At 34.2% G+C, this 144,179-nt stretch overlaps 1 protein-coding gene across 1 annotated transcript; it reads right to left on the reverse strand.

Annotated features, from left to right (window-relative positions):
• Positions 1–13,607: 13,607 nt before the first annotated feature.
• LOC129221634 (protein Smaug homolog 1-like) lies at positions 13,608–75,219 on the reverse strand. Its single transcript, XM_054856159.1, has 12 exons — positions 75,012–75,219; positions 35,865–36,437; positions 34,575–34,853; positions 33,208–33,317; positions 33,037–33,123; positions 32,717–32,960; positions 31,184–31,269; positions 30,984–31,090; positions 27,114–27,330; positions 25,416–25,509; positions 21,936–22,031; positions 13,608–15,603 (listed from the first exon to the last, which is right to left on the reverse strand). Exons 1-12 carry the CDS (start codon positions 75,217–75,219, stop codon positions 15,581–15,583), a joined length of 2,124 nt encoding a protein of 707 aa, XP_054712134.1. The 3' UTR covers positions 13,608–15,580.
• Positions 75,220–144,179: the final 68,960 nt, after the last annotated feature.

The raw sequence follows: 144,179 nt of genomic DNA on the forward strand, positions 1-144,179 counted from the left end.
TACCATAAAAAAAACAGTAAGCAAAGTAACCATTTTCCCTGCCCCTAAGTTTTTTTTTTTTTGGGGGGGGGGGGGCTACGTCATTGTCTAATATTCTTTTAAATAATTTTCCCCTGCATTCTTACAGCATTCCCGGACTCTCCAACCATTCCATGTTTTCAAGCACTTAGATGCGAAGGTGCTTGGGAATCCTACAATTGAGGAAAATATTAATTGTTAAAGTTGGGGAAAAAGAAAGAGGGGAAAGAGGAATTAAAGAGGGTGAATACTGTATCAGAGTTTAACTCTAAAATTAATTAAAACTTCAAATACGTTTTGGAAACTCGTTTAATGATTCATTGATTTTTTTTTTCAATGGGAGGGGTTTAACCCCTAAAACCCTCTCCTTGGACACGGCTCTGCCTCCCCCATTTGCGCTAACAGAACGATCTACTCTTTATAATTTGTTTTCTTTCTTTTCAGAATGTTTATTTTCAATTTGGCGCGATTTCAAAAACTAGATATTTTGTGTTGTTACAGACGAAAGATTTTGAAGAACCTTCTGAATTCACACGTTCAGATTGGTAAAACTGTTAAAAACCCTTTAACTGTAAAAACTGACGAATTTTCGTAAAAATTACAAAAATCTGCAGGCAAGAGTGAATTACATACAGGGAAGGATTTGCCTATAAGATAAACAAGCTATAGCTTAGGGTCACTACTTTGAAGTGGGCCGGTAACTCGCAAAAAATGCATCATTCGCTCCTTAAAAAATGGAAAGTGCTTGAAAAGACTAATTTCATTTTCAAGAGCTTGAAAGCTTTGAATATTTGGAAACGTGTGGCTACAAAACCTTAAATTTTAAAATTTCTAACAAATGGTAGGGGGAGGAATGCCAAAATATGTCAAATTCAGCTCCTTGCTACATCCTGCATCAAAAAAGTAAAAATCATGGTTCTTATGTTTGTAACATATTGCTTGAAATAAATTTTTCTGACTCACATGTTTCATATCTTGCTATTTATTTAATCCCGAATGCAGTATTTTGGAAATTCTTTTCTATTGATTGCTTTTATCTTGCTTCTACTGCATATTGTTAATCTGTTTAGCCCAGAAAAAAAATGATACACCACCTCCATTCCTTCTCGTTTTCTGCACTGCTTATAATTTAAAAAAAGGTTATTGTAATGAGAATTCTATAGTTTATTTTTTCTTTTAGGCTTAAAATAGCTGTTTTTTTTACGAAGTTTGAACAAGACCGTACAACTGTATAACCTAGTACTCAATTTCAGAGACTGGAAAGTGCAAATGAGTTGCCTTAAATTATTAAATGTTCTAAAATCCTTGAAAAGAATTGGCGCAATATAACCTACTAGGGCTCTTGTGCCAAAACACCCAATCTAACCAACCAAACCTTAGACAAGTCTTTGAAACTCCTAAGCAAAGTGTGCTTCAATTTTATTTCTTATCAAGTGTATAAATTATGAATTGTTCAAATAAGTAGTATGTTACTCTCATGTTACTTATTTTCTAAATCTGTACACCATTTCTATTAAAGTATTAACTTATATCACAAAGCACATTTAAATCATAAAACTTTTTTTAAAAAAATTTGTCTATATTTTCCTGAGATTTTCGTCTATCCAATTAACTCTTATAAGGCTTCAAAATGCAGAATTTTAAATCCATTTTACAAAATATCCTCCGGGGGACAACCCCCCGGACCCCCTAAAATTGGAGATATTCTATATCCAACTTAAAAGAGAGCCCGGCGTCACTCTTGATACCAGTCACCCCTCTTAAGGTCAATTCAAAAAGGACAGCATGAAAACACACATTAATGAAAACGACACACACAAAAAAAGGTAAAGCATGGCCTTATTCATCACAGGAAAAGAAACCAAAACATGGGGGGGGGGGGGGGGCAATTAAAAATTTTTCTCAAAAAAGATCCTGCCCCCCCCCCCAGGAACTTAGTCCTAAATCCGCCAATGCTTAGCCCTTTGTCCGATAATCGGAGGGAAATTACGCTCTTCGCTTTACAAATCGGATTAGTTAGTTAAACCCACGCATACGCAAAATTTTTTGTCTTAATTTCCCGCGCGGAGCGTTTTCTCAACTTCATTCAAACGCGCCAGGCAAGTATAGGGTCATACCAGAGTTTTTTTTAATCTGAAGAACATAAAGAGCGTTTTTTTTTTTTTTTTTTTTTTTTTTTTTTTTTTGTGAGTGAGACCTAACAGAAAAGTTTTATTTAGACTGTGAACGTGTGAATTTCGTCCTTATTTAGGTAAGCATGTTTTAAAAATATTTTTCTCCGAGATTAGGTAATGTCATCAGGTAAAAAGTTCCCTGGTGTGTCTTACTCAAAGGAATAGTTAAGGGTTTTTTTTCTGTAAAAGCCAATTTTTATCCTAAAATTAATTAAATCTGGAATACCTAAACGTTTCTGTTCACTGTACTTGGATGTTCAGATGCAATAAATTTTTAAGATACTATATAATTTTAGGACTTTTTTCTGTTTTCGATATTTTCTGACAAAGCACAATTTTATTAAAAAATATAGTATTTACTTAATTTTACTTAAAACCATGTGTTTTACTGTGGTATTTACAATAGTGTCCGAAATCAAACCAACACTACCTGAAATATGTAAAAATGTACCACTTAAAGTAATTACTGTAATATACGGTACAGACACATAGTTTGAGAAACTTCAGTTTTAATACCAGGTAGGCCCCCAGTTCGAGTAGCGCCCCAGGCCCCCATCTGTCTCGGTACGCAACTGTGTGTTGCCCGATTGATGTTTGATTATTTTATTCTGTGGATGAATACAATTTAATTAATACAAATTAAAAACAAATAAGGTATGAAAATGAGGTTTATTACCGTAAACATTTCCCGATACATTTTAGCTGAATTTGTAAACGAAGTTATCTTTCAAAATTTACCTAAAGTGACATTTTACTCAACTTATCATCAATTATTTTACGACTTAGCAACCAGCGAATATTATAACGTATTTATAAATACTAGAAACGAGGTTGGATCTAATTCTGTCTTGGAACCAAAATGTCGGATAAGTCAGCCTGTCTTTTTCAAGGGGCTCTAGAGCAAACCTAAGGCGTCGTTCACAAATGATGTCACGCTTGAAAGGGGTAGGGAGAGAGGGTTCGGGGTTCATGAACTTCGGACAGTTAGTCTCAAGGGGGAAGGAGGGGATCATAAGAAATATGACTTCACGTATTTTGGTCCAAATAAAAGCGTTCGTTATAGCAATATGTTCATCGAACATTGCGTGAGATGTGACGAGGGGAGAGGCTAAGGTGAAGTGTAACGTCCTTTATGGACAATCCGTGTTTACGTTAGACTACTGTGTACTGAAGTGTTATAACTAACTTCGTTTCTGCCCCCCCCGAAACGAAGTTGGTTATATCCCCCCCCCGCCTTGAAAATACTCGCCCTGGGGGTAGTCGTCATCTCTTAAGCCGGCCCAACCGATGAACCTATAATTTTAAAACAGTATTCAAACCAAAGACACTTTTTATAACGCATCGCAAAATATTACATATTTCTAAACATTAATATTCATGCAATACTTAGAGAAATAGCCTTGATTTTAATAGTCAATTGCTTTAAATATTTCAGATTGATTTTTTATTGTTTTCTCATTTACTTTTATTTCTCACATGTAAATCCTTTCTGGAACAATTGCCCAGTCCCCGCCTTTGGTTCAACCAAGTTTTTTTGGGGGGGGGGGGGGGGAGGGGAGGGGCAACTTTTGTTCGAATAATGTTTTCATCATTTTTCAAAAATAACTGCTACTGTGGATCTACGGACTGTATATCCGCTCTATATGATCTGAAATTTTGTACAATCCATACAGATGCATCAAAAAGACCCAACCCGTAAGAGCTACTGAGTCACCCCCCCCCCCTCAAGAAAAGGGAGAGGGAAATGGAGAGAGATATTCAGTCTTCAAAACGAACGCAACCCTTAAGCATTTCAATGCCACAGTCTGTGTGGCAATGAAGTTTTCCTGTCCCCCTCCCCCTTTTTTTTCATCAGCGCACTTGCAATTTCGAACATAGAACGTTAGTGTTTAAAAGGATATCGTTCAAAATTCAGAAAGCCTATCCTTAATAGAAATGTTTCATTCGGAAAACAAAATACCTTACTTTTTTTTTGTAAATACAATATTTTTGTTCTGAAATTTTCAGTTTAAAAAGTATAGATTCCCCGTAGACGACAATTACGCGAAGCTAGAAACGAAAGAAAAGAACACAAAGACATTTTTACAAATTTAAATGCCCGCCAAATTTAGGGTTGTCTCAATTGAAAGCGGTAGCGATCACCCCCGCGCTAAACTTAGCTTTGCTTTCGGGAAGGCGTTCCGAAGTCTCTTCTCCCCATGAACGCACAATACTAGCCACCTAAATAGCTTCGTCTCCAAGTCCCTATAGCAAATTAAATATTAATTTACTGAATATTGATTGCTTCCTCGTTGATCAACTACTGGCTCCTCGTGTAAGCGCCGTGCTACCACCAATGGCGGTTTATTTCAGAGGGGAGGCACATTTTACGATTAAATTCATGAATAAATTATTTCTTCTTGTAATGATACCATTCAATAATAGTATTTCCTTTACAAATGTTCTAACTCACCCTTTTCTTTGAACCGGGGGGGGGGGGGGATGAGCCTGTAAATTTTGCCGGAGGCATTACAAGCACCAACGAGTAAGCATATGGCTATAATGCTTATGTTTGCACTATATGGCTATAGTGCATATGCCATATTATAGTGCATGGCACTATACTATGGCTCTCCGTCATGGGCGCAAAAAGGAGAGAGAAGCAGTCTTGTCCAAAAAATAAAAGAAAAAATAATACTGCTAACTTTGTTCTGTAGTATTTATTGTGCAATTATAAAATACGAGTATTTGGAGATTTTGATGTTACAACTGACCGGTATTACACAGAGCAAAGCATTAAAATAGCAGAAGAATACTTAGTTTAGGTATTAAGAAGAGGGTAATTCTGTAAATAGTATTTAGATAAACTTAGATAATAGCTGGATCAGGCTAAGAACATTGACATTGAGAAGTTCCTGCTAACTAGCATAAATGCTAAGGATCATATATTGAGATCTTATTTTAACTAACCTTCAACGACATTTTATCGTCATTTGGGCTGTTGGCTTAGACCCATATGACAGTGGTACAACCAAAGGGAGGGGAGAGGTACAAGGCCCGCCCCTGCTTAGAAGGCCGAGTATATTAATTTTTCTAAACATTCCATGTTGTTACAGAGAACGCGCCTTGGGGAAAACGAAATAACTTTAATAGGAAAAAATATAGAATGTTGGGGGGGAAAATCTTATGTCTTCAAAATGCAACACTTCGGAAGCCCCCTTCCAATAGCCAACACTATTCGAGAGCGTCTCGAATCACGTTTCCAGGGCTTCAATTTCTCAAAATTACAGGGGACCTCGTCTTCTAACAAAATCGAAAAACGTTTAAGACTGCTTTTTTTAGGAAGTACAGTTTTGAAAAACTGCTGAGCCCCAAACTTAATCAAATGTGGTCTACAGTCACGTTTTTAATACTTCAGTTTTGGAAAAATTCCAAACAAGTCCCTCAAACCTTCTTTCTCTGATACCATTCAATTCGTCATTTTTTTTTAAACGAAAATTGTATGAGGCGCTTAGCATGCAGTCCCCTTAATATATAGGGAGCTGATGCTCCCGAGTAAAATCTGAAAATGAAAAAAAAAAAAAAAAAAAAAAACTACAATTCCACTAAATAAATGGGAGAGCTTTAAACCCCTCTTCCCAGTGTCACTAAATGTTGCTTAGAAACTATGTCTTTTAGGACTTCTATTTCGAAATGTTTTTTTGGAAAGTACGTTTTGGATCTTTAATTTTGAAAAATTGAGAGAGGAATGATAGATTTCTCTAGTTAAAAAAAAAAAAGATTGGAAATAGCTTCTAAGTCCCCCTCCCTTTCCCTATCGTCATTAAAGATCGCCTATAATAACGTTTTTAAAACTTCAGTCTCTAAAAATTTCCTCAGAAGTCCTCATGAAAAATTCCTCCCCGTAACATCACCAGAGAAACTCTAAACCTGCGTTCTTAGGACTACAATTTAAAAAATTCTCCGGGGGAGAGCCCCGGACCCCCCTATCAGATAGGGAAATTTCAAGTGTGCCATCTTAAAATACTTTTAGCTCTTTTTGCAAGTGTAATGGCAAAGGTTTACAAACAACTTGAACAAAAATTTTAAATATATGCTTTTCAGATTATATTAGATATTAGACTTTCACTTACCGTACTTTTTAAATTTAAACTTAAACATGTTTCAACTTCAACGCATTTACTATCTGCACTTTTTTTACTATTCATAAAGGAATATGTGTTATACAATAAATAAATATTTTTTGCAATAGTTAAAACGCATCGCAATCCACCTTAAAAGCCCTAACTGCAACATACTGACCAAGTTTGGGAGCAAATAGGTTACGTATTAATCAGGGCCGGATCAAGGGTTTCGGGGCCCATAGGCATTAGAAGCGTTGGGGCCCCGCCCACATGTATTTTGTATATAATCTTAATATATAAAAATGGAGTTTGGTAAATTTGTTCCCTAAGATCTCAGAAACTACCCGGCAGATTTGGCTGAAACTTTCACCGTTTGTTCAGTTTGGTACTGGGAAGGTTTATAGATCAGTTCGAAAAAAATCCGATTGATAGTTCCCTTTTTATTCCAATTTTTGTCTCAATTTTCGCATAAATGCCCCTGGGGGTGGAAAAAAACGTGCACATATTAACATTACGTGTCCATCGAAAGCGCTAATTTTTCTGCTGAAGATGGCATCTGTTAGAAAGTTCTAAGTTGTATGAAAAACGAATTATGAGCTTTTTAGTTCCATGTTCGAAGGCTGTCATCAAACAAATTCATTATTTAGTGTATCATCTCAACTCTCAGTTGATAGCTAGAATTGTTGCATTGCTGAATATTTTTGCGTTTCGTCTGACTGTTCGAGGCTTCTCTCAAATCAAATCTTAAAGTAATGTTTTTTCACAAGATTGGCTACTAATAAATGGATTTGGTTGATCATTTTCCATTTAAACGGAATTTTAATGTAATTAACGGTTTTTTTTAAATTATTATTTATGCTGATTGGACACTTACTCATTATCCAATCAAACAGCAGAAATATCGCCGAAATTTTTGCAGAAAGATTTCAGTAGCTGATGCATTTGGCAGTTTTTTCAAGTGTCACTGTTTTTGAAGTCAAAGACTACATAATAATTTTCTCAGCTTTCACCATGTAAACAAAATATCGCCAATGAAAGAATCTTTAAAAAATTCTTTTTTACTGTGTAAAAAAATAATCCATAAACATCACAAAACACTTCCATTAATTTTTATTTTTGCACAACTGCAAACAATTGTTAAATTTTACTACTTATTTTGGAAACATTTCGGACGAAACTGTTTAGCGGCATTTTATGGTGACCAAAAGTATCTCAGCATCTGGCGACAATATCTCTGTAATGTAACGAAAATTAGCAGCATATCGTTTTACAAAGTAAGGGAAAGAGGGAAAGCATTATCGAAGGTATCCCAAAACGATTCCCGAAAATTTGGTAAAATCGCACCAAGAGCCCACAATGATTGGAATGCGGGCAGCTACATTTTTTAAACACTTCGTACTTCAATATCCATACAGAGAAGGTTTTAGACTTCATGTTAAAAAAAAGTATCAAAAGATAAATCGTTTTAAGCATGTGAAGATTAATTTCATGTTTTGGAAATTCTTCAAATTTGTATATGCTTAAATGTCGTGCTTTCGTTTCTAGATCAATTCTATTTTTTTCTTTATACATATTGCTATTTTAGTTTTATGAGTAAGGAAGATGCTCGATTTTTAATCATGTCAAAAAGGTGTGTTTTGAATTCTTTCACTTAAAACAAAAAACAAATGCAAGTAACGGTTGTTTCTTATTATTATTACTAACCCCAGGCAACGCCGGGTATTTTTACTAGTACACTCTATAACAAAACAATCGACGCATCAAGAAGCAATCATCCGATTGCTTTGAAATTTTGTATGCATGATTGTTTTGACCAGATGTGTTAATGCTTAAAATTTGGTGTCCTGTGAATGAATAGTTTGATCTCCAGCGCATCGAAACTGCGCATCCAGTAGATGTATATAAAGAACAGTTCTTCAACAGTTGTTAAAACTTTCGGTTTGATTGCGATTCAGATTACCTTTCAACAAATTAAAAATGCCTCGCCGTATACTTCGTGCTCATTACGAGCAACTGTCAGAGTTCGAACGAAGTCATATCATTGGATTGAAAGAGGCTGGTTGGCCAAATCGGAGAGTCGCTCGTCATTTGAGTGGAAGCGATGCGGCGATTCGAAGATGCTGGCGGGGATGGGTGGAAAATGGAAACGACAGAGTGATTGTCCGATCAGCTGTCACTGCGCGTGCGCTTTCTTCATCTCTATGAACCATCAGACTTTCAACCCAAACACTAGTGTCCATTATGAACATTTACAGACGGTTGGGATAACGAAATCTACGCTCGCGCCGACCATTACGCCACCTGCCACTGACGCCTACACACTGCCGAGCCAGATTACAGTGGTGAATGGCTCGATCAGGTTGGAACGGTGCCGACTGGGAATGTATAGTCTTTAGCGACGAATCCCGCTTCCAACTGTGTCATGAATGACGACCATCGAAGACGTGTTTGTAGACACCCAGGGCAGAGGAGGGATCCTGGTTTCACTTTTACACGCCACACTGGCCCTCAACAAGGCATTATGGTCTGGGGTTTTTGATAACTGGACCCCTTTGGTCGTAATTAGAGGTACACTTACTGCACAGTGGTACGTCGACGACATCCTAAGACCTGTTTTGTTGCCGTTCCTTTTGCAATACCCTCGGCTGGTTTTCAGCAGGACAATGCCAGATAACATACGGCACGTGTTGCTATAAACTGTCTGCAAGCTTGTCAAACTCTTCCGTGGCCTGCCAGATCGCCAGATCTCTCTCCCATCGAGCATGCCTGGGATATGATGGGATGGCGATAGCATCTGGCAAGGAATGTTGATAACCTCGTCCGACAATTGGAGCGAATTTAACTGGAAATACCACAGAACAACCTCCAGGAGCTTTATCGGTGTTTCCACGTCGTGCTTCAGCTTGTATCTAGGCTATAGGCGGGTCAATACCTTATTGAACTTGTCACTGTAATTTTGATATAAATTATTCAATTATTCTAAGAATTTAATCATTTACTATTCTGTGCATTGTCTTCCTATCCACCAATTTTTGTCTAAATGAAATCACTAATCACTCCTTCTTGGTGCGGTTTTTTTTTTTTTTTTGTTATAGAGTGTATCACCAAATGATCGTCAGTCTGAGACGCTATATTAGTTTTGTATTGAAATAAGTAATTCATAGCCACAAAAAAAAAAAAAAAAAGAGTAAATAGGCTTTTTAGAACACCCGATCAAAAACAAAAAGGGAAGTGCACAATTGGAACGTACGCACAACCCACATGCGAAATTTTAACCTTCTACAGCTTACCATTTTTTAGTTATGACTTATGAGAGATACATACGTACATCCAGCCGCAAGAAACAACGCAATAATTAACTTGTTTGGTACCTGAATGCAGTATTAAAAACTTTTTCATGGGTGACTAAAAAAGAAATTCATACTGAAGTTTAAGTAAACAATTTTATATGAAAATAATAACTCCCTTTACTTTGCATTAAAAAGTAAAACAACAAAGATCTTTTTTTTTTTCGAAAACATCGGCCAATTCCATCGGCTTTTCGATGTTTTTAAGGCCGATGTTTCCTACAAGTTAGCATCGGCCGCCGATGCCGATGGCTAAATTGTTGAACCATCGGCGCCGATGCATCGGTCGAGTCCTAATTTTTACATATTAAGGTAATGTCAAGGCCGTATCCAGAGGGGGGGGGGGGAGCCCCCCCCCGAAATGTTTTGTACCGTAAAACAGAAGATTTTTTTTTTCTTTTTTTTTAATTCCTAATGTCAGAAAAGGAAAATAACAAATTTTTTTTGAGCAATCACGATTGCTTATTGTCCTCATTTGACTGTTTTTGGCGTTACGCTGATTTTTCCCACCACCACCCTCCGCACCATCACCGTGGACCGGCTGGCTCCTCATGATGCTGCTCCTATAGCGAAAGCCGTCTCCAGGTTGCATCCATGTCCTACACACACGCGCATACATACACAACTACACACACACACGCGCACACACACACAAACACATACAAACACTTACACACACGCATACATACAGACACCCACACATACACAACTACCCACACATTCATGCATGCACACAGACACAAACACATATGCCTACACACACATACACATACCTCCCCCAGACACACACATACACATAACCCGTACACACAAACACGCCTACATACACACACTCGTGATTGCGAAAAACATAATTTGAATTCAAGATGTCAAAATTCAAATTAATTTTCTTTTTAATTCTTAATTTTGCTACTATTCAAAATTTATAATATTTTGAAGAAATACAGAAAAAGCAGTTCTAGTTCTCATTAGCTGCAAGGCACACTTAAAATTTAGATCTTTAATTAGGACTTCCTGCTCTCTTTTCCAATTCAATTCAGGGCAGCCCAGGTTCAAGGCAGGCCCTTTGTCAGTTCGGTAGACTTTTAAGCCTACCAAACTGACTTCTGTGCACTTCCTCCTCCAGAGGCGTGCACAGAAGTTTTGGAGCTGTCACAAATGCTTTTTTTTGGGCCCCCTCCATATTGTTTACCCATATTTTCAACCCTAGGTTTAAAAATATTGGGCCCCATTTAAGCTCGGGCCCGGGCCAACAGGTGCCCCTTCTCCCCTCTGTGAACGACCCTGCCCTCCTCCCCCTAAAACTCTTATAAAACTTACACTGTACTGATTTCGAGCCGGGGACTACCCAAAGGCTGGGCCCCTAGTTTCCGATTAGGCGAGTATCGTTACCAAGATGTGCCAAATTCAGCTCCTCGATAGATTCTGAGTAAAAAATGCAAAAATCACGATTCTCGCGTTTTTGTAGCATAATTTTCAAGATCATTTTTGTGACTGATATATTTCTTGTCTTGCATTTATTTAATGCCGAATTCAGTATCATGGAAGTTCTTTTGTTATTGCTTGTTTTTTTTTCTTACTTCTACTGCATACTGTTAATACCTTAAGTATGAGAAAAAAAAAAACACTCTACTCTTTCATTTTCTGCACTTGTGATTGAAAAAAAGTTTGTTTCGAGAAATATTTCGTTGCATTTATTTTTAACTTAAAACGGGTGTGTCCTACAAATTTATAATCATTTTGCAAGGCTGTGCAGTGTGCAATCAACTTCTGAAAAGTGTAAATAAAGAGCTTCAAATAATTTTAACTGTTCGAGAATCTTTGAAAATTATTTAAGTTTTTGAAATTCCTTGAAAAGTTCTTCAATTTTGTATCTTATCAAGAAAATAAAGTATGAATTGTCCAAATGGCTAGAATATTACTCTTCCGTTCTTATTTTCTGAATATCTACACCATTTCTTTTAAACTGTTTTGTACAATTTTCATACTGTAGGGCATTTAATGAAAAAAATGGGGGTAGGTGAAGTGATCAAAAACAAACTTCACTAAAAGCCGATACGAGCAGATGTCGGGGTGCTTCTCTTTTCTCCTCTCTGTCCATTAAGTTCCATGATTTGTCGAGCAAGCAATTTTTATTTTCTTTGATCTTGATTTGCAAAAGAAGGTATAACTTTTAAAAGACTTCGTTTGCCTATTTTTTTTTTCATATTTTTGTAGTCTCAATTACCTAATATAATGCCTCAAAATACAGATTTTTTTTTCAAAAATTTCTCGGGGGGGGGGGGGGGAAACCCCTGGACCCCCTGAAATTATAGATGTTCTACATCCGACTTAAGGGACATTCTCCTGTTATCCTTACCACTACAAGGTGAATAAGAAAAATAATAAGAAATTAAAATAACAGTCCAAACAGTGGAATCATCAAAAATCGAGACAAAAAGTCTTCTATGTTAACATTTTTATGCGTTTGGTGTGTCTATATATACTACATGTGTGTGTTAGGGCAATGGGCTAATCCGGGCCCCTCCCGAAAAAAATTTCTGGATACGACCTTGAATAACGCTGAATGTCCTCTGTCAGGATCTCTGTGACGCGCATAGCGCCTAGACCGTTCGGCCGATTTATGAAATTTGGCAAAGTTTGTACCATGGGAGTGTGCACCTCGAAGCGATTTTTCGAAAATTCGATGCGGTTCTTTTTCCAATCCAATTTTAAGAACAAAAAATAAGATGGACGAGTAAATTACGAAATTATCTCAACGTGGAACCGTAACCTTTTGTACAAGCCAATTGGCGAGAAAATTCACCATACATTTGTAAATATACAGGCGAACCAAAAGACCTTTTAATTTTCTATTACGGGCAAAGCCGTGCGGGTACCACTATAAATAAATAAAACAGGACGGTCAAGCAATAGTTTCACTTTAAAAAAAAAAAAAGCCTTACATCGACTTGCATAACGCTATTGAATTTGTTTTCAGCCAAGTGTGTTTGAAATTAGCCAAAGTGGCCAATATCAGCCAAGCCTGGCAACCCTAAGCAGGTTTACAGTTTTAAAGCGAGACAAATTTTTATTGTTATGGTTGCAAATCGTCTGCCTGATGCGTCAATTCACAGTTTACATCAAGGCTTAACTTAGACTATATTAAAAAACTTTTTGTAAAAAAAAAAAATCGCGTTTTTACAGAAAAAACACTGATGTAGATGAACTTAGAATGCAAAACTACAATTAAATCCAAAATTTTATCCAAATCGTTAGAGCCGTTTTCGAAATACGTATAAATACTCACAAAAATTGCTCGTTTAAAGATAGTACCTGGACGACCGAGACTCGCTCGGCTTTAAAAGAATTATTTTTTTGTCAACTCTCGTGTTTTTTTAAGGTTTAATACTTTTCTAAATATACTTGAAAAGCTTCACGTTAACAAAATATTAAGCACTCGACCTTCTTATAACACTTAAGTATCAAACAAAGAAGATTTTGAATGTAATTAAATCAACATTTTGTTTTAAACTATCTGTTACATTTGTTTCCGCTATACAATTTTCTTGTCGGTAATTAAAATATTTTGACCTTGGAGCCAGTTTTGCTATGGTGAAATCGGTTTTTAACCGAATACTTCCTTTCATACTATGATGCGTTTTACGATTTTATCCCAATCGAGATTTTCTTTTTGAATAAGTACTTTTAGTGTAGTGTAGTTGGTCACTTTACGCCAGAAAATGCTACATAGAGCATGATATCCATCAAAACTGATGATCCACAAACCAACAAATGAGCCGCTCAGAAGCCAATGCGGTTAAGTCCAAAACACAAAAATTGAGAAAATTAATGTTTCTTGATACATTAGTTTTTAAAATTCTTGGTTTATTAATTTAATTAGAAAAGTGTATAAAATCTTTTTTCGAAATGTAAAACCTGTGTAGAAACGTAAGAAAAGGAGACAAACAACTTCCATTTTTAACCAGGAATATGTACTTTTATTTACATTTTACAAAGACTCCTGGATGTCAAGATAATTTGCTTAAAATGAAATTACGTGGCACAAAGCACAATATACTGTAAAAGACTCATCAAGAGTTAACTGAAATATATCTCACATAAAATAAAATTACTCAATATTTAACATTTTTTTTTTAAATAAATAATTCAAAACAACTTCATACAAGTGAACACTCATTTAAAAACTAAAATCAGAAAATGGAACTTAAGTATTTTAACTTATAAGTAGTATATTGAACAAAATGGTGTACAAGTGCAGGAGTTTAGATCAAAAAACTATTCTGTTTTCATATACATTTGCATTAAAAACTTCGGCAAAATATTAATATTCTAATCAAGCGTGTTTTAGAATTTTATTAATAACCAAAAAGTGAAACTTAATGTAAGATAGAGAGAGCTAATCTATATTTTTAACAAAACAACATTCAATTATAACTTGAGCAAAAAGAGAAAAATTGTGCTTTAATTTAGGACATTTGATAAAGTGAAATTGACATTTTACATTAAATGATGAGTCAATTACAATTTTTCTTAGATTTTTATAAAAAATAAAGAAATATAGGAAACACTATATACAAACAATTTGCAAACAGGACTTTAAACATTTTGAGCTTTCAAAACATGAGATATATGGCTGCTACTGCAAACCAGTATTTCAAAACAAAAGATCTTTTCTGCAATAGTAACATTTACCTTTAAGGCAACATACAATTTCAACTTAACTTTCTAAATTTAAATTTGCCAAACAGACATTAATTTTGGAAACCATGTAACTTAACAAGGAAATTTATAAGCTTAATTTCTCAATATAGATAAAAAAACCATCTGATAATGTTCATATAAAAAGAATTTGTGCAAATTTAACTTTACAGTGGCACATGAAATAAAGAAACTGCATTTTATAATCTAATATCCGTGAACACTTCACTTGGGATCACACAATATAATTTGCTAAACAATTAAGGTAGCACTTTTGAAACGGAAGGGGAGAAATACTTGGCAAGTCTATTAATGGTAATAATGAATAGGGGAAATAGATTAACCAAGTTAGTATTCAAATACTTGCTTATAATGGGCTACTAGCCCTACAGGTTGAATGTCAAACCGAAATTGAAATCTAAACACATGTTGAGCAGTCCATAAAGGTTAAACAGGAAACATATTGCTAAGTTGTATAGCAACCATTACCAGTCAACTTCACAACACTGAACCAGCAGTGAATTCTGGGACAATAAGGCATTTTTCCAAATTGAATTAAAATTTTGACTTAATTAACACTTATAACAGTCAAAATTATTAAAACATAGTTAATAACAGCTGAATAGCAGTACAAAGCTAAAAAAACACTCTGAACTGAACTTTTTATCACAGCCTGGCAATTGGCCATTATTCAAATTATTTTTCAGTCAAATCTCTTAGAATTTGTTTTAAGATTTAAGCGGAAATGCTTGAGATTCTTTACTTTTGCAATATGATCACAAAACATTACATCAATGAAGTATATTTAATTTATTCAAAAAATCAAGTTATTCTCGAATTAAGTTTGAATAATGGCCAACAATGGTTTCATCAGGCAGAGCTTGACTGAGTTAAGAAAATATGTATTATGCACAGCAATATTTTAAGGCACCAGCCACATTTAAGTTTTGGTCCACATTTTACAAGTAATTCAGCTGGTCTAATTTATGACCAGTAATATATTCAATGAAGGGGAAGACTTAAAAAAAAATATACAATCCAGTTGAACTGTCGTCTTTGCATCAATAAAAATTCCAGCAGAGAAACCTCTGAGAAAACTTTACATTATTAAGGATTGCAAAACAATCATGTCACAAACATAAAAATGGAGATACATTTACAGTGCCAGATGCAAAACATTTGCAGCTGAGGAGAACTTCAGAAGCCTTGGCACACAAACTTAGATTTCCAGAAAAACTTAAAATAAAGGCACAGCTCCATCTGAAAGAGAAACACTTTTAAAGAATATTCAGCCAAAACTAACACTGCACATAATATAACACTTATAAAGCAAACTTTTTAGCATCAATAACTTTACTAGCATGCCATTAGTTCTGGAAAGAGCTCAAGAACCAAAGTTATTAAACTCATACAATTCGGAGTTCAGTGGAGGATGAGATTTTTGGAATGACAAAGGAGGACAAAACCAACGAGGACACTGACATCCATGACACACAACCAAAAACCTTCCCATTGAAAATTTTGAGCCATTCCTTGACAATAGCAAATGATCTTTGTGATTTGTTGGTGAAAGAAGATCTTGTCATAAGAGACGCGAGTTACAATGACAGCATTAATGCTCTGCAAAGAACTACCTTGAAAAATTCTTAATGACTGCCCAAAAGACTATCAAACTTTTTTTATAAACACTAAATTAATTAATGTGTTATTTATGCATGTTGCGCATATATAGATATAAATAAAGACACATTACACTTATTTTATAATTAGTCATCACTAGAATGAAGTATTTTTCTCTCTATAGAACTCAATCTCTATTTTTACACTACTATTAAGTCTTATTTTACGCGGCACCTCTGTGGAACGTAACCCCCGCCTAAAAAGAAGGTCTACTGTAGATTAAAATTTGACAGTAAACTAAAAATTTCTGTTATGACAATAAAAATCTTACAGCAATATTCAGAGCTTGTACAAGCTTTTAAATTCTAAAATCTTAAAGGAGATATAAGGGAACAGTTGAATAGTATCAGAATTTCAGACAGAAGCTGTGTGTGAGGGAGGGGGAGGAACCTTTCCCTAATAATTAAAAATTAAGCTTAAAAGAAGCCAGTATCAATAAAATGTTTTTTCTTTAAAATGGATAATGAATTTAATTTGAAAAATAATTTTGATCACGTCCATGATCTATTTTAGAGGTCAATGCTCATAAAAAGGCAATTTTTAAAACTATAAGAAAACTACAAAAATATGAAAGCTAGTATTGAAGAAGCTGAATAAAATTACAAATCATTTAATTTACGAAATAAAACTAGTGTGTACAATTTAAGAGCTAGGCTCAGCAAGTGGGAAAATATATATAGGAGTTTGATAGCAAAACATATAGAAGTTTAAAAGGAAAGATATAGGAGTTTGGTAGAAATATATATAAGAATTTCGAAAAAGTATAGCAGCTGTTTAGAGCACTGTAAAAAAAACAAAACAGAGCGATAATATCAATACAATTCTATAATTCATGACGTCACAGCAATGTGAAGGATCACAGATGTGAGAGCAAATGAATTCTTGTACCCACGGTCGCTGATAAGAATCATGTCTGTTTAAGACAATTTTGATTCAATTAAGCAAAATTGTGTGTGTATGTTTTTCTTTTTCAAACATTTAATTCTATATACAATATCAGAGAATTTCATTAAATTTTTTGATCAAACGAGATATTATTAGAAATATACTGCTCACTCAAAATATCCATTCGCTGATTATTTAAAGAACTTTCACAAAACAGTATGAAAAAGCAATTAAGAAATACAGATTTTAACTTAAATATGCAACTCATTAAAAAAAGAAAACAAGTTAAAAGTTGCAAGTAAAACCATCTACATAATTGTATATTTCATAAAAGTAACCAAACAGAAGTTTAGTACATATGCCAACATTAAAGATGCAAGAGTGCACAGTGCAGAGTAGAAAGAAAAAAGGATAAAATGTTTTTGCATTTTTGAGTAGCATTTAAAGTTCAATGGGGAAAAAATATAGGAGTTACTGCAAAAATATAGGAAAAATGACAAATTGTGAATATAGGAAATATAGGAGGACTATGAGCCCTGCTTTATATATACACCCACAAGATTACTTAAAAATTTGGTATTTCAAAGGTTAGTAGTTGTTACAGAGCAGCAACTTAATATGAAATTTAAATAGTTCACACTATATTTAAGTGTTAACAACACCCTAGTCTGCTCAATATGGAAAAAAGAAAGCTCTTCATCAAAATATTACAACTTTAAAAATGAAGTAAATTCAGTGACAAGCAACAACTACTTGCATATTGATAACTACCGTGCTTCGAAAAATGCATCTCTTATTGATTGCTAAAACTAGGTAATATTTAATTTGGACATTCGTTTTTCAATGTCATAAATGTACCCATAGTCCTCGGTTTGGTATCTATTGCTTCAATGCTAACACTAACAATGAAAAGTCCCGTTGACTCCATATATCTATCGTCTCCTTGGTTTTGTTGGACATATGAGAAAACCGTTACAAAAAGTGTGCAACACTGTCTCTCCATCGTTTCACTAGTTACAGAAAAAAATTTACTTACTAAATGACGGCAAAGAAAAAAAGACTGCGCTAATGCATCTCGTTTGTGGGAGAGAAGAGAGAGATAAATGGTCAGTCTCACACGCTTGATTCAATTAAGTGGCATGTTTAATTCAAATATTCTATTTTTTAATGTTAAAACTGGATTTCGTTTTGTTTTCAAGGAATCGATTCATTAAAGTGGCTGCTTCAATACCTCGGCACATATTGTAACGGCATTATCCATAACTTACAGTTAATGTGTGTATATATATATGTATACACATGTATAAATCGTGAATTTGACCTAATCTGCCAAATGAAACTGGGTGTTAGAAGAGTCCAAGTGGAGCATAGAACCATCCATTATCTTCTCCAGCTTGTAACCGTAACTAAGTAGATAGAAAAAAAATGAGTCAAAAAACTTATTTCTGAGATGAAGACTTGATATCTGAAATTCTTGGAAAATCTACATGCAAAATAAGTACATATTTGCAGGGGTCAGAGTGGCGATTTGAAAAATTTTAGTACACAATTTTGGTAAAATTTTAGGATCTTTTAGGACAACAAATGTTAAGTTTTTATAACTTAAATGTAATTTATAAACTTGATTTTTGTAGTGGGTATCAAGCGTTACAAATTCAACCTTGAAAACTACAATAGAATAGACAAAATGTAGTTATACAAGTGCAAATGGATCTTACAACGAACTTGCAGTTCTATTATAAACTATCTAAATTTCCACCTTCATACTGAACAGATATAGATTTTAAGAAGTAATATTCAACTAAATACTGCTCAATCAGTCTATCACATACAGGTCCAAGAGTTCACCTTGTTTCAACATGTCGTAAAAAGACATGATCAGCCAAAGCTTCATCAAGCAACTCAACTCGCAAGGAATTAAAATCTTCCCTCATTGTTGGTGATAATGTAAACCATTGATGAACATCTAATGCAAACTTATCTATGTGGAGCAAATTTTTTTCAACTTTCTTGAGCATAACATTATGCACAGTATGTAAAAAATAAGTTCCTATATTAATCAGATTAGGGAGCAACATCTCAGCTAACATGGTTTCAATATTTTTAACTTTTTTCCAAATGAGGGGGGGGGGGAGAATCAACAATTTCAGATCCTTTTCCCCTCCCCTAACATTTTCTGCGAACTCTACTGCTTAATATTTTATTTTTATGTCTTCTTGCAGAATATATATAAAACTAATAGCTTTATATTGAGCATATATCACGGTTAAATGCTTCCCCCCCCCCAATCTTCAGAAAAAAGGCCGCAACGGCATAGGTTTTTCTTTTTCAGAGAAAATTTCTTAGGATCTAGCAAGTTCATTTTATCCTAAAATAGAGGCATATGGTAATGAAAAGTTTCATTTTTAGGTTGAATTTTCTTATTCTGTGCAAGTATAGAATAATGAAAATTTTAGGACAAAATTTTTATTTTTACGAATTTTAGAACAATTCCTATCCTTGATATTTGAAAAAAGTAGACAAAATCCTGAAAAATGACTTTTTTCATCGAGATAGTTACATTTTCCAGCGAGCTACAAGCTTTGAAACACTTAAAGTACTCAAAGTTTAACTGGTACCAAAATCTGTACACTGCGTTTTCAAAAACAATCGTTTGAGCTACAACTGGTCATTTGAACTACATGTAAGATTATATGTGACAAAATTAAAAGCTTTCAAAATGTTGACAGCAATATACTTAAAGTTAACAAGTTATACTATTAAAATTACAAAGTAAACTCATAAAAAAAAAACAAGTTAAAAGTTGCAAGTAAAACCACCTACATATTTTCAGTAAGTTACCACCTAAGGCAGAAATACATGAACTACACTGCCAGCTCAGTCAATTCCAGCATACGAGTGACTGAGCGAGCTGGAGGTGGAAAACTTTTTAAGGAAGCCAAGAGTGCCAAACAAACTGGTAGCTAATACAGAATTAGCACAGACCAGACAAGTGACCGAAGCAATGGTTGGATTCAAGTCGAAGATTGAAGGCAAGGCAGGTATATTCTGTAAGTTATCACCCATTAGCCAGGGCTAAGGCAGAAATACATGAAACCGAACCATTGCTTCGGTCACTCGTCTGGTCTGTGCTAATTCTGTATTAGCTACCAGTTTGTTTGGCACTTTTGGCTTCCTTAAGAGGTTTCCTACTTCTAGTTCAGTCACTCCTATGCCGGGCTGATGAGTGCTAATAAGCATGAAACTGCAGTCCTCGGCTGGAATTGACTGAGCTGGCAGTGTAGTTCATGCACCTATATATTGTATATTTCATAAAAATTAAACAGAAGTTTAGTACATATGACAACATTGAAGATGCTAGAGTGCACAGTGCACAGGAGAAAGAAGAAAAAAATTAGATAAAAAGGTTTCTGCATTTTTGAGTAGCATTTAAAATCCAACAAAAAATATAGGAGTTAGTGAAAAAATATAGGAAATATATGACAAATTGTGAAAATATAGGAGATATAAGAGGACTATGAGCTCCGACATATATACCCACGAGATTACTTAAAAATTTGGTATTTCAAAGGTTAGTAGTTATTATAGAGCAGCAACTTAATATGAAATTTAAATAGTTAACACTATATTTAAGTGTAAACAGCATCCTTGTCTGCTCAATACGGAAAATCGTAGTTTCTACAAGCAAAAGTCCTGAGTTGTGTTTTTTCATCCATAAGCCCCTTATTTTACGTTGAAAAAGGGGTTTATTGTAGCCTCAAAACATGTGAATGTTGTAATATCTGCAATTTTAAGTTTTCTTATTTTTACTAATTTAGATTTTCAAAAGTTGGCAACTGTTGTTACCGACATTTGCACTGTAACGCTCAATTAAAAAAACCTTATATACTTTTGAAAATATATTGTTAAAATAGCATAAAATAAAGCTTAGTAATAAAAGTGACACCCGAATCGGTGACAAAGACATAATGCGATAAATAGTCAATTTTATAAGAGTAACTAAAAGGTTCAGGTTCATGACTGCAATTCTAAACATTACATTGCATTTACTGATATCCAAAAATAGCACTCTCCATGCACAACTGGCGCAGATTATCCAGATCAATCTGTAAAAGAGTAGCGTAAGTAGTAGTACTAATGTTCAGAAAGAGTTACATCATAGACTAACAAAAGGTAGTCTCAATAGTTAGGACAATATACAGAATTGTTCGTATGGTATCGATTGCAAGTAACTATTTTATGAAAATAACAGCTCTTTTCAACTATACAATGCAAAATTAAAAAAAATCCTTTAATTTGCTGTTAATCATTTAAAAGCGCACATCGTTAAATTTTTTTCTAGCTGGGGTAAAAATGAACATTTGATTGCAGGGGAAGGATTTTCTAAATGGACAGGGCCAGATGCAATAAAATCGCAAATTAGAAGGAAAGGAAATTCTCCAATCTTTCCATAGACAAAGAATAAGCTTCAATACAAGAGTTTGCATTTTATACTCCCTAAAATTTTACCTTGTTATCCGATGTTAAAATTTGTTTTTGTAAAGGCTTTTAAAATTTGGCCAGTATATATAAATATATTTTTAATTAGGCTAATCTAACAGTTTACAGTATGAAATCCATAGCATGAGCCTTGCATGGAAAATAATGATTTTGAAAAGAAAAACAAGGAAGGCTCAAAAGCAATAATGATGTCTTTGAGACATTATGCATTTTTTCTTTAATATGCTGCATACAACAGCATATTAAAATAAAACAGAAAAGGTTTTGTAGTTCCAATCGTTTTCTTTTAAAAAATATACAAAGTTTGGTAAAAATTTCAAATGATTAGCAAAAGCCGAAAGTATATTTAATTTTTTTTTAATTTCTTCAAATAGAAAATTGGTTTATTTTTTTAATTTAAAAATTACTTTCTTTACAAATGTACAACAATTTTAAAATAAAAACTCATTCCAAAAATAAGCAGCTAAAATATATATTTTTTCTTAAAAAAAATCTACATATATGAAATCATTTGATTAAAAAGTTACCAAAGCTTCCTAGAGCATGTTCTGTAACACTGAGACATAAGGACTCCAGCCTATTGTTTATCTCAGGATCGGTCGAATCTATCCCTGCATAGGAAGCTGTCAGAGATATAAAAAAGTAAATCAGTTCATACAGATTAAAATTTGAAAATAAGTATTTCAAATTCATACCATATTTATAATGAGCATAATCCCTGTTAATTACTTAAGAAATTTTAAAGTTTAGTAAGTGAAGTCATCAAAAACCGAAAATTAAAGATGCAAATTAAATAGTCAAACGAGCACACAAAAGCATTTATGCTAAGTAACTCAATTTTAATCAACTCAAATTCATTAAACTCAAATTCCGAAGTTTTTGACCAGTTTAGAGATAATTAAAGATTAACTGTGCACATAAAATACACAAGACAAAACTATTGACAGAAGTCATTCAAGAAACTAGAAGTAAAGTCAGTTACGTAAAATTCTGCCTAAAGCTAACCAGTGAAAAACTGTTACACTACAATTTAGAATTAGTTTTTAGAGAAAGATTCTTATTTGAAAAAAAAAAAGGATTTCTTTCAGTTAAATATTGGAAAAAGGCAATTCAATAGAATGATAGTCCTTCATGACGAAGTTATCATTTTCTATTCTATTTATATAACTGAAAGATTTTATAACATCCAATCACAATGATACACATTCATCAAATGAGTTATTGTTCTCTCAATTCAAAATCAGTTCTCAATTTCAGATAAAACCATTAGGATTTTATTAGCTTTCAGCTTTTGAAATATTCTTGAAAACAGAACTGTAGATAACTACAAACAGTTTTTAAATTAGAACTTATGCAAAACACAAATATTTGTCACTCCAAAATGTTCTGCACATTATTGATGCAAAATGGGAATTACTGGTAAATAAAAATGCAAAGTCTCATTTGGGTGCCATCATCAAACGTGCTGGCTGTTATGCGGTCTGTTAGTTGGGGTACTTCTCCTCTAAGAATCTGGGATCTATCTTTGCTATGCATAAGTATCTAGAGGGGGCATGAAAGAGTAGCTGCTCTCTCCTCCATGTTCCAAAAGGAAATTTTTAAAAATATTTTCCAATTTTAAATATCTGATTACATTGTGTTGACAATGTTGGTTCACCTTTCCTCATCTTGGTTTACAGTCGACGCTGCTTAATGTATTTTTCTCAAAGTGATCACAATTTGATAACAATAACCGAAAAGAATCCAGGAGATACAAAATAATGTATTTTTCAATTAAAAAGCATTTATTTTTGCAACCGCAAATTAAAATTACAATGACTCAACTAAACGCAGTTTTAAAATATAAACTACTAAATTAGCAGAGTGGAAATATCTGAAACATAAAAGGAAAAACTAAAATATTTAATTTCGAAACACATAGTAATAGGTGAAATAAAATATGACCGTTGACTCGCGCATCCTCTTCCGTGATTTGTAAACCACAGTTTCAAAGCAGATTCAATTACCAGAATGATTTCGCTTGTTGTTTAAATTTTCATTTAGCTTTGCTTTGTTTTCAATCTCGTCTCGATTCTTTAAGAACTTACGAAGTAATGGCTGAGAAACTTTTTTAGTCATGCTGAAGCATTTCTTTAACTCAGCATGGGTAAACTATCAAAGCATTTTAAAATGTTAATTATCTCCCTGACAATTAGATCATGGCGCTCTTCCTCCACGGAAAAAATGTTTGGCCATTTAGAGTGAAGTTTTTAAGGTAACTGGACAGGGAGAAAATGTTTTCTGCTTTACTAAAAGAAGGAACTTTATTTTTTTTGGAAGCTACATTAATTCCCTCACTCAAAGTGTGAGGAGTTCACCACCAGCAATCATAGAGCTCCTACATCTAAGCCTGCAACATGTCCAGCGATTGAAGTTTTTCATCTGCAAACAAAAGGCATTATAAAGGGAGTTTGGTCACTGAGAACGAACTTCCTGTTTTTTTCTAGAGAGTTTGCATTGCTATTGAAAACCACAAAATGCCACACAGAAAGTTAGTCTCGTGAGGGTTTGTCATTGTATTTCTGTTAATTGATGAACAAAAGAGGGGAGAAATGTGACAGTTTATGAAAAAGTGATAACAATAAACAAAGACACTGATTACAATATCTGACTTTTTTAACACTTGTTAGTATACAAGTGTTCCTGGACTTGGTAATTCTGATAACATTAAGCAAATGATAACATTAACCGTGATCACATTAAGCGGAGCCTACTGTATTTTTTAGAGATTTTCATCACATATTGAACTGGAGAATGAGGTAAATTAACCAAAGTAATTGAAGTTATATTCAGAGCTGATTTACAGCTCACATAAAAAACGAATAATTTTTGAATGCTGTTGTGGAAGAATACTACGGAGAAAGCTAGCAAAAATCAAAGGTAAACAATTTTTTTATGTGTCATTATAATGCAAAAGATAAAATAACAGATTAGACCAGAACATAATCACTCATGACCTTGCAACAAAACATCTTACATAGGGAACTAAAAATACTCAACTGGCTACTGTTTAAAAAAATCAACTGGCCGCAGATAATTATAACTTCGTTGACTTTTTTAACAAGTCATTTCTATTTTGTTGCAATCAATTTATGATGGAAAAACGATTCACACTTTTCATTTCATCGCAGCTTAGCATAAGTTCTCACTTAGCATTTCATACTCCAACGGATAGGAAATTTCTTCGTTTCAATCTCCTACACCACCACTTCAAGAGGCAGCAAGCAAATTCACGGGCATGTACAAAAGGTTCAAACGCAACGTGGGGGGGGGGGGGGGGGGGAGAAATGCAAATTAATAAAATAAGATAGGTCGCATATGCCAATAATTTCTATCATAGCTTTCACAAGGATGTGCCAACAACTGAAACTCCCTTCTAGCATATTCTTTGGAGCATGAAAATGATTAATTTGAAGCACTAAAATTGTGACTTTGGAGCAGAATGCATCAGTAAAAATAATTTTTGTATCAACTTGCAACAACCGTCTCACACAAACTAGTACGCATGAGACATGATGAAATAAAAAAGGAAATTAAGGGCACAAAAAACCCTAACACCAAACAATTATGGGAGTTAGACTTTTTCCTGCAACTCTGCATCCCTGCTTACTACTTACCTGGCCAGCTATTGTGTCTTTCTGTTTTTGTGAAAAAAGAAATTGCTCTTGGTAAAGTGACTACTAAACTAAAAGTGTCTACCAGACACTGACAACTAAAAATGTAATTATCAACAGATGATAATTTCAAAACCTAATTTATCCAAAAATATTTTAGTGTTTGACTAATTTTGTGGCATGTTCTTTGTCTCTTTCTATTTGAAAAAGATCATCCAGTGTTTTATTTAGTTTTGAATAGAGATGAGAAAAAATACTAAACTTCACATTCTAGGGCAGTTTGGGTTTTTATTATAAATTTTCAAAGAGTATTAACTCTTTTGGGAGCCACTGTTTATTATCCAAAATACTCACCATCAATGTTTTTTCCAAACATAGACACAGGTAGTGGATTCGGCCTCACTGGTGCAGAATTAGTCCTTTGTATCTGAACATGGGGTTTTGTATGCTATAAAAATTACACAGTAAGTGTACATGGCAAAAGAAAGAAAAAACTTCATATGAATCACCAAAAAAATCAGTACAGACAAAAGTGTACTTGGAAAACAAAAATTTATTCTGCATTAAACTGGGAAATTCAGAATAATTCTGGAAATTTCTAATATCTTATAACTGATATAATTGGTTACAATTAACATTTTAAAACTATTTGAAGACATTTAAAAAAGGTATAATATTTGAATTTGAAAATTATTTTACATTACAGTTGAACCTGCTTATCTCAAAAACCTGTATATCTCGAAATTTTTTAATTTCCCTGAATTTTCAGCCAAAATTTAATGTATTTTCTATGTTTATCTCGAAAAAAAAAAAGTCCCGAATACCTCTATATCTCGAATTCCAGCAATGCTGACATTTTCGAATTCGAAGTCCTGCAATCTTCAAAACAGCAAACAGCTTTCCTTAAACACAGAAACAGTAGCACTATTCTGAAGGGCAGGGGGAAAAAAAGGAGAAATGCACCTAGGTATTTTTTTCAGGAAGACTAGCGAAAGGACAGACATTTCGAGCACTTTCTCGGAAGCAGAGTAGAGGGCAGAGAATGGGACAATGAGGAGGTCTGGGCTCGACAGATTTGACATGTGGGGTGACTTTTTCAAGTTAATCGTTTAAAGTCATTCAAATTAAAACCCGTTTCATTATCTGTTATCTGGTTTAGGTACTGATCCGTGAGTGATCTCTTGCTTGAAATTGTGATTGCGTAGAAAACCGAGATGATAGGCGTGAAAAGAAAGCTAAAGATTTTTTCAAATGATGAAAAAGTGAAATTTCTAGAATTTTTGGATGGCAATCCATTAATCAAGAAAAATGAAATTTCCGCCAAGTTAAGTATGTACAATAGGGCAAGAGCCATTGCCAACCTCAAGAGATGATATTTGAATCTAAAAAAAATCAAGCACCGAAAAACAATAAAAGACTACATATTTTGCTTGCAAAAGGTATGCTTAAAATTTTATTACTGTCAAAATGATTCCTTAAACTTGCAATAAAGTGCTTAATATAAAATAGTAGAATAAATACCTAACAAAACTATTACTGAAGAATTTTAATATTTCGCATGTTTAGTCTTTGGTATAAAATTCAAAAATTTTCATCATCAGATTCCAAATTTCTATAAGTTTCTCATATAAGTTCTCTCAAGAGCCTCCGTATCTCGAAACCTCTTTATCTCGAAATTTTTTCCATCCCGTGAAATTTGAGATAGACAGGTTCGACTGTAATACGGGCAAAATATTTTTTAATAATACAAAATTTAAAGACGCTTATGTATAAAATTATTCATATTTAATGCAAAACAGCAGTCTATATATCTTCAAAAATAAGACTATTGATACTTTAAAATTTGATTTCATTACTACGTTAAATTATCAAAATTAACACAACTGAAAATTTTAAAGTCAACATTTGTAAAAACCGAATTTAAAATGTTGACTATATAAAAATCAACATTTGCCAATGAACAGCATAAGTTTTCAAAAATAATAAGTGTTAAAGGTTTTAGAACTTATCTAGAGAAAGAGGGAAAAAATACTATAAAGAAGGAATTCTCACATCTTGTAGACTAGGGCGCTTGATAACAGTAGACAAAGCATTGCGTTGATTATTCTGTGTGGTGTAACTCCCACAAATATTCTGCCGTGCAAGAGGCATGCGTTGAGGAGGCTGTTGATATTGGACGGGAATGCGGCGTCTAATAGATACAGAACCTCCAACAATAGAGTCATGTTCAACATTTTGAGAAGTTCCATTGTGATAGCCATTCCATTTACTGCAATGAAATAAACATAAGTTACATTATCACTATTTTGCAGGAGAGAAAAAACGTTCGTCTAGTGCATATAAGAGTGAGAATCTCAACAATTTCAGCACTGGTAAATGATTATAAAGGAGTTTTTTTATGCTGTTCTGGCTCAATGTGGAAAAGACTATATACAATGCAGTAAAAAGAGCTGAAAATCACCATTTTTGGACCTATGCCATGAGGTAATACATAGTAATCCTAAGGCTTCTAAACTGAAAGTGGAGCCAGTGGCGTACTTATAGGGTCTAGCTCTCCTGCCGGACTTTAATGGGGTCTTAGGTTTCAGTTCCTGTTTATTCGCCTGTAGTTAAGCAGTTAATGCATTGGTCCAATGCAATTCTTACATCCGGATAATCACTACTTAAAAAGCAGACTAAATGAGAGATATTTAATTCCTTTTTTTTTTAATATCAGCAAATACAAAAGTAAATTGAAATCTAAAACTAAATTAATGGTTTCATCAGCAGTGGAAACTGTCCTATGGTTAACTTGCAATTTGCACTATTATTGTTTCTATATTGCACTATATATATATATATAAATATAATGGTAAGTAACAAAAAATTGAAAAAAAAAAAAATTAAAAAAAGGGGGGAGGAATTAAAAATAAATAAACAAGGTCAAAGAAAAAGAATGGCTGCTTTGAGATTGAGATTTTCAATGCTGATGAGCTCATAGTATGAAGTACCAAAATTATGAAGCAACAGCAAATTTATAGTTAGGCAAATGCACTATAAAATCCGAATAATGCATACTTTGAAGAGGCAGCCAAATTTAGAAAAGAAAAAATGGGGAGAGAATGTAATGAATATACAAATGCCTGGTGTGAAAATAATCATTTACCACCTTTCAAAGGCAAATTCAGGAAAAATATCAAAAATTAAACAGAAGGCATTGTGTATATTCATTACAAATGAAAAACAAAAAAGTGAGTGAGGGTTTCATCTGCTTAAAATGATAAGTATAGTAAAGCTTCCAATGGACACACACCACCTCACATCCACGAAAAAGCACTTATTTGTGAAGTCCGAAGCAAAAGTCAAATCCACATCCATCTGATCTATTAGTGCAATTGTCAATGAAAAAAAGCGAAAAAATGATCCATGAAGAAAAAAATCAGGTAAACAAATTAAAACTCAGGTAGGGTCATCCTTAAAACCATAATAACACATCCACTGGCTACCTTCATGTGCACGTACGTTGAGTAACTTGTATCGTTCCTTAAACAGTTACCAATACAGTTAACCATTCTCAAAAAAGCAATCTTGAAAATGAAAATTCTTTAAAATATTTTCCGAAAAACCTAAGGGAAGTCGTGCTGAAGAAGAGTTTTGAAAACTAGAAGCTCTTTATTAAAAGCAGATTCAGTGTTGAAAATTCTGGAAATTCTTACTGCTTGTGAAACAATGATATCTTTAAAAACTTTTTTACTGAGGCATGAGTCCCCTATGGGTTCTAATTTCAGCTCCACCCTAGCTAATTTGTTTTTGTTGCACGATAAAAGGAAATTTTGTGTTGAAATTATGGACCGCTTCCTCTTTGTTGCAGATATGTGGATGATTTGCTTTGCATCAACTGCTCTGATTTTGTTAAAACTTTGCCACTCCATCTATACCAACACTCTGAACCTGAAACCTACAAATACCTCGTCTTCAGCCAACTTTCTTGATATTAGCATTGTTTTAAATTCTGCCTGCTTTACCTACATTTATGACAAAAGGAGAGATTTTGCTTCCTAGTTAACAGTCTTCAAAAATGGGACTCATGCCTCAGTAAAAAAGTTTAAAGGTATCATTGTTTCACAAGCACTAAGAATTTCCAGAATTTGTAACACTGAATCTGCTTTTAATAAAGAGCTTTAGTTCTCAAAACTCTTCTTCAGCACAACAATTTTCCCTTAGGTTTTTCGGAGAAAACATTTTAAAGAATTTATTTTCAAGATTGCTTTTTTGAGATTGGTTCACTGTAACCCTTTTAATTGTTTAACAAATGATACAAGTTACTCAAAGCATGTGCACGTGAAGGTAGCCAGTGGATGTATTATTATGGTTTTAAGGATGATCCTCCCTAAATTTTGATTTGTTTACCTGTTTTTCTTTCTTCATGGATCATTTTTTCGTTGACAATTGGACTGAAATAGATCAGATGGATATGGATTTGACTTTTGCTTCGGACTTTACAAGTAATTGCTTTTTCTTGGATGTGATATGGTGTGTGTCCATTGGAAGCTTTGCTACACTTATCCTTTTGGATGTAGCAAAGCGGACAAACCCCCCTCCCCCCACTCGCTTTTTTGTTTTTCATTTGTAATGAATATACACAATGCCTTCTGTTTAATTTTTTTGATATATTTTTCGTGAATTTGTCTTTGCCAGGTGGAAAATGATTATTTCCAGGGCAGGCATTTGTATATTCATTACATTCTCTCCCCATTTTTTTAGGTTTTCTAAATTTGGCTGCCGTTTCAAAGTATGCATTATTTGAATTTCATAGTGCGTTTGCCTTAACTATCCATTTGGTGTTGCTTGCTAGTGGCTTATTACTGTTAGTACATTCCACCACTTTATGAGCGTTCATAGCCAAGCGGTCGTGGTGCGCGGGTCTTCGCTGACGTCCACCTCCGGGAATCATTGGGCATGCATTCTAATTCCATTTACACTGAAATTAAATTTATAATCTTGCAACTCCATTTTCGCTCACTTTTTGTAATCTGATTCTTACAAAATTTGGAATGCAACCTCAGACCCGATTACAATGCAATCTTCTATAATCAAATTTATTAATGATAAGTTATTAGTTTATTCTAATTAACACACTTTTATTAGTTTAAACTGTATGTTTGTGGGTATGCTTGTGGGTCCAACTTTCCTTTGGACAAATAGCCAGTGGCTTATTAGAATTACTTACAATGTACAAATCAGAGCTGCAGAGTGTAACAATGTTTGCACATGAATTTAACAGAAAGCATTCAAAATGTCAGATGCAAATAATGCAATAGAATATTAAGATACATTTAATTATAAAAATCGAACACATGCACAAAGATTTCATTTAAGAGTTACAAGTGTTAGCAATATTTAGTTATCTAAATCTTATTTGAAATAAAACAAAAGTTTAAAAAACTTTAAAAAAAATTTTTTTTGTAGCAAAATGAATTAAAAAGTAAAAAATAATCTTTGGATGGCAAGTATATAAAGTAATTGACTAAACACTTAATTTTACTGCAATAAAAAAAGCGTGGGGGCTGCCTATTTACATTTTTGCATGGATAACAAGTGGAAGAAATTTAAGACAACTGATAAGCCCCCACGCTTTTTTTCTATTACTGTAAAGTTAAGTGTTTGGTCAATTACCTTATATACTTACTTGCCATCCAAAGATTATTTTTAACTTTAAATGCATTTTTCAAATTTTTGTTACTTACCATTATTCTACTTAACTTTTACAATTGCTGCTTTGCACATTTTTAAGTTAAAGTTGTGTTTTTTGTTCTCTTTGCTAAAATTATTTATTTGTTTATGTATATATATATATATATATATATAAAGTATAGAAAGAGAAACCGACCATATGCATACAGTACGTTGTATAAAATTAAAAAATATAGCATTTATAGTTACTTCCTCTGACGATTATCAAGAGAGCGCCGGGGTGGTAATGGATGACAAGCTTTTTGAATCTGTTGCTTCCAAGAGAACAAGCGTCTTTTTTGCACTGGAGAAAATGCCTAAATAACAAAATAGAAATAAAAAATAGTTTACTTATTTATGTAGTTAAAGGGAAAAATTCCCAGCTAAAAATTATAGAACAATATACTCACCTCATGGCTAAGGCACTTGTCAGTAAGCATTACAAAAAAATTCAAGTTCTCATCTTGGTTTGGTGATATCAGCAAATTGGAACAAACTAAAATACAGCGTCAAATTAATAAACTAAATAAAAATTTGCATCAAAATATCTAATTCAAAACAACATCAAACTTATAAGAGTTAACTAAGAAATAGTCAAATTGCGCTACAGCCTGATTTGACTCGCACAAAATGGCTATAATGCAAGTTTTTCACAAGTACGGAATTTTAAAGCTAACGCGAAATCCTCATCTGCAACACAAACATTTTAAGAATGAACTTGCATAGCATTAGTATCGCTCATTGCTCCTTTTCTAAAGCGAGTTGCCCGATGTGCATACACGGTCGGGAGCAGACCGATAAAGATCTGATCCTGCAGCATAAATTATCATTTTTAAGTTACAAATATCATTACTCTATCAACAGCACAGTGCTATTATACTGCTGCATTTTATTTTTTCTACACTGTACAGTTTTATTTATGCCTCTTTCTCTCATTCATAGTGTTTTGTAACAGCATTTTAAATACACAGCTATTTTTTGTATAAAGTAAAAAATAAGTTCTAAATGTAAGAAACTGCATTCTATAGCTAAGAAATGGTTACAACAGTTTGAGGGGTGTTTACAAATGTCTAAAATAATTGGATATTTTAATAAAAAAATCTTATACATACCTTTTCCCACCTACTTTTTTTTGACCTACGCTTTTCTTGGAACGCATCCCTCACGTAAGTCGTGACTCAACTGTAATGCTTTTTTACAGTCGAAGTTTAGAGAAAATGTCCAAAAACTAGCTTTTTGGCCTGCTGTTATTTAGAGCAATAAATGTAGAATGAAGAGTTAGAGAGCATAGCCGTTTCAAAGGGCTTATGCCATGGTTTGATGGAAATTTGAAAAGGTTAAGGGAGCTTAGAAGCACAGAATTTAAAAGCAAAGGTGCCAAGTCGATGCTTTTATTCTATCAGTTGTTGCTGCTAAGTTTCTGGTCTAAGTTTACATCAGCACTCTAGTGATCTCTACTCCTACCAAGGGGGTTAACAGGAAATCAGTGGGACAAAATAATTTTGATCAATGATTATTGCAAATTTTATATCATTTAAACAGAGAGAAAATAAAATTCAAGAACAAACAGAAGCATGTTTGAATGCAATAGTCACGAAAAACAAGTATGAAACTGGAAAAAAAGTTCCATGGAAACCAGAACTAGTGTTTGATACACTAATTAAAAAATGTTAAAGGCAAAAGAAGAGAGTCTGGCTCTGGTGGAAAGACGTTTGATCTTGGATGATCTGATTTATGCTTAGATTAAAAGAGAAGTTTGTTAACCCTAATATCAGTTATCAACAACATAAAAATTGGCTTCCTTTGCCCTTATTTTGACAAATGGAATTATACACACAGCTCATTCAAAGTCGATTTATCAGAGCCAGATTATATGACACTACAAATGAAGTATCGATCTATAAAGCAATATTAATAAATTAGAAATAAAAATGATACCCTACTTTTGCCCATTAGACGAGTAATCTGTCCAGGTAAGTCCCCATCAGCAACTGGTAATATACCATCACTTTCATTAGTAGGGCTAGGTGGTGCACTAGGAGGTTCGGAACATGATTCTGATTCACCATTGCTTATGATTTTTTCATTAAATGAATTTGGGCTTGTGTATGCTTTGATGGGAGTTTGAATCATGCCTTTAATTTCATTAATAGCACATCGTATAGTTCCTTCACCTTCTTGAAGATCCTATAAAAATAATATTGAATTCAGTAATTTGTTTCCTTTTCTTCAATTCAATGAATAAAATAATGGGAAAAAATACCTTTTCCAAACTCCTTAAACAATCTTGTCGTTCTCTTAGCTTTTGAATGCTCAATACTATTTTATGTCTAGCACCTTTAGTGATATTCTATAAAACATTTGTAAACATTTGTTGAAAGCAAATTATAATTCAGAAACAAAATCTGAAATTAATAAAAACCTTCAACTTTACCATTTTTTCCAATTTTTCTTCAGAAATGGACATCATTTCTTCATAAGTCATATTTTTAAAAATGTAGGCATATTTATGTAACCTCAGTCCCTTAAGCCAGCAAGGAACATCTGAAAAACAAACCCAGTATTACAACACTTAAAACATTCAAAGACATTTAATTTTTATTTTTAGACGTTTTTTCAAATTATATTTCAAAACTTATTACGTAGCCAGCATCCAAAAAACTATTTAATTCAAAATTGTGAGGAAAACGTTAGTCTAAGTTAATAAAATATTTACCCATAGCTTCAATACTTCAAGGTCACTTTTTTTTTTTTTTGTAATACATAGCTTGTGAGTATACTACGTAAAAACTGTGAAAGTGCATTAAAAACATTCATTAGTTTTTTTTAAACCCAAACTACCGGGTTACACCTAGAAGTGTTGGAAGGTGTCATTTTAACCCCTTTCAAGAAAAAAAAAAGAAATTCAAATACATTTACTGATGCTGAAATAGAGCAGAAACTCAAAAATGCCTCTTGGAATATATCACCGCAAGGATTTGAAGCATGCATAATGTTTTCGTACATAAAAGAGCATTAGCCGCTAGATTCTGAAATGCAATTGGAACAGTGCTAATTATTTTAAGGGCATATAATTAAAATCTTTAGGTCCTTTAAATAAACAGATTGTTAACAAATTTTTACAAATGTATGACATTATGCAGCAAATTTTGCAGATTTCTTCTAAGGGGGCCAAATTGACCTCCCCACCCCATATTTCTAAGTATATGAAGACTGCTGTAAATCTAGTGAAAGTAGCCTCATTCATAGAAATGAATTAATTAGGGTGGTCTTTTTGGAATTCCCCTTTACTTTCCAAAAAGTTTCCGGAATCTTTCAAATCCCTGATAATTGTTTTCCTAATCAGTGGTCACCTTGCTTTTAAATGTTTTACAAACTATTCGATAATTTTTTAATTACAAGGCCAAAAAATGACAATAAATTATGAAACTTGAGCTTCCTTGAACTACCTCTTTTTTGAGATTTTATTTTGCAATAATTACTTTTAGTTGCCATGGAATGAAATTGGAGGGCAAGAACCTGACGATTCAAAATTTGACTTTTTTGACCATCCTAATATTGATTGAATGGTTCATTAAAATTTTTTTCAAAACGAAGCATCAAGTTATTTTTTCAGAGAAACTGAAAAAATAATTATACATGTCAAGGTTAACTCACTCTTTCTATTAGCATAAAACAAAGATTCTACTAGAAGCTAACATTATAGAATAGCTAGCTACAAGTCTTTAATATGGGTATGTTCTAAGCTTTAAACTATACAGTGAGAATAAATAACTTTCTTCCAAAATCTTGGTTACAAACCTTTCATTCCCGTTCCATCCTGACTAAATACATCTTTCTCATCTTTTTGGCTTTCACTACCGCTACCCGATGAAGTGACGCTGCTCTGTGGTGATAATGGTGCATGATCGGGACGTAAACTACAAGGACCATTCAAAGGGATAAGATTCTCTTGGTCCATGTTATGACTTGATAAGGATGATGGTGAACAGTTATTTAGATGAGTCAAACTACAAGGAGGCGTGAGACTGCTGCTCCTCTTGATCCGAGAATGAGGCATGGGCAACGTCTGAGTGCCATCTAGAATTCAAAAGTTTTATTGCGACAGAATTAAAATTTACAAAAAGCACAATGAAATGCGAAGTTATGCATGGTAAAAACAAATAAAGCTGTGATTGTGTTGAACATCTCCATTATGAGTAGGGTCTCAGCCTTGAGCCAACAATTGAATAAAAATTTTTATCAGACAATCACATAACCAAGCAATTATGCATGTAGTGCATTTATTAAACATTAATTCATTACTTTGTAGCAATTAATTATTAAAGACATGGTTATTTTACATAAAACTAGCTATTAGCTGCAAGTTTCATATCATTTCATTTTTATTACAGGACAGATGAGTGTTAGTGCTAGGTCCCTATTTCAGGTTATAGTGGTACTAATTGAACAGTTTATTTGAGAAACCAGTCAACTGACATTTTCTCTCCCCCCCCCCCCCCCCCCACAGAATTGTAAACTCATACTGTAATCATTTCGGTGCAAAAAGTCAACTCTCTTGATGGTTTATCGGAGCATTACTCAAACATTGAATTATTGCAAAAACCCAGCTAGTGACATCACGACATGTTCTAGCAGAAGGGTCCGAAAACATGAAATTTTGGAAATTACTGATCGAATCTGGCTACTTTCAGACTGGAAAGAGAAGAAGCAATCTTCCCATTTTAGTTCAAAGCTTTTAAATAATTAGTATTCACATTACCAGACTGTTCTTGAAGCTGCAGCGGTTATGCAAACCATAAAGCCAGCAAAAGAGCACCATAATGCACTTTTGATTATGAAAAATATTTATTTCTGAATGATAATATACATTTAAATTACATAACTCAATGCAATAATTTGTAAAATGCTTTATATAATGCCAAACCAATATAATGCAAAACCTCTGACCGCAAGGTGTGCATTATAATGGTCTGTATACACAAGTCATTCCACACATAAAAAAGACTATGAGAGATTAAATAAAAGTTCCGATTCAAGAATACATTGTGCCAAATAATCAAATATACTTCAATACATCTTATATCTTACCAGGATGAGCTGAAACACCTCCAGGAGCAGAGTTCATTCCATGAAGAGCCATGTGTTGACTACCAATACCAGGAGGCAAACTATTGCTTCCTAGGTTATTCAGAACAGAATAACCATTCACATCGACAGTGGAGTTGCCATTCATGCCGAGAATGGCTCCTGACCTCCACATGTCCAAGCGAGGCATGGCATTATACTGGCAATTCCCAAAGTTATCTAGTGTGTTAGTTTGTTGTAATGGTCCATTAGAATTGATGACAACACCGTTGGTGTAGGTCGAAGCAGAAGTATATACAGATGAATTGTGTATCCTGTCTTCCAATTGCCTTAGCCACCGATTTAACGTGCAGCGATCCTCATTGGATATGGCTGGATGAATGAGGGAATACGATAGAAGTTGCCTACTTTCTTCAATATGAATGCTGTGTCCGATTGAATGTGCTAAGATTTTGGGGATGAGCCTAAGGTATTGTGCTTTTGCCTCCTCGTTTCCAGGACGAAGCAATGGCAGATGAGAAAGAAGTTGGCTGACAGCAGTTTCTTTACTTTCAGCACTTAAGCTGCTTATGTACGCTGTAAAGAGAATTATTCCCAAGTTTTAATTTTAAACAGCTATTTTATCAAAAAAAAATGAGTAAACAAAAAGTAACAATTTCATTTAATAAATAGGATTACGTATTCATAGCATTTCATGATACAGTGAAACTTCTATGAGCGACCACTTCTATATAGCGACCACTTTTCTGAGGCACCGATTTTCCCCCATATATGACTAATGCTAAAATCAGGGTTGGCCGAATTGGACTCGATTGGGTTGGACCCAATGGTTTTTTTTTTGAAAAAACCCATTTAGCCCACTTTTGGTTTTTTTAAATTTTCTGAGAAGTTTTTAAAAATATTAATTAATTTAAATACTTTTACAATTTAAACTTCTTTTTTATTTGTTATTCACCATAGACAATGAATATAAAAAATGAATTTTGAACTTTAATAGTATTTCTTAACTCTTAAGGGCATTAAAAAAAAATACTTCAAAGATTTTAAATAAATGTATTTAACTTTTTTTCTTTAACTGGTCAAAAAATAACTCAAATCATCTGGACCAAGTCCTGTCACGTCTGATTTTCTCAATATATGTAGATTGTACAGAGGAAACTAATTTAGTTAAAAGGCTTTCATTTGAATTATTTTCTGCTAACCAACACGTTCTAAATCGCGAATAAACACAAGGTATATTTTTTAGAAATAAACAGATTTTTCAAACGGTTGATAGAAAACAGAACATGTACAGTATTTTCATTATCTTACGAAAAAGTTTAATATTTCTTAATCTGTACACAGAAATAGAAAAACAGGCAACATAAAATTCAAAGAAATGTTTTGATTAAGCTGGAATTCAGTAAAAAGGGATTTAAACTACTTGAGGTTCTACAGTAGTTTTGCATAACAAAATGAAATACAATAAAGTAAAATGCAAAAAAAATGTAGTAATTAAAAACGAACAATAGATTTTATCACTCGAGAAGTAACTTTTCCCTAACTGTTGGTAATGATGAAAATTAAAAAATCAAACTTCACCATTCGTGGGTTTTTTCGTCTTTTATACTTTTCTTCTGAAAACGCCGAATTTTAACTAGTTTCCCAGCTTTTTTACCCGAAGACAATTCAGGGTTCCCACTCCTTTTTCAAAATAAAAACTAAGGACTTTCTAAGCACTTTCTAAGGACTTTTTCAAAAAATTAAGGACCTAAACAATGCTAATTAAAATCAATCAACGCAAAATGCTATAGCAGTGTGGATGGTAAGACTAATTTAAAGCAATTTTAAAGCACAAAATTCTTTTAACAGGGAAAAATATCTTTCCCCTCAATTTTATGTTAAATGTTTTTTTTAATTACATACATATAACGAATATATAAACCCCCTTCAGTTTGAAAATATCCCCCCCCCCAAAAAAAATAACACTTTAACTAGTCATCATTAGATTACAGAACCAGACCCAAAAATATTTATTACTTTTTAACTAAACCAAAAAGGTTTTCAGAACTAATAAAATTTGTGATCTGAACTTTTTTTTCCTTTGTCAATTCCTAACTGGCAGCAATTTTATGTTGAACACTGAATGTTTTTATATTAGAGTACAATATGCAGCAGATTTTTTTAGGCAACAACTTGCAGAAAAAAAGCACATTATACAGCCCATACATTAATGATATGCAAGAACAAAACAGGTCAATTCATAATCTTGCGTAAAAAAATGCTTACATGGATTTCACTAAATGACAAAGAGTACCAAAATGATTAAATAAAAAGCAATTAATTAGCTCTTAGTATGTACAAAACATTCAATAACTTTTGCATTTATGATAAACATTTTAATATCTACTTTTAAAAAAAAGTGTTGAATCAAAATAATTTATTTTATGCTATTGACTTTTCTTTTCTTTAACTCTTATTTACTTACCTTTTGGTACTTAATATGTTACGGTACTTATTTTTAAAAATTCATATTGGAGATCTTTAACATTGCGTCTATGGGGAAATATTCGGTTCCAGGAGATTTTATTCAAATAAGCGAATATCCGTTCATCCGATACCCGATTAAGTGGGGCTGACAGTATATATTGGAAGTATTGCGTGATGCACAGTTAGAGTTGCGTCACAATGGTCTTTTTTATTGCATAGTATCATTAGTTAAAGACTTGTTTTTTTCAACCTACAGAATGAGATTAGGACCCCAAATCAGCTTTAAAAAAGTCATAACAGCATTTAATTATAATTATTATTTTACTTCTCTGTTTTCTCTTAAGACAAACAGTTAAGATAAAATAAACCAAGTTAAAGCTCTAAAATATGTTTTATATTTTGAAATATAAATATACAAAATTAATCATTACTGCTTAAATCGATTGAACACTAGAATAGTATGGCATCCAATATATATATTTCATTTTACTGAAAAAAATAAATAATTACATGCTTTAAACATGAGGCAACATTAAAAATAGTACCGAAAATTTACAGTAGAAAATTCATAACGCATATAAATGAGCCGTTGCGCGAGCGAGAGCTCGATCACCATTTGATGTTGCCTATTAAGTTGCCAGAGCAGTTCACACTGGAACTTGTCTGATGATTTGGGTACCCCCCGCGTCTAATGAGGTTTTATGAAGTGGGTGCTTATCGGTCGCGTCGTGTGTTTACTCCGAGTGTACAAAGGCCCTAAAGGGATCCCCAGCATAATCCGCGATAATAGTTTCATTGAACTTGAGACAAAACAATCTGTTATACTTCCTGGGTATAGAATGAGAAAACAGAGATAAGGTGGCGAACTACCAAACAGCCATTGCCATCCATTATAGTCAACACATCTCAACTGCTAATCCAAATCCAAACCTAGTATTTCCCCTTTACGATCCAAAAGCACGGTGTTGACTGGATTGCTACCAAATTCCCAGTCTAACAAGAGTGGAAATGAAGATACTGTACCCCCCTACACGTTCTTCGTCTACACTCAGAAACTCTCGAAGAAGAGGGTCCCAATGTAGGCGAAAGGAAGTGGTGTAAGGAAAAAAGAACTTTATCATCACTGACAATTAAAAATTTTTAAATTGCGAACAGTAGTGGAAACTAAGGACCAGGAAAGAAAACTAAGGACCTTAAACCAAAAATAAGGACTTTTAAGGGCCCTTATTTTTCAAAATCAAAACTAAGGAGTTTCTAAGGACTTTTAAGGACCGTGGGAACCCTGCAATTTTTGCACTTTGTCCATATACTTGCACTACAATATGCTATAAGTATAGCACATGTTCCCTAAAAAAAGAAAAAAAAACCTACATTTCTTTTTAAAAACCCAACTTTAGTTGGTTTTTTTTGGGTTTTATTTAAAAAAACCCAAAAAACCCTGGGTCCATGGGCTTTTTTAAAAAAAACCCGGGTTTTTGCCAACCCTGGCTAAAATACCTATTGGACATTGTTATTCGGATGCCTGGGAAGCTAAGGTGGTCCATGCAAATCTCAAACTTTGTTAAAAGGTTGTTTCTAAGAATTTCTTGGTTGCTTTAGGAGAAGGGGCTAGAATGGAGCATTCCTGGTTCATCAGAGTGGACAAAATCTATTTTTCGTGCATTTGAGTAGCTCAAGAATTGGTTTCAGTGAATAGATCAGTCAAAATTTAAAAAAAAAGCGAGTTATCTCACGCTCGAGAAACATGTAGAAGTCATAAACTCGCAAGAGAATGGAAAATTAGAAAGGAAATTAGCGGTAAAAAAAAGTGTCTTTCAGGCACACAGAATCCAATGAAGAAAATGCGGAGTTGAGGGATACTGTACGACCAAAGCTGTCAGCACAATAAACTAACAGAAATAGATCATGTTATTTTGTACTAATAATTACACATTATTAATTTATTTTTGCAACTGAAACTAGAAACTAAAGTTGTTTTAGGAAAAATCTGAAGCAAACGAATCTCTTCATATTTTAAAGCTATTAGTGTTTTAATAGAAAAATCATGTAAAAGTATATTTTACATTTAAAATCAAAAAAAGTTTATTTAAATACATTTTTATCAATGTTCTTGATTAATATACTGCAGGAAGAAGGTAAATAGCAACTATGGTGCTATATTTGCATGTCGGAAAAGGACCTCTAAGAGCGATCAACCTCCATTAACGACCGTTTTTTTCAGGAACAGAGAGTGGTCGCTCCAGAGAAGTTTCACTGTACTTTAAAATTCAACTACCAAATGCATAAATATCATAATTAATACTGCTTACAAGTACTGCTCAATTAGTACTGTCTAAAATGAGGAATCACAAGCACTCTATACACTGACTTCAAAATTATGGAAAATAAACCAGCTACATTGTTTAAGAATATGATTGTTTCTTTTTATCCAAGAGGTGAAATCGGTGGCATACATGACAACCCGATGGCGTCAGGAGGGGGAGGGGGCAAGAGGTATGAGGGTACAAAAAATAACACTTAAGTTAAAATTAAAAGAAAATCTCATTGTAGGGACACACTTATAAATCCTGCCAGGGAGGGGACGCATACCAAAGTCTATGTTACAGTGTGAAGTATGCTTTTTGTAGAAATGTCCAAATCGAACATCTGTGCAGAAAAACCTTACACATCATACAAGTCCTAGTATAATAAGATAATTAACCAAAAATAGTTGCTTAAAGGATAACTTTTTTTTAATATTTAATAGAAAAAAAAGTGGTGGGGGGAAAAGTAAACATATTAAAACAAATACAGCTAAGAATATTAGTGTCCTTTAATCTTTTCTGACATTGAGATTACCCAAGTAAAATCAAAGTTAATTCTATAATCAATTGAAGAAATTTAACACATTTTATTGTCCTATAATTGATATAAATTTTTTAAAGTCTTCAAGGACCATATTTGCAGCACATGAATAATACCATAACTAATATTGTTATTAATTAACTCTCATTGCATTAGTATTTAAGTCTTTGTTTAGTATTAGTAATTGCTGTTCACAGTTTAATAATTTCAAAACAAAATATTTAGACTAGGAAATAATTCAAATTTTAAACTAGAAGTGATTTTTTACTTAAGTTATATGTAATTTCAAAACTATCAGGGTTGCCAAGGACACAGGAATCTCTCCTCTGTCGTACAAAGTCCAAAAAAATTCAGCAAGAGGTAAAAATTATTGAATGTTGTACTAATGTATCAAACAATAGCATACATCCCACTTTGAATCAATTACTTATACTATTAGATTTGCAAATCTTTACTTCGCTAACGGTTTAATACACAAATAGTTAAGCTTGGCAATCATTTCATTGAAAAGGATCGCATTTTCGCCGACACATCAGGATTGGGAAATTACTTTGTGTCAGGACCGACAACAGACCATGTCAGCCTAGTCAAAAACTAGGGACCAAGTCGTGCGTTTGTGTGTGTGTGGGGGGGGGGGGGGGGGCTCGGGTTCTGTGATTTTTTATGGGGAAAAAGGGGGACAGTGATCAAACTGACAAGGGGCCAGCTTAAAGGCCTGGTTTAATTAGTTGGGAAATCGCCGATCTTCGCGCGCATGTCCGGCGATTTCCTTCCTAGGACTAGGAAACTAGCCTTTTAGCTCTTGGTGGCCTTGCTATGAGTATCAATCGCTATTTCACATTCGAGCATTAATGTAGAATGTAATGTTTAATCAATTCTGCTCGCTTAAATCCACTCAAAACTGATTTCTTAGGGAGAGTTGAAGGTCGTGAGGCTGAGTGATAGGCGCAGACGCCATTTTTAATCGAGAAAAATGCGTTTTTGCAGGTTGTTTCGGCAATCAAATTTACACATCCGACCGGATGCTTGGACTTTCCGACGTTTTGCTCCCTGCTTCTCAAGGTATTTTAAGCGAAATTGCAATCCAATAGTCCCCGATTATGGATGTTTATTCCTACACGTGCAAGTGAAGAGTGCTTAACTACTACACACGCACAATTTTAGGAAGGCTGTTTCATTTATTCATACATAGGATATCGAAAAGATTCCTTAAATCCTAGCACACATATCTTTAGAAATGAAATACAAATCTCTCATGATGGTAGGTGTATAGCACGAAATAAAATCTGCTTCAGTTTTTCCATTTACTTTGTTAAACAGAGACGTAACTTATTCTGATTGAGAGGCTCAGTGAGAAGGATTTTAAAAGGTAGAACGCCATCACCTACTAATCGGAACTGGCGGTTCCCAAGAGCTTAAAATTCGCAAAACCTTCCCTATATATGTCGCCAAGGAAAAGGGAAATTGAAAAGAGAAAAAAATATTTTCTTCATTGAAGACAGTCTAAATAAAACAGTGGTTGAAAGAGAAAGGACAACAAAAAGCAATATTCCAACTTAGCATACAAACGCCAGGGGAAAAAAAGCGAAAGGTATTTAGAGCAAACAAAACTTTTTAATTCGCGCGCTCGAGAAACAAGGAAATGGAAATCGGAGGAAAGTAAATACCTGCCAGGGAAAACGTTCAGTGCCCGTTATGTAGGTGTGCCCCCTACCGAAAGGGAAACGCAGAGTTCGCGCGTCGGAGCGAATGAAATGGGTCACTACCCTAGCCGTAAGTGACCTGCTACACTAACTGGATAACCTACATATGGCTTGTAAAGTAACATACGACTTCAGATAAAAGTAAATATCTGGAAGGCAGTACGTACTCGTGCAGATTGATTTTTCTCCCTCCCGACCGGGAGAGGGAGCGCAATAGACCTTTCACACACACACACACACACACACACACATATATATATATACTAGAGGACCCGACAGACGTCGTTCTGTTCAAACTTTGTAGCAGTTGTTTTGTTTACTATGTTTTCTCCCGTAGTTGATGCTTTGTTTCTTCACCCATACTCAAAGGATAAAGAGCATCCTCAGATATTAAGTGTAAAAATCTAACTACCGATCTAGAACAAACGGGAAATCCCGTTGCAACATCCCCCATATGAAAAAGAATAAAGCAATCGAAAGGATATCGCGTTTAGAAAAATGATCAAGGTAAAAACAGTTCTCTGAATAAGCGAAAATTACTCATCCCTATCTCCCCCTCCCGATGTAAAATAAACATTCTTCAACTAAAATGACTAAACTCTTTAAAAACAAAAAACAATTCTTTGCAATTTGAAATATTTCGCCAAATAAACAAAAAATACAATAAATTACATTAACAGTAGCTTTAAAATGTAAACAAATGATCACGCAACTCTATTGTTTATAGCCGAAATCGCCAAGCCAACACGTTACTGTAACCCAGCCGATCAGTGAGCGAAGCCAACTCCGACTGATTAGCGGTCCGATCTTTTGAACGAAAACTTTTTAAACTTCATACATTGCCTAATTTATTCTTTCCACCAAAGATAAGGATCTTCCACGACTGCACTGATCTTTTGTGTACAGAACTACCCTGTTGTAGTTTATCTGGACGAAAATAAAATTTGTTTCGTCTTTAAATTCCGTTATCTTTTCTTTTAATAATGTACTGATTAGTTAGATAATCCTTAAAGTATTCTTGACATTGATGCCGAAACTCAGATGGATTTCAGCCGAGAAACAAATTTTGCTTTAAAATATATCACGGGAACTAAAATCGTTGCTTTTAAGAAATAAAGGCTTCACTCTCTCTCTCTATGTTTTATCTATTCTCAATTGACTCATCACAGTACTTTACTTTAGTAGGAAATTTCATTATAAAAAGCAGAGCTGGCTTTCTTATTGTCCTTTGGCAACGGGTTAAATATTTATTTCAGTTCTCGCTCAACAATAGGTTGAAATAAATATTAATCATTTGGGAGACATAACCATCCAATGTTTAAATTAATTAATTAGCAAAAACAATTCCGGTTCGATCCTTCACGCTTCGAAACCATGCTTGCCACAACTTAATTACACACAAAAAATTTGATCAAAATCGGTCCAGCTGTTTAAAAGCCTTATGGTGACTAACGTCGGCACAGAAGATTTTTATATATTAAGATATAATATACTAGAGGACCCGACAGACGTTGTTCTGTTCAAACTTTGTAAATTGAGAAGTTAAAAAATTTCAATAAACTACAAAGTGTTTGAACCGTTCTGTTGAAAAAAATAAGTAAAAAAATGTTTTAAGCTGCTATGGTGTCGGAATGCGTATACAACTTGATTTATCTAATGCCTACTGAGCAGTTGTTTTTTTAACAATTTTTTCTCTCGTACATGATGGTTTGTTTCTTCAGCCATACTCAAAGGATAAAAACCGTTCTCAGATATTAAGTGTAAAAATCTAACTACCCATCTGGAACAAACGGGAAATCCCGCTGCAACGTCCCCCATATGAAAAAGAATAAAACAATCGAACGGATAACGCTTAGAAAAATGATAAATGTAAAAACGGTTCTCTGAATGAGCGAAAATCACTCATCCCTCCCCCCTCCCTCCCGATGTAAAATAAACACATTCTTCAACTAAAATGACTAAAGACTCTTTAAAAACGGAAAACAATTCTTTGCAATTTGAAATATTTCGCCAAATAAACAAAAAATACAATAAATTACATTAACAGTAGCTTTAAAATGTAAACAAATGATCACGCAACTCTATTGTTTATAGCCAAAGTCGCCAAGTCACCACGTTACTGTAATCCAGCCAATCAGTGAGCGAAGCCAACTCCGACCGATTAGCGGTCCGATCTTTTGAACGAAAACTTTTTAAATTTCATATATTGCCTAATTTGTTCTTTCCACCAAAGATAAAGATCTTCCACTGCACTGATCTTTTGTGCACCGAACTACCCTGCTGTAATTTACCTCGACGAAAATAAAATTTGTTTCGTCTTTAAACTCCATCATCTTTTCCTATAATAATGTACCGATTAGTTAGATAATCCTTAAAGTATTCTTGACATTGGTGCCAAAACTCAGATGGATTTCAGCCGAGAAACAAATGTTGCTAGATACGGTACTTTCTGATCATTTAGTTAGGAAAACCTAAAGCACCGATCCGGTCACATGGTTCAACTATGACGACAGAACACACGTTTTGCGTGAACCTTTCAGTACTTTACTTAAAAATATATCACGGGACCTAAAATCGTTGATTTCAAGAAAAATGAAGGTTTCACTCTCTCTCTCTACGTTTTATCTATTCTGAACTGACATACCACAGTAGGAAATTTCATTACAAAAAGCAGAGCTGGCTTTCTTATCGTCCTTTGGCAACGGGTAAAATATTTATTTCAGTTCTTGCTCAACAATAGATTAAAATAAATATTAATCATTTGGGAGACATAATCATTCAATTTTTAAATTAATTAACAAAAACGTTTCCGATTCGATCCATCGCGCTTCGAAACCATGCTTGCCACAACTTAATTACACAAAAAATTTGATCAAAATCGGTCCAGCCGTTTAAAAGCCTTATGGTGACAAACGTCCGCACAGAAGATTTTTATATATTAAGATATATATGTATATACAGGGTTGGAAATATGGTGCAAAACCAAGGGTTAAAAAGAAGAGAGAAGAGAAAGAAAAAAAAAGAAAAAAATCAAAACTACTTTTTTTTTTCTGAGTAACAAAGGTCAAAAATTCACTTCGCTCCATGAGTGACCCTCAAGTATAAACACGCCTCCCTCTGCTGCGACAATTTGATAATTGAGTGAAAATTTGACACTTCGCTTTAGAAATGAGATTGATTTGTTAAATCCACGTATATGCAGCCTTTCTTTGTCATAGATTCTACAAATTGTTAAATATGTTTAATTTTATGAGCCGCACAGTGGGAATATTGCATACAGTCGAATCTGTATATTTCGAATTTCACATTAAAGAAAAAAACCGAGATAAAGAGGTCTTGAGATACGGGGCTTTAAAAAACTTTTCATAGAAATTTGAAATATGATGGTGAAAATTTGAAATCGATACTAAAGACAATATGGGCTCTTGATTAAAATTCCTCTTTATTAGTTTTGTTAGGTATTTATTCTATTACTACATTATTAAGTGCTTTATTGCGAGTTTAAGGAATCATTTTGACAGTAAAAGAAACTTTAAGCATATCTTTTTCAAGAAAAAGTCTTATTCCTTTTTGGTCGCTGATTTATTTATTTTTTTTGGATTCATTATTTATCCTCTTGAGGTTAGCAATTGCTGCAAATCTAACTTGGCCAGTATTCTACGATTTTCCTTTTTTCATCACTTGAAAAAAACTTACTTTCTTTTCACTCCAATCATTTCGGTTTTCTAAGGAACCATAATTTTAAGAAAGAGAGCAACCAAAGAACAGTACTAATCCAGGTAACAGAGCGAAATGGCTTTTAACTCGAATGACCATGAACTTGGAAATGTTCATTTTACATGTCAAACCTGTGAATTTCAACCCTTTACTCTTCTTCCAAGAAAGTGCGCGAAACGACTGTCCTTTGGTTAATCTTCCTGGAAAGACTTCGTGGAACGCATTTCTCCCTTTTTTCCACTGCCTCCTCAGCTCTTGAAGACAATTCCTCTGTTTCTGAGTTGAAGAAAATGTTTTTGTTTGCTGCTTTAAAGATCACTGGGCTTCGAATCCGAAAATGATAGCATAACCGGAATTCGAGACGATAGAGGTTTTTGTTGGTCTGGCCTTGTGTGTGTCATAGGTCATAGTCAAAACGACCTTTGCTAACTAGAGTATCCATTGCAATCACATTGATTTTTCAGCCAATATTTACTGCGTATTCTTTTGGAAAGGTACAGTCTGTTTAAAATAGTACATTCTAAGTGAAAGTTGTTGCATAATGAAGCGAGCAAAACCGATAACAAGCTTTTTTAAACCCAAAGAAAAAAATTAAAATGACGAAAAGGATTGCTCTAAAAGTTAATGACGTCTGAAGAAAACGAAGTACAGTCTGCAAAGCAGCATTAGTTCCATCGGACCCTTCTGAAGGTAATTTAATTTTAATTAAAAAAAAAAAAACTGCAGAACATTACATGAATAAAATGTTTAAAAACGAAATGAATCTAGATTATTTCTATTAGCTTGGTTCGCATTAAAAAGTAGAAAATAAAAAAGATTTCTGTTTATTATAAAACTCGAAAATTGCTGTTGCTCTCTCAAATAGATATTTATGTAAATTGTAAAGCAGCTAATAAAATTAAAAATAAAATAATAGTTTAAAAAACTAAAAAAACACGCTTTCGTAGCAAAATGAACTAAAAAGTGAAAAATAATCTTTGGATGATAGTAGTTGACCAATCAACTGAATTTTAATGTAATACAAAAAAGCGTGGGGTGCTGTCTATTTACATTTTTGCTTGGACATTAAATGGAAGAAATTCAAGACAACTGATAAGAAGCCCCCCACGCTTTTTTGTATTCCATTAAAATTAAGTTGATTGGTCAACTACTATCATCCAAAGATTATTTTTCACTTTTTAGTTCATTTTGCTACGAAAGCGTGTTTTTTTTTAGTTTTTTAAACTATTATTTTATTTTTCTGTTTTTTAGTCTTTTGTTAGAGAATTATCAGGCAAAGGTTTTTTTTTTTTTTTTTTGTGCGGTATATGAAAATTTGAATCAGATTGGGACTTAATTGACGAAATTATTTATGAAACGAGTGCGAGGTAATATCTCAAAGTTAAGACAAGGGCACCCCGATGGGAAGCTACTGTGAGTCATCGATGTATGTTTGCGGAAATCATATTTACATTACTTTGAAAATTTGAGATGCATTTGAATAAAAGTTTTGTTCAACAATGGTCTCATCAGCAATAAATTTCCAATTGAAGGCTCACCTCAATTTTGGCATGAAATTAGTTAAAAACAGTTATATTTGATGTTCTAATTACCTTGGAACATTGGAACAAATTTTGTCTGATGCAGAAAAATTAAAGGTTTTTGTAGATATTTTTAAATAATTTTTGCGAGTATTTTTTGATGTATTTTTTTTAATTTTTCCTTTTTCACATTGTTGGATTTATGCCAAAATATTGATTAAAATTGGAGGAAACTCACAATTAAAAGAGTTAATTAATTTGATTATAGAATATTGCATTGTCATCGGGTCTGAGATCGCGTGCCAAATTTCAAAAGAATCCGATCGCAGGTAGTGGGCGAAATTTGAGCTGCAAGATTCCATTACAAGATACATACATACATACATACATACAGGTGAAGCTAATAAAAGCGTGTTAATAAAGACTTGAGAGGAGAACAGATGGTATGCACATTTGAGCGAATAACTTTCTACCGCCTATATTTCTTCCCTAACTTTTTTTATTCAAGTTTTATTAATTGCTTTAGAATTAGCATAAATGTAAATACATAAAAAGCAACATATAAATATAACGATATGAAAAGCAATTACATTTTTTGCGGGTCATAATTCAAGAAGTCTTTTTTTATTTTATTTCATACTTTTAGTGCAAACCAAATTAGTAAAAAAAGTCTTTATAGTCTGACCACCGATGAGATTGAAAGTCAAACATCCAGTTTACAGGCGGAAATGAAAAATAGCTTTCAGGGATGGCAACTTTTGTAAATGTGTGTTAGCCTCTAAATTAAGCAGTCACACTGAAATGAACGGAACACGCTCATCAGATATTTGACTTCCCCCTGATTTGGATAGACTGGTTTTGACAAGACCGTTGCTAGAAAATTTCACTTTAAATTAAATGGAGGGAAAAAAAAAAAAAAAGTGGAATTTTCTATAACATTAAAAAAATATGAAAAAAAAATTTTCTTTGCTTTTTTGTTTGTCACAAGTATCGGATTTTGGGCACCCCATTCCAAAGTATGCAAGATTCACCTCCCTCTTATTTTTTTTTAATACTAAAAAAAATTACACACACACATATATATACACATACATACCTATATATAAATGAAGTAACCCCCCCCCCCCCCGAAAGTCGGGTCTAGCTACGCCTCTGGTTGCGACCGAATAGCGTTTGTATTGTTCTGTAACTTCTCAATTCACCCTGTCGATCATGTGTAATAAGACATATCCAACAAGGGGAGAGGCGGGATTTGCTGCCCCACCTCTTTTAAATTTCTTGAAATCCTATTACCTTCAGTCTTTGAAAAGAAATTTTAATTTCCACGAAAAATAATCTAATAATACCGATTTTTTCTAAATCATTCGCTAACTGGAGTATGGCCCCCTCCCCCAGCCAGGGATCGTGCCCTCCCGACCAGAATTTTAGCCCCAGATTTAACTTTTGTTTTCCTCTTTTCCAGTTCCGATACTCATTTCATTCCATCGTAGTTTCTCAAAGCTCGGTTCCGAGACTTAGCAAACTAGAAATTAAAACCATACAAGAAACGAAAAATCCACACACTATCGGTGAAACGCTTATTTTACCAGCGTGCAAAGAAATTGTACGGGGAAGGCTAGGACAGGGAGCAGAGAAGGAGGTGGTCCGAGTCAGGGCTGCGGAGTCGGAAGGAAAATGGCCGACTCCGACCCCGACTCCTGGATTTTGAAACGCCCGACTCCGGATGTTTTTGATTTTTTTTTAATTGTATTTTTTCAACTCCCTCTCTCCCTTCAGGGGAAGGGGGAAAACCTCTAAACAGAGATTGAAATATTGATTCCTTTTCATGAAAATTTCGCATTTTGTTTTTTATTGTAAACCCAAGACGCATACAACGTTAGAAATTCAATTTAAAAATCAAATTTTCCAACAGTTACGAGTTAAGAAGTGAGATGACTTAAAAATCCCTTTTAAAAAATTTGAAAAGGATTATCTGCAATTTGCCCCCCTTTAATGTTTAACAAATAGATATTGATCAAATCGTGTGCTTTAAATTTTTAAAAGCTGTAACTTGAGAGAAAAAAAGCTTTTTTTTTTTCTAAATCCAAGTTCTTGAGAGGGGGTGGTTTTCCCTGGGTGACACCCATCAGGTAGACGACACCCAAAGTTAATTTCAGAGTTTATAAATACTTTAATTCTGAAAATTTTCGCGAATATATTTTAAATTATATTTCATCAATCAAATTTCAACGAAAATAGGGCACATATACATCAGGAGCTAATTTTACACAAAATGCGGCCGGTATACAAATTTGTACGAATAGCTTTTACTATACCTATATTTCTTCTTCGCTAAATTTTTAATTTAAATTTTATTGTCTGCTTTAGAATTAACCTTAATATTAAGATTTTAAGATTAGCTGCAATTATTGAGTGTTGCAATCAAGAAATCATTTACACTTATTTTGTTCTATACTTTTTAGTGAGAACCAAGCTTATAGAAATAGTCTTAATAAAGAAAAAAACATTAGATTATTTTTCATCGGATCTTTTGGATTCGTGCTTTCGCGCCAGAACGTTTTTGAATTTGTCGATCATCCTTAAACGTTTCAACCTTAGCTACGGGCCTCGACTTATTAATTTGTTACGTTTCTTTCGCTATTTTATAACTGAGATCGAACAAAACACTATATTTCTATTTTTATTTGAAAGTGATTACTTGAAAATGTTATTCAACAAAACCGTTTGCTGACAGTCGCTATTAGTTAAGTTAAAAAGCAAGCAAACTAGAGGACGGCTACAGTAAGTTCGGTAAGCATTCAGGCTAGCTGATTGCCATAATGGCAGTTATTTTCTCATTAGTATCTTTTTATACATGTAATTGAACCAATTGGTAGTCAGTTTTTAAAAAATGCAAGGAGAGTCAGTGAAAAGGAAAGAAAAAAAGAAACCCGGAGTCGGAGTCGGCAAGTTTTCTAACAACTCCGACTCCTTTACCCCAAAATCAGTCCGACTCCGACTCCACAGCCCTGGTCCGAGTGCCACTTTCTGACGACACTATCCGGAGACGAACTGATGACATGTCGGGTGACATTGAAGCAAAATTGGTAGAGAAATTACTAGTAGCTGGAAAATTTGCATTTCAAGTTGAATCAACAGACATCGGAAGCTGTGCACAACTCATAGCCATTGTGCGCTTTGTTGATGAGGGACGCTTTAAAGACCATTATCTTTTCTGCAAAGAACTTTCTCAACGTGCAACCGGTGATGAGATATTCCGCGTTACAGATGAATACCTGTAAAGTAACGGGATTCAGCGGCAAAATTGCACTAGTGTTTGCACCGACGGAGCTGCTACAATGACAGGACCTATAATAGGGTTTCTGTCGAATGTGAAAAATCGTAAACCAAATGTTCAAACCATATGTTTGTTTCCTCCATCGTGAAGCTCTCATGGCAAAAAATTTACCAAATGAGCTGTGAAGTTATTTTTGGCTGAAGTATTAAACATCGTGAATTTCATAAAATCGAGGGCTCGCATTTGCTCCGTAATTTGTGAAGAAATGGAGGTAGATCACCACTCCCTATTTCTTCATACAGAGATTCGCTGGCTTTCACGTGGTAAGGTACTATCAAGAATTTTTGAATTGAGGGACGAGGTACGACATTTTTTGATTTTAAAAAACGAAATGCAGTACGCCAGTTAGTTGCAAGATAAATATTGGCTGGCAAAACAATCGTACATGGCTGACATTTTTGAACACCTTAACGAATTGAATCGGAAAATGCAAGGACAAGAAGAGAATTTGGCTACATGTATGAACAAGCTAATCGGGTTCAAATCAAAAGTTCAGCTGCGGAGAGAAGAAGTAGATCGTGGCTCATTGGACATGTTCAGACGGACCGTCAACATGATATGTGAAGGAAATGGCAAGGAAGAAAAGAAGCTGAATGTGGCGGCAGAATATTTAGTCATAATTTCAGGACAAGTTTAAGCACTATTTCAAGAATACTAACATAGAACAGTATGACTGGATTCGCTATCCATTCTCTCCATCTGCGGAACCATCAGTTAAAGACCTTTCTTTGAAGGCGCGAGAAGAATTTATGGACCTCAAGAGCCACCGTACTACTGAACGAATTTTGGTTGCTGGTTAAAAATGAGTAACCCACCATCACTTGTCTTGCTATTGATGTGCTGCTACCGGCTTTGCTCCTCAAGGCAGGCTCAAGTGTCTCATTAGTGTCAAACGGAAGTTAGGTGCTTAATTTTAATTTCTTGCTCGCTTGTTTTTTAAGATTTTATTTTTTAAACTTAATATTAAGAATAATTCAACAAAAGAAATTAAAACGAAATTAAAATGAAATTAACATTTATTGTTACAGTAAACTAATATTTATCTTTTCACAAAGGCTGTTGTAGCTTGTTTAGCTTTTTTCAAAAAATCAGGGCTAAAGTTATTTTTATAACAATTTGTTTGCTTGTGACATTTTACAATAAGAAGATTTTCCAATGTTTTTGTGGACATAGAAGCCCTGAATTCAGTTTTAGTTTTCTTTACAATACTAAACACTCTTTCGCATTCAGCATTACTATGCGGAATAGTCACAATGCCTAACATAACTCTTGAAATTTTATCAAATTTAAGTTGACCATTATAATCAGTAACAGTACTTAAAAAGTTCAACTGCGCATCTATGGTATCACTTTAAATGTTGAACTATCTTCAATTTGCAATTCCGTGAATTGTTTCCGCAGACAGTCCCATGCCTCATTTTCTGTTTCTCCTTCTCGGAGAGCTAACAAAAAAGAAAACTTCTTCACAAAATACTCAACGCTTTGAAATGATGCATTTTCTATGTTTTTCAAATCTGCAACTTGAGAATGGATAAGGATCTCTCCATTAATGGGGAACTTCTTAATCATGTAATCACAAGCTGCAATGTAATATTCTTTAACTGAATAATAAAATTTGTGTTTCTCTTCATCAGTTAACTGATTGGCTTCATTGTGGTAATTTATTTCCAACAGGGCCTGACCTTTTATTATCACAGGTTTCAAAAACTTCATAAACAATGTTTTTAAAAAATCACACAGGATGTTATTTAAAACATGTATTTTCGGTAAAGATGATTGCAGAGCAGTATTTATCTTTTCAAAATCTGAAATGGCATTTAATAGAAATAAACAATAAACTTTGTTAGATCTGATAAGAAATAAAAAAAATTTTCTTCTCTAGTTACACTGAAGCTTGTTTTAGCATCACTTTTGGTCTCAGTAGGTCTAAGATTTTTGTTGGAAGAAACCTTTATTTTTTTCTTTTTGTTACAAATTTCCTTATCGGTTTCTAAAGGCCTCTTCTTGGTCTGCTCCTGAGAAGTCGAGGCTACAGCTTTTTCTTTTAACTTTGGGATGGTATATAATGCCAGTGAAGAAGATGTAAAAGGCTTTGACTTGACTTCACTTAGAAAAAAGGCCTGTAGTGCATCCCACTGATCTAATATTCTAGATAGAGCTCTTCCTAAAGACAACCAGCGTGAAGCTACATGCTTTAGTATCTTTCTAACTTCAGCACTATGAAGGTTTTGAAATGACTTAAGGTTTTCTTTGCTTTTACTGCTTTTTTCTAGGTAGTAGAAAATATCTACTATAACCTGATCTATATCTACAGGCAATGTTGCAGCTCCTTTTTCAGCAGCTAAATCAAGCAAATGACACAGGCAGCCCATGACTACAATTTCCTCATGTTGCTCTTTCAAATAAGAAACTACACCTTTTTTTGCACCAAGCATAACTCCAGCATTGTCAGAACCAAATGCAATGCAGTTTGAAAACGGAATTTGTAAACGATTCAGCTCATCCAGTATAAGTTGGGATATATTTTTTCCGGTAGATTCCATATCCAGTTCAACTAAGGACAAAATACAACATTGAAGCTTCAATAATTCAGCATTATTGTAAGTGACGACGATAGGATACAACTTCGCATCCATATTATCATTGCTACCATCAATAGCGAGAGAAAAGGGGGACTTCTTGAGGCAGCTAACAGTTTGTTCTTTGTAGTTTACAGATAGTTCATTTGTAATAGCAGTTGTTTTTGTTCGGCCGCATAAATATTTCTTGGCTATCTCAGACTTGGGAAACATTCTTTTAAATAAAGATCCGGCGTGATCAGCAGCTGTTAACGGTACATTGTGCTTAATAAGAAAACTTGTAAATAAGCACTCTGCTCTAATCACATCGCTGTCGGCATTCTGCTTTTGAAAAAACTTGTCCACAGAAGAGTTTTCAGTCGCACATTTTCCGTTCAGCGAATGTTTGTTTGATTTTAAATGTGCCACGATGTCGTTTTCTCCACCGTGGCAAATCATAAAATTGCAGCTACAAATGGTGCAAAAAGCATACTTCTCTCCAGAATGCGATCGTATGATACAAGGATAATCATTTGTATAGTTTTCTCTAAACGTCTGAAAATAACGTTTGCTCATCTTTAATTAAAAAAAGCACGAAACAAACAACACAGAACAAGAAAAATCGTAAACATGTAAAGTAAACGGCGCCGAAATCATATCCCCTAGTTGCCCGCCGCGATCCTCGCTTCGATTGGATCCTGATGATGTCATGCGCCGTACCACTGAGTGACGTCATACGCGTGCTTAACGTCTGCGCAATTCTCCTACGGCAACCCTCCTTGGCTACTTATCCTCAAACGCACTGTCGCGTTCCGCAAAAGTATCGTTAGCGCCAAAATTGGCGACATAGACATTTTTTTTCCTACAAAACATGAAAAATCCGTAAAACTTCCGGGTAATCCGGAAAAGTTGGCAGGTATGCTACAGTGTGCACTTTAATGACATGTTTGACAGAAATGCTTTGAAACATATCAAGTATAATTTTCTGTAAAGTCTGATGTAGTAAGTTTTGTTGTTTATCAACTTCAATACATTCCAAATATTTCTACTTCTAAATAAATTTAAATACACAACGTTAGTAATAATTATTTTATTCACATGAAAAAGTCACCCCCCCTCGGCTTTTCACCAGTGAATGATAAAAACATTTCTATATTACCATTATGAAATTAAGTTCAGTGTGCCCCGATGATTTAGAAATTTCTTAAGTGTGCCGCAAAGTAAAAAAGGTTGAGAAGCACCGAGTCTATACTACTCTTCTCGACAAATTGAGTTGCGATAACTGCTTTTGCTGTACTTTTGTATGCAACTATGTTGTATTTCAAAGATTGAATCTGGTAACACCTCTTGTTCAGTTGCGAGCAGAGGGTACGAGGCTATGTATCGAAAGGAGTCGGCGAACTCGCAGAGTAAAATAAATGTGTCTACTGTATTCTCTGAGTGTTTACTTATAAAATGAAATACGCCAACAACGTAGAAGGTAACCATTACACAGCTCTATCAACTAAACTTAGATTGGCGTAATCAAAACATTTCAAACAATTAGTTCAGGATCTACAAACAAAACGAACAAACAGCCAATTTCATTTACGACGAATTAAGAGTAAAAGCCGGAGAGATCTTATTATAATAGGAGTATATCATACCCTTAGAAGATCTATCTCTATGGAAAAAGATTTTTTTTTTCACGGTGCAAATTGGTGCAATCACGGTTCAAGTGTTGCGCGTTATTTCAATTCAGGACCGTAATCTGAAGTCTCAGTTCCATCGATCCACCATAAGTACGACTAATTCAGGAGTGAGCTTTGTTCATTTACAAGTCAGACTACCACACTATCACAAAGAAATAAATCAGAAATTGGGGCAGTTGGTGTACCAATGAGTCGATTAAAATAAAAGCAAATTTAATTACTTTCATCGTAGACTCCAACAAATACGCAACTATTAATGTAATTAATATTTTTCTTTCACAGCGGAAAGTTATATACAATTACTCAAAATTATGCATGCATGACAAGTTGGATTCATCCGTTAGCTTTCTTTCAAATGATTGACTACTAGTAACGTAGAAGTCGTCCATTTTGAAGGACGGCTGGTTCAACTGCGAGTTTCACAACATTTGATTTTTATCTCTCAAATTCCTTTCATTGTCGGAACAAAACAAGCCACGTCAAAAAGGTTATGTTGCACTATGCATAGTGGCAATTGTTTCAGTAATGACTTCGGTGAAAGAGTATGTTTGGAATTTTCTGCTGAAAGATTTCGTTAACTGTTACAGATACACATTAAGTTTCATTAAAAACTGCATTTTGCAATCATGACTTTACCCTGAGAAATGCAATACAAAGTGAATAAGAATTCAAATTTATATGATCTTGGTTTTTCTACCTCGATATTTGGGAATTTTATGAGCTCTATCTTAGGTTTTGCAACAAAAAACCCTCAATGGTGGCACTGCTTGAATAGCACTGAACGTTAAGTTTTATCTCTTGCATTTACAGGCGCTCCCTGATGGAAGATCACGGATCTTTCAAAAAATGTTCTTATTCGGCAAATTTTGTCCGACAATTCGGCAAAATTTTGGAGTTCTGTTGGGCAAAATTTGGAGCTCCATTCAACAAAATTATCATTCGGAAAATCTGGAGTTGCATGCGGCAATTTGCGAATTTCTGCCCTCCATGAAAATTTAAGTTCGGGGAAGCCCCAGGCGTTTGTCAACAAGCAACTGCCGGCACAACAGAAATTATATAAAGCTTAAATCGAGAAAAAACTTTTAGCTTAATTTAGAAACAAGGAAAGGCATCTACTAAAAAGAACTTCCGCCCCCTTGGATCTTCGTCGTATTTTTATTATTATTTTTTTTAACCGAATCTATCCGGAAGTGAGGCGTACAAGCTCGACAAGTCAAGAAGGTCGAGGCCCCATGCAAGGGAGGGGAAACTTAATAGTTGTCCCCGTTCCCCTGCGAAGATAGTCCGGGTCGTAACGGATGTCATCAGACAATTAACATCTGCGCAGAGGAAAAAAGGCAGGATGAATTGGAAATTACGTACAAAAATCGATGAGAATAGAATTAACAATTAAATTATCTAGTCAGATGATTCGAGACAAATATTTGGCAATAAAGTAAAAGATCAAACAAATGGAGTAAAAATGTACAAATCAAAAATCTTTAAGATTTCACAAATGACAAGATTATTTTTACCACCTGATGGTTTTATTTTTGAAAATTAAAATCACTTACCTAAGGTTTGTGTTTTGATAATCATTTAAAACACTAGCATTAAAATTATTAGCATTTAATTTTTAAAATATTTATAAAGATAGGTCACACTCATTATAAACAACTTTCATTTCATGTATCTGTTACCGCTAAAGTATACAATGCAGTTATTTAATAGAATACCTAGTTATTCCATGAAATAACTGATCGTGTCCGTTAAAGTGTGTAATATGTTATTAATTTGACACTTTAACTAGTTATTCTATGAAATGATTACGTATTCTATAAATTAACTACTGAGATACAGATAAAGTGTAATATAAACAATTTATCTAAACTGAAATAACTAGGTATTCTATTAATAAACTAATGATAGACAATTAAAATGAAAAAGAAGCAATTTATCTAATTTATGCAGCGTATAAATGGTATTTATGGAAACGTACCATAAAATCATTTGTTATAACAAGGATTACTAAAATGACACTGGGAATTATAAAAAACATTTCTAAAACAAAAAATTTTTTTTTGTTGACACACTGGATTTTACACGAACATTTCGGGGGTAACACAGGGGTGGAAAGTAAATTTATTTGTCGTCTATATATGATAGATTATTTTACACTTTAAGGGGCTGCAGATCGTTATTCTATGAAATAACTAGTTAAACCATGAAATACAAGAGAGTAACACTAACGGACACGATCAGTTATTCCATGAAATAACTGGGTATTCTATAAAATAACGGATTTCATACTTTAACGGTGACATATCCACACATTTGTTATTATAACCGTTAAAATAACAAAATATAATAAAAATAGAAAAGACAATAATATTACAAGTTTTGAAGTTAAAGTTTTAAAAGCTTAAATTATTACTAAAAAATATAATTTACAAGGGACCAAAAAAAGAAAAAACTTGCGTCAGCAAAAATCCTGACACGATATCCACGTCTGAAAAGAGGGAGTATTTTGCACGATTCGTTTGCTTGAAAATGCTCGGTTAATGAATTTTGAACAGAAATATGAAGCAAAAATTCTTTGCTGAGTTCTTGTTCAAGATTCGTACACTTGTGGTCAAAAAGAAAATTTCCTGACTTTTCCAGGTTGCTTTTTTAGAAATTTTCAGGTTACTTACTCGCTTCATTCAAAAACTTTAAATAGCAATATTTTCAAAATAATTAAAATTGTTTAAAGTAGCAATGCGGTAGAACTAAAACTTGGGAGAAAAAAAAAATCTTGGATTTTTTTGACTTTCTTTTCTCTCTCAAAATTTCATGTTTTTTTTAAACATTTTGTTCAAAATCTTTTTAATTCGTTTACTATTTGTTGAAAATAGAGTGCTTTCAACTTATTTTAGCGTTTCTTGGATGTCATGTGTTATGCTATCTTTTAGCATCCGCTGTTGGTTTACAATACTTTTTATTTTCTTATTAGTATATAACACAAAACATATTGAGCAAAATTCTTTGATAAATTTCAGTGTAAATATGATTAACTTGTTGCCTCGATCGGCTACCATATAATGCATAATAACAAAAATCAACATCCGTCGATCATAGGTCAATGCCAGTAATCATTTTTGTTTTTTCCTTTCGCATACTAAAGGATACTTACATTAAAAATTCATAACTTTTTGCACATTTTGTTACTTTTAACAATTTACATTGATATAAACGTCCAATGGGGTTGTTTCCTTCAGTCAAAAGTAGTATTTTTAGTCACTGAAATTGATAGGAAAAAAAAAAACATATCCAAAAAATTTATTTTCCCCAACAGTTTTTTAATTAAATTTTTAAAATGTTCGATTTTGCAAACAAGGCGTGGTCTTGATGACGTCACAAATTATGCCTTTAGCGTATTTTGTACCGCGTTTCCACATTATGATCATCAAGAAGCGAATTAAAATTGCGCTTTACGCTTGCTATCAACCATATCGTTGCCAATACACGTGAGTAAAGATGCGAATTAAATATTTTGCTCTGTGAATGGCGACCCAGAATGGCATTTCATTTGTTATGTCATCGGCAAGAAATATAAACAATGAAAGCGGAACAATTTAAGTAATTTTTTAAAAATATTTTACTTAAATTATTTAAAAAATGGTTAGATCCTATGTTTTTAAACATGTTCCTTCAGAAAAAAAATACTTAAAATTTTGGAAACGACCCCATTCCAGGTTTTACCGGAGCGTACGAACCCTGTTATTACATCACATCCGAAGGTCCCTTGTTCTGTTATTACAAAGGAACTCTGTAAACGGGGAAGGGAGTTTTTCTGAGTAATTAAAAATGTATGATCAGCTTGAAAAAGAAAAAGCCATTGAGAAAATGAGAAAAAGCAGCGAAGCTTTTTAAAAATAAATACAGTAACACCGTTTATACGTTTTTGAAGGGACTGTGAAAAAAGCGCACAAACGAAAAAACTTATAATAGGTATAGGTTAATGTGTATTGGTTAGTGTGACTTTGCAGGGACCAATTTTTAAAACGTATAAAAGCGAAACGTATAAACGGTGCTTCACTGTATTTAAAAAAAAAAAATCAACTGAAAACCATTAAAAAATATGGGCTGTTTTCCTTACTAATTCAATGAAATTTCAACACAGAAATGAACAATGGACTCTGAAATCAAAGAGAGGGAGAGAGAAAAAAATAAGAAATCTTATTTTTTTAAAGGATTTTCTTTACAAAAAAAAAAAAAAATAATTTGGATTTTGACATCTGGAATTCAAATTATGTTTTTCGCAGTCACGAGTGTGTGTGTAGATGTGTGCTTGAAGGTGATTGAAGGTGAGTGTTTGTGTGTAGGTGTTCATGTGTTTGTAGGTGTGTAGGTGTATGTGCAGTTGTGTATGTATGCTGGATATGGTGGACGCAACCTGGACGCTTAGCTCGCTAGAGGAGCAGCATCGTGAGACCGGTCGACGGTGGCGCTGCAGAGGGAGGCGGGGGGAAAATAAACTCATAGGAATTCAAAACTGTCAAGCGAGAACAATAAGCTATGTGATTGCTCAAGAAAGCACCATGTCAATTATAAAAGTTTTTTTTTGTTCAAAATTGATCACTTTAAAAGGGCCCTCTGTAACAGGTCACTGAAATAAAGCACTTTCGAAGTGCTGGTTGCACACGGACATTCGGGCACATAAAAATTGCAATCGAGTCATTTCACGTCTGTTTCGTCGACTTTCATGGGCCTTTAACAACGTCAACTGATCTAATTATTCAAATCGTCCCCGCTCGACCATTTCCGAATTGGATGAAATTTCATACAGGGCTGGAGATTCCTTTGAAACTAACCCATGCAAAGTTCACCCAATCTCAGTTTCCGAGATCCAAATCCTGAGGCTCTAGGATCTCCCAAAAAAGTGATCCAAAATGGCGGCTCAGCTTTGTGCTCAATCGCCATGTTTAGGCTAAATTTGCAGAAAATTTTATCACAGGGAAGCCTGAAATTTTTAAGAACGCAAAATACGTTTGGTTGTTAATACATTCAAGTATTTTTGCGAGTTTGAGAGAATTAGATTTTGTGTAGCAAGCATGTAAACTCGTGAAAAGGCGAAGGGGCGAAATTTTTTCTTTGATTTTAAGTTGTCATAAAATCAGAACAAAAATAAAATCAAAAGTTCATAGTTCGTAATTCTGTAATCAGAACACTGTTTTGTTTATAGGTGACAGTTTCAGAGCTTAAATATCTATTTTCTAACAGATATTGTCATCGAAAGGGACTATCAAAATCGTTCAAGTGAAAAATAGCCTCAATAACGAGTTTACATGCGTGCTATACAAAATCTAATAAGCTCAAACTCGCAAAAATTCTTGAATGTATTAACAATTAAACGCACTTTGAGCTCTTAAAATTTCAGGCGCCCAGTGTTGTAAAACTTTCTGAAAACTTAGCCTAAACATGGAGCTTTGGCACAAAAAGCTGATGCACCATTTTGGATTCCTTTTTTTGAGAGATCTTAAGGGTTTGGATTTCGGATGCTGAAACTTTGCATATAGGTGTGTTTCAAAGGCATCTCTACACCTCTATAAAATTTCATTGAAATCGGAGATGGTCGAGCGGGGAGCACTAGGTCACTTGACATGGAACGACTCAATATTGCAAATTATGTCTCCGAATCTGCCGAATCGTTAGATTTGCCAAATAAGAATGGTTTTGGGAGGTCACAGTGACTATCCGTGACTTCCTATCGGGGTGTTCCTGTTCCAAGAACCCGTGGGAATCCTGCAAGTAATATGTTGAGGCGTTTCGGAAAGGATTAGGTATTAGTCTCCGTCTACAGTGGGGCTATAAAATTCAATTTAAAGCGATTTTTGGCGTTGATAGAGCAAGGGGGGTTTCCTAACGTTAAAAAGCTACTTTTTTAAAGCTACACAAAGGAGGTACCCAAAATCACCATTTTAGGATTTTCTCTTTTTTTTGGGGGGGGGGGGGGCAAGGGAGAGAGGAAAAGGCAGATAAGCTGCTTTCCACCAAAGTTTTAAAAATTGAAGTCCTAAATGTGCAATTTTAAATTTTCTTTTGAGCGACAAAAGCGTATGGAAAAACGTGAGAAAAGTGTATGAAAGTATTTGGAGAGGTTTTCCAAGGATGTGCAGTTGCTCCTCCCTGCCCCCCGCCTTTCTGGCTAAACCCATAATCGGAGTTATACAACAATCAAGCTTATCATTGCACTGGCGTTATTTTAACAAACGCAAAATGTGCGAGCGGAAATTATTTTTTTCAAAAGGGAGACACAGCAGCATAAACTTTGGAAACTACCCCGGTTACAAGTTCTAAACCCTGCCTAGTAAGCACATTGTGTTTTCTTTCAAGTTTTAAATTGCAGAATCGAAGATAGCATTAAAAGCATTAGTCATGGTAATTCGGAGCAGTAAAACAAGTTTTAACAATCCTACTTAAAATAATTTGCTCTATATAAGACATTTGTATTATACCAACATTGGAAGAACTATTTCATGCAAAAAAAAAAAAAAAAAAAAAAAAAAAAAAAAAAAAAAAACCCAGGGAAGAGACGGAAACTAAAATTTGTCTTGGACTGGGGTGGGGTGGGGGACGCATTATCAGGGGGGTACCTAAGTTACTTTCATGCCTTAAAGGAACAACCATGCATTTCAATATAGACTATGGTAGTCTAAAAAAGACCCATTAAGGGAAAAAAAGAAAGTTTTTACCGATCCTATTCTATTTGATTTTACCTATGTAAAAAATAATAGATGAGAAGTTTGACCTCATAATTTTAACTTTGAGATAATGAAATAGTTACCCTCTAAAATGATTAAAACGTTCGGTTTGTACTAATATTTTGACTAATCATTAATTTTAGAACTTATCGGGTTAAAGATATCTGAATAACCGATTAAACGTAGCATATGCAGGGAATTTTTAGCATTAGTTTAGTTTAAGATATTGTCAGAAAAATAACAGCTTAAGAATTGCCCAACAATTAACGCGTACCTTCATCAAGAAAACTTTTGTTGCTAAACACTCTCGCATTCCATGGATGAGCATGCCATGGAGGAAATGCCATGGATGAGCTGCTGAGATAAAATAGTTCATAATTAACTTAATGTCACGCACATTTGCTTTTCAAATAAATTTTTGTTCATACGACACAAAAAATTTGCATTTTTAAGTACAGATCCTTCTTTTCTTTATTTACTAAAGTCGACTGAGTAACAAACATAAAACGATAAGCACATTGTTTATCGGAAGTTTCAGTAGTTCAAAGTTCTCAATTAAGGGGAAGCAAATGAAAAACGGACAAATATTTAAACAGGAAAAAAAAAAAGATCTTTATCTGCATTGAAAATTAAAAGATATATTTTTAAATATCTATTTAAAAATTATTCATGACAAATTTGTTTTGAAAGCGTATCTACATTTGGAAACGGCAATCTGAGTATCATTTGTGGAATGATGCCAATGACGTCTGAAATTTGTCTGAAGCAATGCCCGCGTAAGAGCGGGAATTCAAAATCTAAATGCAGAACAAAAAAGGAGTGCTGCAGGAGAAGCAGGTGGTGTCTTTGTGCTGAGTTTGCACCTGCCCTTGACTCTGAAGTTAATATTTGAAGATGAGCATTGTCTTGTTCACTTTACGGGTAGTTTTGAAAACTTCATAAATATTATTTTGAAAACAAAAATATACTGTGACATTTAATACAACACCACAAAACGTTTTTCACTAAAATTTGATGAGGATTTCAAATCAAAATGTCGGGTAAGAGCAAGTATTTCATTCTTTGTGGAATGGACAACCGATGACTGAGTGATTATTCTGTGCACGAAAATTATTTCTCAAAAATTTTAAACGTTAGATAGCGGTCGTCCACAAGTGTCATGCTTCGACTAGTGAGGGTTACGTGACATTGGCAGTTTATGAAAAGGGGGGCGTGGGGGGGGGGGTGGACAAGAATACAACATTTTGGTTGAAATAAACACATTTTTTCAACAATAGGTTTATGCAATCAGGCATGAAAGTGCCAGTTAGGAAAAAAAGCTGAACTCCACGCAGATTGAAAATTACCGTGGAAGCGCAGTAAGAGTAAAATTAGGATGTCATGAAATGAATTTAAAAAATACTTTAAAATACACAGTAAAATGAAGTAGTGAGATAAATTAAAAACTACCAGTTATTTAATTAAAAAAGGGGAAAATAAAGAAATTACTAAATAAGTATTAAATTAAGATTAAAGGCAGGATATGCTTGCAACTTTCAAGCAAGTAGCTTGCAACTTTCAAAACAAATGAAATGTCAACAGGATGCAAAAGGGTTGAAGGGGTCCAGAGGCAAAAGCATTAAAATTATTGTCACCCGCCGCAGGCTTCGAACGGGGTTAGGCAGCAAAACGAGCAGGGGGACAAGACCCCAAGAGATTAAAAAAAAAAAAAAAAAAAAAAAAAAAAAACCGTTTGGCGCACTTAGTTAGGTTTCTCCTATCATGATTTAAAATTATTTGTGAAGTCTTAAAAATTTGATCAAAAGAAAAGGATCAAAAAGGTCCGGATAAACGAAGAACTACAAAATACAAACTGATCCAGCGAGCAAGACACAATCAAAAGCGGTAATGCGCAGCGTGAAAAAAAGCTGAGGGAGAGAAAACATTTCCAACACCTATTAGAAAAGAACGCGTACGATATTCGTGTGATATTCAGCTATCTTCGTTCATTCTGCGAAAGCTTAAAATTAGACAATCAACAATGTATAACACGACATCCGCCCACTTTATTTTTGTCCATCGAGAAACTGAGTGCAGGATGTTTGTCCCTGACGGAAAGGGAGAGGGAAATCTCTGAAAACATTAAGTTATTTGTTACTTGACTTTCCTTGTAAGAGACTCCCTTTCACATGAAAAACAAAACTTGGCTCTGTAGATCCCCTTTGTTTTCAAAACTAAAATATCACAATCTTTTTATTCAACCGAATTTTAATCGCAAAATAAGTTTTATTAGTTACTTATGGACTAATGCCCAATCATGTCACAAAAAATAATGCAGATCTAAAAACAAATAGACATTTAAGATGTGCAGACTTTCAAGACATGTAAAGCCGCGACTTTCGCACATTTTTTCATAACACTTCACACAAGCGCAGCCAGAATTTATCTGGGGGGGGGGGGGGGGGGGGGGGGGTCATTACCAATTAACTGCTGTAAACGAAAGAGAAAAAGCAGTTTAAAAAAAGCGCAAATCAACTTGTCATATTTTCGAGATAATTTTTTTTATAAATATCATTAGCTACGTGCATTCCCTTAAAAAAGGTTCTAGGAACGAGGAGTATTTTACGATTCAAAAACAAAGCGTTTTTGTTAATTTCTAATTAGACCACAATTTATAAGCTACACTAAAACAATTTGCAAATAACACAGAAAGCCTTGTAAATTTTTCGGAAAGTTTCGCTCACAAAAGAGATAAAAGAAGGAAATGGAATTCATGAAAAAGTCACAGAGGGGTACACACCTTAGTTGTCCAAACGAATTTTGTGCGAAATGTTAAGACTCGAATGAAAAAGGGAATTGAAATTTGAACAACGTAAACATATGGGAAACTCTTACTTGCTGACTAAACTTGTAAATAAAATCAGTTAATAGAAAATCTGGATTAAAAAACCCACATACAGGTGTCCCTCGTATACAGGGTTGCCAGACGTCCCGGATTTCAAGGGACAGTCCCGTATTTTGAAAAATTGTCCCGCGTCCCGGGGAACTTCCATACGGGACGGCTAAAGTCCCGTATTCTGATGACAATATTTTAGAGAACGAGTCATTATTTTAAGGGAAAAATAAAGTAAAACAAAAAATGAAATAATGAGCAATAAGAAAACCATGTGGCAACAAACGCAAAAATTGTTTTTGTTTTGATTTGGTTTGGTTTGTATTTGTTCATTGACTAATCTTCATATATATAATAGCAAATGATTGAGTAACGCTTGTGACGTCATCAACAATAGAATTTGCTCCACGGCATGATAATATATTTTGGTAATGTTTGCCATGCAATCAAATGCTTTACTTTGACAGGGCTGAACTGGATCCGGTAACGTAACTGTTTTACTGGTAAGATTGTCATTTGAGGAGAATGAAGAGGGGTCAAAAATGAACGCTATCGACAGAACTTTAGGGTTCATCCACTGAAGTTAGGGTTTCCATTTCAACTATCAAATTATCCCCAAACAGGCAATTGCTCCGTTCAAATGTTGAAGCAAATTTCACTCGTCATACCTCGACCGGCGATTTTCTTGTCTTGGAAATATATCTGTGCGCATGCATCGTCAATCGCATTGAAAACAATTTTTATACTTTGATAGGCCACATTTAATGCTTTGCTGTGATTGAATTTTTCAGATTCATCATGAATAGACGTCCCAAGAATACCCCCCCCCCCAACTCCTTATCACTCCTAGAAGCCTGTCCCGTATTTACTTATTCCCCGTTATCTGGCAACCCTGCTCGTATAACACGGTTAATTCGTTCCGCTTAGTATCAAAACCGTATTATACCAAGACTTTAAAAATAACATTTACGTATTTTTAATACTAATTATCTATGTATGTGAGAAAAATTAGGTTAAGATGTATCGTGTTATATCGAAACCGTGTTCCGTGTTGTATCGTTACAGTCGCAACAGAGTGTCTGTTGCGACCGGCATCGGTTGTATCTAAACCGTGTAATACGAGATCTAGAAATAATGTAAATCAAGGGATGTGTACTGTGTTATATCGAAATCAAGTTTCATAAAAACAAACAAGTAAAAACTTATTAGAGTTATCAACCATTAACAAAATGTATTAAACCAAAATGAAATTCCATCTTTTATAAATGGGCAGTTCTCAAAAGGTGGGAACAAAAAAGTTAACTTTGAGCAATTTCAAAAATTTTCAAATTTGACATCAATTTTGCTTTTATTCTATAGTATGCATACCTAGAACACAATATATGAACATGAAAAGACAGCAGGTATTTAAAAATTGTTAATTAGCAAATTAAATCAGCAGTCTGTAGGTAACAGATTTTGGACATCATCATAATGCAAGTTTCAGCATTTTTGACAATTGTTAATCTGATTTTTAACTTTTCCAATGAAAATTTTATTTACTACTTTTTGAATTTTGCAATTTAATAATAAAGAGGATAATAATGAAGTACTTGAATGGCTATACATACTGCTCTTTACATATAATAAAGTTTTAGAATGATTTTGAAGAAGTTGATAAAAGGTTAAAAAAAAGCTTCAAATTAAAAATAATACAAATGTAAAAAGTGACATCAGTTTTAATAATGAATATTTTTTCTAATGTCATAAGAATTAAAACGATGTCTAAAAAAAATTATTGAAAAAAGAAATTCGTATTTCTGTTTGGAGATCGAAAAATTATGTTTCCAAAAGAAAGAAAGAGAATTTTTTTTTTAAATAACAAAAGCAGGGGGGAAAAAAATTGCTAGAGCAGGCGATAAAGTCGCCAAAACTAATGCAGCTGACGATAAACTACATTTGTAAAACTGGAATTCCACTCTGGTAACCTTTAGCTTATCGTATACTGTGTTGTCGCCAACGGAGGTTTGCTTGGCAATTTTAGCGCAAAATGGCTTTCGTTGCGATCATAACCAGCCATGTTTCTACTGTAATTTATGTATTGTTCAATGTGTAACGTATTAATTATGCAAAATACCAATGGATTAAAGAAGATAACATTATAATAACCTTTTTTATTGAGGTTAGAAGACAGTGGATCAAAAAAAATTTTGAATAAACCGACAGAATTATCGGCGTCAAGATCGTAACGCCATTTGGACATCTCACATGTATGTTTAAGAAAAATTATTTTTCCTCTAAGATACAGCATAAAAGCTTATGAAAACACTTTAAAACAATTAAAAATTGATTCTGAGGATCGGTAAATACCTTTAAAACGAAAACATCATACTTAATTCTCAAATAATAGCATTGTAAGGATCGTAACTTTTGGACATGCATCAAGTTTCAAACTTACTTTTTTCTAAAATTGTTTACAAAGTAAATAATCTCTCTTTACTTTTGTTATTTGTGTAAAATATTAACAAAACATTATCCAGTGTTCGATTCATACCTTTAATTTTGTTTTGAAACGTATGGAAATAATTAAAAAAAATTTTTTTTTAATGGTACATTTGCTCAGTTAACGTTTTGGTATGTCCAAAATTGTGCCTTTTAGCAAAGAAAATATTTTTTAAGGGTATTTGAAAAGCATTTTTTCCATAATTTATGTCAATTCTTGTCTCTATACCGTAATATTATTTAACTCAAATTTTTTTGAGTCAATTAAAATGAAAGTTATTTGGTGTTGAAGCTTCAAAGTTGAGGTCTGTGTTTGCTCCCACCTTTTGAGAACTGCCCAAATATAACATTCGAGATATATCAAGACCATGAAGTATTAAATTTAAGTTTCTTACCGTGTAATATCGAAACCGTGCAACAATAATCTCAAATTTGGTACCGTGTAATAATGAAACCGTGTTATACGAGGGACGCCAGTAACTATTCAGAAGTCCTTGGAAAAGTTCTAATAAGAGGCATATCGTAATAAACATTGTGACTGATATCCACCAATACACATATCATAAGAATATTTGCCGCTCTATAATGTTGTGTATTTTTATTTCTTATCAATCTTAAATGATGGGAATCAGGAGTGTACACAGGGGGGAGGGGGGCGGGGGAAACCTGTGTAAACACTTTGGAGGGGGCCCGTAAAAGTCAGTCGTGACGGGCCCCAAAATTTCTGTGCACGCCCCTGATGGGAATCAGTAATCTGGAAATTTTGTATTTAGATGAAGTTTTGCTTTTTAAATTTACGTCGATGTTTTTGCTGGAAAAAAAAAAAAAAAACTTTTAAAAGTAAAATCCTTGAATGCTTTAGTTGCAAACTATTTGCAACTAAGGCGATGAAAATTTGGCCACTTATGATTTTATGCAGGAGGTCCCCCCCCCCAATTTTTTCCCCCTGATCTGAAATAGGTGAATAAGATGCTGCTACGACGTCTTCAGGGGTTGATCCAGGTTTTATTTTTTGGGTCCCCATTTCGTGAAAAGGCAAAATATTTTTGTGAAATTTCGTTATTTTTGTAAAAAAGACCTTCTTGTGATTTTTTTTCTTGGAAAAGATTATATTAAAGCATTTTTAGCTGTCGTATCGTTATAGAAAAGCCCTAGACAGGTTTCAGGGGGGATTGCAAGTTCTTGAAGAATACCTGAAAGCTGTCAAGAGAAAATGTGCTGGGGGAGGGGGGAAGTAAGACCCTTAACATTTTATTCGTAATTTGACACATACATTACATTTATTGCTTTTTACAAATATACATATGCAAGGCACACTTTCTTAAGGTGAAAGTCTCACAACAGATTTCCTGTTTGCCCCTCTCAAATACTTTAAGAGCAATGAAAATTGCACATGCTGCTGAACGTAATGATAACTCCTAATAAATACAATATGAACAGACTCAAAGATATCACATATTTCTTAACACAGAAGTGAAATACTCATTAAAGATTCCATGTATGTGTTTGAAAAACTTAAAAGTAATTAAAACCCAAAATAATACTGCACCAGCATTCAGCGTTTAATTTTTTGACTTTTGACGTTCTTACAGAGTAGGTATTTCGTTTAAAACTTTGCAATTTAATGATGTTAATAAATATATAAGAAATTTTATTTGTTTGCCTCTTAACAAGGTACAGTAAACATCAAAAATGCGAAAAATTCGTTTACCATGGTCGATGTAAGGAAATCAAGATCTTCAAAACAAATAAAAATATAAAAACAGCATGTAAAATAATTTTATTTTAAGTAAAGTAATTTTAGAATTGGATTTTGAAACTCAACACAAATTAATACTAAATATATATTGCGTAATCCTAGTAAAATTTATGATTTTCGTGAAAACAAGCTACCAATCACAAGTGTCCCTCTCCTGTCCCCCCTCTGACGCTCTCAAGCAAAAACACCTCACGCAGCAAGCAAAAAGATAAGATGGGGGAAGGTGGAAGAGGCTCCCGCGTAGATGCGTACACATTTGCACATTTGCGGTTAAAAAATATTGTGAAAAGGCTGCCTTTTTATAAATTTTTGTGAAGGGGCTGCTTTTATGACGCGGAATTTTGTGAATAGGGCCGCTTTTGTGATGGGGAATTTTGTGAATGGGGCCGCTTTTGCCATGCGGAATTTTGTGAAGGGGCCGCAAAGCGGCCCCAATTTGGCGCTGGATCGACCCCTGGTCTTTTTTCTTTCTTATAAACTTAAATGATAAAGAATGTTTATGTTGAAAGGGAAAAGAAACCCAGTTTTTCCTCCAGACGTGTTTCGCAAACGTCAAGCACCATTTGTTCCGATTTCACTGAACGAACAAAGCAAGGAAATTGGAGTTAATCACTTGTTGCATATTCCGAAGCGCGTCATTAAGCCGTACAAGTTCTGCAACAATTGGAACGACATGGAAAGTGGAGAAAGTCGGAGAGAGGACGACTTGGTGTAAAAGACGGCTCATTTTTGATTCACTGTCAATGACCTGACATACTTTCAGCCACAACGCATTCACCATTCATGGACTACTACCATTTGCACTTCATTTCGCTCCAGGTTATTGGGCAACTTAACGGTTCTAGAAGAAAGCGTCACGTAAGACGGATACAAGAATGAGTTATTTTCTCATGCCTGATTCGATCGAAATCCAGAGATCTACTAATAGTGATTGACAGGGAAAGGATAATGTTTATATGAAAGCAGAACATTACTCTGCAACATTTAAATACAAAATGACAAGAATTTAATGAGAAGACTTAAGACGTTCATAAAAAAGCAAAATAAGTATTACTTTTTAACACTTAATACAAAATGGTAAGAAATTTCAAAAAGTCTTGATTTTAAGAGCAATAATTTGAACAATTACCGAAATTGCTAGATGCTGCCTCTTTGTATTAACGATGGCAAAATTTTTTTACATCCATTCGTGACCCGTATTTAAAACCTATCTGCGTTCGATTAAAAAATTTGAATTTGTTTTTTTACCTACTTTACTGGTTTTCAGTATCTTCGGCATTCATTCACGTTCTTACGTTACACTAACCACCCTTTTCTATCAGTTTACCATTGGTTCACCTTACGTCGTGCAAGTGAAATTATCTTTTCACCAGCATTTAGTTCTTTATTTCAAGATTAATACCATTACCTTTGGTGAGAGTGGAGGTTTTAACATTGGGAATAAATGTTTGCTATGCAAAAATGATTAAGAAAGATAATGTTTATTGAAAATGAAGACATTCTAAACGCGGGCGGGGTGTACGGCACAGCGCAAGACAAATGGTAAAATAAGTCTTTCACTGAAGTGAAACAACGTAGAATGTTGTGTAGGAATAGCAGTAAAAAACTTTTAAACAACCATACTTTTTAAACCTTATAAAAAAAAAACTGACGAACAGGGCCCGATTACTGAATAGGCCAACTAGGCAGTGGCCTAGGGCCCCCAAATTGCAAAAACTGTAAAGTTTGATGATCAGGGGAGCCCCGAAAAAGTTTGGGCCACGGTCTCTCGATATCTTCATCGGGCCCTGTTGATGAGAACAGAACTCAAAGCAACGAAAACAAACCACACGATGAAAAGTGGACAAGATTGAGGAAAGTTGAGTTGTTACATCCCAAAAACTAGTAACGGAACGAAGATAAATTTGAAAAATAAGTTAGAAAATAACTTCGAGAATGCGTACGGCACATTTTGATCCGGATTAATCTAGTAAACTTTGCATAAGCGCGACCAATTCGAACACCATTTTACGACTGTTTAAACCCGAACAGATTGTACAGGTCTAATTGTCGCCAGTTTCATGTTACAGACTCCCTATTTTAGACAGAAGACGGATGTAATACATTGGATTTATGTATGCAAGCTCTTAACCTGAAGCTGAATAAATTGATGAGTTGCTCAAGAAAAAGGGGAAAATCCCAGGGCAATAATTTCCATCGCGTATGTTTTTCCTAACAGACTTCCTAGAACTGCAAAACATTTCCCATAACATACAGCACACCTGTACTTTAAGAATCTTTCAGAATTCGATTATTAGTACTAGGATATCACTACCAGTCCAAACACTATTTGTGTATGGAAGATCTTTATTAGAATTTAAGTTTTCGTGAGAATACTTGCCAAATGGAAAAGTAAGATATTCTTTCATCTGATCTGACTCTGGATTTGGAAATATCTTTCACCAAAATGAAAAGGGAGCAAATAATTTTCACTTAAATATACACACTTTTTTTTAAATTTTAATTGAGCTAAAGAATTCTACCAAAAAAATAAAACTTAACAGAGTATGGAGCGAATATTTATTTTGGAAGATAAATCAATTACAATCAATGGTAAAACAAAAACCTTGATGTATATATAGTCAATTTCAGATTAAAAATTTACTTAATTCCGCTTTTAACAAGCTGCAGTAAGAAACTTCGAAAATTATGTTTTGAACCACAATAACATTGACATACATGTTACCACATTCAGAAAATAACTGCTGGCAATCACTCAGCAAATTTGTCATTTAGAAACCATCAAAGGCAAAACCCAAGAGAACGTCCAAATTTAAGTGCACGTTTCATAACTATGGAAAACAAATCATGCTTGGAATCGTAAAAACGAAAATTCTAGCAAGCAGATTAATAAGTAAACTATATAGTAGTTTTAAACTCGAAATTTACATAGAATTTTCAAGAGCGAATGAAAACGCTGCTTGGCACACGAAGACTACTTCTAGTCACGAAGTATCCACAAGAACGCATCGAATTAATGCATTCCTTAAGCTAGAAAAACAAAGGGAATAAATAAAATTACAAAGACCCATAAAATAACAATGAGAGAATCTTTCACGGTCGTGAAGACGATGTCACCATCGAAGGCTACACAAAAGTAATTAGAGGCAAGGGGAAAAGCATAGCACTGCATGCAACGAAGTTATAATAATGGTCTATGTTTTTCAGAATTGAATTAGTTTTCAGTTGCGACATCAGGAAATTTGGCCACATTCAAATAAGCTACAAGATTGTATTTTACAAAACGATTGAGTAAAATTGATCTTTTAAGTTAGTTTTTAAGTAAAAGACCCATAGGCGGCTGGAGCACCAGAAAAGTGGGGGGTCAAAAGAAGTGTGGGGGTTCGGGGGCGCGAACACTGAAACTTTTTTTTTTTTGTTGTAAAATTCGGCTTTATTACTGGCTTTTAATATTGATTGATTAACTCCCAAAAATGTGAAATATGACATCAAAAACCGGGACGGATGGCCACCGTAGACATTCCCCATCCATTTCAAAGTTCAATTCTTATGAAATAAGATGATAAAAGCTGTTCAGTTATTTGGAACTTTCGGTTTTTACTTCCGTGAAACAAATCAATCTACCCTATAAAATTCAATTTTCAATCGACTATTAATTTTTAACTCTGAAAAGTTAGGGGGCAGTTTCCACCCCCCCCCCTCCCGTACGAGCCGCTTGTGTAAAAGGTCTTGTTAAATTTATTCATACATCCTTCAAAAGTTTAGGGCACACATAACAATCGTGTATTTCATCGCAAACAATCATGGCAATTTAACGAACAACGCCCAAAGACAGAATTCGCCAGTTAATTCGTGAGCAGTTTTGAGTGTGTGTGTGTGTGTAAGGGGGGGGGGGACAACATTCTTCACGACTACATTTCTATACTCATTAAAAGGGACAGTCATTTTAGGTTCCCAATCATGCCTGCTATGTTGATAGCAAAAATTCGAAATCTTGAAGTCTGAAAGCAGCCAAAAATCTATTCCCCTTAACATCTGAACTATTCATTGCAATAGAAAAATCTCAAGTTAATTTGAGATGCTGCATTCAAAACCAGAGTACATAAAATTTTGATTCACTATAAATTCCAGTTTGTTTTTAAATGTTTTCTCCCCACCTGGAGATATAGTGTGAAAACAAGAGAAAAAACTGCTTTTGTATTTAAACTGGAAAATATGCGTCATTTTGCTCCTTTAATCTCAACTTTAATCTCAATTTAGTTGGCTGACTTTTGGATATATTTGCATCATCAGAGTATGGTTTAATGTGCGTAAAATTTAGAAAAGTAGTGGTCGCCGAAATGTGACTGAGCTACCCCTAACTTTAGAGATTACGCGGCACCTGTTCGTCACTTTTCTAAGTGGAGTCTTCTTTAAAGAATAAATCATATTCTTCTGCATGTTTTCGTTGTTGATAATTTTTTCAAAAGTTATGCATTTACCCCACTGTTATCCATTTCATCACAAATCTTACACTAGTTGGTCCAGAATTGAACCAAGTAAAAACATCGAGGTCCGTACCTGCGGGGATCTTGGCACTAATGATTAGTATTCGTATCCGATCCGCGGATCTACATTTCTGACGATGCGGCACTTTCACTAATAAATACGAATGTGACGAGATACAAACCTGGAGTTTCTACAATAACCTATTTAATCTTCCCAAATTAACCACATTATAACATTAAGTACACCGCAGTACTAAGCACAAAAGTGGTACCTGCAGCCGATAAAAAACACGAAAAGAAAGGAAAGTGTTTTTTAATGCATGAATGTACTTGAGAGAGAGAAGTCACATTTTCAGAGATCTTAAAAAATATATTTCACAATGAAAATAAAACATTTTTCGGCAAGATAAGTTACAAAGAATGACCCGTTGACAATAACTAAATAATGATTTAAAGAAAAGGCAGATAGAATTTGTATTAGTGCTTAGTATGGCAGTACAGGGGGGATCCAAGGTTCTCGTTTGAGTTCTCATTTTAAGAAAACGGTGAAAAACAATTTTCGTAATTTTTGCGAAAGAAAAAATATTACATAAAGAGCACTAAGTAATTATAGATGAAAATTCTGTCCGGGGGCGCCTTCAGGAGGAATGACTTGAATACTTGGAAATATTGTTTTATTTTCAGACGAGTTTCTTAAGCTAAAAAGTTGAGAAACTGCCGTTTTTACAAACTAAATTTTAAGAACGATTATACCATACGCAATTTGGTGGAGGGCAAATCGAACCTAGTTTGTATCACAACAGACCCCTAATTAAATGACTAGTTTTGAACTTACTTTAGCATTAACATTTTACGGCTTGATTGTTTTTAAACAAATCGATAAATAGAACAAGAACAGAGACATAAAAATACAAGTTTCTCATTCCCTCACGTGCATGGAATGTCGAAAACCTAGAGAACGGGTTAAAAATGGGCGCGAACCCTTTATACCTGGATCATTAGCCTCCTGCTCTTGCATTTGCAATTCCAAGCATTGGGCAATGTTTTGCTCCAGTACCAAAGCGAGGAACCGCGTTTGCGTCGGCCCGATTTTCTTGACCAAGGAGCAGAGCGCCACCGTCTGCTCGCAGCCATTCCACTGATCGAACCAGCCCGTTATGGCAGACAGCTGATCTCGAAAGTGATGGCTGGGTTTCATGTTGCCACCTGAAAGAAGAAATATACACAGTTCAGAAAAAAGTACAGAACTCGCATCTGCATAATAATCCATACAAGCATACTGGGATTAGCAGTTTGGCTTAACTAAGGCTTCTGGGAAGGGGCTGATATCCAGAGCCTCCACCCTCTGCCAAGCTCAGAAGCTCTCTAGCCCAGATTCGGGGGGGGGGGGGGGGGGGGCTTCAGCACACAGCATCCAGTCCCCGGCATTGATTTGAATTTCGACGTTTTAAATTCAAATTAAGTTTTCCGCAGTCATGCATTGTGATACATAGGATCCTACTCGTTGGGTTTGTTTTTACAAATGGCTCCCACCGCACTCACAATTGCGAAAAACATAATTTGAATACAAGACGTCAAAATTCAAATTCATGCCAGGGGCTTTATGCTGTTTTTGTTTTCCGATTATGAAAAATAGAGAGGGTCGGGTATAAACGAAAAAGAGGGATATGGACGAGGGGCCAGACCTTCGGACAGTGCGGCAGCCTATGGACAAAAGTGGAAAAAGAGACTTTTTTCTAAACTTGTTTTATTTAATTAATCCTTTCATAGTGACCTTAGTGAAACGGAATTAGAGCTTTTATTTCGAGATCATAAAAACAAAGGATAGAAATAATATTTGAACAAGTGGCAGATCGCATTCACCACCGAGTGCGTTCACCAATTTGATATCTAAAATAATGTTTATTGCCTATTTTAAATAAATGTGTATTTGTAAACTTGTGATATAAGTTTGGCACCATTTCTGGGATTGTACTGCCCGGGACGTGCAGTCCTTAGGAAGGGGGCAATGTTACAAATTCTGTAAATAGTATTTATTTGTGATTAATTTGTTGTAATCTAGCTAAATTTGGCGTTTATTCCATTATCTTTCATATAAAATTATCTTAATAACGTAACCTGTAAATAGTTTCTCGTAATGTGCATACAACCCCCTAACATTCGATTGAAGTATACGGTCCCCCATTTCTGAACGATAAGATTTGTGAATGGAATGAAAAGAAAATTGTAGAACTTATGATTTTCTACATATTTCTTCGCTCGGTATAAAACGCCGGCTGTGAATGGAGGAGTCAGCTTTTGTTTGTTTTCTAACTGTGGAGTCTCGTTTTCAGCGATCCGCTGAAAGTGTGTATTAGCCTTTGTGCTGTGTTTTTGCGTATTTTAATGTGAATATGTGTGTGACCGTTGCGTTAACGGTGTTAATTGATACTTGCCTAATTGCTATGGTTAATCTAGCAGTATTTAACGATATTTTTTGTACATAGTTTTAAATACATCTGTTTTCCCCAAGAACTGCGTCGTCATTTAAAGGAAGTTTGAAGTTGCATCGAAATCGTAACAATATTATTGCAAAGAGTAAAATTTAATTGACGCAAAGTAACTAGCAAAGCTTTATAGATAAATTACAGATTTAATAAATTTAGAAATTTATATTTTTTAAGATACTGCAAGTTTGCTAAATAGTTTTTTTCTCTTCTTAATCAATGCAACTTTTCTATTTGGTACATACACATAAAAGGCAGACAACTAAGTTTTTCAAAAATTACATGGAGGAAAAATCCAAGTAGCTCTTTTTTTATTGATTCAATTATTATTTTTCAGTCTTTTGCATTTCAAAATACTAGTCCAAAAAGCATGTTTCAACCAAAACTTCATTACATGAGAAACACCGCCAGCTCAATCATTTCCAGCCGAGGACTGCAGTTTCGTGCTTATTAGCACTCATCAGCCCGGCATAGGAAAGTGACTGAGCTGGAGATGGAAAACCTCTCAAGGAAGCCAAGAGTGCCAAACAAACTGGTAGCTAATGTAGAATTAGCGCTAACCAGACGAGTGACCGAAGCAACGGTTCGGTTCAACTCGGGATTGAAGGCCAGGCATGGTACATTCAGTAAATTACCGCCCAATAGCCAGGGCTATTGGGCGGTAATTTACTGAATACTCCTTACGAGGTTACTCTTACTCCTTAAGAGGTATTCCATCTCCAGCTCAGTAACTTTCCTATGCCGGGCTGATGAGTGCTAATAAGCACGAAACTGCAGTCCTCGGTTGGAAATGACGGAGCTGGCGGTGTATTTCATGTATTTCTGCTTTAGCCCTGGCTATTGGGCGGTAATTTACTGAAGACAAAACTTCATTTACAACCAAATTTGCTTGAATATTTAAGATTTATTGAGATAGATCATGTACCATTGAAGCAATAAATAGTGAAAATTAATTTTAACGCTAGAATATTTAAATGAAAATAGAAAAAAATAACAAAAGTCCAAGAACACTTAGAGTTGGCTGCACACTTTTTGCATCCCCGATAGACAATGCAGTCACAGGAAGAAAAGAAAATATATAAAATTATGAAAGCATAAAATATCTGTGTAACTCAATGCTCTTATAAAAAAAAGTAATACCAAATTTTCACTTTTCAAAGAACTTTTTTTATCCCAATATAATAGACGTCTCATGTATGAATGGTGGAAGAATCAATAATTAATTTTTATGACAGTCTTCATTATTAAAATACTATGTTAAAATAGCATTTTCATACTGAGGCTTTTAATTAAAAAAATTTATTCCTAAATGCATTAAACCAGGAGAAATAATGTCTACAATGAAAACAATGATTTTCTTAAAACCTAACTTGTCCTGTTTGTGTAATTGTTGTCACTGATAGATTGGGTAAATACTATATTACATGATTTGTAACTTTTCTCAAAATCTTTAAAAATCCAAAGGTCGACGCATATTTTGTTTAAAGTTCTGTAATGTATAACAGACTTTTGATTCATTTGTAGATAATGCAAAATACTTTCATGTTTAAGAATGCTTGATTTGAATTTTACTTTTTTATTTAACGTACATAGCCATGATTACGAAGGAATTATTGTACAAGAATTTATTCTTTGTTATTTGTATTTAATAATATCTGAACCAACAGTGAATTATTTCTTCGATTATTTATACCAAGGCCCGTTTACGTATAAAATCTTCATGATTTTACTAACATAAAATTGTTATTGTTTCAAAGAGTGCTTAAACCAAAAAAACCTGGTTTGAACAAAAACCGTTTTTTACGGGTTTAAAAAAATTTAAACCAACCCTGGTTATTACGTGAAATACACCGCCAGCTCAGGCGGTGTATTTCACGTATTTTTGCTTTAGCCCTGGCTAACGGGCGTTAATTTACTGAATATACCTTGCCTCGCTTTCAATCTTCGAGTTGAACCGAACCATTGCTTCGGTCACTCGTCTGGTCTGCTAATTCTATATTAGCTACCAGTTTGTTTCGCACTCTTGGCTGCCTTAAGAGGTTTTCCATCTCCAGCTCAGTCACTTTCCTATGCCGGGTTGATGAGTGCTAATAAGCACGAAACTGCAGTCCTCGGCTGGAAATGACTGAGCTGGCGGTGTATTTCACGTATTTTTGCTTTAGCCCTGGCTAACGGGCGTTAATTTACTGAATATACCTTGCCTCGCTTTCAATCTTCGAGTTGAACCGAACCATTGCTTCGGTCACTCGTCTGGTCTGCTAATTCTATATTAGCTACCAGTTTGTTTCGCACTCTTGGCTGCCTTAAGAGGTTTTCCATCTCCAGCTCAGTCACTTTCCTATGCCGGGTTGATGAGTGCTAATAAGCACGAAACTGCAGTCCTCGGCTGGAAATGACTGAGCTGGCGGTGTATTTCACGTATTTTTGCTTTAGCCCTGGCTAACGGGCGTTAATTTACTGAATAAACCCTGGTTATTATTCTACAACCTTGTATGTACACGCTATTTTTAAAAATATGAAAATCAATGTTTTGAACTCAGTTTCATAAAAAGGAAAAAAAAAAAAAAAAAAAAAAAAAAACGAATATCCTAATGATGAGTCAGAGGTGATAAGCAAAATGAACTGATGGAGCTTATCTCTTCGATTAACAGTTTATCTTAACATTCAAATAAACTTCGAAAGTAAAAGTAGAGGGTTTCAGGACTAATGCAAATAAACATTCTCATGAGAAAAAGAATAAACACTTCATTAAAGTACGACTTTTTTTTTCTTTTCATGAGAAAAAAATCCAGATATTTCAGGGCAGTTAAAATAGGTTTTCCTCTTGAAACATTATACGGCAACAGCAAACAATATTTGTAGCCTTTAGCCAATCTAATTTTCAACTATACTATATCCAAGAAAATTGTGGAACTTCATGGGGTTTTCTAGATATTTCTTCGCTTGGTATAAAACGCCGAGCGTCTTATGAATGGAGGAGTCTGTTTTCTAACTGTTGAGTCTCGTTTTCAGCGTTCTGCTGGAAGTGTGTATTAGCCTTTGTGCTGTGTTTTTTGCGTATTTTGATGTCAATACGTGTGTGACCGTTGAGTTTACGGTGTTCATTGATATTTGCTTAATTGCTATGGTTAATTTAGCAGTTAACGATATTTCTTGTACATAGTTTTAAATAAATCTTTTCTCAAGAACTGTGTCGTCATTTAAAGAAAGTGAAGTTGCTCATAAAACGAATATTTTCACAAGAATCATTTGAAGTTTGAATCACCTTCCTCGTATTTCTGCAAGAGAATGAAAACTTGATGTCTCATATGATGAAGGATGAAAATGAATTCGTATTCTCATTCGAGGTTTCCGTTTTATACGTTCAGCAATTGAGAAAATGCTTAAAAATTATATAAGCTTTCGAAAACAGTCACTAAACTTTAAAACTCAGAAATTTGCGCTTTAGAAAATATTGAGAAAGTGCAGTACATATTGCAAGACCCGCTGGAGTAGCCAGAATACAATGTTAGAACGCTTAAGTAATCTTAAGGAAAACACTCAAAACCTTTAACTTACTATAAGTACACATTTTTTTCCAAAGAAGAAAGCAACGAAAAGCCTACCATTATTTTTGCTCTAACCTTTAAAAAGTGTGTGCCGATTTCTTTGTCACCGTGAAGTTGATGTTATAACTGTGGATGGTTCCTTGAAAATTCTGTTGGGTGAATTAACTGACTAATCTGCAAGGCGACAGAAACTTGGATGAAACACAGGATGATTCGCAGTGCGTTGAGAGGCTCAAGTTTTTGAATGTCTCATTTTAGTGAGAGGTAAAATTAGCGAATTTGTACATAAACTTTTACTGAGACCGACTTGGTGAAGCCAATCAGTGTTCACTCCCAGCTGTAATGAGTCAAATATAGATACAATGACCTACGTTATTGTAGTTAAATTGGATGCAGTAGTACACAAATCAAAGACATCGTATTTTTCCGAAATTAGCAGTTCTTGAGCAAAAGCCAAGCATGACTCGTACAAGAAAAGAAAAATATTAGAAAAATTAAGGTCATGAGGTTTGTAGAGATAGATCTTTTGGCAAATGTCCACAATTATTTAAACTTTGTAAAACTACCATGGAGCCACAGCCCGCGTTTTCATCAGTCAAATTATTTATAAGACAAAAATCCCTTCCCATACCATACGAAGCGAAGGGCACACTCTTATGCACCAAACGATAGTTGCTTATTATTATGTGACTTTGCAGTACTCTAAAGGTGTACTGAAAAAGCATCCAGCCAAACTCAAGGATCCTTGAGCTGTTGAAAAATAGTATGGATAATACACAAACTAATCTACATATGTTTTGGTGTTTAGTTTTTTATACTTAATTCTTGTAATAACCACGGCCGCAGAGAGCCAAGGCGGGCCCCTGGTCAGTTCCGTCACCGCAGGTCCCCCCCCCCCCCCCGAAGAGAAAAGAAAAAAGGGGGGAGGACAAAACTGCGTGCTAGAAAACAATTAACTCTATTTTAAGTGTCGCAACATTAAATATTAAAAGAGTAAATTTTACAAACAATCATAATTAAAATTCAGAGAATACTGTTTGCTAATTACCAATTCAAACAGAAAAACAAAAATACAAGACAAATTCACACATAAAAACCAAGTTTTCATACATTGAAACTATGCACATTATTGTTACATTCAACTTTCCTTGCTTTTTGATTTGCGAAATGATTTTGGGCAAATTCCACGGCAATGTCAACCTGAGCATCAAAATTTCAGTAAATAGTAACAAAACTATAAGTATTGTATATCATTTAAAAGCTTGAAATATATATTTTTAAAGTATACCAAACTAAATTTTAATTTATAATTTTTCGTATTGAAAATAAGCCGTAACAGATGCCTATATTTTTTTCGGATTTTTTGGGGAAAATTTGACATGTAGTAATCAAATTTTTTTCTAAAACAAATTCTAACTAAAAGCAAAGAAGGTCTGTGTATTTTGTTGTACTCATAATACAGTTTTATACTGGAAGCTTATAGGCCAGTGGTTGGGGAGTGAAAAAAGGTCGAATACGGAAGTAATTGGTGGAAAGCTGGAAATTGTTTTAATTTATGCCGTATGGGTCTGTAATGACCATACTAAGTTTTCCCCCTTCTACTAAGTGAGCTTTCGCCACAGCGTCCAAATTAGTGCCAAAAAACACCTGTTTTTTCATTAGTGTTAAAATATCTCAAAAATGGCTCTTAAAACGACCAAAAATACACACAGGTTTCTTGTAGAGCACAAAATACTGAACAAAATGAGTACCTACAACCTGCATTTTTGTTAAATATTAAGCTCACAACTCTATTTCAAAAATTGGCTTAAATTACTAATTAAGCGCTTAAAGCCAGAACGCACCTCGTTCCTACGCTCCCTAACGTAAAAAAAATGGCAGGAAAACTTTATTATGTTCATTATTGTATTAGAAATATATCGTAGGTGGAATAAAGGTACGAATGAGAAAGAAGGAAGTTGAAAGTAAGGAGGGAGGGGGGGAACGCGTATCCAGGTTAATTATGCTAACCCCTTCCCACTCCCACCGGCTCTCCCTTTCTCCACTGAAATACCTTCGTTCCCTCCCTTCCGTCCACTCACCCCTTTCTTAGAGGCCGAATAGACCTTTTTATGCTGATATTTCTCCCATTTGCTAAAAATTCCGGAGGGTGGTTTCTTAAAATCGAAGTTTTAATGCATTTACAATGGGAAACTATTATACAATATATTTAAAAAAACAGCTTTTATGGCTAAGAAGTTGTTTAATTATATCACCCTCTCAATAATTAACGATTCGTTTTGACACAATAACCATTTAAAAAAAACTAAAAAAGCGGGGGACGACATATTTACCGTTAAGTTTGTTATAATCTTTTATAAATTCTTCGTGGATTTTCCTCGAAATCATTTAAAACCTATCATTCAGATACAGTAATGTTCTTTTTTTTTTTTTTTTTTAATGTGCATAATAGCCAGAATATTTAACTCAGAATATTTAACTGTTCTTGCGAAATAATTTAGCAAGAAGGAATTCAAAATTCTTAATATTGAAAATGAAAGTTCATTGTTGCCCGCTTACATGCTATATCATTTTGAAAAATCCCCATAAGTTTGCTGTGTGATACAATAACTGAAATAAATTTAATCAAATTTCATGCATCTGAAATCAAAAACTGAAGATGCGATCTAGTTTATTCTTAAAACGATGTTTGCAATGTGCAATGATGAAATAAAACTCTAGTAAACTTTCTATGAAGTCTACCGGAGGGTTGACTCGAGGACGAGGCATTTCTGACAGTACAATGGCCAAATGGATTCTCTCCATGCCAATTCTTGTAGAAGTTTCTCAGAAAGTTGAGGAGTTTTGTAACTTATCATTCGTCTCGACTGAACAGCATGCGGATGCTAGGGATTCAAGAATCACAAGAGACGAGGCACAGAAACTGGTTAACTGGTTCTCATCCCATGATCCATTTCCAAACAGTGAACATCTCATGTCAATATCAAACGGTATTGTGGCAGATGAAAGCATTAATTGCCACAATGCTTACGAAATTGGAACTGATTCACTGTCAAAAATTGTTGGTAATAACTTTGCCGATGTTAAACTTAAACGGAAAAACCGAGTAATGCCTATTCGTGGTTCCAGCTGTAAGGTAATTCCTGTAAATCCTGACACAATTTTTAGAAGAATCTCCCTCCTGAAAAAGTCAGATGAAGAGTTGCAAAACTATTTTGCATTTGAATTGGCACCTTTCCCATTGTCACTATTTGATGAAGAAGGACTACGTAAGACACGCAAATCAGTATTTTATGATTTGTTTTCTGCTACTACTGATGTTGTTCCACTGAATTCAGCACGTCATGTGGTCGATGGTGGGTTTCTTTTACATTAGTTAGTGTGGCAAAAAGGGGATTCATTTTCCTCCATTCTGCAAAAATATGTTGATTACATCAAAAGGCATTTCAGTGCAAGGTCCACTATAGTTTTTGATGGTTATCCTGATGATTGTGTAGCAAAAAGTACCAAGTCGGCTGAACGCAACAGACGAACAAAGAAACACAAAGCTGGTTACGTTATATTTGATGAATCGATGTTAGTAACTATGCCTCAAGAAAAATTTCTATCAAATGATAAAAACAAACAACAGCTTATTAATATGTTGTGTGTGAAATTTCAAAAAGAAGGTTTTGTTGTGAAGCAAGCGGATGAAGATGCAGACTACCTTATAATTGAAACTGCTAAAGAAATCGAAAATGAGTCTGAATGTGTCATAGTTGTGGGTGAAGACATCGACCTTTTAGTAATAATGGCAGCAACCACTACTTCGAGAAATATTTTTTTCTTGAAGCCTGGCAGAGGCAACGTAAAAGACACTTTATACTGTGCAGCAACTCTGAACATAGCTCCATACATCAGAGAAAATATTTTATTTCTCCACGCTTTCAGTGGTTGCGATACAGCATCTGCTCTTTTTAGACAAGGGAAAAAGAAATTTGTCAAGATCTTGAACTGTACAGTGTTACAACAAACTGTAAAAGTTTTCCGTAATGAAAATGCATCCCCTGATAGCATTGATGAAGCAGGGCAAAAAACTTTGATAGCATTATATGGGGGAAAGGACAGTGAAGAAACATTAAATTCCTTGAGGTTTAAGCTTTTTAAAAAATCACTAATAAAAAGTACTTTTAATTTAGCCACTCTTCCTCCCACTGCAGCAGCAGCACGTGAGCACTCTTTCCGTACATTTTTGCAAATTCAATATTGGAGTGGATTCACGAAAAGCCCCTTAGATTAGGGCTGGAAAAAAAATAAGCATGGACTATTCCCAGTCGCAACCCGCAAAGAACCAGTTCCTTTAGAATTGCTCTCCACGATTTCGTGTAAGTGCAAAAAAGGCTGTACTCTGGCGTGTAGCTGTAGAAAAGCGGGCATCAACTGCTCTGCAATACGCTACAGCTGCAGAGGGCACGCAACTCTCCGGAGGATGATGACGGCACTTCAAACTCAACTAACTTAGAAGCGGAAATTGATATACTGGAGGACAATTTTAGAAGAAGTTGACTCATTGGAGGAGCGATATGATCATTTGCAAAATAATGAAAGTGGCAATGACCAAACTGACACTGACATTTGCAACACACTTTCAGCGTCAAGAAAAAAAATTAAGTTCATTTAACTGTTTATTTTATGTGTAACAAAATTGTTTATGTTAAATTTCATTAAGCTAGAAAATTATTGTAGTTTTTATCACAATTCCACACAATGTGAAACTTTCACATGTTGTCAAATGTTTTAGCGATGCTCAACGTATCATTTTAGGTGACCCATATGTATATATTGCATTTTACTTTTAATATCTAATGTCTTTCTTTATTTAACATAAGAAAATAAGAGCTGTTTTGAAATCTGGAATGTTGCCCTTTGTACCTCACGTTTTCGTAATTAAATATATTTTCTACAATTACGTGTCTAGTACCTTTTTAATTACTCTTATCTGTGTGTTAATTTGATCAATATTTCATTTTGCACTACTAGAATGCAAAAATTGAGTGTTCATTGAAATAAGTCTGGACTGTTTATTTATCGTCAATAGTTAGATAAAAAGAAGATTACTTTTTATGAGTGATATATGAATACTGTTTCGAGTATAATTTCATCATACATACTCTGAGAAGCGAATTTTGCATTTCTGAACTTATTTTCTTTTATACTATTTTTAATTTCTTAGAAGAATTACTTTTAAGAATTACTTAGATATAAAAGCTGTGTTGTTAAATATATTGTATAATAGTTTTCCCATTGGAAATGCATTAAAATTTCGATTGTAAGAAACCACCCTCCGGAATTTTTAGCGAATGGGAGAAATTTCAGCATAAAAAGGTTTATTCGGCCTCTAAGAAAGGGGTGAGTGAACGGAAGGGAGGGAACGAAGGTATTTCAGTGGAGAAAGGGAGAGCCGGTGGGAGTGGGAAGGGGTTAGCATAATTAACCTGGATACGCGTTTCCCCCCCTCCCTCCTTACTTTCAACTTCCTTCCTTCTCATTCATACTTTTATTCCACCTACGATATATTTCTATTACAATAATGAACATAATAAAGTTTTCCTGCCATTTTTTTACGTTAGGGAGCGTAGGAACGAGGTGCGTTCTGGCTTTAAGCGCTTAATTAGTAATTTAAGCCAATTTTTGAAATAGAGTTGTGAGCTTAATATTTAACAAAAATGCAGGTTGTAGGTACTCATTTTGTTCAGTATTTTGTGCTCTACAAGAAACCTGCATGTATTTTTGGTCGTTTTAAGAGCCATTTTTTGAGATATTGTAACACTAATGAAAAAACAGGTGTTTTTTGGCACTAATTTGGACGCTGTGGCGAAAGCTCACTTAGTAGTAGGGGGAAAACATAGTATGGTCATTACAGACCCATACGGCATAAATTAAAACAATTTCCAGCTTTCCACCAATTACTTCCGTATTCAACTACCCAACCACTGGGCTATAAAGAAAACAACTCTATTAGATTTTTACCAGCGAAAAATTTAAAAAGCTTCATAATCATGAAAAAAAGAGTTATGAAAGAAACGTGCACTTGTGGGTACTGGAAAAACATGATTTATTGATAGAGCAAATCAGTATTACAAACAGATATCTTCCTTTAAGTCAAGTATGAGAATATTTCATCGCAGTAAATTAATAACGATCAAAGGATTTTACGCTTCTTTACGTACAACGTAAAGCTCAATCGGCAATATTAAATAAAGAGAAACAAAATTAGGCTAATCTATTAATAGGCAAACATGCGGCTTTCTATTGAAATCTAAAAATAAATTAACAAAGCATCTGAAGATCTCAGGAAAAAAATGAACTAATAAAGGAAACTAACTCATACTGAAAAAAGAAAAAAAAAAAAAAAACTGTTCCGATATATAAAAGGAAATTGCATTCTCGCAACTTTACGTGGTCCATTGATTATATTATGTTCTTAAACTTCATGCATGGTGATAATAAGTTTTTTTCCCGCGTCTGCGTCGGATCTAATATCTTTCTGGAACGTTGTTGTGTAAAATATCCGAAATCGAAAGCTTTAGATAAACGAGCTGATGTGTGCATTACATGACTTTCTTTTACTACAATTTTAATGTCATTTTACCATTATTGGGAGTTTTAATGTGATTCAATAGTTTACTCTCTAAATATCACCACCAGTGGCCAAATTGAAATCAGATTTTAAAAAATTAATTTATTAATTAATTTGAATTCTGACATTTTGAATTCAAATTATGTATTTCGCAATCACGAGTTGCGACAGAACACTACTCATTGGAGTTACTGTTTCTAGAAAAGGCTCCTGTCCTCCCAAGCTTGCCCCTCCTGGGCGGTTACGTGTGTATAGTTTTATGTGTGTGTGTGCTGGTGCGCGTGCATGCATGTGTGTGCATAGACCTGTGTGTATGCACGTAGGCGTGTGTGTATATATGAGTGTGCATGCGTGTGAGCATGTGTGTGTGCAGGATATGGACGCCTCCTACCAGGAAAAGCGGATTCCGACGCGCCAGCAGAGGCCTCTGGTTCAAGCTGAATAAGGAACCACTACGCTAACGACGGTCAAGTAAGAGCAATGAGCAATCGTGATTGCTCAAAAAAAAAAAAAAAAATGCCAAATTTGTCGCCAACTTGGCGACAAAACTTTGCGACAAAAAGACTGCCGATATATCGCCAAGTGTCCGCCAAATTATAACACTACTTGAGTAAACATCGAATTAACAATGATTTCCCCCAAGGAGGGGCAAAAGACCCCTTTAGAAACACCGAAATGCAGCCAAAAGAGGAGGTGCACAACTAGACCCCACTAGGAGTCTACGTACCAAATTTCAACTTTCTAGGACATACCGTTCTTGAGTTATGCGACATACATACGCACATCCGCACATACGCATAAACGCACATACATGCATACGTACATAGGACGTCACGAGAAAAGTCGTTGTAATTAACTCGGGGAATGTCAAAATGGATACTTTCGGTTTTTATACGTTCTTAGACACTTATCCGCGTGTGGTCGGGTTTAAAAAAAAAAAAAAACTCAACATTCATTCGGGGGTGAGCGAAATGGAAATTAAGGTCGAATTTTGAGTGAAATTTTTTTCGCGAATACAATACTTCCTTTTTTGTAAAAGGAAGTAAAAGAAAATACCGTGTTTACTCTATAAGTCGCACTCTTTCTTGGGGAGCTTTTTAACTGAAAAATCGCCAGAAAATGAATATTTATGAAAAAACTAAACCATTTGCTGTATGGGAAAAAAAATCATTGTCATTAACGACAAAAATGTAAAAATATGGTCAAAAATGAATAAATAAAAAACAATAATGATAAATAAAGAAAATAAGAGAAAAATAAAAAAATAAAATAAATCAATAAAGAAAGAAAATAATAAAAGAAAAACAAAATAATAAAATATCTACGTAAAAACAAACACTATTTTTGCATGCGAAAAAAGCACTTGATAATATTTATTACCAGATACGGGAAAGGCGGGCATGTGAACATGGGGAACATGTGAACATTGTATGTTTTACTATGATAATTTGGAGCAAAAGATCTTGAAAAAATCTCTAGTGATGGAAATATCTTTAAAAGACTTACCTCTCGGTAAGACTTAAAGCAATGTGTTCTTTTGTGTTTCTGAAGTAACAATTTCTCTGTTCGAATATTGTAGTGCTTAATTATTATTATTATTATTATTATTATTATTATTATTATTATTAACTTTTTTTTTGGTCAATCCACTCATCAGAATATGCTACGGTACTTAACATTTGACAGTGAGCAAATATAGTATGCATTTGGGGAAAAAAAATTTCTATTTGAAACATTACTGCACAATTTAAACTGACATAAACTGACAAACTCATCAATGCAATTGGTTATACAGTCGGTTCCCGCTACAACGCGATCCGACTTGCGCGAAATGGCTATAACGTGAGTTTTTCATGAGTAATGAATTTTTTATTGCTGACGCAAATTATTCACTTGCAACATGAAATATTTTGGAAAGGAGCAGCGGAGCATTAGAATGGGCTTCGTGGACACTAAATATTGGTTTCGTGAATTGACTTTCATCCCTTTAGCATCACTGACAACGGAAGTTCACAAATTGTATTAGTCTAAACAACGCTTTGCTTTAGTTTATACAAATTACCGCCCGATTCTGAACGGTTTTTTTCCTTCTTATGAATGTTGATAAAACAGAATGGTTCCCCAAACCAGGACTTTCCATCTCAAGTTAGCAAAAGTGGAAAGAAAAACAGAAAGTTTCTGACAATGCAAGAAAAGGTAAAGATTCCCATGCTTAAACAATTATAAAGTGCCTCGAAGGTAGCACGACAATTAGGTATGAGTTAATCTTCGATACGTACAATTAAAGTTCAAGAAAAGGAAATCCGCAAAAGTTCAGAATTTAGTTTTCATAATGAAACTCGCAGAGTAGTGTCTGATCAAAATACAAAAATCATGAAAATGGAAGCCAGGCCAGAAATAGTGGTGTTCCCACACTGCATAAACTTCATAAATTTTAATATTATAATTAAAATTACGATGTCTACTGTTCAGTGCTATTATAAAGCAGTAATGTTCTTTTTGTAAGTACCCTACTGTTAAAGTACATGTATCTTATTGATCACTGATTTTCTGCTTCATAACAAAGTATTCATGTTAAATAGTAACGTTTTTTCTAAAATACAGTAAAAAGTCTGTTCTTTATAAAACATACGATAATATATAACTAAAAATGGTTTGAAACAATTTTAGGGGTGTTAACCCATGTCTGAAATAATTGGTTATGCTTATAAAAAATTTCTAAACATACGTTGTTCCACAACGCGAAATTCCGACTTACGCGAGGGATCTTGGAACGCATCCCTCGCGTAAGTCGGGATCCGACTGTACACGAAAATGTTTCATATTAAAGAGATATTCTTTAAAAAAAGATGATAGTTCTGCTTTTTTAAGCTTGTTCACATGTGCCGCCCCCTATAGGGGACACATGTGAACATTTGAAGACATTTTTAAAAATTATCATAAAGCAAAAAAAAATTCTTAAAAATGTATCGAAAGAAGTACACGACACAAAGAAGATGCTATTCAATAATGTGGACACTTTTACGCATGAAGTTTAAGAAATTGATAGTATTTTTTGAAAAATAAAGAAATGAAAAAAAAAATTGTTCACATATGCTCCCTTCTTTACGTATTTTGTTTATTTATAAGTTAGCTTTCGTGAATTTTTTCGTATTACGAGTGACAAAATCGGTCACAGAAGATCAGGCAATTATTTTTGAAAATAATTTTTCAAGCAACCACTCGCTATCTACCAATAACAAATCGATAAACGAAGCGAACATCAATCAGTGTAGAATAAACCTTCTTGGCTGATTAAAAAAAAAATGGCTTTTTTTGCAACATATCTTCAGAAGTTTAATTTGATTGCAGTGATATTTAAGATCATCTAAATTATTAATAAAAAATACATTTAAACTCATCATATGGCAATCTTTCGGCGCAAAAAATAAAATCATGATTTTTTAAATACTTGACATGGTTCGCTGCATATATATTTAAGTCTTATTAGACTGAATTTTACCCTTTTTGGAATGATATAACTAGTAAATGAAGTTCAATTTTGAAGAATTTAATGGTAAATAATTTGTATTTTTTTTTAATTACCACATTACAGCGATTAACACTTCATGATTTTGTGTACATGCTTTTTTTAATACAATGTAATTCATTTTAAAAAAGTATGTAAAAATTATTTTTAAAAAGAAAAAGGAAAAAGAAAATGTATAAAACGCAAGAAAATTGGTCGCGTAACCTTCATAACCTACTTCTTACAGATAGATGGCAGCACCACAATTTTGGCGATAACTTGCCCGGCATTAAATTTTCGTGGTCAAATTTTAACGGATGAGAAAAAGCATGCATAGGCGGCTGGTGCCCCAAAAAAGTGTGGGTTTGTAGGAGGTGCAGGGACGGCAGGTTTGGAGAGCGATACACCCTTAAACCTAAATTTTTTCTTCAAAAATTGAACACTTGAATTTTTACGTCATTACTAATGAATTGCTCTTCTTCCAAAAATTTGAGAAACGGACTCAAAAAGCGGAACCAGATGGCCACAGAAGATTCCCTCCAACTCCAAAATCAAAGTTCTATTTTATTTTATTTTTTTGAAACATTATGAAAAAAGCATAAAACAAGCACTTAATAAGTCAGTTGTTTCTTTAAACACGTGAACAGATCATCACAATTACTTTTCATTCGACCCTTACTTTAAAAATTAGAAAAGTGGAGGGGCAAAGTCCCTTTACTGTTGAAAGTGAGAGGGCGTTTTCCCCCCTTGCCCTCTCGTACGAGCCGCGTATGAAAGCATGCTCGCATCAAATGAGGAGTGATATCAGGCATCATAAAATAAAGAATTTTTATGAATTTTTCATTTCCTCAGTTGACTGAAAAAAAAAATAATTGATTAGTTTTTAAATATATAATGTGTGCGGTACTTTCTTCAGATGGAATTCACGAGATTATGAATTTTGTGTCGAAAATTAATATAAAAGTGAGAAAATAATAAACATATGGGAACTGTACATCAAGCTCTATCAGACACATGGTGGAATTAAAATATCCAAAATATTTGTTCGATAAAAATGAAAGGTGGTTCTAATCTTCGTTATCACAAAAGGAAACTGCACTTTTAGTGAAAGGAGAATATGCTTCAGTTTTAGAAATCAGTTAATAACTCTGAAAATATAAATAAATAATTATATTAAGATGAATTGAATATTAAGATTTTTAAATTTTTTTATCCACATTCTTACTATTCTTTTTACTTTAATTACTATTTTTTTCTGTAACTGAAAGGTATAAGTTTCGCTTTGCAAAATGTTTTATAAAATTTTGTTCGTGAATTATTTTTTAAAGGTTTTATTTTTTTATTTAGTTTATTTATTTATTTTTTATTTATTTGTATCTTAGACTCAAAGTATTGTATTGCGGAAAATACTTTCTTCGTTCAACTGTAGCTCGTATGCTTGTATGATTACATAATCAGTGAAAAAAATATTAGTAGTTAAAGTTTACTAAAAAAAACATTTAACTATTTTATAAAATGAAATTGACATTGGTCGAATTGTAACTAACCGTTGTTTTTCCACCAGACTTTTTTTTTTTTTAACTGTTGAAAAGTTTTATTTGAAGCAATTTGTAGCTTATACAAATCCAATTGTAAGAGAGAAATTAATGCGATATCAGAAAATGGATAATGGTATATGGGAATATAAGCGAATTTTTAGTTCTGGACAGGCTTCCTTACTTCTGAAGAACTCTTGCATTTTCAAAACGTGCAATGATTAGTAAAAGTGGAATGCATAAATAATACTATTTAAATGATAGGAAAATTGATTTTTATCTTGCCTCATCTACTTAAAATACCATAGATAACTACTTAGGAGAGCAGTTTCCTCACCTTTCGATTATAAATTATTAAATTATGCACTGCTGAGCGATTGTTGAAATCGCTTTCATTTTGTTCCAGATCGCTACCCACATAACCTAAAAATAATCGGTCAACTGTCAAAAGAAAAAAAATAGATCAACAAACTTTCACTCTTTTTCGATAATTTATGCCAATACATCAAGTAAATGGTTTCCCGGAAAATTTAACTGCATATTATTAAAAAGTAGCATTTTAAAATGGATGTGACACGATATGGATGCGAAATTAATTACCGCCTTTAGGAAATGACAAATTCAACATACATGCTGACAGAAACAGAATTAATGTAATGAAAGAAACCATTTTCATTAAAAAGTTATTTTCGTTTTTCTTAAGAAATGAAATGAAGAGATGAAAATACTTCCTAGTAATCTAGTTTCCTGTTTTAAGAGTTAAATCTGTTACGAGTCTGATTTGAAAACGCCTGTCATCGGTAAGAACAATGACAGTGGTCAGCTGACCATTGTTTATGGATTGTGGTTTGGCGCAAAAACCCGGAACGATTCTTTGAAATTGGAAAAATCACAATAGAGATATTGCTTTCGATAAGGTTGGAGGAAATTTGCAATTAGCTTGGAGTATTTGAAAACTGTCAGGATGATTGATTTTGATAATTAAAAACTCTGGATTGGTATGGGGTGAGTAATTGTCTTGTAATTTTATCTCGAACACATTGGGATTACAAATCAACAAACAGGTTTTTTTTTAAAAATTCTACTAGGTTTGAACCTAATTAATTACGTGAGTCAACTGGTGTGGGGACAAGGTATGAAGACACAATTCCGTAGATATGTGTTTTAAGATTTTATTAGTTTCTGTCTTCAAAGCATAAAAGTGACAAATGTGAAAATCACCAATAATTTAAAAATCGCTGATACATAATTTGCTGAAAGTAATTATTATGCATTAATGCGGAAATTCTTTTCTGTTCATTTTGTGCAAGGACAGAGAGAAAGAGAAAGAGAGAATGAATAAAAATTTGAAGAAATTCATATAGTACATCATATGCAAATTTTCATCATTTAAAAAAACAAACAAAAAAAATCAGCCCCCCCCCCCCCCCCCCCCCCCCCCCCCAAAAAAAAAAAATGCAACCGCAGAATTTTAAGCAATTTAGTTACTTTTTTTTTTCTTTGAATAATAACATTATAAGCAATACTTTCTGAGCATTTTAAAAAATCATAAAATACTGAAAACTTGAGTGAAAAATAAAACAAAAGCTACTATATTTTATTAATATCTACTACAGATATAAAATATAGTAGAATCTCGAAAACTTGTCCTAATGTGGACCGAAAAGTGGCCAATTTGCAAAAATGCCGGGTTATTGGGAACGCTCGCACAACCAGAGCTTTCGTCCTGCCAGAATGCGGCCGAGTTTTCAGGATTCGACCGCGATATCGGGTGGCAGAGTTTTCAAAGTTCTACGGTATTTCTTTAAGTAAAACGCTACATGCTGATTTTTAAATTTACGAATTTAAATATTTTAAATTCGGGACTTATGTCAATTTTGGTGTTTACCTCAGTTAGATTAATTTCTAGACGGAGAAGAAAGAATTCATAACATTTTTGTCCCATGTACTCATACAATGAATGTTAAACAACAATTCAATAAGCTATGCGACATCTACAATTGCTAACCAATTTCACACAAAATGATTATGATGTTCATAAATTCGTTTCCCGAATCCCGGAAAACTGTGTATGTGTGTAGCGGGAGGGAGGGGGGGGGGTTCGGATTAATAATGATTAATAATTCCACAAAAATAAACATGAATCAAAACAATTGCGAATTTGAAAAAAATGGTACCAAATATTTCTTAGCTATTTTCGTCTTTATAACTCAAACTTGTCAGCAACATTTCGAAACTTTATCTAATTTCACGCATGATTGAACCAAAGCGAAATCTGTTTCACTACCCAAATTAATTTTACTGATTTTGCGATTTTCTTGTCTTTTTCAAAACAAAATTAAACGGCTGATAGAGCAATTTGTGTCGTCAAACTGTCATCGAAATAATACAATGTTCATGATTGCTCGTTGTTAGAACGACGATTGCGCAAATCATCTTCGAATTTGTTTCAAATGCAATTTATGTAATGTGGAATTTGTCCCTTTTGAATAAAGATGAGGAAAATGTATCACACTTTATTTTTAACAAAATTGTAAAAATGGGATAACATGTAAAATACATTTTTAACTCAGCAAACCAAGCATAACTGTAGCGCAAATGTATTTTTGACGGTTTAAAATTGAACAAGTATTTACCTGTGATGAGGATGAAAATTTCTTTTTATAGCTCAAAGCAAATAATTCTGTTTACGGTTTTTTTTTAGTTTGTTATATACGACATAATGAGTTGGGTTTCGTTTAGAAAGACCATTCATAAAGAATGACATTTTTTTTTTTTTTTTTTTTGATATTTACTACAGAATGAGTTGAGTTTCGTCTAGAAACTAACTACTTTGTCCATTCATAAAAAAGGACTTTTTGTTTTGTTATATACTACAGAATCAGTTCGGTTTCGTCTAGAAACTAGCTTCTTTGTCCATTCATAAAAAAAAGACCTTTTGTTTTGTTATATACCACAGAATGCGTTGGGTTTCGTCTAGAAACTAACTACTTTGTCCATTCATAAAAAAGGACTTTTTGTTTTGTTATATTCGACAGAATCAGTTCGGTTTCGTCTAGAAACTAACTTCTTTGTCCATTCATGAAAAAAGACCTTTTTGTTTTGTTATATACCACAGAATGCGTTGGGTTTCGTCTAGAAACTAACTACTTTGTCCACTCATTAAAAAGGTTTTTTTTTTTCTTTTTTTTTCCTTAATAAACTTTTGACGTAAAAAAGCAGTTTGTATCACTTGATGACAAAAACTGTATTTTGAGTCTTTACTTTTGTAATGTATAAAAGTTGAAACTAAGTGAAGAAAACTGTAGCGACATTTTTTTTTCTTTGTACGTTTTGTAAATTTTCTTATTTTTGTTTTTAAATGTTCTGTTTACGTGCTTTGTACTTCGATCAACTAATTTCAATTATTTTTCCTTCATTCTGTTTCTTGTTGCCTTTCTCTAAATATTACAATTGTTTCATAGCATATTTTTTTTCCGAAGGTAAATTTTTCAGGAACTCATTTAGAAATTATTTCAATTATAAGACAAAATTCATTAGTTATCGGATTTTCTTTTCTTTTCTTTTTTTTTTGAAATTTTCTGCTGAACGGTTTTTTTCTGATGAGAATTATGTAATAAATTATGGTAATAGGTTTCATTTAGTTTCGTTTTCTCCAATTTTTGCTAATTGAACTGTTTTCTGTCCTACCCCATTGCTTTTCTCGGATGACTTTTCATCCTAAAGCTCACATTTCTTTCCATTGAAAAGGGGTTCCTTGAAACTCCAAAACACGTGTCTGCAGTTCATTTGCTAATTTATGGTTGAATGGGGGGACTTTGGAACTTGTGAACTATTATTACTTTGTTGCATAAAGGTATAAATAGTCATTTCATATTGTTAACTACTCGTACTTTTTGATGGCTTCATATTGAACAAAGATTTACTCTCATGAGGACGACAGTTGTCTTTTATGGCACCCAGCTAATAATTCTGTTAACCTTCCTAGCTCCGCCCGCCTTGTCTAGAGGTCAGAGAACTTTAACTATGATGGGGAGAACCATCTTGCCTGGGCTCGAATCCCGGTTTGAGCATGGATGAACTTTCTTTCTCCTGCCCTTGTACCTTCTTTGTGTTGTTTTGCTGTGAATGGTTGCCTACCCTATAATCGGGTCCTTTTGGCCTGAGTGTACTGTGGAAGTCGGACTTCACACCAAATTACGGTACAGTTGGAAAAGTGAAACAGCGCATCTCAAATTGCCAGTCTAGCTGGCACAAGACAACAACAACAACCCTCCTCGCCCTAGCAGCAAGTCTAAGTATACTCGGGTTAGTCTATTGAGTTTAACATTCAGTGGACGTGATCCTGCCACTGGAAGGGTTAACATTCCTTTGTTATGTACGGCAATAAGTGTTTTGAATGTTTAAAGTCAAAATTGCTCGGAAATGTGCTTAACTCAAAAGTCCAAATGAGGTACCTTGTCTGAGAACTTTGAAAAATAAGTTTTCCGAATTGAACTACTCCCTCTAAAGTAGAGGAAGAACATACTGACAAATCGACGCATGATCGACTGAGACACTTTTTTTCATCTCAATCTTTTACCCTTCAATATTTATGCAATTATTAAAGGAACGAATTTTATTTCTTTGCTTTTATTTTCCGGTACATTAAAGTCTTCATCTAAAAAAAAATTACGAGAGAGGATGATAAAAACAGTTCGTTATTGTACATTGAGCCATATTTATTGCCTGGATATCTATTTTCAAATACGTTTTATCAGTCAGTTCAAATTTTTTTTATGCTAGCGAGGTTTTTATTTCCAGTTCTATCAAGTGGTGAACAGTAGCACAAACAGCTTTCTCAGACGAAGAGGGCTAGAGACAAAGTTTAAAGCCGTGAAGATGGAAAATTTAAAAAAATAAATAAATAAATAAAAAGTCACGAATTAGGGGCTAATTAAAAATGCTCATTTTCCAACAAATCTAATTCGAATTAGAATGCCTAAAGATAGAAAAACGGAAAACGGAAATCAAAACTTGGACAATCTGTAAACACCTCGTTGTAAGAAAAAGAAGACATTGATGAAGCGTAACTAATAAACTCGGGATTTCTTAAGCGAAAACAAGTAAATTACGAAATCTTATTCATTTATTTTCTCGTTAAACTTTTGTTTCCTCAGAAGGCTAGTTCTGGAGACAGTAGGAAGTGTGAAAAGTTTCATTTTTTTTAAATGTTGAATTCTTCCTCTTTAGTCGCCGGTACCTTCAGACGAAAGGAAAACAGAATCCCATAGAGAAAAAAAACCTCCTTAGGATGTCAATACTCTTATTATCTTTTTTCTTTGAATACTAAATATACTTTCTCGGTGTAATCGATTGAATTTTTACTGGATGATGAAAGTTCAACAGATGATTTTATTTCCTATGCAGATATTTTTTATGATCTAAATATTTCATCTTTACGTTTTAGTAACTGATGCGCCTGAACTGCTCAGACTTCAGACACAACACTATTTTAAATTAATGTTAATATGCAAAGGATAAACAAATAGCATTCCAAGAGATTTAAAAGTATTCATTAGAGTAGACTAAAGGCGTGTGCTGCATTGTCAGGCCCGCGCCAAGCCTGATCAGTGCCGTCGTGCAAATGTCTTTTGAGCGCCTTTATGCATTAAGGTTCGAGCAAAATATAGTTAATACCTGGGTTGAAGTTTTGTAGACAAATATAATATGAAAAAAAAAAAAAAAAACGTTTAGCATTCAATTTATAAAAAAAAAAAGAACAATCCGTAAATTTTTAATTTTGGAGCACAGTACGTTTTTACTTCATATCTCGAAGTTATTTCGAGTAAGGGTAGATGTCAGGGAGGGGCGATCAAAATTGACTTTTGAAAACTGACTTTTTCTCTTGGAAACCTTGCATTGAGCTGCTGTTAAAATAGAGATGTCCTGTTTCAGTGAATCAAAGCATTTTACCCCAACGATTTAAAAAAAAAAATCTTGGAATTTTACTTATTAACTTTACTTGAAGTACTTATTAGACTTATTATTGCTTATTAAAATAAGCAATAATAAGTCTAATAAGTACTTGAAAAAAAATGGGAAACGGCTATCACGCAACTTGAATTTATAATACTTGATATACTGTCCAGAAAGCAAGATGTCTATTTCTGGACCCACTTTACTGAGGTAGTGGATTTTTCATGCATGCCTGCCCGAGAAAAAACCGGGCGGGTTTTTTTCGTGCTGGACCCGATTTGACGAACCCTGTCTTTGATATGCTAATGCGTTTTTGGAAAAAGAAAATATTTTTTAATATCAAATTTAGCGCCACTCTAAATATCTCTCTAAACTCTAATTGATAAATAATTATTCAAAGTTTTATGCCTGTCAAAACATCGCAACACAATACTGAATAGATTTCTAAATTGAAGTAGAGAATATTCCCGCTTAAAATCTGAAACTGAAATCACATTTCCAGTAAAATCAAAAATTCTAAGATATGGAACTGTTACAAAAGGCATACGAAGCATTTAATATCTAAAGCAAATACATTGTCTCTCGAAAGCTTTTTTTTTTTTTTAAATTTAATCCACAAGTAGTTAACGAAATAAAAAAGGGCTGGGAGGAGAATCGAGTAATTATGGTCAAGTCGTTAGTTTTCGGAACTGAAAAGTTAACCTAAATTTTTGCCTACTATTTCTAAATATTACGCATATCTAAATAATATGCAAAGGTGGTTCTCGTATTTTTTATGCATGATAACACGAAGCAACGGGATTAATACGAATTAAAAATCACAAAAAGATTATAATTGCACAAATTCTTTTACAAGATATTCACCGCAAGAACCAAAATAAGGATAAGCAAATTTCTTGCTCCTCATATATGCTCAACCTTGGGTAATATATACATACCAAAATAGCATTCACGGCTCCACATGCTAAATGCTAATGCATGCATCAATTAAAGAAACTTGTTTTCAGTGTAAAAGATTGCGCTTTTGAATAGCATGTTTAGACCCAAGTCAATATTTTTTTTCCCCTTTTAGATTCTCAGCGAGACGGATTAATTGTTTTCATGAGCAGTATAATTTCATCGCCGCTATTAGGTATAATGAAGAATTCAATCTTCCTTTTTTGGTTTGAATTTTTTCCCCTTCGTTTGGAGCATTTTTGATCGGTAGAGCTCGGCGCCTTTTTGGCTCTGGCGCCGTCGTGCGTCGCACGACCCTGCACATAGGGACGGCGCGGCCCTGTGCGTTGTACATTATGTATAATCGGTTATCGTTTACAGGAAGGTTCATATCCAAATGTAGGGGAATATGGGGCAAAGTCAAATAGCGGGGCAAAGTGAAAAGGTGACATATTTACTCTGTGTTTAACACCAGATATCTGCTAATATTTTAACAATGTAGTTGCACATATAGACTATGCCTGTCAGGAAAAAAATACCGCCGAAGATTGAAGCTTATGATAATACAGGTAATTTCCAAAAATTGATACTCTAATTGTAATATTTGTTATTAAGTCAAAAATTTATTTTTATATTATAAAATAATAAAGTTCTTGTCATTAACAATTTAAATGTGAATTGAGACCTTCTAATATGCGGTGTAATATTTATTTAGATAACATTAAGCTTATTTGTAGTTTAAATATTTTGCTGAAGTGCTCCAGTACATGCAGGGCAGAGTGGATGGGGCTTATTTCGTTTACTCAGTCTGTCTTTTACTAAAACACTTACGTATTCATTTGTTAGTTAATTTATTAACATTCCATCATTTAGAAATACACTTATTTATTCATCCATTCACTTATTTTTTATTCATTCATTCTTTTACTCACTCATTTGCTTTTCTTCATATATTAATTAATTAATTAATTGAGTTATTCGCTTATTGTTCCATTTTCTTTTCATTTATTCGTTCAAAATTTTATTTACAGATTCATTTGATCAAAAGTACTTTTTAAACCCTAATAGAAAATATTTGATTACAAAAATATTTAATTTTTCACTTTGCCTCATAAAAAAGAGTGAAAAATTTCCACTTTTTTTTTTTTTTTGAAGGCTCAAAATTACTGCCAAAAGTAAAAATTAATGTTTCAATGCAATTTTTATTATAAAATACAATGTTCTTTGTTTTTGTACTGTAATTTTCAAAACAAATTTCCGATTTGTTCATTTTGAAAAAACGCATTTACCTTAGCCTTATTTCACTTTGCTCCACATTTCTCTACTCCAAAAAAAATTGAAACTGAAAAACATTTGCAAATATCTATAATACCTCCCCCCCCCCCTCCCTTCTCAAGCGAGAAGGTAATTAACAGCTGTTAGAGTTGGGCCTTTTTTGAGCAATCACGAATTGCTTATTGTTCTCATTTGACTGTTTTTGGCGTCTTTTGACTTTATTTTCGCCCTGCCTTCCTCTGCTGCACTACCGCAGATCGGCCCCTCCCGATCCTGCTCCTCTAGCGAAAACCGTCTCCAGGTTGCGTAAATATCCTACACACAAACACACACGCATGCCTACATACATGAATGCCTATACACTGTCGCATACATATCACACACGCCTACATACATGAATGCCTACACACTGTCGTATACATATCACACACGCCTACATACACAAACACACACACGAACGCCTACACACACACACACGTGCGCACTTAAGCACACACAAACGCGCGCGTACATACACACCCACACGCCTACAAAGACACACACGCCTACATACACAATACCCACATACACTCACACGTCTACGAAAAACACGTACGCCTACATACACACACACGGTCGTGACTGTGGAAAACATAATTTGATTTTAAAATGCCAAAAATTCAAATTTTTAAATTATTATTATTTTTGTTTTCTTATTCTTAGTCAAGAGCTTTTTTTACACTTAATTTAAATAGATAACCGTACTTCAATGTCAGTTGTAAAGGCTGTAAGTTGTAAAAATCTCGGGTTTTCATAAATTAATTTTATTAATGAAAAATATGCATTTGTTTAATATTTTTAAGTAATTTTTTTTCATTGAAAAATACTTTTTTGGCTAAGGCAATCTATAATGGAGGTTTCTTTTACTCACTATCTATGAATAGATAAAAAATGCGCTGGGAAGAAAAAATAAAATTCCCCGTTCTAACTCAAGGTGTAATTTCTCACTTTTTGTTGTAAATCTTTGCTGCCCACATATTTTGAACTATCTGTATAACTGCATCAAATGAACACATTAATACATCCTCCTTTTCCAAAAATTTTCAATAAGATTTTTTCCAATATTAAAAAAAAAATGTTCCAAAGAAAGTATTGTTGAGCAATCAGCTCTAGTATTTATTATCATTTTTTTTTAACCTCATCATTTTTAAGATTGAGAGTCAACCAACTACAATAATATCAATTGCAAAAAAGTGGATGTATTTTAAGATTTATTAGTTACATGATTTTGGGGTTTCTTGTCTAGATTTTAGTATTTTTATGAGCCCAGTCCTGGGATTTACGAAAAATCCAATTCGCTGCCCTGGCATAAGTGACTGTAATTTTCTCGCTTATTTTAAGGCACGAATTATTCAGTTGAAAATACTCAGCAATTTGTCTGTTCGTCTTTGGTCAATGTATTTTTAATCTTATCAATCATTAGAGTTAGAAACGGAAATTCTTTTCCAACTCTTGTTCATTGTTAGGTTCCTGTGTATACTGTGCAGTACAAAAAAAAAAGAAAGAAAGAAAGAAGGAAAAAGTTAAACTGCAAGTAAGGAACTAGAAATTTCCGTTGCTATTTACATTAAAAAGATTCATCTGTAGCTTTAACTTCTTTCTTTCACAAACTGGACGAAAATTGTCTGAAGAAAAACCCCATTAATATTTTCTCTATTAATATCAGCTTGGGAATTAACAAAGTAGTTAAAAACTTAGTTGAAACGTAGGTTTATTATGAAGGCATATGTGAATAAGTCTAAGAAACTGCTAATATAAAATAGAAAAAGTTAGTGATTATGGCACACATTGTCGGAAGAAGACTGGTTTCCTTTCCTGCATTGATATTGCTCTGGCAGAGAAAAAGCTTTTACAGAATTTCTTCCTTTTTAGTATTTATTTCATATTTTTACTGTATTTATTTATTTATTTTATTTATTTATTCTTCATCATATATGAATATCATCATTCATATATGAATAACTATAATAATCATATTATTATTAATAAGATTAAACTTGGCAAAAAGAAAAACTGATGCCATTATTGATTAACAGAACTTTTGTACATTGTCTTTTTATCTTTCAGCTCAAAGCTTTTATCACTATTTTTTAATTAAAGATGGGGCTAACCCCAAAATACCTCTCTGCATTATTTTTACTATTTTGAATTTCTAACGTCTGTATCTATTTTAATATTCCAACACAAAGGAAAGGTTTCAGTTTTCATTCAATGGTGAAAATATTTGTTGCTTTAGTATGTTTAGAATTAAATTACGTTGCACTTACGTAGTTGCTTTTTGACATGCATTGTAAATTTTAACTAATGGGCATTGGGAATTTTTAAAGCCAATGAATGTTAAAAATCTTTAATAAAATAAAATATTGATTCATTTTTGTTTTTATGTAGCTGCACAAGCTTTTAAAATTTTACTAGAGAATTCAACTCTCAGATGCACCAGTCAAATTTTAATTAACCGGAAAATCTTCTTTGGACGTTAATGTATTATTTAAAAAAAAAAAAAAAATACTGCGCCCTTTAGACAGCTAAGTGTGCTTTTATTTTGCTTTCGGTAGTTCATAAAAAGCCCTCTATTGGTTATGCTGAACATTTTAAAATGAACTGTGATCAAGTTGTGATTTTTTTCTTCCCTGACTGCTGTTTATTAGATTAACCACGCGAACATTAATGAGAAAATCTATCGCTGGCGAAAATCACTTGATACAAAACTCTAACTTTCTGAAATTGTAAAGTAAAATTTTTATATCGATATGAAAAAGTAAAAATTGCTATTTAGACCCCTAATTTCTTGTAGATTTATTGATGTAACATTCAAACTGAATATCTGATTTAGATTGATGAAATAACTGGAAATCCTTATTTACTGATATTCTCTGCGTAATGTGTCCTGTGGACAAAGTTGGTTTTTTTTAAGTCGACGATATTTATATTAATTACACAAAAACTTGTTCTTGTTTTCTTTTTACATTTTCGACATTTAATTTTGTTACAAAAACCTTTGCTTGAAATAAATGCTTAGCCGTTGATCTAAGTTTCCCAAACCTTTAAACATTGCAACTGACTTTGAGAAATTTAGTTAGTAGCAACTGTTCTTCTTATTTTTTATTTTTTTCGCAGTATATGATTAATTAGATAAAGACGTTCAATGCATAAATATTTCTTATGCTATGTAGGTTATGTTTTTTTTTTTTTTACTTTTTATTCAATTCTACGTCACATACTAAACTCCATTCGACAGCGAATGTTCTAGCAGGGGTTTACGGTTAAAGAAACTTTTATCAGTAAAAATATCAATAATGATCAAAAATGTAAACCTGAAACTTAAATGTCTAACAATTACCTTTTGTAATCATTCACTACGCAAAGCTAACTTTTATATTTATTAAAAATGCAGGGGTGCCCACCCCTCTAAGAGCTAGGGCGCACCCGCTAAATATCGCAAATACCACCCCCAAAAGGAAGAGCCCCCTTAAAATGAGAAAAATACCCTCAAAATACCCCTTCCCCAAAAGTTTCAATGGCGCAGCTTTCGCTACCCCTCCTAGGTGGGCACCCCTGAAAAATGAATATTTTAAGCTTCGTCTGATTTCTTGTAAATATTGTTTTGTAAAATAGCTCGACAGATTACTCTATAGTGGGGAGCGACTCTCACTTTGGGAAACACTGCCGTAGGCCATATACGCTTTGCATTAGAACATTCGAAATAACGTGAACTGAATATGAAATAGAATTTCCACCTAATATCGAGAATAATAATGTTTGCAATCGATCGTGTATCTGATATCAGACGACTGAAACGTAGCTTGTTATCCAATGATTCCAGAATCTTCGAAGCTCAGAGATTTTCTAAATTAGTTGTTGCCAATTTCTGAAATGTAAATTATCAAGATATAGAATTGGGGCCATTTTTTCTTCCAGGTTGAAGAACAATGAACAGAGGAAAAAAATCGTTTGTAAACATGAAAAGATTTTGTTTCGAATGACGAAATACGTGTTTTGGGGCAAATATTCTTTTGTATGGTTCAAAAGCATAATTAGGGATTTACATTCCTCGTTGAATAAAAATGGGCCATTCGAGGATTTTCAAAAGTGAGAGTGTCTTTCGCTTTCTTTTGTTCCATCAGTATGGATCTAATATGAAATCTTGAGTAACGACTGGGAAGAAGTAAAAAATATTTTCTTTGAAATTTTGCAGCAGTATTTTTTAAAAGCACGTGGAACTTAGAAATAAAGTACCTTTGTGCAGTACATACATAAAGCAGAAAAAACATTTTGTAACTAAGGTCTGATTAAAATAAGAAAAAAAAAACCTTTTCTGTTCTATTTCATTTTGGAAATTTTTAAGGCTCTTTTTTATTTGGTGGTTTTGATAAAACATTTCATTGATTTTTTGTCCAACTGGGAGATAGGGGTGGGGGGGGGGGGGGCGTTTTCACGTGACATGTAAAAATCTAATAATTTTGTATTCCTACACTTTTTGTATTTCAAGTTCGTGCTAACGATTTTTCTTTGAAGAAATACAAATTAACAAGTGATGCGATGAATTTTGAAACTGAAGAAAAATGGTCGATAGTGCCAGTGTTCTTAAAATGCTGACTAAACAAATTACATCAATAATCGTCAAAAAAATGTTTTTTCAGATATAAAAATTGTCAAGTCGTTTAAGGGTGTTGTTTTTTCACATTAAATAATAATAATAATAATAATAACTCAAAAAATAAAAATTAATAAAAAATATATTTTTTTTACATTGCACTCATGATGTCTTTTAATTTGATTAGATAGAAGAATTGAAATGTATTAAAATTTATGAAAGAAGTATCAACGGGTGCAGCATTAGTATATACTTTTTTCTTTCTTCTTCGTCCTTTAATTTTCGCATTTAACATTCACTTCAAACTTAACTAAAGCAGTTTCTCTTAATTTATTTCAGTACAATTGTAATTTTAAGGTTGTTTTATTATTGGTCAAGATTAGTTTTCTTATATACTTTTTTTTTTTTTGAATTTCAAGGGAATATTTGCTGTTCTTTGAGACACATAAAAGTATTTAAAAGGCATTTTTATTGATTTTTTTGTTTTCAAATTCCGGGCTATATAGTTACTGAAACACATAAGTTTAATTGCATGCACCAGGTTTCAACAAATCAATTTTTGATTTCAGAAGTAAAATTATAGAGAAAAGCTTTTTACTTGATATAAATTTATTTGTATTGAAAAATTGGCTCTTTGTAATTCTAAAACACGCCTATGGAAATTTTAATTGAATTGTCACACATTATTTTGTTATTGCACATTAATTTATTCTTCTAGACCTTAGTATAATTTCAATTACTGTATCAACGTGACTTTTGTTTCAAACTTAAAATATAAAAAGAAGTACCATTTAATTTACAAATCGAATTCACAAAATTTTGGATCCATTAAATAACAATAATCTACATGGGGGAAGCCTATTTAAAAATAAGAATTTTTGGTATCATTATTGCAGTTTTTATAAACAAGCTTTTTTTTTTACAACTCAAAAAGCTATTTACGTTTTTCGTTTTAGAAGGAGAAGCTATCGTTAAAAAGGGAGTTTTCTTTTCTTTTCTTTCTTTCTTTCTTTCTTTCTTTTTTTTTTTTTTTGGACTTTTTTGGGGATGTTCTTTTAAACTTCAACTTACGTCTTTTGCACAAAATTGAACAAAAAAATTTCAAATCAGAATGAAATGCGGGAATGAGGTGTTCTTTTGCCGAGATCTTTCGAACAAAAAAAAAAGGAAAACCTTTGTTTGAATCGGACAATGCACTCAAAAATTAGTTGAGGGGGGGGGGGAGACAGACCGATGACGGACACATTTGCCGCATCTTAAAACCTTACTTTCCAATTCGTTATTATTTGAAATTTAGGTAATTATCTCATTTATTTTTGACTTTATTTATTTTTTTTTCTCAGCAATGTTTTAAAGAAGCATTAAGGCTTTTTCATGCTTTATTTTTTCTTTCTCTTACTTTCACAGGTAAGTCGGCTAAAAAAAATTAAATTATTTTCCATGAAAGAATTAGGGTTCACGATGCGATGAGCAGAAATCGTTTTCTTCCATTTATTTATGACATTCAACATTCAACTTTTAAAAAACATCGAATAAAACTAAACCAATAATCGGAAACTTCTCTGTTATACAAGTGAACATATTTTACATCAACATCTTGGTTACCTGCCGGTTTGCAATTCTAACAGGCATGTTTTCGACATTTAATCTATCTTCTGCTTCAAAGAACTACAATCGTATAAAACAGAAAATGGTCTTTGTATATAGATTGAAATATCAAAACTGATCTTTATTGCATTGTAGTGTAAATCAAGCGATGAAATTATCTTTAAAATCTGTATCTCATAGCCAGATGGACGTAACTCGCATTATGATAATTTTGCGAGAGAGAGGAAAAACTTTTTTCTGACGCATGCAAAGGATGGGATGCGCGCTCTTTTAACCCTTGTAAAAAATTGAAAATGGTTTTTTAAAGAACTACGTTGACTTGTGAAGCGACATAGGCTTCTACATACAATACACTAATAAACGGAAAATCGCAGTTTTTGGAATCACGTCAGTCTTGCTCTGAGGTACCGAAACTACAACAACAAAACAAAAAATTTGTTGTAGGCAGCAGCTGCAAGTACTTTTATTTCACTCATCTTTCGTTTGTACTGCAGTAGACCCTCGTTTTACGCGGGGGTTACGTTCCACAGAAATGCCGCGTAAATTCAGACTTAATAGCAATGTTAAAATAGAGGTTAGGTTCCATATCTGAAAGAAAAAACTCCATTCCAGTAATAGATAAATACATATGAGGCAGTGAGAAGCAAAGGGATGCAAGTGGACTATTTCAAGTTTCGAGTAAAACACGTTTAAAGATCAGCTCCTAGGTAGGCTTTCATTAAATTTTTTTCTAAATCCTGCTGTACAGTAGCATCTACCAGGGCTACTAGTACAATCTCTTGCCCCAAGACAGAGGAGAGGTTCACCTACCATTTGTACTGGTTATCTCCAAATTTTTAATTTTGTCACTTGCATCCCTTTACTTCTCACTACCTGAAGGTATAATAAGTTTAATGTGTACTTTTTCCGATTCATATACACAACGTGCATAAAGAAAACAGGAATTAACTTAGAATTTATAAAATAAGAACTGGTTATGATATTATTCTGGTAGTCATAAATTATTTTTGTCTGTGGCAGTTTCTTGTGTATCATTAACGCATCCATGATCACTCGTGTCATTTCCATGACGGGATCTTCCTTCAGTAACACATCAGAAAACTCATTCGCCATTGTGAAGGAATGGTTCAAAATTTTCAATGTAAAAACTATTGGTTGTGTGTCATCGATGTCGGCATCCTCGTTGGTTTCGTCCTCCTTTGCCACTTTTTAAAGCTTTTCTTCCAGTGAATTTTGAATTGTGTGAGTTTAATAATTAGTTCCAGGGCTCTTCTGGAAAGAACTCAGGAACCAATCGCAAAAAAAAAGTATCCAGTGGCCAAATCTCGCTAATTAGAATGCCAAAACTCAGTTAATTACGTTTTATCTACAACCTCAGGAGTAGGGATTTTGAAAGAGGGGAAAATTTTATTTGTCTACAATGCCGCATCCGTATAAAATCAAAACTCATCCGCGTAAAATGAAATAAAAGTGTCATATCTTAAACCGCGTGTAATCAAATCCGCGTAAAATAAACCCGCGTAAAATGAGGGTCTACTGTAACTTCAACAAAACATACCTTTCATGCATATCTATGATTACAAAAACGAACGTAAACAAAACCTTTATGAAACTAACACACAAATTACGTTTATTTACTGAATAAATCAATGCTAAAAATAGTGTTGAAATCTTAACGAGCATTGGTTTTAAACAGTTTAAAAGCAGTTATCTTTTTCCTAAATTTTCTTACAGTTCAAAATTTTTCTGCGCTCCCTAGTAGAGGGGGGCTCTAGAGCAAATGTTTGAATTCCTTCATTTATCTTATTGACTCATAAAACTCATACAGTGCAGCAAATATAATGCCTGAAACGGATTATTAATCTTGGCATAACAAAAAAGAAAAAATGCCTAACTGCGCATTAAAAAGTTTACCACACAATAAAAAATGACATTACGGCGTATTCTCATCTCTAACGTGCGTTCTGTAGGCAACCGAAGCCGATTTTTTTAAACTTAATTATTTTTATCAACCCACTAACACCATAGTATAAGAAATATAATGCATTAGTTAAATATTATTAAATTTTGGCACAAAAGAAAAATAAATAATGCCTGTAACCAAGTATTAGAAAGCAAGGTTCGTTGATTTAAATTAGCTTGATTCAAATCATAATTAAAATAATGATTTTAATCAAGTGATTGTTTTAAAAAAATCATTGATTTAAATCAAGTGATTAAAAAAAACCATTGGTTTAAATCAATTGATTTTAATTAAGTGACTTCTTTAAAAAAAACATCATTGACGTAAATCAATTGATTTGAATCAAGTGATTTTTTTTAAATCATTGATTTAAATCAATTGATTTGAATCGAGTGATTCTTTCGGCAAAATCATTGATTAAAATCAGTTTATTATATTTTTAAAAATTTATTTTGTATTTTTAGAATGTGTTGCTCTAAATTTAACTACACTGCATTGTATAATCTTAACTTCAACAGGCAAAACTATATAGATAACTTTTTCTGTGAATGAAACAGATTTTCACACTTGCAATATTGCTTTTATTCCAAAATTACAGTTCAATACAGCACAGAACCAAACCAAAATGCGTAGTTTTTTCTATGCACCATCACTAATATAGTTAAGAAAAGTAATTGCTCAACATATTCTTTTATACTAAAACATACATGATGGTGATGGAAACCTTATTTTTAAGCAAAGCATAAGACAAAATAACTTCTTATCTAAGTATTATAACGTATTTATAAATCTTAAAAATGTATTGAATAGAAAGAGAACTTATCTTAGTTTTAAAAGTAAACTGAATGGATTCATTTTACTGTATAAAATATATTATGTTTATAAATTTTTAGTAATTAATAACTACGAATTTTTGAAAATTTTGAAAGAATAAAAAAATATGATTTTATTTTTTTTAACCGCGATTTAAATTTAAAAAATCCGACCTTTAAAATTTTTTTTATAAAAAATAAAAATATCACGAGCCTTGTTAGAATGATTATCAGACAATAAAGGATGACAGCATGATGAACTCTTTATATCTTAAGGAAGTATAGTATTTTTATAACTTTACTAAGAAAGTCAGAGTAATAAGAAACATATAAAACATCTAAGTAAAACATTAAATCTTGGTACAAATGAACAAATAATGCCTGTAACCGAGTGTGAGAGAATTTATCGGGTGATAAACTATGACAATATGATGAACTCTTACCTCTAACAAGCGCTCTAGAGACAATAAAAATCAAAAATTATTTGTTTTTATCAACTATCTAACATCATGATGCAATAATTATGATTCCTTTAAGAAATTAATGATTTTTGTCACAAAAACAACAGCAACAACAGATAATGCCTAAAGCTGAATATTAGAAAGTTTATCAGAAAATAGTGAATGACAGTATGATGATCTCTTATTTTTAGTAGACCTTTTTGGAGAAAACATTTGGAGAAAACCAAACATTTATGTATTTATTTATTTTTATCAACTAAAAAGTTTCCTCAACTCGAACTATCAACATTTGATACATCATAGTGCAACAGATGTGACGCATTTAAAAACATTGGGAAATCTTGGTGTTTACGACGGTAAAGGATGATAACTCAATGAACTGCTACCCCTAACGTGAGTTTAGGCGAGTGCCAAAATCAAAAATTTATTTATTTATTTCTATCAAGTCAATAACTTCACAGTATAACAAATGAAATTGACTTTATAAAAAACTCTTAACAGACACAAAAACAAGGACCTGTACCAAATATTATAAAGTTTATTTGAAGATACATAATGGAAATAAGATGAATTCCACTAACATACGTTCTAACGACAGTCAAAAACTCAAAAATATCAATTTTTTTTCCCTCGCTAATTATTTATAGTGTAATAATTTAATGAATTTGAAAAATAATTTATATTAAATCTCAAGACAAAAGAAAAGCAAGTATCTGAGTATTAGAAACTATACTTTACGACGATAAAGAATAACAATGATAAATTTTTAAAAACTCTAACCCGCGTTGGAGCCGAAATCTAAATTTTATATATTTATCTAGTTTTATTTACTCACTAACAACAGTAATGTAAAAAATATAGCGCCTTTTTATCAAACCTTGGCGTAAAATTAAAACAAAGCCTGTGCCAGCGCATTAGAAAGTGATGACAATGGAAGCTTACCTCTAGCGTGCGTAATGAAGACAACCGAAACCGAAACTAAAAATCCGATGTCTTACGAGGATGGCTGACACGCATCGTTTGATTCACGAAAGCCATTCGAATCAGCTTTTTTAAACAGGGAAAGCTCTTTTTTTCTTCCCAGCGTTCCCTGCGGGGGCAGTGCAAAGCTGCAACTTGCACTAATGACCACTGGAGACGGCAACACGACGAACGATAACTTTTCTTTTCGAAGGAAGATACCGAGCCAATTTTTCGTGGTTTGGAGGAAATGCATACCATTTAGTATCTTTCGAACGAAACGAAAATACGTGAGATGATTTAACGCTACACCACAGTGGCTAGGTATTTTTTTCAATTTTTAATTTTAATCTTAATCTTCTTTTTTTTCTAGTTGTAAACTGCACTTCCAAACACCGTCCGGTGCTTTATAGTTGTAGGAGTGTCCACTTGGGGGGGGGGGGGGGGTATGTCAGCCAATGTTCCATTGGAAATTTTACGGCATTAGGTGTTTTAAGGGATACTTTTCTCCTTTTTTTTTTGTTGCGGGAAGCTCGCTCTTGAGGGATTTGTTCGTAGTATTTGGAGGGGGAGGGGGCGTCCTTGCTCTTAGAGGAATGGGCACCCCTGTTCAGTAATAACCCATTTAATGGCCCTCTTGCACATAGCCCCCAAATGGGGGTGGGTTCTAGGAAATACTACAGCAGTGGGGTCCGGGCTGGAAAGAGGCCCGGTATGAAAAAAAGTACGATTAAATCTAAATTTGACTATTTCTGAATTTGGCAAAACTGAAGAGGACCTTCAGCTATAAACAAGAAAAGAAATTCAGATATTTTTTGCGACACGGCCGCGTTGGTATGTTACCAGCTAACTTTGTACACCTGGTAAGTTTTGAACAAAACTGAGTTTTCAGCAGTAAGTTACCGCCCCTAAACCAGGGCTAAGGTAGGTAACCATACAGTCTAGTTATCACATCCTGAGACTGCAGTCTCAAGATTTGATAACCGGGCTGTCTGGTATATTGAATGTAAAACTGATTTTGCTCATTTCCTGAGACTTAAACTTTCAAAAAAAAATTGAATTTTGACCTCTTGAATTCAAATTATGTTTTTCGCAATCACGAGTGTGTGTGTGTATTTATGTGTGTGGGGGTATGTGTGCTTGTGTATAGGGGGTATGTGTATGTGTGTGTAGGCCTGTGTGTTTATGTCTGTGTGCAGGTATGAGTGTGTGGGTAATTGTGTGTATGAGTGTTTGTGTGTGGGGGGGATGTGTATGTGTGTGTTGGCATATGTGTTTGTGTATGTGTATGTGTTTGTGTGTGTGTGTGTGGGTACGTGCGTGTATGTATGAGTGTAAGTGTAGGATATTGACGCAACCTGGAGACGGTTTTCGCTAGAGGAGCAGCATCGTGTGGCGGCCGGTCGACGGTGGTGCTCCAGAGGGTGCTGGCAAGAAAATAAAATGATAGGACCTCAAAATAGTCAAATGAGAGCAATAAGCAATCGTGATTGCTCAAAAAAGGTTAAAAAAATCTATTGTTACAGAATTAATTATTTTTATAATAATAATAATAATAATAATAATAATAATAATAATTATTATTATTATTATTATTATTATTATTATTATTATTATTATTGTTTTTATTATTAATTTATTATTATTTACTGCATTAAAAAAGAGAGAAATGTCAGTTTTTTGTCATTGCTTAATTTAGAAGTTCCTTTTAACAAAAATGAGATTGAAAAGTAATAACTTCATTGAAGCGATTTACTCAATAAAAGGAGGAGGGGGCGTATGGGGATAAAGAAAGAAAAAAAGCGAAGAATAAATCATAAATTGATATTCATCAAATTTCACTGATTTTTTCTTTTCTTTTCAATAAGGTTGAAATAAATAATGAATGGAGAATGCACTCAAAACAATAAGGTTCTTTAAATGCTTAGCACACTTGATTAAAAAAGAAAAAAGTTTTATAATGTTGAGATAATGTCAATAATGAACAAATTTAAAATATCACTGCATAAAAATTTAGAATATCATTATTTTTTTCAAATGGAAGCTTTTTGTAGCGCGACTTGACAAAGCAAAAATCGTTAACACTGATCTTGATATGAATATACAAAGAGTCCTGGTGCTATGAAACGGCTTTCCCAATCGCTCGAAGCAGGTTGAATAAATGTTCTTTAAATGAGTGTTTTTGAACTTATTTTCGATTATGCCCCACATCTAACGTACTGATGCCCCCATAGTGATACATAATTCATGTCACTCAAAACTTGAAAGCTTTTTGACGTGACTCTGAAGGATAATAAGAAATATCCTCAGAACAAGGCATGGGCACATGGGGCACGGGCCGTGGGCATCAAAATTTAAGGGAAATCAAATCTGTAGTTAATTACTTCTTAAAGGGTAATTTCATATTGCAATGTAGCAATGTGTGAGCATAAATTCTATAAATAAAATACTCTGAAAATATGAATATTTTCCGCAAATTCTAAAGCTACTCCAGGCCCTATATTTAAGCATATTCTTTTAATATTTACTTCGTGTAACAATCAGGCAAACTTTCACGACATCTAATATTATTATATATTATTTATCACATATATCACTACCGAAGCTTAGGCAGAATTGCTGACAAATACCGAACATCTTATATACCTACAATTCTTGCAAAGCTACACATTCCATAGACTGCATTTCACCCTTGTTTGGGGGCTCAGTCCATCTGGAAAAGCCGTAAATGAACTAAAGGCCAAAACACCTAATAAAGAAGCTGAATATATTTTCTTATTGGTAGCTCTTTTTTCTTTCTTTCTTTCTTTTTCTTTTTTTTTAATAACAGTGGAGAGTCTACATTTATGAAACTTGTTGCAGTTCTGGAACTTTTTCGCAAATATGCTTGATATTCACTGGAAACTAACGGGTACAAGCCAAAATTCTAGAAGTTGTTCGGAAAAAAATCAGCAACGTTTCGGAATTTTCTCAGAGGGAGAGGTACGGGGCTGGACAAGACTAAAAATAACACCTTAAAACGTTTATTAGAAAACAAAGTTTCTGTTTTGAGCTCTGTTAGATGAAAGCTGAAAAAAAAAATAATAATTAATAAACTTCTATAGTTGTTTGCAACTTCTTGTTGCTTGTATTAAGTGTGTTGTAAGCCCTGCTTTGTTCTTTATTTATCATCATAATTGTATCTAGATGTTCACTATGGGTATTTTCAACTGTTAAACAGCAAATTTAATAATAAGTGTATCAAAACTTCTTTCGATGTGTCATTCAATTTTCTAAAAGGGAGAGTTAGTAGAATTTTCAAAAACTATTTACATGCAGATGAACTACAATACAGATTTTGCTTAATTTTTGTAAAATTTTAATGAACTGTTTCATTTTGATCGATAGCTAATAGCACGATAGCATATATTCAGTAATGAGTTAGCTAGCTTACAAAAAAAAAAAAAAAAAAAAAAAAAAGAAGTTGACAAACATTTTATTTGTTAAAACTTTACGGGTAGTGGTATAATGATAAATAAATATGGAGATTGAAATTTAATTTCACGTTGCGTAAACTCTCAAAAATAAGCAGGAACACCGGGAAACGGGGAAGCAACCCAAATTAGAGCCTGAAAATTATTCAAGCGTTAAAATTTTATTACACTTTTTACTCTCTTTTATGCACTGGCGTCCACTGACAATCCGAACTATTAAATTTGTTTGTTTCGGTACTATTTGTTTATTCAAAATATTTCATGCTTAATTAATTTTTTTAATGTCAAAAACTATTATTGCCAAAAATCAAATAAATAAATGTGCAAATCTCAATCTGCTGCTTTTCATAGCTTTGAAAGTTTAAAAATGTATTTCCTTAATTTAAAAGGCGGAAAAAAAATAGTAGACAAGTTGTATTTAATTAGTATTTTTCTTAATGACTTTGAAAGAATAATTGAAATTCCTTCAATATTCCTGTTATTGTCACGTAGCAGTGCGTGTTTGCAGTCTAACCATGGATTGTATGGAGTTGGCAAACGTCCAGTTAAGACGAATTTACATGAATGAGTCTATCTGAATGAAAATCTATATTGTAGTTCATCAGCGTGTAAATCGTTTTTGAAAAATCTACTAACTCCCCCCTTCTTCAGGGGATCAATAAAAATTTGATACGCGTGTTCCACTCATTTCAATGTGACTCTGAGGTTAACATACATCTGCAAAAGCTGATATCCCTGAAATCTAATAGATGCGTCCATTTCCGCTTGCAAACCAGATGTTTGCCTTTCCGTACAATCCGTAGTCAGACAATACCTATGTACAAAATACTGTCTGCCCACGGATTGTATGGAAAGACAAACACCGTTTTAAAACCGGAAATGGACAAATCTATTTTTTTTTACCGATGTCAGCTTTTGCAGAAGCAGAGTCTCATTCAAATGAGCGGAATACGCGCATCAAATTTTTACTTTTCCCCCTTATTCACATAGATTTGTCTTATCTGGGCGTTTGAAAATTCCATGCAATCCGTGGTTGGACAGTACTCGGTGCCTTCCGTTGAAGGTGCAATTTGTGCATCTTGTATACTAATTTGTGCACCAAAGTACCTAGTGTTGCACTTTGAAATGTGCACACTAGGCACATTTTAATTTTTGGAAGATTTAATTTATTTAATGCTATTGCTTCTTAGTTTTAGTAGCAGACGGTATTCAACAACTTCAACTTCTAAATTCCAAGGTTGCCAGGGTGGAAAATCCACAAGTCAACAAATCAAGTGACGTAACTTTAACGGAAAAGTACCAAACAGGTCCATAACCACACTTTAGTTTCGGGAAGGGTTTTACCAACACAATGCTCGTAAAATACGTATGTTCAATAAAATTCGATTTTATTCGCATATTCTACTGACCTTTCTTACAGTAAGTTGTTTAAATTAGGGAATGCTACTTTAAGGACATTAACATGAGCAAATATAAAAGGTGACGTATCTATTAAATGAAAAAGAAAAATTGATGTGCCCATTACATAACTTCACTCCTGTTGAACATTTGATGCACTTTTAATAAATCAAAAAAAGAAAAAAGATGCTTGTACTCATATACGCACATTCGAAGTAATATTTCTGAAATTCATGTCTTTTGACATTTAAAAAAATTTGTAAAATATAGAGTTTGACTCTTAAATTGAAAGGATTTTGATGATATGGTAGATAATTTCATAGGTGTACTCAAATTTCTCCTAATCTGTTCTCAAATGTGTTCCCAAATTTAAATTTAAAAAAATATCCTGCGTGGGACACATTCATAACGGATTTGGAGCATATTTCAGTACACTTTTTTTTTTTTTTAAAGGAGCACACTCAGAGCACGTTTTAGTGTATATTCAGATAAATAGAACACTTTTTCGGATTTAAAGTGTTTCTAACGTGTTTCCAATGTGTACTGGCAATTTGCAGTGATGGGCAATAAGAAAAAAAAAAAAAAAAACTAAAAAAAAAAAGTAATTTGAATTTTTGACATCTTGAATTCAAATTATGTTTTTCGCAATCACGAGTGTGTGTATGTAGGCGTGTGTGTTTGTGTGTGTGGGGGTATGTGTGTTATGTGTAGGGGTATGTGTATGTGTGGGTAGGCATGTGTGTTTGTGTCTGTGTGCAGGCATACGTGTGTGAGTAGTTGTGTGTATGAATGTGTGTGTATGTGGGGGGGGGGGGGTATGTGTATGTGTGTGTAGGCATATGTGTTTGTGTCTGTGTGCAGGCATGAATGTGTGGGTTGTTTTTTTTTTATGTGTGTGTGTGTATGTGCTTGTGTGTGTGTGCATGTGTAGGTGTCTGTATGTAATTGTGTGTATGTGTTTGTGTGTGTAGGTGTATGAGTGTGTATGAGTTTGTGTGTGTGTGTGTGTGTGTGTGTGTGTGTGTGTGTGTACGTGCGTGTGTTTGTAGTTGTGTATGTATTAGGACTCGACCGATGCATCGGCCTGGCCGATGCATCGGCGCCGATGTTTCAACAATTTAGCCATCGGCATCGGCATCGGCGGCCGATGCTAACTTGCAGGAAACATCGGCCCATCGGCCTTAAAATACCTTGAAAAACCGATGGAATTGGCCGATGTTTTTGAAAAAAAAAAAAAAAGTACCTTTGCTGTTTTACTTTTTAATACAAAGTAAAGAGAGTTATTGTTTTCATATAAAATTGTTTACTTAATTTTCAGCATGAATTTCTATATTAGTCACCCCTAAAAGAGTTTTTAATACTGCATTCAGGTACCAAACAAATTAATTATTGCGTTGTTTCTTGCAGCTGGATGTACGTATAAATCTCTCATAAGTCATAACTCAAAGATGGTAAGCTGTAGAAGGTTCAATTTTCACATGTGGGGTGTGCGTACGTTCCAGTTGCGCACATCCTTTTTTGTTTTCAATCGGGTGTTCTAAAAAGCCGGTTTACTCATTTTTTGTAGCTATTAATTACTTATTTCAATGCAAAACTAATCTAGCGTCTCAGACTGATAATCATGTAGTGATATATTGCCGAATTGGAGATCATGGAAACAAATATGAGATGGCGAAACCGGTTTCCGTGTCATTTTGGTAGATTCCTGTTGAATCGACGGTAATTTTTATTTTGAATACTTGTAATATGAATCACAGTAATGCAGTCTTTTCTGTATCGCTTCGGCGGAGTTAGAAGTTTAGGGCCCGTCGAAATACATTTTGGGGCCCTATTTCTCTATCACAGTAGTTGTAAAACATTCATCATAAGCATTTTTGTAACTCTTACGGTGCCCCTATGGTTATGGGGCAACATTTGCTATGTTTTAAACCCGTCACTGCACGTCAAAACAAACTCGGGTGCAAGTTTTAAAAGGTTTTTTCTGATCCATGTTTATGACTATTTTGAACTCTTTTTTTTACGACTATTTTTTGAATTTCCGAGAACACTTGTGTGCCCCTCCTCCCACTCCCTCAATTTCTGAAATTAAACTCTAGTTATACTTCTAAACTCTTTAAATTAACACCAACATAATTTAATGTTTTTTAACTATTTTTAGTGTACCTAAATCTATACATTATTACAATATTACTGAAATCTTAGTTATATGTTCAATTAAAAAAACAAACAAACCAATTGGTTATTAAACAGTCTCTTTGTTTTTTCGTCCTTTTTTTTTTTTTTTTTTGGCTGTTCTTTCTCTTTCATCATACAGCAGTCAAAAAAAGGAGAAACATAACTACACCCTATACATATTGTACGTAGTACGATCCAAATGTTCGGGGACAAGCTGTATAGAACCTTACCCAGAATAATTCACATTACCGAAACACATCCACCTTTAAAAGGTCACCTTGAGGGACTATGTACTTCTGCCAGTGATCATATAACTTTTGGAGACATTCCTGAAAGTCATTTTTCGCAACCTTCTGTGATGAAGCTTTATCTTCTCCTGACGGAAGAAAGCGGTGCCTATACAAATGTTTTTTATGCTGGGAACAGGTAAAAGTCACTCGGAGCTAAGTCCGACGAAACGTTATGTTATTTGTTTGTCATACCAGAGTATTGACCAATCGAACCGTACATCCTCAACATGAAAGTCGCCTTCTTCCCCACGATGAAGTTAAAAGCAGCTGCGCAAGAGGCCTTACAGGAGGTTGCATAAAATGTCTTCCAGGAGTGCTTCTAAAAGCTATACGAACGTTGGCAGAAGTGCATAGTCGTCCGAGGTGACCATTTTGTAGATAGATGTGCTTCGGTAATGTGAACTATTCAGGGTAATGTTTTATACAACTTTTAGATCATACTACGTACGTATGTGTTTTCAACTTAATATTTCATAACGTTTTTGAGTGACACAAGTTTACACGCATGATGTCATCACAAGAGAATTTGCGATAATTAACTGAGGAAGCGTTCAAAATGGATATTTCGGTCACCTATATGTTCTTAAGTACATCTGCATGTACAAATGTGCCGAAAAACTTGTGAAATTTAAATTCGGTGATCGTAAAATAGAAATTTAGGTCGAAATCTGATTTTTTTTTTTTTTTTTTTGTGATTATACGATTCCTTATTCGTATAGAAAGAAAGTAAAATAAAATGAATCAGCGATCCTTTAAATCCCTGATAATCTTATCAGTTTATTTCTGTTTGATTTTTTTTTTTTTTTTGCCATCGGCCGACGGCATCGGCCATCGGCCATCGGCCGTCTTTGAACAATCGGCCAACAATCGGCATCGGCCCATCGGCCAAAAAATGCCATCGGTCGAGCCCTAGTATGTATGCGCGTGTGTGTAGGATATGGAAGCCAACCTGGAGACGGCTTTCGCTATAGGAGCAGTATCGTGAGGACCCGGTCGACGGTGAAGGTGCGGAGGGTGGCGGTGGGAAAATAAAATCAAAGGACATCGAAACAGTCAAGTGAGAACAGTAAGCAATCGTAATTGCTCAAAAAATCACAGTCAAGTCACTAAAATTTCTTCTTTTTTATTAGTTTGTTTCTTATATATTGAAGATATTTAAATAAAGAAAGAAAAAAAAACACATACACACACATTCCTCCTTCCTCAGTGGCACGACAGCCCTAGATAGGCCCTGGCCTTCCCTACAATTTTTTTCCAGGCCTGTCTTTTTTTGGCCATGGCTTGCCTATTTTCACTTTTTTGGTAGAAGAAATCCTATCAAGGCAATCAAACCATCTGAGGTTAGGTTGACCCCTTGTTCTAACTCCTGTAGGTTTAGCCAAAAAAATTTTGTTTGTTGATCGTTCTTTATTTAATCTTATAACGTGGCCAGCCCATTTGAATCTTTGATTTTTTATGAATACACACACACACACACACACACACACACATTGGCGACCTAATAATTCATTGGTCGCAGCAAGATGTTTTTATTGTAGTAAAATATAAATGAAACAATAATTTCATAAATTGGAGTTCGATAAAATTTTACCGTTCCATTTTTTTCTCCTTTTCGATCAAGATTCTTCATTTTCAGGAAAACGGTAAGATCAAAGGATTTCCTAAAGTGTAAAAGGTTGAAAACCCCTGCTCTACCGTATGAATGACAATTATCGGAATAAAGCTTATCTCTGATGATGTTCGCTTCACTCGAATGCTTTTCCTTTCGAAGCTCATGTACTTCTGCCCTGATTAAGAGGTTCCATTTAACCCCGAACACGTTGGTGCAATATTGCTTTGCAATTTTGTGTTTCAAAAACTGTCGATATTGTTCATGTTCAATCGTTTCGGAATATAGGGAAACGTTTTACTTATTAATTACCCAGCATAGGTTCATAGAGTACTAGTTCCTTCTTTCCGAAAGTATCTTAATCATAATCAACCGAAGGCCATCGAACGTGTCTTCCTGATCAAAATCCACACTGTCAATGGTTTGAAGAATAATTAAGGTGCATATTACCATGCTCCTATATGCAGATAAGTTTCGTGATCCTTTTACAAACAATAAACGAAGGGTATTAGTCGAGACTGTTAATTCGTTATCCAACGGTAAAATCAGCCGCGCGTTTCAAAGTTTGTTCTGGTGACATATAGATTTTGTCTTAATCTCCAACTCGGAGACATTTTTCCTTTTCTTTTTAAGACGAGCAATTTCTTTTATCAAGATGTTTTCGTTGTTTATCTCCTTTAAAGCGATCATGAGATGAAGAATTACATAGACATGTAAGAAGTCAATGTTTGCAATGCGATCCCGCCGACCCTGTTGTTTCGTACTGACATCCTGGGTTCAAGAATAAGAGTTCAATCTTATGTAATTAAAAACTGAGCGGATGTATCTATGTATGTACCTATGTATTTATGCATATATGTATCTAGTCCGAGTTACTTCTCATGAACTCCAGTGAACTGACCATCGAACCAGATATCGATGTTATTTAACATAATCCTCCGATAATAATTGGCGGAGATATCAATTAAAAACTATTAATTATGATACTTAGAATTCGACATAAAATCCCTATTTTTCGAAGGATTTCCTCTATTAAAATTATTATTCAGTGCTTCATATCAACTTTACGTAACAATGATTTTATTAAAAATTTGTAGCGTGAAGAAAATTACTTAATTCCAAGGAAAATCATTGAGAAAGAAAGATTTGTTGCGATTTTCTCTCGAATATGAACAAATAAAATCCTGGTTTTTGTTTTGAGGCTTTTCATGTAATCGGAGGATTTAAAATGTTTTCTTTCTGGTTGTTTTCCCCGCAATTCGAAGCAAAATTTTACTGATTTTTTTTTTTTTTTTGGTTCAAGCCTGATTGTTGAACACGTGCCACTTGATGTAACTTTTTTTTTTCGAGGAAGACCGTGCAAAGCTGGGCAACGCAGCTAATATGTGGAAAAAGTTTGAAAATACACATTCCTATTCCTATTCAGAGTCACAACTGACTACAACTGTATTTATGTCGAGGACTACATACTAAGTGCCTTGCCTCTATTATTTTATATACCGATAGATGGCAGCACCATCACCGGATTGAACAGTTAATGAGAATTTAGAACTAGTCCAGGAGCTAATAGCTACCTGGTACTAGCACCCCCAGAGGTATCGTTTCACTTGGAGGACATTGAGACCACGAGCATATTTAACGTCGCTCAGTCCCCTTTAATGTCGACGGTGGGTCTTCGACCATCGAGGTTCGAACTCAGGACCCTCCGGCCCCGAATCCGACACTCTACCGATCGGGCTACCACGGCCCTGAAAATACACATGAAACTCAAATTTTTCCAAAGAAGAGAGTACCGCAGAGCCCTTGGTCACCCCCAAACTGAGATAGACACAAAAGGCCCCAGCCCCCACGACCTACTGGGACTTTGAGTTTAGTTTTAATAAATATAGACCATTAAAATATTTCCTGTATAAAAGCGATTGAAATAAAAACATGCAGCAAATCACAAATAGATGCCAGAGATGAGCCAATCAGAATTAAAACACATATCTGCCAAAAGGTTCCAATTCAACTTTACATTTATTCACATTTATCGTGTGAAAACATTTAGTACGTTGAAAGTACGCTCATCTGATATATGCATAGGATATGTTAGTTTGATACTGTTTTAAATTGTTTTCACCCAATTATCTCCATCGACTGTAATTTAACTCTTTCTGCAAGTCAGTTTTGAACCAAAATTTGGCACTTATTGTATCTATTACAGTACCTATTATGCCAAACTCGCTAAAAAAGATTTACTTCACCAAAAAATAAAAATAAAAAAATGAGAACAAAGCTTTTTCGTTAAATTCAAAGGTGTGACACTGATTTTGTCACATTGAAATTTCCTTTTGGGCGACACTTATTCAATAGAGCATACTGTAATGAACTAAATATAGCCTTTAAATTGTTTTATTTAGAATCTTTTAGAAACAATTGTTCCAAACACTCTAATGGGCTCGTTTCCAATATTTTTAAAGTATTTTTTTCTGAAAGAACATGCTTAAAAACATAGGATCTAATCATTTTTTAAATAATTTGCTTAAGTTTAATATTTTTAAAATTTGCTTAAATCGGTGATCTTACATTGTTTACATTTTTTGCCGATGACATCAGAAATGATGAAATGCCATTTTGTGTTGCCATTCACAGAGCAAAATATTTAAATCGCACCTTTACTCACGTGTATTGGCAACGATATGGTTGATAGCAAGCGTAGAGCGCAATTTTAATTCGCTTCTTGATTATCATAACGTGGAAACGCGGTACAAAGATGCGTCAAAAAGCATCATTTGTGACGTCGTCAAGATCATGCCTTGTTTGAAAAATCGAACATTTAAAAAAATTAATTAAAAAACAACTGTTGGGAAAATAAAAGAATTTTCTGGTCCATGTTATTTTTTATTTTTATTTTTGCTTATTCTATCAATTTCAGCGACTAAAAGTACTACTTTTGACTGAAGGAAACAACCCCATTGTCACCACATAATTAGAGTCAAAAGTATTTGGAGTAGTTGTTACGTGCTTTTCAATAGCACAGAATTAATTTCGACACAATACTTCCTTCGTATAGAAAAGAACTTCTTTAAAAATCTATTTTATGGGGGGAAAAAGCAAATATTTTATGACTTGAAAAATAAATTTTGAATATTTTGGAACATTTTTATTCATTTTCTTACACTGTTTTCCGATTCCGAGCTATATTCGACATTTCAAACGCCCAGCTTAAAGTTAGTTTAAAATTAATCACAAGATTCCACCTGAAAACATGCAAGAAAGCAAATTAAAAAAAAATGATCGCAAACTAAAATGAAAACAACAAATCTGTTATCTCTGTTTTTGAAGGTAAGCTCTCTAAATGAAGTATTGGAAAACCCTCTGTATGCCTATACTTGATACAGAGATTTACCCCAGCAAAGAATGAAAATATCAATGGACATTATTACATGATATTTATTAAAAAAACCGCAGCTGTAATTTGTTAATTCATAATTTTTCGGAGAATTTTAAGACTTTAAAGTCACTAACCGTTTCTCAATATACATTAACGTCGTTCCCTCTTTTAATTTTTACAAGTGCAAATTGCCGGCCTAGCTCGCGCAAGACAAGAACAACAAAAAAGTCAAAAATTACTTCTATGAAATGCTCATCAATGCCTATTTATTTATTGATATTTACTTTAGCATGAAATAAAATATGCATGCGGTTTCCTCCATTAAAAGCTCTAAACATAGAATTTTAATAGGATATTTAGCTAATAATCTGAGACACTTACTCTTTTCACATAGTAAAATGCATTCTTCCGATTTCCGGGAATAAAATTACAGTTTTGTACTTCCTAAAAAATCTTACGTATTACGAAAAACCTTTTGAGTGTGACTGTTAAGTAAGAATTGCTAATCGTTCAGTAATATTCAACACTCCCATTACATTAATGGTACTTTGATGCTATGCACCTTCTCCAATTTTCCGCTAGCTTAGAATGGCAACAGTAAGACTTTTTTTTCTTTCCCTATGTTTTGCTGGCCATTTGAAAAAGATCCATGCGAAAAGGATCTTCTTGGCTACATGTTGGAAATGTATTTCCTTCCGCAAAGGATAACTCTTGTTTAATGAATCTTGTAGCAGTTTAAAAACTTCCTTTAATTTATTTTCTACCGCGTTCAGCGTTGAGCAAATTAGGAGGAAACCATTTGCGTTGTTTTGCGTATGGAATAATTAATACAGTTTTGATTTATGTTCTGAAAATGTGCACATAAATTATAAACATAGAATTTTCAAACGTTTTCGCTTAATTAGTTGTTTTTAGCGCTTTTGAATCAATAAATTACAAACAGTAAATTAAATGGATAGATACTCGTAATTGAGAGATTTTTTTTTTTTTTTTGTCGGCAAATTAATTGGTCCTTACTTTACATTATCATCCATTGTCGCTACCTCGCTTAATCCATTTATACGGATGAATAACATTTTTATTTATACATTTTCCCTTTATTAGCTCTACTTTAATTTTTAACTTTGAGTTTTAATTTTTATTATATTTGAAAAAAAAAACCATTGTTTATCATTACTACAGTATAGGATTTCTAAAAAAAAATTGGTTTGTTTAAGAAATTTTAAAAGCATTTTTTTCCCTGAAAGAGCATGCTTAAAAACTTAGGATTTCACCATTTTTTAAATAATTTGACAACGTTTAATATTTTTTAACAATTATTTTAATTGGTGCACAGATTCAATTTCATTTTATACGCTTCTGCACACGACATCACAAGTGATGAAAAGTCATTCATTGACAGCAACCTTAGAGCGCAATATTTAATTCGCTTCTTAATAATCAAAATCTGGAAACGCCACGCCAAAGTTCATCACTTGTGACGTCATAAAGACAACACCTTATTTGAAAAATTGGATATTCAAAAAAATTTTAAAAATTAAACGTTGGGAAACCGAAAGTCTTTTTCTCGCTCCATGTTTTCTTTCTTTTTTTTTTGCGTATTTTACTAATTTCAGTGACTAAAAGTAGTACTTTTGACTGAAGGAAACAACCCCATCATTAATACGTGTTGCAGGTGTAAACGGACAAATACATCCATAACAAGTACAAATCATTGTTTTTTAAACATAAAGATGCCTTTAGAAATGAGTGCTTAATAATGTGTCACATAATGGCCCCTTTCATTTAAATATATGAATCAAAAGCCAAAGTGGGAAATTCCGAGATTGAAGTAAAAACACACACACAAAATTTTCACATCCTGGTAATTAGAACGAGCAAGCAACTTATTTTATTGCTTTTAATCATTTATTTTGCTTACTCTGTCACGACAGTTTAGGTGGACAAGCTTTTTAATCATTCCTAAAAATAAAAATTAAAATAATAATAATTATAAAATTAATTGTTTAAAAGATTTTATGCATTAACAATTATTTATATAAAAAATTAAATCTTTCACATTTCACTTGACGACCATCCCAATGTCTGAATTATTGCAAAAGCAAAGCAAAGAGCGAAAATTGAAAGTTATTTTAAAAGCCTTGCTTGAATTAATTACAAATATTTTATTTTTTAATAAACATAAGATGGCAACAGTTAAAAATTTTAAATCATTGAGATAATATTTCCGAACATTTCCATACAATTAAAATCACGAGAAATACGCAGACGACAATCTATTACGATTCATCTTTCTTATTATTGCATTAATAAAGCTATTTTTATTCAAAAAAAAAAAAAAAATCAACACCTCTTGTAGCGATTGGCGTCAAAATTGAACCAAAGCCTGTTTACATATGGATTCACATATATTCCAAATTTCAACCAGAACGTAGCATTACTTCTTGAGATAGGGCACTCACAATGGAAAAAAAGAACGGGCGATTGCGCTACCCCATTTTTAGCTGTTGACACCAAAATAAAATCAGCTCTTATACCCACTAAGGACTACTTGCCAATAAATTTTTCTTTCATTCCGTTCATTATTTCTTGAGATACAGCAGTCACAATTGACGACGAAAAACGTTCTATAGCTGAACCCCCGTTTGAGTTATTGACACCAAAATTAAATCAGCAACTGTTCCAGTTACTGGCAACATATGGACCAAATTTTGTTTGATTCCGCCAGTTACTTCCTGAGGAATAGCAATCACGCGTAACTCAAAAAACGTCCCATTGCTCGACCCCTTGGAGGAATTCGCGCCAAAAACCAATGGGCACAAGTTCACATAGGGGCACATATGTGTACCAAATTTCGTTCGATTTCATGCGGTAGTTTTTGCTGTAGAGCGGCCACAAAAAACTGGTCACACACAGACGTGACACACATACATACACACACACACACATACATACATACACACACACACAGACAGACAGACATTTTCCAAAAATAGTCGAAATGGACTCAGCACACCTCAAAACGTTCGAATCCGTCAAAATTCGAAATTCGAAAATTTGCACGAATCCAATACTTTTTTCTATATATTAGATATAGAAGAAAGTAAAAACGAGCTGATGACATCACATGACTTCCTTTACTCCAATTTAATGCCATTTCCCCATTTCTGGCAATTTTAACGTGATTCTATAAATATCACCAACAGTGGCCAAATTGAAACAGATTTTTTTTAAAAAATCGCCAAATTTGTCAACAAGTTGGCGACAAAACTTGGCGACCAAAAGAGTGGCGATATATCGCCAAGTGTCTGCCAAATTATAACACCACTTGAGTTTGCATCGAAATTAACAATGATTTCCCCCCAAAAAGGGGCAAACGATCCCTTTAGAAACACCCGAATGCAACCAAAAGGGGAGGTGCACAACTAGACCCCAATAGGAGTCTACGTACCAAATTTCAACTTTCTTGGACTTATCGTTCTTGAGTTATGCGACATTCATACATACACACATCCGCACGTACGCACATACATACGTACATACAGACGTTCCAGGAAATTCGTTGTAATTAACTCGGAAATCGTCATTATGGATATTTCGCATGTCTATACGTTTTTAGGCACCTATCCACGTGTGGTCGAGTCGAAAAAAAAAACTCAACATTCATTCGGGGGTGAGTAAAATGGAAATTAAGGTCGATTTTTGAGTGAAAATTTTTTCGCGAATACAATACTTCCTTCTTTTTAAAAGGAAGTAAAACTAGTATGTTGTGGCCATCACGAAACTTTCTTCTATATTTTTCTTTTTTTTTTCTGATCCCTCCCCATGCTTGACGAGGAAGCAATATTCCCAACAAAAACAAAATTACACATGCAAAAACTTGACGACTATCCCAATGTCTGAATTATTGCAAAAGCAAAGCAAAGAGCGAAAATTGAAAGTTTTTTTAAAAGCCTTGCTTGAAATAATTACAAATATTTTATGTGTTAACAAACATAAGATGGCAACAGTTAAAAATTTTAAATCATTGAGATAATATTTCCGGTCATTTCCATACAATTAAAATCACGAGAAATACGCAGACGACAATCTATTACGATTTATCTTTCTTATTGTTGCATTAATAAAGCTATTTTTATTCGCAAAAAAAAAAAAAAAAAATCAACACCTCTTGGAGCGATTGGCGTCAAAATTGAACCAAAGCCTGTTTACATATGGATTCACATATATTCCAAATTTCAACCAGAACGTAGCATTACTTCTTGAGATAGGGCACTCACAATGGAAAAAAAGAACGGGCGATTGCGCTACCCACTTTTTAGCTGTTGACACCAAAATAAAATCAGCTCTTATACCCACTAAGGGCTACTTGCCGATCAATTTTTCTTTCATTCCGTTCATTATTTCTTGAGATACAGCAGTCACAATTGACGACAAAAAACGTTCTATAGCTCAACCCCCGTTTGAGTTATTGACACCAAAATTGAATCAGCACCTGTTCCTGTTAATACCAACATATGGACCAAATTTTGTTTGATTCCGCCAGTTACTTCCTGAGGAATAGCAAGCACGCGTAACTCGAAAAACGTCCCATTGCTCCACCCCCCTTGGAGGAATTCGCGCCAAAAACTAATGGGCACAAGTTCACATAGTGGCACATACGTGTACTAAATTTCGTTCGATTTCATGCGGTAGTTTTTGTTGTAGAGCGGCCACAAAAAACTGGTCACACACAGACGTGACACACATACACACACACATACAGACAGACAGACATTTTCCAAAAATGGTCGAAATTGACTCAGCACACCTCAAAACGTTCGAATCCGTCAAAATTCGAAATTCGAAAATTTGCACGAATCCAATACTTTCTTCTATATATTAGATATAGAAGAAAGTAAAAAGGGTCTTGGCATCACTTGTTCTCATAATTTATGTGTCTTATAAGTTTCGGTTGAATTCAAAATGTTAATGGAGTTTTTCATAAACAGAATTGTTACAAATTCTGTAAATAGTAATTATTGTAGTAACGTAACCTGCAAATAGTTTCCCGTAATGAATATACAACCCCTTAACATATGGCTAAAGTATACAACCCCCTATTTTTTTTTCTTATTTCATTCACTGATTTTATCAATGAAAGTGTAGTTGTAGAACGTTGTAGCATTTTCTGGAATATTTGAGAGATTTCTTTTCGGTGTGTATATAAGCCGTTAGCGATGGATAAACAGTTAGTTTCGATTGAGATTTCGAACTGAGAGCATTTTTGCTCTGTTTATTGCGAGGCATTTCGCTGTGTTGTTTTCGTATTTGGAAGTAAATACGTGTGTAAACGTTGAGTTTACGGTGTTGTGTGATAATTGCGGTACAGATGTGATATACCCCCCCCCCCCCCATTTGGCGACATCCGATTTTTTGCACAAAATTGAAATATTTTTCTCGCCAATGAGGCGATAAATTTTGAAGCATGGCATCCCTGGTGAAACTAACCTGTGGTTGGCAACGCGAAGGCAAACTTGTTCGAACTTGTTTACTTGGGTTCTTTACTTGGTTTTACGCAGGAGAGATACGTGTTGTTTTGTGCAATATACCTTACAGGAATGCTTATTTTGTGTTAGTTTAGATTCAGTAGTTGTGTTTTGAAGTAAAAACATTGGAAAATGCCAGTTTCTTCAAACTTGAAGGTTAATTAAAAGTTAACTCCAACGTGGTGTGTATCTGGAACGCGCCATTGTCAGATGATGTTTTGTTTTGGCTGAGTGTGAGGATTTATACCATAAAAAGGTAAGTTCTTTATTTTAGAATTCACATAAAAATTCTCACTTCGGAAATTCTTTGTTTTTTACAAATCCTTGAGGGGTTCTTGTAGCTTTTAACTTTATTTTTACTGTATGTTAATTAATTTTACAAAAATAGTTCGGTTATTTTGTTCTAAAAGTTAATTCTTATCGATGCCACGATTTATTTAGACATTAACGTGCCTCCTTTAGGTACTGAATTTTATGTTAACAATTGAAAGTTCTTTCGGTTGTACTCTTAAAAATGCTGAATTTTATTAATAAATCTGCACAATAATGGTGCATATTTCACACTTAAAACTGTGTCATTATTGTACACTGAACGGAAGGAGACACCCTTGGGTGTACATACACATGAATATGCATAATATACATAAATATACATAATTGTGACCATACTCCGACTGTAATGTAAATTAACAGTCGGAGGGATAACGGACCGAGCGGAGCGAGGTCCTGGCGAGCCAGAGGTCTCATAGTACTTTCGTAATGAGACCTCGGCTAGGGCTCGTATCCCGGAGAAATGGTGAAAAAACAATTAATGCATTAATTTCGACTTGTAATTAATACAATAATTTATTTCATTGTATTTTAATATGTTTACGAAAAACCCCGGCCCTGTACATTTTTGAAGCATATATTTGTGATGTTTTTTAATGTGCTTTTATGTTGTTTTTACTTTCTTCTATATCTAATATATAGAAGAAAGTATTGGATTCGTGCAAATTTTCGAATTTCGAATTTTGACGGATTCGAACGTTTTGAGGTGTGCTGAGTCCATTTCGACCATTTTTGGAAAATGTCTGTCTGTCTGTGTGTGTGTGTGTATGTGTGTCATGTCTGTGTGTGACCAGATTTTTGTGGCCGCTCTACAACAAAAACTACCGCATGAAATCGAACGAAATTTAGTACACATATGTGCCCTTATGTGAACTTGTGCCCATTAGTTTTTGGCGCGAATTCCTCCAAGGGGGGTGGAGCAATGGGACGTTTTTCGAGTTACGCGTACTTGCTATTCCTCAGGAAGTAACTGGCGGAATCAAACAAAATTTGGTCCATATGTTGGTATTAACAGGAACAGGTGCTGATTCAATTTTGGTGTCAATAACTCAAACAGGGGTTGAGCTATAGAACGTTTTTTGTCGTCAATTGTGACTGCTGTATCTCAAGAAATAATGAACGGAATGAAAGAAAAATTTATCGGCAAGTAGCCCTTAGTCGGTATAAGAACTGATTTTATTTTTGTGTCAACAGCTAAAAAGGGGGTAGCGCAATCACCCGTTCTTTTTTTCCATTTTGAGTGCCCTATCTCAAGAAGTAATGCTACGTTCTGGTTGAAATTTGGAATATATGTGAATCCATATGTAAACAGGCTTTGGTTCAATTTTGACGCCGATCGCTCCAAGAGGTGTTGATTTTTTTTTTTTTTTTTTTTTGCGAATAAAAATATTTTTATTAATGCAACAATAAGAAAGATAAATCGTAATAGATTGTCGTCTGCGTATTTCTCGTGATTTTAATGGTATGGAAATGATAGGAAATATTATCTCAATGATTTAAAATTTTTAACTGTTGCCATCTTATGTTTGTTAACAAATAAAATATTTGTAATTAATTCAAGCAAGGCTTTTAAAATAACTTTCAATTTTCGCTCTTTGCTTTGCTTTTGCAATAATTCAGACATTGGGATAGTCGTCAAGTTTTTGATTTTTTTTTTGTTGGGAATATTGCTTCCTCGTCAAGCATGGGGAGGGATCAGAAAAAAAATATATATATAGAAGAAAGTTTCGTGATGGCCACAACATACTAGTTATATATATTGTGTTCTGAAGTGCTTTGATCATGTTTTTTTATCTGATTTTTTCCTGTTGGCGCTAAAAAAGCATCGCTAAGAACGATGTATGACATATGTCGTCATACATCGTTTTCTTGGCGACGCTTTCTTGGCGCTAACAGGAAAAAGTCGCCAAGGGTGGGGTATATCACATCAGTTCCATAATTGCTTAATTGCTGATGAATAATTTAGCAGTTGTTGACGATCTTTCCTGTACATAGTGTAAATAAATTTCCTGTGCTTTTATCAAGAACTGTGTCTTCATTTCAAGAAAGTGGAAGTCGCACCGAATCCGTTACAATTTGGCGCCCAACGTGGGGCTTCTTCTGGACGTTCTTGGAGTAAGTGTGACTTTGGACATTTTTTTCATAAAGATTTTTTTTTGAATTAGGACTTTATTTTTATGGTGATTACTCGCGCAATGGATGAACAATTAAAACAACTTCTTGACGCAATCACCTCTGTGAAGAGTGATATGGCGGCTAATCAAGAACAATTAAAAAGTGACTTGACTGCAAGTTTTACAGCTAATCAAGAACAATTAAAAAGTGACTTGACTGCAAGTTTTACAGCTAATCAAGAACAATTAAAAAATGATATGGCGGCTAATCAAAACCAATTGAAAAGTGATTTAACGGTGCTGAAAAATGACCTAGTTTCTAACCAAGAGGAAATTAAAAACGATCTTACTTCGGTAAAGACTGTGATGGAAAATAAATTTAATGAGATAGAGCATCGAGTTGATGCTATTGAAGGAAAGTTTGAGGCAGTTGAAGGCCGATTCATCGCAGTGGAAAATAAAATCGAAGAGAAATTTGAAGAAAAATTAAGTTCCGTTGAAGGCCGATGCAATGCTGTAGAAAATAAACTGGAAGAAGAAGATAGAAAATTTCATCAACTTAAAGAAGACATCTTTAAAGACCTGGAAAGGAGATTGGCGACCGCGGGAAGCAGCTCTGTACAGTTTGGCGTTCCTACATCGGTTGCTCGACCGTCCATTAAACTTGCCACATTTGATGGGAAAACTTCGTGGCAGGTTTACAAAACTCAGTTCATGATAGTGGCGGAAGCGAGCGGATGGGACTCTGCTACCAAGGCCTGCCATCTTGCAGCATCCCTGAGAGGTGACGCAGCGGACATTCTTCAGACCCTTCCGGACGGCCAGCGCCTGGATTTTGCCGCCCTCACATCTGCGTTGGAGCTTCGCTTCGGTGAGAAGTGCCAGAAAGATTTCAGCCGACTCCAGTTGAAGTCCCGTTTCCAGAAAACCGGGGAAACCCTGCAAGAGCTTGCGGCGGACATCGAGAGACTGTCTCATCTTGCTTTTTGCGACTGTCCTGCGGATGTTCGAGACAATCTGGCACTCAACTACTTCATCGACGGAGTTCGGAATCCTGAGATCCAGAAAGCCCTCCGGATGGCGAATGTAAACGACCTGAAATCCGCTTTGGTATATGCGATGAGATACGAGGCCGCCCAAGAAGCAACCCGTGTGAATCGCCATCTAATCCGGACTCAGGAAGCTGATGAGTCTGATCCCAGGTCGTCCCACCTCGCTGAACTTGAGAGACAACTCGGTGACTTGGCAAGACATCTGAGCAGCATAACAGCCCAAAAGAAACAAAAGCAGAAGTGCTGGAAAAGCGGTAGTGAAGGACACCTGCGAAGGAGTTGTCCGGCTCGCCAAGCTACGCGAGGGAAGGAAATCACCACCACCAGAGCTCTGCAGATTTCCTCTTCTAGTAGTGGCAGTGATGGACTTTTCATTTACGCACATGTAAATGGGAATCCTTGCAAACTGATTGTCGACACTGGAGCCAATGTGACAATCGTTAGGACACATGTGGCTCGTGAATTTGGATTAAAACTGTTGTGGACATCGCCACGCGTAAGTCTCCAGACTGTGACAGGTGACAAAATCGAGATTGAAGGCAAAGTGGACTTGGAAATAGTGTTTGGGAATGCCACCTACCATCATACGGCATTCGTCGCGGACATCACGGACCCCTTCATTCTCGGGTTGGACTTTTTAAAGAAATACGACTTCACCCTGGATTTCAAGACTATTGAACTGCACTCGATGAGAGAAGACATAGCCATCTTCAACGCAGAAAATGATGTAAAATCCGCTCATCAAATAATAGCCCAAACAGATTTATCGATTCCCTCAAGGTCAGAATCATTAATACCTGGCTCCATTGAAGAAACCAATAGTTTTCGATTTGGACTCATTGAATACCCTAACCTAAGCAATAGCCTAAAAGGAGTGCTGGTAGCATCTACGCTTGTGGACCTTTCTAAGGATGTAATTCCTGTGAGAGTCTCCAACGTGAGTGAAAGGCCAAGGAATATCCGGAAAGGTGAAGTGTAAGCAACTTGTACTCCAGAAAACTGCATCATTAGAAGAATCAATTCCCCCGAGACTGTGTCTTCTGAGTCCTTGAAATCGAAGTTAATTGGGAGTGTGCCATTATCGAAAGATCAAAGAACTGCTGTGGAACAATTGGTGGACGATTTCAAGCATCTGTTTTCATCTACATCGGAGGATGTTGGCCGTACGAATTTAACGCAGCATAGGATCTACACCGGAGAACATCCCCCTATTAAACAGCATCCAAGACGACTACCGTTCGCAAAGAAGAAAGAGGTTGAGACCTTCCTGAAAGAGATGCAGGAGAATGATGCCATCGAACCCTCGTCCAGTCCTTGGGCTTCTCCCATCGTCTTGGTCCGAAAGAAAGATGGCTCCACCAGATTTTGTGTCGATTACCGACGGCTGAATGAAATCACCAAGAAAGACAGTTACCCTCTTCCACGGATAGACGACACCTTGGACACTCTTTTCGGACACAAGTGGTTTTCGACCCTGGACTTGAAGAGCGGCTACTGGCAGGTTGAGATACACCCTGATGACCGAGAGAAGACAGCGTTTACAACTGGATAAGGCTTATGGCAGTTCAAAGTGATGCCCTTCGGCCTCTGCAATGCACCAGCTACGTTCGAGCGTCTTATGGAGACAGTGTTAAGAGGACTTTCCTACGAATCCTGTCTGGTCTACTTAGACGATATCATCATCGTGGGACGCAGTTTCGAAGAACATCTGGCAAATCTTAGAAAGGTGCTACAGAAGCTTAAGGAAGCCAATCTGAAGTTAAGCCCGTCCAAATGTAATTTGTTCCGCCGGGAAGTGAACTATCTTGGTCACATCATCTCTTCTGAGGGTGTACAAACCGATCCAGAAAAGGTATCTGCGGTCAAGAGTTGGAGTCGTCCCGAAAACATCCATCAGCTGCGAAGTTTCCTGGGGCTCTGCACGTACTACAGGAAGTTTGTAAAGGGTTTTTCCAACATTTCACGACCTTTGCATAAGCTGACGGAGAGCAAGCAAAAGTTTGAATGGTCCAAAGAATGCGAAGATGCATTTCTACGACTGAAGGAGGCTTTAGCATCAACGCCTATCCTCGCCTATCCTCATCCTGAAAAATCCTTCATCCTGGACATTGATGCGAGCAACGAGGGCATCGGAGCTGTTTTATCCCAAGAAATTGACGGCGATGAACATGTCATCGCTTACTGGAGCAAATGCTTATCAAAGTCGGAGCGAAATTACTGCATCACCAGAAAGGAGTTACTGGCCATAGTGAAAGCTGTAGAACACTTCCATCATTACCTCTACGGCCGAAAGTTTCTGCTTCGGACAGATCATGCCTCGTTAACTTGGCTTTTGAACTTCAGGAATCCAGAAGGCCAGATAGCCAGGTGGACACAGCGGCTCCAGGAATATGACATGGAGATCAAGCACCGAAAAGGGTTGTGTCACGGTAATGCAGACGCTTTATCAAGGAGACCCTGTCCTGAGAACTGTAATTATTGTTCCCGAATAGAGAAACAGTATGGAACGACTAGCCCTACTGCCTATCAGGTGACAGTGACTCCAACATCTTCAGAATCTGATCCATGGAGTGACGACCAAGTTCGAAAAGATCAAATTGAAGACCCCGACATAAAACCAATTTTGGAGTTTATGGAGAGTGACAGTCGGCGACCTAGCTGGCAGGACGTTTCCATCTTTAGTCCTGCAACAAAAAGATACTGGGCTTTATGGAATTCACTCCATTTACGGAACGGCGTACTGTACCGAAAATGGGAATCTGATGACGGCAAAACATCTAGGTGGCAGTTACTACTTCCCCGATCAAGGATTTCAGATGTTCTGCAAAAAATACATAGTAGTGCGACTGGAGGACATTTTGGTGTCTTGAAAACCCTCAATAAAGTTCGGGAGCGCTTCTTCTGGAGCAAGGCGAAGGATGACGTGGAGAAATGGTGCCATTCTTGTGACGCCTGTTCTGCTCGTAAAGGACCGAAGAAAAGAAGCAGAGGGAAGCTACATCTGTACAACGTTGGAGCTCCTTTCGAACGAATTGGGATCGACATCCTGGGTCCTCTACCAAGAACTGCTGATGGGAACAAATACATTCTTGTTTCCATCGACTACTTCACCAAATGGCCGGAAGCATATCCCATTCCAGATCAAGAAGCTACCACCGTAGCAGAGACTCTAGTCCAACATTGGATCTCGAGATATGGAACACCTTTGCAGATTCATTCCGATCAAGGGAGGAATTTCATCTCTGCTGTGTTTAAGGGCCTATGTCAAATTTTCGGAATTGAGAAAACTGGGACAACACCACTACACCCACAATCGGACGGCATGGTGGAGAGATTTAACCGCACAATCCTGAATAATCTCTCGCTTATGGTATCCAGAAATCAACAGGATTGGGACAAGAAGCTACCTTTGTTCCTGCTGGCCTACCGCAGTGCTGTCCACGAGACTTCCGGATATGCCCCATCTCAGATGCTCTTCGGACGAGAGCTTCGGCTACCTTGTGATCTCGTCTTCGGTCTTCCTCCGGATGCGCCTGCATCGCCTGAGGAGTACATCCAGGATCTCCAGGCCCGGTTGGAAGACGTTCATAACTTCGCACGAGAGCGAATCAACATCGCGGCGGAGAAGATGAAGACCCGATACGACACAAGGTCTACTGGACATGAATTCAACGAAGGCGACAAGGTTTGGTTATGGAATCCCATCCGACGGAAAGGTCTTTCACCCAAATTGCAGTCGCATTGGGATGGACCCTACAAAGTCCTTAACCGACTGAATGACGTCGTAGTGAGGATCCAAAAATCACCAAATGCAAAACCTAGGGTTGTACATTATGATCGGTTAGCCTCATACTATGGCCATAGTTCATGAGTATTACGTAAACAACCATGGTTGATAACATAAAAGTTGTAGATAATTTTTTTTGCTTTTAATGTTTAGTAATATTTCTTGTTATTATTGTGTTTCCTATGCATTATTGGTTATTATTTAATGTGTGTATTTGTGAACTTGTGATAGAAGTTTGCACCCTTTCTGGGGATTGTACTGCCCGGGACGTGCAGTCCTTGGGAAGGGGGCAATGTTACAAATTCTGTAAATAGTAATTATTGTAGTAACATAACCTGCAAATAGTTTCCCGTTATGAATATACAACCCCTTAACATATGGCTAAAGTATACAACCCCCTATTTTTTTTTTCTTATTTCATTCATCAATGATTTTATCAATGAAAGTGTAGTTGTAGAACGTTGTAGCATTTTCTGGAATATTTGAGAGATTTCTTTTCGGTGTGTATATAAGCCGTTAGCGATGGATAAACAGTTAGTTTCGATTGAGATTTCGAACTGAGAGCATTTTTGCTCTGTTTATTGCGAGGCATTTCGCTGTGTTGTTTTCGTATTTGGAAGTAAATACGTGTGTAAACGTTGAGTTTATGGTGTTGTGTGATAATTGCTTAATTGCTGATGAATAATTTAGCAGTTGTTGACGATCTTTCCTGTACATAGTGTAAATAAATTTCCTGTACTTTTATCAAGAACTGTGTCTTCATTTCAAGAAAGTGGAAGTCGCACCGAATCCGTTACAGAATAATCTTTTCTGAGGAGAAAATCAACAGACATTTTATGAATTACAAAAATATGGCTCTCTTTAAGCGGGGTTCCGCTCGTTAAAAACGAGTTTTATTTTCATAGATTTAACATTGTACTAACCAACTCTTTTTGATTTCTTCGCTAAATCCGAGTTCTCGATTAAATAGGGCTCGTTAGAAGCGAGTTCGACTGCATCAATTTTTGAAAACTGCTTGTATTATTGTACTAGAAAATTGCTTCTACATTTGACCGAAGCAAATGCCTATTGGATGATATTTTGATAGTTGAAATTTTAACCCTAACTCCAGTGGATTCATTGTTGACCACTTTTTCGTTTCTTCATTCTCTTCAAATGACACTTTTACCTGTAAAACAGTTAAGTTACCGGATCCAGTTCACCCTTGTCAAACTGCATGTCAAACATTATCAATATATATTATCAAATTATCATTCTATAGTGTGAGTTAGAGCCGCTATATAGATAGACCGACGCATCAGCTTAAGTTTAAGCCATTTTGGATCGGATTTTTCATTGTTACACTGATAGGATTACTACAGCAAAGTTTCGGGTTCCGCCAAATTTGCCGAAAAAAATATTTTATTTAATAAACAATTCACGTGCCGCTAATAATCGCTCGCTGTGAGCAGTCACCAAACGCGATAACTCGCCAGAAAAGACACCCGCACAAACACGCACGTAGTAGTTGTCTTTTCTGGCGAGTTATCGCGTTTGGTGATCGTTCACTGAAAACAATTCTTAGCGGCACTCGTGATTTGTTTATTAAATAAAATATTATTTTCGGCAAATTTGGCGAAATCCGAAACTTTGCTGTGGTAACCCTAGCAGTGCAACAATGAAAATTCCGCTCCAAAATGGCTAAACTTAAGCTGATGCGTCGGCCTATCTATATAGCGGCTCTAGTGCGAGTTTTATTGTTGATGACGTCAGAGCGTTACTCGATCAGTGATTTCGCTGTTATATATATGAGGATGCTTTGATCTGCAGAAATGACTTTTTCGTTTCTTTGAACAGCATAATTTGAATTCAGGACGTCAAAATTCAAATAAATGTCAGAAGCAAAATGCTGGATTTTTTTAAAAACTATTTATTTAATTTTAAAGTTAAATATATTGCACAAAAAAAATTGAAGTTGCTCAAAATTAACCTGAAGGGTACAAAGTTACTCTGAGTAATTATAGAGAGTTCCACTTCATGTGGAAACTGTTGTTGCGGAAATTATTAACTATCCTGAACGATTGAAAAAACTCAAACCAGTTCCCTTCAGAAAAATTAAAAACAATTATTGCACTCAGGGGGAAAATTGAAAAACAAAATTTGAGAACAATGTGATATTACAATAAAAGTATCAATTTTTATTGTTACAATAATTTGACATTACAATAATATTATCCATTTTTGAAAATTGCTTGTATAATTACATGCTTTGATCAGCAAAGATAACATCTTCGTCTTATCAAAAAGCATAATTTGAGTTCAAGACGCCAAAATTCAAATGAATGCAAAAGGCAGAATGCTGGATGTTTTCTTTTTTAATTATTTATTTAATTTTAAAGTCAAATATACAATAAATAAATAAATAAATAGGTAAAATTGCAGTTGCTCAAATTTAACCGGGAGGGCGCACATTTACTCTGAATGAGTGTAGAGAATTCCACTTGAAGATGTGGAAACTGTTTTTGAAATTCCTAAGTGTCTTGAACGATTGGAAAAATTCAGACCAATTCCCTTCAGAAAAGGGAGAAACAATTAACGCACTCAGGGGGAAAGTTGAAAAACGAAATTTGAGTTCAGTATGATTTCTTTTGAAACACATCTAGGAAATTGTTCAGTGTACGTAAAGCAGTTTTGATTAATACAATTTTCGCGATTGACAGCAGTTAATTCCTATGACAGATTATGATAAATATTGAAAAATAGCGACGTCGCTTCAGGGCAGAGAGAAACAATTTTCCTTATTATCACAAGGAAAGTGACAAATACGGACTGAAAACAGGTGGAAAGAGTTCTTCTTATTGAAACAAATCAGAATAATTTATTAAAATTACTTATTCATTGATAACCGTCAGTGACTATTTTTCTTTGACATCAAAACATTTAGTCAGAACACATATTTTTTAGCTTTAAAGGGAACAGTTCCACAAAGAGATATCTAAGCATATACATAAATACATAAATATAGTGGTAGGCAGTTGGGAGTCATTCATTAATTTCTTAAGGTCCTGAGGGGGAGGGGGTTTTGAAAACTCTCTAAATACCCTTACTTTGGGGGGGGGGAGGGGGTCAAACCCATTCTTACGTAATATTTTCCAAGTCGATATTTTATATTAGAAATCGCGGGGTCAAGTGATTTGCCTGGGATCATATTTCATTTGCGTCAGAAACGTAAAAAACGTACAATGATGAGCTGTTTTTTACTTGTTTTACAAAGAATGAATAGTGCAAAATATAAAATATGCTAAAAGAATCGCAGTACATCATGTATTATTTTTAATTAGTATCGCATCATGTACAAAAAAATGTCGAAAAAAAATTCAGTCTAGATTCTAACTTTTTAGTAAATATTTCTTTACCCAAAAAGTTTTTTTAAAAATAATTTAACAATAGTGGATTAATAATAGTTCTAATGATGTTAAGTTCGTTATTTTATTATTTTGAAAAACGAAATGGAACCTTAAGTAGGATAGGTTGGAGGGATGTGTAAAATCTTACGTATCCTTTTACATGGGGGTAGGGGGATCAAAAATTGCCAAAATTATCCTTACGTAGTTAATGAATGGCTCCTTGGACATATACAGACAATGGCATGGGAGAGAGTCAGAACGAGTGGAACAGATTTCACAATGTTTGTTATACTTTACTTTTTGTTTTACTAATTTTTTTAGAAAGTTGATAATTCATATTATTATACTTAATACTTGGCTTGCCAGATGTCAACCCCTGTTGTCCCTAATGTTTCCCCCTCCCCCGTAACCAGCGTTGCTTATATTCAAGAGGTTACAGACCTGTGGCTGATTTTGGGAGTGTTTTATAGGGAAATTTATTCTCAATGCTACGAATAAATGGTTACTAATTATGAAATTATGCCTAAAACAGGGGTAATAAAAAATGACAAAAGCAGATAAAATTTGAACATTTCACTTCTTAGATGTAAATTATTTAAAAGTTATTTTAGTGAGAAAAAACATTTTGAATCAGGGATAAAAAATTTAACAATATTTAAATATAATTTTCATTTTATAAGACTTTTTTAACAAGTTCTTTTTGGTTTTCATCTTATTTATTTATTTACATCCCATCAATCAACACCGTACCAACTCCGGTGAGGGTAAGAGTTTAACCGGATGTGGTGACTGGGGGGTTGGTTTTAATCTTTTAAAAATCCTCACAAGCTGATACGGTATTAATTTTACAAGTTAATGTTACAAATGAAAAATTAATCAACCAAAATAATCTGTCGCAGTTAGTTATTTTTAGATTATTTTCGTCATTTAATCAAATTTATCTTTTCCGGGACGTGAAGTACACCGGCCGGGACGCCGAGATTTCGTCTGAAAAGCGGAACTGTCCCGGTCAAACCGGGACGTCTGGCAAGCCTGCTCAATACTCTCATATAACCAGATGACTGCATCACAGTTAAAAGTAAAAATTTAAAATTCCGGAAATAATGGGCAAATATATGAGTAAAAATATCGCTCCCATGCATGGAATGAGCAAATCAACGAATTTTTAATAACGATTGCGATCAAAATGTCATAAAACCCAAGAATTTGTCTGTATGTGTGACAGCAAGCCAATAGGTTTTTTACGATTATAATTTTTATTTTGTCAAAGAATAGATTTCGAAACGTGTGATTTCGTCCTCAGCATTACAAATGAGAAGTGAGTATTCTTACAAGATTTGAAAGGGGGAAAAAAAAAACTTTCAAATTAGCTGACATAAAAATATATTTTTTTCCCTTTAAACTACTATTTCTTCATTCACGTTTTTGTTGGAACTTTTCAATGTAAAACGTAACCTTAATCTGAAAAAATACCGTCAGGCAAAGCATTCGAAAATTGTATTACTTTCTCGATATAACGGCAAGATTGGTCAAAGTAATTTATCCGCCGTCTTATTTCGATTGTAACTTAGAAAATGGCGGTTACGCTTCAGTTATTTTTGTTGAAAGAATAGACATCAAATGACAACTGACAGCGGCATCCTGAGAAGTAGAGGAACAGATCGGTATCGAAATAGAACGAAGGTGTGTTCTTTTTTATTTATTTATTTTTCTTTTTATTTAATGCTACATTGTGGCAACATATTTCACTTCTTTTTATTTGAAATTTCTGTCTGGAAATGGGTAACAAAGACGATAAAAGTAACTTGGACTGTATTTATGTCTAGAAAAGTGGGGGAAAACCAATTGAGTTAGATAATTCTTTTTTCTTTCTAAAATAAGCTAAAGTTAATTCATTGTTTCCGAATTAGATTTTGAGAAAAAACAGGAGAAGGGCAAGACTCAACAAAATGAATCATTCAAAAACGCTTTATTTGATGTGACAGTATTTGAAAAAACTAAAAAAAAAGCGTTTTTTTTTTTTTCTTTTTTCTTCGAAAAAATCATATATTTTTTAAATATTGCACGATGTTCCATCCCGCACTTTCATTACCAATTTTTAAATTTTGGAGTAAAAACTCTTTGAAAAATTCTGCCTCATTTTTTTTAGCAGTGATGATTGCTTAAGGTTTTCATTTTTATTTTTCTGGTCTCTTTGCACAATAAGAAGGCCGATAATTTGCAGCATCCCAGTTACGCATTTGAGAAAAATATCGTCTGAGAGATAAAAGTAATTTTAGTGAAAAATATTCGCAATTCAAACAAACTATAAAAGGTGCTTCAATCTCGCTAATGACGGCTGAAAGTAATGAAGCCCAGTGACCGTCCCAATCAGAGGTGCCCCCTGCCCTTCTGAGCAAGGGCGCACCCCACCCCCTAAATGTCGCAAAGGCTCTCCACGAGCAAATCCCCCCCCTCCCCAACAAATGATGCTCAAAACACCCTCTCCCTAAAAATTTCAATGGCGCAGTTTGTGTCATGACCCCCCTAGGTGGGAACCCCTGGACCCACTTAGGATATGAGCTGTCCCATGACATCTGCCTTGTTCGCACACCTCTTTGGTTAATCTGTCAAATCACTGCAAGGTGGCGTATTCAAGCTCTAGAACTGTAAATTAAATAGTATTATTCCATTGTATTTCTTTTTAATTATGGGCATTCAAACTTTATGGAGAGAGAACGTTTCTGGGCTTATTGGCCGTGGTCTAAAGGAAAAAGAAGAAAAACCAAACGTTTCGTTGAGCTGCGGCTGACATCATCGGTGGATGGGTTCAAAGTGACTAATGGACTGCTGCTCCAGTCGCTCTAGTATTTAAGAAAAACAGCTGGTGGGTGCTAGTTCCTTATGGGATGGCGTTCCCAAACTGCTGGTAAATGCCGGTTCCTGATTGGATTGGGAACGCCATCCAATAAAGAACCAGCCCCCCCCCCCCCCCCCATAGCGGTTTGTCTTAAATACCAGAGCGACTGGAACAGCAGCCCATTAGTCACTTCGAACCCATCCACCGATGATGTCAGCCGTAGAGCTCGACGAAACGTTTGGTTTTTTCTTCTTTTTCCTTTAGACCACGGCCAATAAGCCCGGAAACGTTCCCTCTCCGTATTGACTCAGGCCGTGAAAGCCTTAAGCAGTTTTTTCATTCAAACTTTGTTTATGTTTTGTTTTAACTACCTATATTGGGAACGAAAAGGTTTGTCTAACTATTTTGGGAACACAGATAAGAAACTATATCTGTTTTTTCCTTTTTTTCCTAAATTTTTACTTTCGCACATTTTGTTTTCGAATTGCTGATCGAGAGAAAAAAAATAATAATTAAAAAAAAAACACGTGTTTTTACGCATGAGTACGAAAACTTTTTATAAAAGAGCTCTCTCTTTTTTTCTTTTGCGCATGCATATTTTGCATTTTTTTTAAATAGCATTTTTCATTAAATCTAACAATTGCAAATATTTTTTACAACGTGTCTAATTCATTTTTTACGATCCCTCTATGTATGATGATATTACTTTGAAAGTGTTTCGAATTATTAGTATATTCTTTGCATATGTATTGTATAAATAAATATCTGAAAGATAGTTTGAATTTACCGAAAACTAACAGTTAGAACCATGGAGTAATCAAATTCTAGTTCACAGCATATAGTTCACAAAAAAAAAAAAAAAAGAAAGAAAGAAAGAAAAGAAATGTTTCAAAACCAAAATCCTCGCTTACCTAAACTTGAATCTGTCACAAACGAATTATTATTATTTTTCAAATTTTAACTGTCAGAAACAATTTTTTTAAAAAATTGTCCTTAAAAGAGAATTTTAGTAACGAATATCTGTTAAAATAAGCTACCTTTGATTTTTCTACTCGAGCCACAAAAGAAGGAAAATCTGGAAGTATTCCGAGCTAACACACTTTGCTTCATAAATGTTTCCAAATGATCGTCACCGCTTGACAACAGTTTTAAAACGTTTATGAAACACAACCGTTTTTAAGCGTTAAAGCATTACATGTGCTGGTTCAGTATGCTATTCGGAACTCCAGCGCTCGAATACGCTACCTTGCGGTGATTTATAAAACTGCGAATGCAACTAAAACATTGCCACGTTGCGCTCCACGTGTATCTGTTGACGTAAACGCGGTCAGTTTGTTCTGAGTAACGCATTCAACATGTCTAAGAACGCCTTCAACAACAGAAATTAATTCGTCCCTTAGTAGTATTCTCGAGCTTCTCAAAATAATGTTAGTTTTCCTTATTTCTTTCAAAAAAGTATTAAATGGTGGAAGCGTAAACAAGAAAACTCTGGATTAACAAAATTGGATAACGTTATACCAGGTAAAATTTTTTATTGTTTTGTATGAATTTGTAAGAATATGAGTTTTTTTTTAATCTTAAATTAATTTAACTAATCATATTTTACAGCAGCATTTAGTTGGAATGGACAGTATGCAAAATATTTTCTTGAATTTATTATCGTGGAACAAAATGAAAAATGTTTAACCGAGAAAGAATTTACTTTATTCCTTTTATTCTCAGCTGAAAGGTTTCGCCAAATTTGTTTAGGGTTATAGTTTTGGAATTGTGCGAGCAAAGTAGCCTTGGCGAGATTTCGCGTTTTTAGTTAAACCATTTTTAATTTTTATCATGAGTGGAATAAAATGATAGTAAGATTACAGAATTCGATAAGTAAAAAGAAATAATGGTCAATCAACTGAAAAGAAAACTACCACCATATATAAACTGTGAGTACACATTTTATTTATTTTGTTCTGAGTGAATTTGAATAAATATCAGTTTTTCAATTCGATGAAGAAAAAAAAAAACGAACTTAACAACATTGACTGGACACTTTTCCTTAACCTAATTCCACATAAATGATTTAAATAACCTTTGTTACTACAGTATCCTACTGAAATAGAAAGTATGCAAATAAATTTTCTTGAAAATATTTATCGCAAAACAGATTGAAAAATCCAGAAAGAACGTTAAGAATTTGAACAATAAAAAATAAAAGTTCGCCAAAAATCTGTTTATAAGGTTATGGTTTTAAAATTGTGTGAAAGAATAATGTATCTTGACAAGATTTCGCATATCAGGTAAATCATTTCCATGCCGAATGAATTAAATGCATGATTTCTTTAGATATCCAATCATATAGTCATAGAAATAAATTATCTAGTGTTAAACGTTACTCTTGACAGTCTGCCACGTATGTGCACTATGTGACAAAAATGTCAACAAATGCCGGAAATGTCACGAAACTGAACTTAACATGTACTAATGTATAGAAAAAAACGGTACAAAATGAAAATA

This window comes from Uloborus diversus, chromosome 4, assembly GCF_026930045.1.
Source record: "Uloborus diversus isolate 005 chromosome 4, Udiv.v.3.1, whole genome shotgun sequence".
In the NCBI taxonomy this organism is placed as follows: Eukaryota; Metazoa; Arthropoda; class Arachnida; order Araneae; family Uloboridae; genus Uloborus; species Uloborus diversus.

Excerpts from the sequence above, each read along its gene's own strand:
- LOC129221634 (XM_054856159.1), bottom strand. The coding sequence starts at position 75,219 with ATGAAACCCAGCCATCACTTTCGAGATCAGCTGTCTGCCATAACGGGC. Across the intron at positions 34,854-35,864 it reads AGGTGTTTCAGCTCATCCTG|ATGGCACTCAGACGTTGCCC; the intron begins GTAAGATATAAG and ends TTTGAATTCTAG. Across the intron at positions 27,331-30,983 it reads CTTGATAATCGTCAGAGGAA|TAAATGGAATGGCTATCACA; the intron begins GTAACTATAAAT and ends ATTTCATTGCAG.